A 144179-nucleotide genomic window follows, 5' to 3' on the forward strand; every position below is an offset into this window, starting at 1 on the left:
TTGGAGTTATCTCCAATAATACGAGGTAATATTTGTTATTTCTTATAATATTATTAGGGCAGACCTGATTTTGTGATGATTCTTTGTGTATTTTCCATTTTATATTTTAACAGTCTTTTTTTATAATATTATATTTTCATGTACGTTTGTAATATTTCCGCAGAAGAATAATAACACATAGATTAATTGGTACCCATTCATTAATTTTTAATTTAATATCTCCAGGCTTGGGAAAATTTTTTCAAAATTATTAAGGGTTGGATTGGACTTAATTATAAATTTAATATCTCCAGGCTTGGGAAAATTTTTTCAAAATTATTATGGGTTGGACTAGGCTTAAAAAATATTTCTCAAAATTAATATTGGCTTGGTTTTCAAATTTATTAGGGATTGAGGTGGGCTTGAGAAAATTTTTTAAAATTATTAAGATCTTGGATGCTTGGAAATTTTTTCAAATAGTACAAAAAATGTATAAAAATAATTAAGCATTATTACTCAAGAAGCTGCTATTAGTGAAAATAATTATAAATGTACATAATATTTTCATTATAACATTATATTACAATATTCATGAGTTGGATATCAAAGTAATACATTAAATATATCTTTTTTATAAAATATTACAAATTATTCATATCATCATTAATATTTTATACATTTACTCAATAAAATACCAATAGTCTTAATTTATTTTTAAATAGTATTTTTTTTATAAAAGCATTTTATAAATTTATAAAATCAAAATATAATTATAACCTTGATCATAGTACAAAAAAAGTATAAAAATAATTAAGCATTATAAAAAATAAATTGTTAGAATTTACTTAGTATGATATTATTTTATAATTTAAACAAACTTATACTATTTAAGCCTATGTATTTTTAAAGCTATCCATTTTGTCGGGCCGCATAATATGCCCTTTTATCTCTAATGAATATTTTGTCTAACTAACTGAAAAATATACAGAGTACATTAATTGTAATATTTAACTAAATTAATATAACAATTTTTAAGGATCCTACTTTTTTAAAAGCTTACCATTTTGTCGGATCCACCATTGCTCTATTATCCCTGCTGATTATTTTGTATAACGCACAAAAAAATATACATAGTACATAATTTTTATTATAAATAATTATATATATGATTTTATATCTATTCCAAAAAATCGATTACTTTTTTATAATTTAATTAAATTTATATTATTTTAAGCAACCTACGTATTTGTAAGGCTATCCATTTAGTCGGGCCTCACAATATGCCCTTTTATCTCTGATGAATATTTTGTCTAACTAATAAAAAATATACAAAGTACATTTTTAATATTTAACTAAATTAATATAACAATTTTTAAGGATCCTACTTTTTCAAAAGCTTACTATTTTGTCGGATCCACCATTGCTCTATTATCCCTGCTGATTATTTTGTATAACGTACAAAAAAATATACATAGTACATTTTTTTATTATAAATAATATTCCAAAAAATCGATTATTTTTTTTAATTTAAATAAATTTATATTATTTTAAGCATTCTACGTATTTTTAAGGCTATCCATTATGTCGGGCCGCACAATATGCCCTTTTATCTCTGATGAATATTTTGTCTAACTAACTGAAAAATATACAAAGTACATTTTTAATATTTAACTAAATTAATATAACAATTATTAAGGATCCTACTTTTTTAAATACCATTTTGTCGGATCCACCATTGCTCTATTATCCCTGCTGTATTTTGTATAATGCTCAAAAAAATATACATAGTACATTATTTTTATTATAAATAATTTTATATCTATTCCAAAAAATCAATATATATTATAATATTTATTTTTATTCAATTAAATTAAATTATATATTTATTCTTAAGGATCTTACTTTTTTTAACAATACTCCTTTTTATTCTTTCAATAAAAAATACTAAACGAAGTTTTCTATTTTTAGGATTTTATATTTATTCCAAAAAAATACATATTACGGTATTTATATATTATTTAAATTATTCTATACCTATTCACAAGGATCCTATTTTTTTTTTAAGTTTTCCCATTGTCTCTCCGAATGGTATTTTATTTTTTTTCCTACCTTATAAAATTAACGAAAATTATTTGTTTTTACTTTAGAAAACTATCCCCATCTTATTTCCTCTTTATAATTGTTCAAATATTGATATATCAGCTATTAATAATGAACAAATGCAAAATAAACATTTAGAATATCATAATAGGCTTGATAAGTCCCCCAAAAAATTTTTTTGATGATAGCCCTCCAACTACTATATGCATCTAATATTGACCCATCTAATGGTTTACATTATTTTAATGTTTGTTTAATTTCAACAATAGTTTATTTATATTTTTGCCTGATTTCTTTATTTGTCTAGGCTAACCCAACCTTAATCCCTCACATTGCTACAAAACATAATGAATCTATTATTTAAGATAAACAAAGAAAATAATGACGATTAAACAAACGCCTTACCCGTTCTAGAGTTACAGGTAGCCAAAATAATAAAGAACTACGCTTGAGGTTTATTTTGTTTTTTTATCTTATGTTTTATATCTATGTTTATTTTATTTTCACCCAGTTCTCTAAATGATATTTCTATCACCACTATCACAATCCCTATGCCACCTCTGCCTATTTTTTAACAAATATAAGCAATCAATTCCATACTATCATTCACTTCACTAGGAGTTAATATAAATATTACTTTATCCGATTCTTTGAGAAACTTTCATGAATATTTAGAGGAATGTTCAAACTTGAATGTACAGTACGGCCAATTTCATCAACTTTATTAATGGAAAAATATGCAGTAGTTCTGTCGTGGCCTTTATAACAATACTTACAACCGTTTTATGGTTGAGTTAACATTGTCGTTCATGATTCTATTTTAGAAGGGGATACCATTGTTGACATTGACAGAAATAACATTTTGCGTTCTTCTTTTACCAGTATCCCAAGGCATAGGCATCATATCATCTTTATCAGGACGTAATGTGTTTTGTACACTGCTTTGTTAATCCGTCATTACTTTCATCTACAACCCTAAATGATATAAAATTATACATTAATTATTTCCTCTCCAGACGACCGCCCACATTTATTTTGTCGCTTTTTCCATCAAAAATTAAAATGTCAACAAGGATTTGCTCTTAATTATATCAAATACATAATAATTAATCCTCATTATTTTTTTAAAAAATTATCTTAAATTTATATGTCAATAAAAATAAATATATAAATAATTTGCATATAAGTTTCATTAGTGTATAATGGCATTTATGTAATTTAAATAGATAGCATTTTTTTACTTAACATAAAAATATATATATTCCTTATCAAATTCTTTGACAAATAATTTCAGAAATTCAAGACATACATTAAATTTATCTGAAAAACAACAATAACCCTTTATAATAAATAACAATTTATTTTTTAGATATAATTTTAATTGATCATATTACAAAAAAGTATAAGAGTCGGTTTTTTTTATTTTATTTGTCATGATTCTCTAATAAGTGGTTTGCCCAGGTCCTCCCAGTTTCCCTTAATACGGAATTCACATGTTTTTTTTTTGCATATTAGACTAATTGATAAATCAGATATTTCCCCTTCATGTGATGATAAATCAATTAAAAATTTAACTATCTCCGAGGTGGGAAAAAATTTTCAAAGCTATAATGGGTAGGACTGGGCTTGTAACCTTAAAATTAATATTAGCTTGCACCTGACTTGGGAATATCTTTTACAAATTATTAAGGGTTGAGCTGAGCTTGATAAATTTTTTAAAATTATAAGATCTTAAATGCTTCCTAATATTGTGAGCTTGAACCTGGCATGACATCTATCGTAAAAAATGAATAAAAATATCATTCCCTCTCATTATTGACTGGCTTTCTACTAGTATATATAATTTGTAAATTCTTTTATATTACTTTTTTAAATTTTTTCTAATATATTTTAAATTTATTTTATATAAAAATATAAGATTAAATGAATTAACCCATAATATCTATGGAATATTAATGTGATATTATAATTTAAAAAAATTATATTTTATAAATTCTCCAGACCAGCAGTACCATTTGCAAGGCCTGTCACGGATTTTTTTTTTAAAAAATGTCCCTGGTTTTATATTTTCATGCCCGACCCGAATTTTTTTAAAATATATTATATTATTTATAATTTTTATAGATAATAAAAGCGATTTAAAATATACACCCTGGCCTGGTATTTTTTTTGAAGAAAATTTCAGGCCCGGCTGGATATATTTAAAAAAAATTATAATATGGCCGAACGGGGTCGGTCTGTGAAATTCGCTTCAAAATAAAACGCCCTCTCCCTTACACAGATCCCGACCCTTTTCTCCAAAATTCCAATATATCACTATAAACAAGAATCTGAAAGAAAAATTAATTATTTTTTAAAGGCTGTATAATTTAAAATTTTTAGAAAAAAGTATTTATATAAAAAATGAATGTGAACCCAAAATTATTTTTAGAAAAATCTAATTTAGCCAAAGGCCTACAATAGGTAGACCTAAAGACCTCCAATAAAATTATTGAGAAAAATTCCACCTAATATGCCACTCCCCCTTAGCAAAATCCTGGCCACGCCTATGTCGCTAATTCATTCTCGGGAATTCATTTCCTTGAACCTGAAGCGCGAACACTATAAAGCGATTTGCGCGAAGTCATTATTGCTAAACAATGAATATGTTGCAAATGCGTTATTAGAGAAAAACAACATTAAATAATATTTTACCTATATAATTCTTAAATCATAAGCCTATGTTTTAAGAATATTTAATTACTTATTGTCTATTTTAATTGCATTATTGTTATTATTAATGGCATAGAAAATTGAAGTTAATTCTTAAAATTATTTATATCCAAATGGACAATTTTAGTGCAGAGAATAGGATACATAATTTTCTGAGTTTTCAAAGTATTGCTATCCCTGAAATACGCAGTTTATTGTTTCTTCAGGTGCGTTTGTATATTATTATTACAAAATAAATTATAATATAGATGAAAAGATGGATTATAAAAAGTGAATATTTAGTACTTAAACATATGTCAAGTTATTAATTATATAAATTGTAGAAGTATCAAACCTGAATATCAATTAATAATTATAATGATTCTATAAGGAAGTACCCTTGATCGAGGTCTTTGCTTCATTGGCTCAAGGGAGTTTAAAAACCTTGATTGTTTAAAATGGTCCCTTTTTTGGGAGAAATTTTAATTAATCTGATCTTCAAGGTTAATTATATCAGTCATTATATTTTTCATTATGCTAAGTAAATTTATCAGAAAATAATTTTTAAAAATATTATTATATTTTAATTTATTCCTTTATTACGGGTTTAAAATTGATATTGGATAAAATTGGTTGAAAAATTAAAAATGACAGGTAATATTACATACAGCTTTAAAATGATGCGAGGAAACTAGGAAAATAAACAAATGTACTCCACTTTTTATGATAAATTTAAAAATATACAAATGTAATTTATAATAAATTTGAAAATAATTATATAATAAAATTTCGTTAATATTTTTGTTTAAATTATACTATGTTCTATTATTTAAAAACAAATTATCAAAAACATTTTTATAATCGTTTATTCAAATAATTCGTTTTATTTATATAATCTTATTCGAATAATTGTTTATTTGCATACGAGCAAAAGGAATAATCTACAATTCGTATTTTACTATTCGATTTAAATTGTTCGCATAAAATCAAATCTTTAATTTATAAGCGATACATAAAATAAAAATTAACTCTCATATCTTCATTTTTTTTTAAATTAGCCCAATCCATGAATTGATATGAAAAAAATTGAGCTACAAATCAAGGAACAGAATGAAGTTTAAAATTTTATACCGGTATTAACTTTATTATGAGGAATAAAAAAATTACGAGTACGAATACAAGTTGCATTAATTCTGAAAGTATTTTCATAGCTTAGATTAGGTATATTTAAAATGATTTTGTATGATATTTCACACGTTTTATATATTAAAAAATTGAAATAAAAATGTATATATAATTATTTATATTATAGGTATTAATTATAAAATAGTTAAATAAGATAATTTTATTTAAAGCGGTGTCCTACGTATATTGGGAAAACATCCGAATTTTAAAAACTCTCAACTCAATATTGTTGCCAGAAAACATTGCTTAAGCTTAGAAATTTCGCTAATAGATGTCCAAACCTTTGTGCCATTTATGAGCAAAATATTCAGCTTGCTTACTATTTATGTGGGTAAAGTACAGCAGTTTTTAAAAATTGACTCAAATGAAGCGAATATACATCATTAATTTGCAATCATCATGTATAAATATAATTTTATTCAAGTTATCTGTTGAGTTCAATATCAAACCAGCAAAAGAGAAAGTTAACACGTGGTGCTAGTAGGTAGGACGGATTTTCCAAATAAATTTTGCTGAATTGGGTAATTCTAGCTCTTCTCGTTTCCAAAGTGTTAGCACGTCAGTTTCTACTTGGGGTTGCTGACCTAAAAGCATATTTTATTTGGAATGACGATTCCTTCCTTCCTTCCTCCCTTCCTTCCATATAGATTTGATCGATGTTTACCAATATCATGTTATTATAATAGGTATATAATAAAATCAATTTTTAGAGCAATATATTTTGCCCTATTTTGTCTATAAATTTAATAGATAACTACCCCCCCCCCCCTTCCAATAAATTTATCTTACCCCTAGCCTACCCATTAAAGGACTGCTCAATTAAGAAAAAATTCCTACCCCCCCCCCCCACCCCCCGACCCTTTGCTCATGTAGACGCTGCTTGTTGATATTAAATATTTTTGGGGGTGTATAACGGGGGCGTTGTCAGCTAAGTGCTTTGGGTGCTAAGGAATTCTTTTTTTAGCACCAAATATTTTAATAATTGGCATGCATTTAAACAAATATATTAATTTTTATTTAAATACTTTCTACAAAATCTTGGCGCTAATTTTAAGTATATATTATTTTCTTTGTGCCATTAAATTATTTTATTGTTTTATTTTTTCGCTTTAAGCAAAAACAAAATAGCGAAAAATCAACATATATTATAAATTCAATATGTTAGCATTTTGTTTTTTCAACTTTAAATCATTTTTTAAATGTGTTTTTAAGATTCAAACATTTGTGGAATACCTACCCTATGAATTCAAGACAATTTTAACATGAACCTTTGAATTTAATATAATTTATAGTTTTTTGGAATGGCTTTCCATAGATTTTTTATACAAATTAAAAATGACTCAAAGGTTAAAGGCAAAATTATCGAAATAAAATAAGTAATCTGAACATGCTGAAATACCTTTCAAGGTAAAATCGGATTTTTAAATTCAAAAAAATGCTCATAAAAAATAATTTAAAGTTAAAAAAATAACAATGTTGGAAAAAATACATTGCCGCTAATATACATTCTTGTGCTTAATTTAAAAATAAACAAAGTTGTACATATTTTCCAATTAATTTTATGTTCATCTTTAAATTAGTTCCATTTTAATTAAATGGAAAAATGCTAAATCAGATAAAAATAATTTCCTAATATTTTTTAATAAGAAAATCTAAAAGATAAAACCTTTTACAATGAAGTTATTTTATTTATGGTTATGTTAAGACAAGAGTAAAGCATTTAAGTTAGAGGAAATACATTTGCTAGAAAATAGATATCTTAAGACATATAAACAGAGCCCAAGGCCGAAAAGGCCTCTGACAAAGACTCCCATAAATTTTGTATAAATAGATAATAAAATTTATAGACTCTTAAAAAAATTAAAACACCCTTTTATAAGAAGCTTGCAACGCTTCTGGTTTGTATAATAGGTCATATTATTTCTAATATTTTAAGAAACATAAATGATATTATAAATAAGCGCCAAGCCTTAAATCGGAGGAATCGCGAAATGTTTAAAAAATGTCGGCAGCACGACGCATGGATCTAGTGAGTGATCATCTAAGTGAGAAGGGGATACTCAAATCAGCATATTTCTAAAGAGATCTTATGAGGTAAGATAAACTCCACCATTAATTCCATACTCGATGTTATAGAGGTTATAGAAACTATGATATTCAATTACAAAGCTAAGAGGATAAATTATTTACATGGAATCACAACAGCTTATTTAAACTAAATAAATTCTCATCTCAGGCTTCGTCCAAACTTGAATTTTTACTCTTAATGCATTAAACTACAAATGCACTGACTTTATTAATATTTTTGTATTTTCAGATGTAAAAATAGATTATATATAAGTAATCATGTTTGTATATCACCACCTTAATTAATTAGATTTTTTTGAGATAATTTAGAGAAATATTATCGTTACATTTTAAATGAATTAAAAAATTATTATTAATAATTTAACTTATAATTTTATTTTATTAAAACCAAATTATTATATATTATTTATTTTATTTTCCTATTGAATGTTAGTACTCATTTAGCCATCATTTAAAAATTTTCCTTTCCTTATAGCATTTATTGGTTAAATTCATCCGCAAATTTTTAAGGTAAATAAAATAAAATAATTATTTTTAAATATTGTTATACTTTATATATATGATATATAAATTGATTATAAGATTATTTCATGGATTATTTTGTATTTTTTTAAAAAATCTTCCATTATTATACGCGGGAATTTTATTAAGTGTGTGAATGTAGATGCGCATGCGTAATCATATTTGTCGTTTGGTTAAATTAACTTAATATTCACTTTCCCCCCATTTAATGTTAAGCTAAGATGGCTTCTTCGACTACTAATAACAGTGGGACGACACCTAAAAAAAGTAAAAAGATGGAAAATAACTTAGAATGTGGTGATGGTGAGGAATCCCGAGATTATGACGCTGAAACGCAAAAAGCACTTGAAGAAATTGATGCATGTCAAAATGAAATTGATTTTATGAACGAGAAGGCCAGTGAAGAAATATTAAAAGTTGAACAGAAATACAATAAACTTAGAAAACCTCATTTTGAAAAGAGAAATGAACTGATCAAAAAAATACCAAATTTTTGGGTCACAGCGGTAAGTCTTAATTTTAAATACGCAATATTTGTTCTGATATTATAGTTTGTTAATCATCCACAAATATCCGCCATTATGGATGAAGAAGAAGAAGAATGCCTTCATTATCTCAACAAAGTAAATTAAATATTATAATCTAAAGGTTAGCTCATATTTTGAAGCTTGAAGTAGAAGAATTTGAAGATATTAAATCAGGCTACCGCATAAAGTTTCATTTTGACGAAAATCCCTTTTTCCAAAATGATGTATTATGCAAAGAATTTCACCTAGGAACATCTGGTTTTGTATTTTACTTGTATATTCTATTTATGATAGTTTTTTACAGGTGATCCTGAGTCCTTATTTACGCCCATCACATGGAAAGAAAACTGTGCTCTATCTAAAAATGTTGCTGCCATGCTAGCAAATCCAAGAAAAAGGCCCCATGATAATCGGACATTTTTTTCCTGGTACCTCTCTTATGGTGATGTGTCAGCTGATGAAATTGCAGAGGTCCTGATAAAGATTAAAATTTAATTTATATTTAAAAATTATTTAGATAATTAAGGATGATATCTGGCCTAATCCATTACAATATTTCTTAGTTCCTGATATGGATACTGAAAATGGTCTTGAAGTTGGTGATAGGTAACTTAACAAATAACAATGATGTAGTTATATTTTAATTTTTTTTAGTGAAGGTGATGAAGTTGTTGAAGAAGGAGAAGGTAATCATATAAAATTTATCATTTTAATATTTTGTAATGTTAAGGTGAAGAAATTGAAGGTTATGATGATGATGGGGAGCCAGAAGAATCAGAAGATGTTGCAGCTTTGGATGAGGGTGAAGATACAAATGAAGGCAATGATGAAGCCACTTAAAAAAATATATATCATAATATTTGTAAATACATTTTTTTTAATTTTCCCCTCCAATTTTTAGTTACAAAATAATTTCAATGTTGTGCATCTTCCCTCTTATCTCATAAGGACATATGACTTTTTAAATTGTTTATATAATTTAATGTACTGGATGAAAGATGTACTTAATTTTAAAATGTATATATTTGAATAAAAAATTATTATTCTATTTTGATAATTATTACCACTTACAATTTTATGCTCCTAATTAAGAGGAGGGGAAAAATTGATTATGTTTTCTTACTAGGATTTTGTATGGAGATTGGAATCTATCTCGGGACATAAATGAATAATTTAACCTATATAGATAATATGTTTAATTTATATTTCTCAAAAAAATATGAACCAGCCTAAACTGAATATACAGTTCTCTTTTTAAATTATATAAGAATAATGGGGAGTAACTAAAATGAGTTACTATGACCTTGTTGGCAACTTAATCATATTTATAAAGGATGGTATACCCTTTTTCTTTTTTGAGTATTAAATAGTTTACCTCTATGCTCGATTTTTACAACTCTAAGAGTTGTGCTCTTTGTTAGTCTAGCTTATTGCAACTTTGTGTGATTTAGGCCTTTGATTCTTCAAGAGAGCTATGCTAGATACCTTCATTTCTATCTAAATGGAGTAAGTTAAATTTGGGGGAAATTATAAATATGAGGAACCCTCATTATTTGATAGTATAATTGGGTTATGGCTAATTTGGCTCAATCTACTATGCACTGCACTGGAGAAAAATGTTAACATTAAAGTGTTTTAATGTATATTTGAGCTGCTATATTTTTAAGAAATCCCCAATGACTGATATTTTTTGGCTAAAAACTTGTTTTAGTCTATTCTTTGCTAACTAAAAATATAGTAATTATTCAACCATAGTGTGCAGATTGCATATACCTGTACAGATAATAGTTAGAATAGTGTTGTTAAATAGTTGAGTTTTATTGACTCTGAACTCGAGCCGTAGTCGTATAATACTGCTCAGACTAGAGCGGCTCAATAAACCATTTGAGCCGACTCCTGAGCCGATTTTATATTAAAAATTATATTTTATATAAAAGATCAAATTTATAAAGAATTATACAAACTATTATTTTATATATATAATAGAGTTGTTAAAAGATATTTTTTAAATGGATCTAGGTGCAGATACAAATACATCATCTAAAAATGGATCTAGATGCAAAAATTTACAATTTTAAAGATACATCTAGATACAGATACAAATTTTTGCATACTAATATACAGGGTTCGCCATTGTTCTTGAACAGATACAGCAGATATAATCTTGATCTGTAAATATATTTGGGTTTATTTAGGGGATATATTATATGCCACAAGCTAAGAATCCGTTTAATATATTATTTGGTGTTACTGTAATTATATATTTTAACTGACCCATAACAGCTTTATTACCCCATGGTGACATATATTATAAACATCGTTATTGCGTGGTGACTTCTCTATAGATTTCAGATAAATTTTATTTTATAACAAATACATTAAGGAACATATGTGCCAAATTTGAATCCTGAGGATATGTATATTTTAATAAAAGCAAAATATACTAGAGAATGATTTTTATATTTTTTGGGTAAAAAACAGTTTTTTGACAAAATAGAAAAACCAGGTAAGTTTTTTAAAAGATGAACATAGGTATGAAATTAGATATAAAAATACATCTTCACACCAAATTTAAAATCTTTGTGCTCAAGGGTTAAAAAATTATTGGCGTTAATATTGTTACCTCGTCAATCGCTTTACCCAGGTCTCCCCTACATAGAGAAAATTTTTTAAGAGATATATAATATAATATAACATGATATTGCATCAAACTTTAAAATTTATTTAAAATTTTTTACATTATTATTTATCTCATAAGAATTCAAGTAAAATTTCTTTTACCTGAGATTATACCTATATAAATCCTGCATAATAATTTAATTGTATGATAAATCAATTGAAATTGACGCAATAATTTGTTTTTTATTAATATATTTTCGAATATTATAATTTTATATATGTATAAATAATGTAAAAAATATTATATAAACAATTTAAATAGTATAATACATAAATTATTTATTCCCAAATATTATCGGTAATAGTAAAAAGATTCACATCCCACGAATTTAACGACAGCGTCTGTTTAAGAACGGATGAAGACTTCCTATTTCTCTTCTTAGTCATTGTATCGACAGCTCTAGAGAAAGTTCTTTCACTTGATACGGATGTAGTTTGTTGTGCCATAAAATCTTTAGCTATTTTGGACAACCTTGGAAAACGATGAATATACCGAGACCACCATCCCAAAACATTCTCGGTGGTCTGTGCAACTGAGTCTGATAAATAATCCTCTATTTCCCCCATAGCATGATTCACGGCTTCTTGGGCACAGCTAAAAATGAATATATAATTTATATATAAGTTAATAAATACTTACGTTCGCAATTCATTAAGTATATTTACTGACATTAAATGAGATTCATTTTCTTCATTAGTAAAATTATATCTATCCAAATTATTATTATCATCATTATATTGAATAAATAAATCTTTGAATCTTTCATAATATTCCGATGTATTCAAAATCGGCGGCAAATATTTTTTCTTATCCTTGGATCAAGTATACCGCAAACGTAATTAGGAAATGATTCCATAATTACAATGTAACTTTTACATTTTTCCAGCATTTTTGTAGCCCCACTTTTAATACAATTATTTGTACTAAATCTACATACAGACTCCAAATTAGTCTGTATTTTATCCATGTATAACATGGCCATACCGATATTACTGTGGCTCTCCTCACTTATTTCGCAGGTTATTTTATAAAATGGAAACAAAAATTGTTCCAAAAGCACCAAAAATTTAGATTCCTCGGTGTTTAAGCTAAAGTCTTTATCACCACTGTAATCTTTAGCTAGCTGGATAACGGCCTCGAGATTCTATTAAAAATTAAAATATGTTAAATGTTATAATTAAAAATACCTTATTAATGGCTGTAATCATGATGTACTTGCTGTTCCACCTTGTGGCAACATCCATCGGTATTCTAATACCCCAACTTATTTATGAATCCTTGCATTAATTTGGGGTTTCTGTGAATACTTTTTACGAAGCTCTCAATTTTTTCTAATGATGGAGAAAAATAATCCAGCCCGGATTTCACGATAAGATTTATAGTATGGGCTAAGCATCGGTGATTATACATTTTTTTTTAATAATTTTTTTCTATATATTCTATCAATAAATTAACTCCATGGATAACATTAGCCCCATTATCATTCGTTATGCTTATTACTTTGCTAATAATTTCATATTCCTCTAAAGTTGTTTTTATTATTTCAAAAATATCCTGACCACCATGGGGGTGTGGGAATTCAAGAATATCTAATAAGAAATTCTTTATCATCCATGTTTTATCTATATAGTGGATTGTTAATGAACAAAACGTCATTTTATTTAATCCGGTCCAAATATCGGTTGTTAAGGAGACTTCACTACGAAGCTCGTGAAGATTGGTAATAATGTTTTTTTTGCAGAGATGTATATATTATTGAGGTATTTAGTTGCAGTTTGCCTGCACCAAATTTTACAATTTTTGTTTAGATATTTGAAAATATCTTTAAAATATAAGCTATCTAAAGAATTAAACGATATATTTTGTTTAATTAGATATCGCAATATTAATTTATTAATATGCGTATTTTCATTAGCCGTTAATTTTCTTGATCCAAATAACGTTTCAGGTATATCATCTTGAAAATTATTATTAATCGTTTCCGGGTGCACAGTCTGCATGTGCTTCTTCAAATTCGCTAAAAAAAATGAAGTATAAATTTATAAATTAACTCAATATATACTTGTAGCTGTACTAGCCTGATAATGTTTATCACACCAATTACATTTACGTCTTGTTTTTTTTGGTGTAGTCTGGAAACTATTTTTAAAATTATAATTCTCCAATCGAATGGATCTAGATAAATTATCAAGGTCAGAACCGAATACTGAATTATTAAGTATTTCCTAAATAAAATATAATTAGGAGGATATTTTATAAATTATTATCAGAATAATTGAATCATCCATAAATTAAAAAAATTAAAATTTTTACAAAATAAATTTATGAAAATTATAATAAACACCGGAGTATTGAAAGGTTAAAATTATTAAAGTCTACCTCTCCAATGGAAATAATAGAATCATCCATAAAATAAAAAAATTAATATTTTTATTGAAAATTTTGTATATAAGAAAATATTTAAAAAAATTAATATTTTTATTGAAAATTTTGTATATAAGAAAATATAAAATTATAAATATGAAAATTTTTTAACAAAAAAATATTTTCATGAGGAAATTACGCAATTTGAGATAAAATTACTCAAAGAAGCTACATAATAGTAAACGAAGCTGGAAAAATTAATTTTAAAATTTCCACTTAGTTTTTTTTTAACCCCCTGTGCTTATTAAGTTATAAAATATAAAATTTAATATACAGATTTGATTTTGGCATTTTTTTAAATAATTAATAACTAATCATTTTAAAAGAAGTCGGCATAGCATTGTTCCTCAAATTACTACTCGTGATGAATGATATTACCGCCATATGTACCTTCCTCCTTATTTATTATAATAAACACCGGAGTATTGAAAGGTTAAAATTATTAAAGTCTACCTCTCCAATGGAAATAATAGAATCATCCATAAAATAAAAAAATTAATATTTTTATTGAAAATTTTGTATATAAGAAAATATTCAAAAAAATAAATATTTATTGAAAATTTTGTATATAAGAAAATATTTAAAAAAATATAAAATTATAAATATGAAATTTTTTAACAAAAAATAAATATTTTTATTATTTAAAATAATCTAATTTTTTAGGGAAAAAAAAGGAAAGGGAGGGATGGGAATAGAATTGGAAGTCAAAAAAAAACAAAAAATAAGTAAAAAACGGAAGTTATTAATATAAAAAAAATAAAACTAATTAAAGAGAGCACACAAATATTAAGATGGGAATTTGTTCATAAATTAAACAAAATTGATTTTATCAATCCCTTACATAATAACCTTTTTATCTAGAAAAAGAAATTAATATCAACATCAAATCTTCTTTAACAAAATTAGAAAAAGGAAGAAACCCTTCTTGAGTAAATTTGATTCATATGTTAAGTAACCCCTACATCACAAGATGAAAACCATTTTTATGGTGGGAATAATCTTCAAAAAAATTTAAAAATTTTATCAAAAATGACTAAAGATTTTATTCTCGCTTCTAAAATGATGATAGATAAAAGATCTTATATGAATAAAAAATGTTATCTTATTGTGCATGCCTTAAAAACTGACTTTATGAATACATGTGCAATTTAATTGGTTAATGATGCTTGGTACCTTAAGGTACCATCTATCAAATTTGAATTTTGTTCATTTTTCATTTAGATATGCACTACCAAATATATTTATAATATATATTTGAAAAATCGTGATCTTTGGAAAGCCTCTATGGCCTAGTAGGCAAGAGCTTGGCTTACTTATCCTATGCTCCCGGGTTCGAATCCCGGAAATGATCATGTTTTTTTTCTTATTCTAACTTGGTGATTCCATCCTTGGGGGGATGATATATAGAAGGCCGGACTCGACCACGTGATTCCGTATTAATATATTAAATAATAAGGGTCTTATTACATTTTAATAAATTTTGGTCGGTATTTAGCAAATTAGATTGGTATTTAAAATATTTCCATACATTCACTTGGTAGTAAGCATCATTAACCAATTTAATATTCGATATGAATTATTTATTTTCCAAAATATTATTCGAAAAATGAAATATTCGATGCGCAAAATCGGTGCACCATTAGCCAGCATAAAGGAAAAAATCACTAGCAACAAAATTTTAATCAACCTTACGAAAGGCGACTGAGAGCATTTATATTTAAAATATTATCCATGTAATTAATTATATGTTATTTTAATTTGTTTATTACAGTATAGAAAATTAAGCAGGGAATTTTATGAATTAAAAAGAAATGAAAGCTAATTTTAGTGTAAATATCACATTTGAACTCTAAATAAGCAAGTATAAATTTACTGATTGGAATTTTTATAACATTTTGACATTTCCAACACAGGGCAAAGTCCACCTCCGCCACACAACGAGCCTTACTTATTAAAAAAGTAACAAATGAGAGATGAGTAATAAATGTATACATTAAAATAGATAACAAACAATTAAAAACATACTTCTAATAAATTTTATAGAGAGCATTAGAGTGACAATATATAAAAAAAATACCTAAAGATAATTCGGATAATAAAAAATAGTTATTTTTTAAATATATTTATTGCAACGCATTATACAATATATGCATATAAAATTAATACCTTTCAAATATATAAAATAAATATATTTAGAGCAAAATGTTTAAGGGCACTTATAATGACTAAAGCTACCATGTTATTCTCTTGCAAACAAATCCTTTTATAAGAAATGTTTATAATTAAATTTTAAAAATATATTAAAGTATGTATACATATATAAAATGCTAATAGTTTGGAATATATCATTTCAGATCTAAAATGAATGGAATGAAATAATATTTAATTATAAAAAAATATAAATAAAAATGAGATGAAAAAACTCTAATTAAAATTACAATAAAACTACAGATTATATCATAATAAAAAGTTTTAAAAAAGAGCTTGGTTATTATAGATCACATAATAAGAGTATATAATTATGATATACTTAAAAATAAATAAATTAACGATAAAGATTTAAGTTCAAATATTCAAATTAATTTCATGATTCCCAAAATTAGCTGGTCACATAGATGTTCTAAATAGATGAAAATTAATATTTAAATTCAACTCAAAAGAGTTATAAAAATTAATTTACGATTTATATTATTCATCATTCTTTAACGTTTAATATTTGCGACTAATTCGGGTGTTGCGTGAATCGAATTCATATAAGAAATGAATTGAAGCGGTATTTCAGCTAAAATTTCTTTAGCTAAACGATATTTTTGGGATGCGATAGATGAAATTCGATCACTTAAATTAAGAGAAGATGCTTGAAAGTCTCTGAGAGGAACGAATTGGACTATATCTCTCGAGGCAGTTTGATTGGAGGAAGATAATGGGATTATATCGCCATCTAGCTCCTCCATTGCTAATTATTTAAATAAATGAAATTTACTATTTAAATGTTGTTTAAGAATATTAAAAACGCATTTTTTTAAAATATCTAAAAATGGAATAAAAATAATTCCCCCGAAAAAAAATCCCGGAAAAAAATCCCCGGAATAAAATTCCCCTGAAAAATAATTCCCCGGAAAAAATTTCCCCACTATATATTGAATTGCTAATGCATTGCTAAACTGTGATAACAATTTATATGGATTTTGAAAAGGCTGCAATCAATGCCGTCGAAAATACTCTAGGTTTCTTTTTACGATTTAATTACATCTATATACTATCGAGATATGCTAGGACCTTGATTTTAAAATGTATTTTGGACCATGGAACTTGAAATTTTTTTTAATTCTAATTTCCCTTTTCTGTTGTTTTAGGAATATTTTAAACGATTTTTTTATGAGTGTAGGATGAACGAACCCATTTCTAAACACTGTGTGACAAATTTTGACTTGATTTTGGGGGAAAATAAAATAAACATGTTTTAAGACAGTAAATTCTTAGAAAATAATTCTTCAGAATTAATTTTATCAAAATTTTTAAATATTTTATTTGAGAATTATTATTTCGTTGATTTATTTATAGGGAACTTTTTCTCCTAATTTATTAATTTTGTAATTTTAATTATCTTAAAAACGGAGATTTTTTTTCCGGGGAATTATTTTTTAATATAGCTTACATTTAATATATTTATTATGGCTTTCGTTCTCTTCGCTACACTGCACAAGGTACGATTCCCAAACAATTTATTTTAAATGAAATAGTTACATTTCTCATATTTAAATAAATATATTATGCTAAGCTAACCTATCTCATATTTTACTTTTAATAAACCTTTTATCGGTCCGTTGTCTCACCCCCTCCTTCATTATTATATAGGATTTAACTTGTAATATACAATAAATTTATTGAATTTAAAACAAATTAAACAATAACATAAAATTTATCGAATTTAAAAACATTTAATTGTAAATCTAAATATATTTCCGCGAATATGAAGTTGATGATTTATTTTCAAAAAAGATACTCCAGCAGTAGTCCGCCAACATATTTATACGATTCTTGCCGGGAATTTAAATTGAAAACTTAAGACCCCCAAAACGAAATTCTTTACCATTTTTCTCAAAAAGCAATCGATAAAAAATTATAAAAATTAATAAATTTATAAGGAAAGTCTAACACTATCACCAATTTTCAGGGATTTTCATTTGATACTTTTTAAAATATATCCGTATAAAGACCTAAATTTTACCATTTTTGAGATTTCGAAAAGTTGCCTTTATACGATAATATTTTTAAAACTTGTCGTGAAAGGAAAACTTAGAAAACGAATTCGAACTCAATGTCAAATTCTGCACCAAAACTTGTTTTTATTTATTTTTTCTCCCATTTTTCTTGTCACACAGTGTAATTAATAAAAATTGATAAAGACATAAATATTAAATAAAACCTATACAATAATTTTAATCTATATTTTTTCAACTTTTAGGTAGAGATATCAACATCCAAGGATGTTTTTATCATCTAACTCAATCAACTCATAGAAAGATTCAGGAATTGGGTTTAGAATCATCATATCGGAATGATCCAATGTTATGCTTATTTGCAGCTATGATTGATGGATTAGCATTCTTACCTATACACGATGTCAAACGAGGTATGGAGTATTTAAAAACCATTGTATCGGATGAAAACAAAGAATTATTGTTTTATTTTGATAAAAATTATATGAATGGAGAATTGAGACATGGGAAAAACTCTCAAAGGCAAGTAGAGCCATTGTTCCCACCAGAAACATGGAATGTGTTTAATGTTACGATTGCTGGGGAAAATCGAACAAACAATGTATGTGAAGGATGGAATAACCGATTTAAGGATATTGTAGGCAACAAAAAACCTAAGATATGGGAACTACTCGAAAAAATAAGGATGGAAATAGCGGTTGATATGGGAAAAATCGGCCAATGGAATATTGGGACATACACTCCCAAAAAAAATCGTATTTATGCAACGAAACAAACTATTTTAAAAAATTTATGCATTGATTATTTAGAAGAGAGAAGGGACTTGCCCAATTTTCTCTCTTCAATTGGAGAACATATACGTTCTAGAATTGTTTCTTTTGAATAATATAATTTATTATTCTATATATCATTTAATAAAATTATAATTATTTCTTTTCTGTAACTTTTGAAAAAAATTCATAAGCAAAATAATAATTGTTAGATTAGAAAAATATAATACTCACTGCTGATAATCAGCTCTGTATTTTGATTAAAGTGGTCAGCATTTTTCATTACTTTTGGCAGTATTTAATTAAAATTGGGCAGTAAAAAATATAATTTTGCAAGTTTTATAGTGATTTTGTATTCAGTCAGTTAAATTATTAAAGTAGGTATATACTTCAGTAAAATAATTTTTATCAAATAGAGGGTATCAGATTGAATTGCTAATTTCCTATTTCGCCACAAAATTTATAAAATTATATTATTTAATAGCTTATCCTTGTAAAAACAAAAAGGGGCGCTATTTAAGAGTTAGTAAACTGTGAAAAGCCTTTTATCATATTTCTAAAAAAATGATTAAAATTTGTGTAAAAATATTTTTCAATAAATACCTAAAAGTTGATGAAAGTGTGTAAAGGTGAACTAGATTTATTTAACTTTCGTTTTATTATTTAAAATCTCAAATCCTCGAAGAAATTTGACTTTAAAAAACATTTCTATTTAATTAAATACTGCAGAGCAGATCCGGGTCACGGGATTTTTTTTTCCGGGGAATTATTTTCCTAGATTCAAATTTACTAGTAATATAATTTGAAAATTGTTCATTTTTGTTTTATATATCTATAAATACATATAAAACATAATCCCAAAAAATATTTTAAAATTGGCGGATAACCGACTCATATATGTTTACTCGTAATTATAGATATATAAAACAAAAAATGAACATTTTTCAAATCATATTACTAGTAAATTTTATCAATCGAATATTTAGTAAGTGGGATTTTGAGCTCGGCAATCAGTCAAATCAAATTATTTTCAAAATATTTTTTAGGATAATGCTTAGCACGTATATATATACGCGTATAATACAAAAATGAAGATTTTTCCATGGATAACGCCAGCAATGCAGTATTTGATCATTCGGTCGATTTTCGGGTCAAATCACGATATTTTTAAAATATTTTTTGGAATTATGTTATAGATACATAAAACAAAAATCAACATTTTTCAATTTATCTTAATAGCAAATTTGATCAATCGAATATTTAATAAGTGGTCGGTTTTGAACTCTGCAATCGGTCAATTCAAAATATTTTTTAGGATAATGCTTAGCACGTAAATATACACGTATAAAACAAAAATGAAGAGATTTTGATAAATAACGCCAGCAATATTCACTTTAGAAAATTTCCATTGTTTTACTATTCTAAACCTACTCATAAATTAAACATCAAAGAAACCTAAAAAATTTTTTTAATTTTTAGGTTTTTCATATGTATATATACCCAAATATAAAAAAAGTGCTATCCAATCATCATCCCGGTTTCCTAAAATGATACATATTAAAACATATAACGCCCTCTTACGGATATATATTTGTTAATTTTTAAAATTGAATAAAATGTACTTTTGTTTTAATAAGCTAGAAAAATAAATTTCTTACTAATAATATTAAAGAAAAATATAATTATATACTATATGATATTTAATCAGTATTCTTCATTTATAATAAAAAAATAATTTAAGTATATTTTAAAAAAAGATAAAAAATTATCATTAATAAAATATACATAATAAAATTTTGATTGATTGCTTTTTAGCAATGCAGTTTAGCAATGCATTAGCAATTCAATATATAGTGGGGAAATTTTTTCCGGGGATTTTTTTTCCAGAGATTTATTTTCTGTGGAATTTCGGGGAATTATATTCCGCTTACCCTAAATATGTGCTGATATGGGAAATTCACTTAAGAAGTCATAATAGATAATGACATAAAAATATATCAAATACGAAAAAATAAAGAGAAACGTAGCAGACGAGATAATAAATTTCTAAGATGGAAATTTTAATATTATCAAAGTAAACAATGATATTGCAAATTAATCATATAACAAAACAATATAATATATTAATTATAATTAACAAATATAATGTTTATAATAAACCTGTAAAATCTGCATCCCCCACACCCACGATTATTACAGAGATGGGAAGATTAGATGCCTTATGTAAGTATAATTAATTATTTTTTAAAAATTAATATATAGATAATGAAAAATTTTTACTAAATTTGGCATTCGAATTAACGCATTTCGTGATTTTTTTTTAAAAAAAATCGATTTTATAAATTTAAATCGCGATTTTAATCATATACTATAATATTATTTTAATGAAAATTGATTTAGAATGATTATCATATTACTATTAAAGAAATTATTTACCTCAGTATATACTACCTTGTAAGTAAAGGGTTATTGCTTCAAGGGACCTAGTCAAAAAATACATATTGCAAAGCCTTTATAATGGACTCCAATTCGACAATGTTAAAAAACGTTTAAAATTATTTTTAACTAATCAATATTTGCATTTTTATGGAAAAGAAGGTCTCATATTTTTTTTGTTAATTGAATATTTTTGTGAAATTCTCTGATTCAAGTAAAGCTGCTAAACCAAATTAAAAAAACTTATTTTTTTTACTATTGAATAAAATATAGTAAAACGATGGTGGTTTTCTTATTTTATTATAGGTAATGTTATTTCCAAATTGAATGCCCCTTGTGCATTGGGCGAATTTAAAGTAAGCCCAAGTGAATAATTGATCATTCATTAACACCCGTCATTTTAAAAAATCTTTGAGTTTTTGCTTTAATTGTTTAGTGTATCCAAAATTAATAAAGAACCTTCACACTTTCTATTTAGAAGTTAGTTTAAAAAAAAATTAATATACCGAAACCAATAAAACGAGGGAATTTTTATCTGAGGGATCAATAACAAATTATTTCACAAATAAAATAAGCATAAGCATCTTTTTTACAATATTTTCACCAGAACATTTACCTATCTTCTTAATAAGAAATATGTTTCTGATGTAATAGTCAATGAGACCAAAGTGGAAATTAAAAGTGGACAACTTTATACCTTGACACCAATCCTTATCTTTCTTTCTAAAATTCTAAGCTAGATCTGACTCATTTAATAAAATATGTTTTAGATGAGATAATAATTAAGGTAAATAACTGAATGGTAGCTAGCGCAGGATTATTTAATTCAGGATAAAAATAGTAAAACAATTATTTACAACATCTTCATCATAGTTTCCTTAGAAAGAGTATTTTATCATTTGGAAAGCATTCTAAATAAACTTAAATCGTAGGAAATGTAGATTTCTTCTAAACAAATAAATTTAAATACCAATGTCGTGGAAATAAATAATGCTTGTGTTTGTTAATCTATTATTAAAATGTTATTTTTTAATTTTACAAGCTAATATTTTATCATAAGTATTAAAATGTTATTTTCTAATTTTCCAAGCCAATATTTTCTCATAAGGATTACTAATAACGTTACATTAAGATTAACAATATAATAAAATAATTAAAAGAAAAATGTTTAATTTAATATTAGTTTGGGTATTATATTTAAAATTTTGAATATTAAATGATGAGATAAGAATCAGAGGTCTATGAATGACAAAAATCTCAAGCCCGGTCCGGTGGGAATTTGTTTTATAAAGGCTCCAAAAAATTTTTGCCTGGCCCAGCGCGGGCTAATTTTATTTTAAAATACAAGGTCTAAACCAAAATATATATTGTTGAACAAAATAAACTATTTATAATTGGGGGAGGGGGGGGGGTGGTATTAAAAACATTATACTTTATGGATTATCTTATTCCCATGAGATATCAGAATCCATCTTATATATATATACAAAATATTTTTTTTTGAAATTGGTCTGACCCAGTCAATTTTTTTTTCCTAACCCGGTCCAATAAAAAAAATTCAGATAATGTCCGGCCCAAGCACTGCAGATCTATAATTGCGTCATAAATTAAAATAAATCAAGTAATTTATTATCTATGATTTTAAAAAAATTAAATGACTAATCAGTCTTTTTTTTCTTTCTCTATATTAAGTATTTTGATCAAATTTAGTAAATAAAATAGTATTAAAAATATTAATCTAAATCACCTATTTTAATCAAATTTATATTTATTAGCTAACCCTATTTAGCCTCAATTAAAATACCACTTTAATGCATTAAGGGAGAAGAAGAAAACTTGTCGGAAAAAAATGTATATACGTTAACTAAGGCTTCTTTCGTCATAGGCATATCACTGATAATACCGTCGGTTATAATGAGCAAAATAAAATAATTTGATCCATCTCTGTAAGAGGAAGCGAATCTGAAGATTTAGAAGAAGAAAAACAAGTATAAATAAATTATACCATTTGAACATATTTTTATAAATTTCAAGCTGCACCTATACCATTCTCAAGATAGATTATCGAATTTAAAAAATGATTGTTCATTGGTGCCAAATAAAAATTTATTTTAAATCACTTATGAAAGATAAGATACCAATTGATATTCAAATTTTTTTTTAATATTTTATTTAATCTTGAAAAGTATATTTTATTCATGGAAATTTTATTAAATAAAAAAAATGTTGGCATTTTTCTGTAAAATTTGAAAAATCTTACTTCAAAAAATTATTTTTCAAGCATTGATATGAATTTATGGTTTGATTATTTAAACTTAGTCACGTGTTTGATAACAGGTGCAAAATTAGTTGGTCCATACAATTGTATCTGACGCAAGCAATTTCGGTAGGCATCTAACACTCCAGGTATTCCTTCGCAATAAGGGTTATCAGTTTTCATATTCTGTTGATATAAATATTTTTTACTCTTTATAGTATATTATAACTTTTTATGTAAGATTTTTTTCTAAATAAATCATGAAGTATCTAATTTAATAGTGCTTAAAAATTGGACAGAAATGTTTAGCTTTGTGGTTTTCTATCAAGCACTATGTTGTTTAAATTGAAATGTTATTTTTTATTATGCAATAAACATAAACTAATTTTCGTTATTTTTAACGAAATTTTTTTTTTACAAATTTGCTCATTATCATTTAAATATATTATTTTAAATTAGGAAAGTACCGATATTTTTTATCAGATCGGGTCGAGCCGATATTTCACCCATTTTAATCAGTTATTGGCCAAAATTATAAAATTTCCCGACTCGATCCGATAAAAAATGGCGTTTTTAACAAAAATAAAATGTTATAAATTTTTGAAAAAAGTCATATCTAAAAAACAAGGTCTATAAGTATAAAGGCTACATGATACGAAAGGCTAAAAAATAATATTGAAAATAAAAAATAACAAAGAAAAGGATTAATGAGAATTTTGATTGATTTATTGCTTTCTTTACGAAAAAAATATTATAATAACATTACGTTATAATACAGTGTTGTGATGATTTAATGAAACATATTGACGATTAAATAAACCCATTCATATAAAATTATATTTGCAAAAATAATTAAAATAACAAAAGGAATAATAAAAGAAATTTCAATAATGCTTTGTCTATATTTTAATTATTTTTGCAAATATTATAATTTTATATGAATGGAATGGGTTTGAATTTAATCATCAATATGTTTCATTAAATCATAACTACACTGTATATTATAAAATTGGAAATTTTAAGATCTTTTCAATTTTTTTATTAATTCTTTGTAATAATTTGCGGTTTTAATTTAATTTAATTTCAAAATTAAATTTTTGATTAAATTATATTTCGTTATGAATAATTTTAAAAAATGAAATTTTTGAATTTTTAAGTTTTTTTTCAAAACTAAATTGATTTTAAGTATAAAGATATTGTAAGTACTGGATTACGAATTAATTAACAAATTGGTAAATTTTTTTTGAAAAATATTTTTTTTGTCGCGAAAATATTCAAAGGAAAAAGGCTAAGATTTTAAACGTAATTTCAAAAATTTTTATATCATTGAACTCAGAATTAAATTCTCTATCTAAATACGCTTAGATTGTATTCATAACGAAATATAATTTAATCAAAAATTTAATTTCGAAATTAATATAATTAAATTAAATTTAAACCGCATTACAAAAAATAATAAAAAAATTGAAAAGATATTAAAATTTCCAATTTTTTAGCATTCATAATGTAGTTATTATAATATTTTTCTCGTAAAGAAAGCAATAAATCAATCAAAATTCTCATTAATCATTTTCTTTGTTATTTTTTAGCCTTTCGTATCATGCAGCCTTTCGACTTATAGCTAACCCTAAAAAACCATTTATTTTTATTAGTGCTGTAAACATTTCTAAAAAATCGAACGCGTTCAACGTTCAATGACAAAAATCGAACGCGTTCTCGTTCACGAATGCGTTCACGTTCATAAAACCGTTCAAAATTTTATGATAATTTTTTTTAAAATTTAATTGAATATAAATAAACTTATATTCTTTAATACAATATATTTTAGCTATGTTAAAAAATAATATAGTTTTATTTATAAAAAAATTTTCTTATTAAATTTTAATAACAATTGTTTTCAAAATATTTATCTAATAGACAGGAACACTTGGCAGTTAATACGGCATTAGCTATACTAAAACGCGCTCAGGGGCAGATGAGGGGATTGCGGTATTATACTTAATAAACAGCTCTTTTAACGTGAAGAATTAATTAAAAACATATTATTTTGTTATTTGCAAAAAATTGAGATAAGTTATCCTCCTCCATTTTTTTAAATAACGCTATAAGTTTATTTTTAATAGGTTTGTTCTGTGGAAGTTTTATCCAGGCCATTGAAGTTTGAATGCTGGATGTATAATTGCAGAAAAACATATTGATCCTTATATATATTTTCAAATCTTTTAAAAAAATAAAATATATGTAATTAAAGAGTGATAGGTTTAATATCTTTTATTAATCCCATTTAATACGGCGTCTATCAATGGTTGACCATATTTGAGGCCACTAATTTTTTTAATTTTAAAATAACTATCGTTATTATTGGGGTCAAATATCCCAAATGCATTATTTCTTCAAATTTAATGATTTAACTTAGTTATATCATATAAAATCAAATAATTAATATTAAAATCAAATGTCGTTTTAATTTGGAACCTGAAGATTTTGATACAATACTTTTTGGCCACATTTTACACTTGGTAAGCATTGGATTAGTTCCTTCAATATAGGATGTTAATGTAAAACACTTATCATATTTGGCCATAGTAATGATAATTCATCTGATTTTGGATTTTCAGAATCAGATGATGAGGATTAAATAATAATATCCATGCTTATGCTAATCTATTAAATTAAAATATAAAAAATAATATTCAAATTAATAAACTATGTGTTAAAAAAATTGAAATGTGAAAAGGAAATACACAGCCGATTAAAAAATATAAATAATACATTTTTTAAAAAATTTTGGAAATATTAAATTTTTCAAATAAATAAAAATATTTTTAAAATTGAACGAACGTTAAATTCGAACGCGTTCGTCATAAAAAGGCAACGCGTTCACGTTCAAAGTTCGTCAAAAATAAAAGGAACAACACTAATTTTTATAAATAAAATCAAAATCCATTTTTATGTTTATATTTTTAATAATTAATTACTAAACATTCTGCCATATTGTTATTTTATTTCGCATTCTGTATAAAAGTGTGATAATTTATTTTAAAATAATCTTTTGCTTTTTATTTATTATTATTTGGAATATGTTTATGTATATTATAAATAAATATGCAGGCTGACTTCTGATAAATTGAAAATTTTGGTATTTCTAAAATGAAATCTTCGATATATTAATTTTAAATATTTATTTCAAATTTCATAACATATTTATTTATTACTTATTATGTAAATAGATTAATGTTATTACTTATATAAATAAGTGATTTATCAATAAAAATATTTTATATACTTTTAGAATTGGAATTGAATATAAACTATAATTGATCATTATAATATATTTAAATGACATATGTTCTGGTATAGTTCTTATATAAATGTTATACTAATAAAAAGTATATTAATCATTAAAACATTGGCATCTTTACAGATTACAAAATTAGATATGATATCGGATCGGTAATTGGCAGATATCAATTTAATATTCGGAATATCGAACCTGGATCGGCCTTCAGTATCGGTACACCCCATAACGCAAAACAAAAACACTCAATTTGTATTCACTATAAATTTCTAAAATTTGTATAAAATCAAACTAACCACAAAAAATTCATGCGAAACCATGCCTGTTAGAGGAAATCTAGCTCCAAATCCCAAGACAGGAAATAATTTGTCGCTGAGGATAATTAGATTTTGTAAATAAAATATATAATTATACTTGAGTACGAGATATGCATTTATCAAAGTTTCAAAAATAATTCTGATTATTTTTATAGTTCGTTTTGTTTACAACTTAATTCTATTCCGAGCCTTTTACCCTAGAAATATTAATGTATTTTATTATATCGGTTTAAACATCACCCCCCCCCCCTTCATCTTTTTCAGATTTAATATAAAATCTTAATTTTCATATTTATCTTGTTAGCAGTCCTCCTAGTTTGTAGCTTAAATATACTACTGCAACATTGTATCCACCCATTCATTAATTTATATTACAATATTTTTCAAAATTCCAAAGATAACATAAAATATAATGTAATTAATAACTAGTCAAAGCATTATGTTTCGGAGAACTATAAACTAAAAAAAATAAAACAAATGACATATAACCTATCATAATCTTGAATAATATCTCCAACCGATGTTATAGCTAGTTCGTATTGATTAAGCAAATTTTTGTCAGTTTGTATATGATGGAGGGAATTGACATTTTGTGGGTCACCGTTACTGGAAGTAAAATCTATAGCGAATGTGCAATGTATTTGTGTCCTTGGTTCGATTTCATTATGTTGAAAATAAAAATTTGTATATAAATTAAATGGATTTTTTAAAATTTTACTTTTCAGTCTATGTCCTAAATGTATTTTATAAAATCTCAAACAACATGTCCAAAATCTTTCATTAAAAAATTTTCAAAGTTTTGTAAATTTTGAAATTAATAATTCCTATCAAATTAAATTTCATACTTCTCATATAAATTAAGTACTTACCATTTCTTATTATTCATAATTTTATAAACTTTACGCTAAAATTTATTAAATTTTTATAATATCCGAATTTTAAAAAAATTAATAAACGAAAAATGATTTAGGCCACTATTTTATTATAAAAAATAGTTTAACTCTTTTTTTTCTTTACAATTACGAAATTTATATTTTGATAATTATGACACCTTAACAAAATTATATCATAATGTAATTTTTTGATCAAGATCAAGCGGAGTAACAAAGATCCCTCGATTTAAGTATGCTAAGAGAATTCTAATGTTCAGCAAATTTTATTTAAATCTATATTTGTAATTTATTAAGGCTGCGACCTAAATATCAAAAATATAATTAAATAAATTCATTAATTTTAATGAAAAAATAACATAAGCTATTTTTAATATAAAAATATAATAGTGGTCTAAATAATTTTTTCGAATTTACAAAAATTTATTATTTTTTTAAAATAATAAAAATAAATAAAATCTAGTTAAAATTTATAAACCTGTGAAATTCTTACGAAAAAAAGTAATATTGATTTATATTTTAAATTATAATAAGAAATGGGTAGTTATATTGATCAGGGTTTCGAACCGAACTGAACCGCCAAACCGGAATGAACCGTTATGATTTTCTAAACCGTAACCTTAACCGAACCGTTATAAAGAAAATATAAAAAGAGCGAACCGAACCGTTATAAATATTTTAAACCGGTTCAAAACGGTTTTAAAAAATAATTAATTTTAAATTATTAATCTAAATTTTAAATTTAATTTTCCTTGGGGGAAGTTTTTAAATTGGTGATTTCTTTTAAATTAAATATTTTTATATTATCAACATTATATATCAATTAATACCAAGTTTATGTTTTTTTCTTTAAATACTTATTTTATTAGAGATTAGGCTAATTATCTGTTAATTAGATAATATATCTTAAAATCACCATAATTATTCTTGGCTAAATTAACAAGTTTATATATATAAGTTATTAATAAGCTTTTATAATAATACTTGCTAATAATTTAGGAAAAAATTAAATAAATCTACTATTAATAACTAACATCTAATAGAAATCAAGTACTTTTTACATTCATTTTTATATTATATGGTTTATTTTTTATCTCATTATAAAAACTTGGATCATAGAATTTAAATGACAATAAATAAAATGGTCAGCAATATTTTAATGATATGATAATTTTTTATTTATAATCATATTGTTTTTTTAAATTCAGAATTCTAATATTCATTTAAGTCATTATAAATTATTTATTATTAAAATAATATTTTTAACATTTGAAGAAAGAGAGTTCGCCAGAAAACATCTTTGTAAAACTTGGAACTTGTTACAAAGTCTAAATAATCAGAATATTGAAATTCTAAATACTATGCCTACGTGTTCGCATTCAAAAGATAATTTAGATGATGATTTTGAAAATTTATTAAAGTCGCATAAAAGTCTTAATAAGAATAATTCTCAGGGTATAGAAAATTATAATAAATGTATAGAAATAGAATATATAATTCGGTCATTTGATAATATAGAGAGATTAGAAAAAGATACTAATCTTTTGAATAATTGGGAAAATGAAAAGAATAGTATGCCAGAACTTTATAAGTTAGCTATAAATGTGCTAGCAGTTCCAGCTATGCAGGTATCCGTAGAAAGAGCATTTTCTAGCCTTAAGTTTATACTTTCTGCGCAGAGAACTAAATTAAATCCTGAAATATTAGAAAATTTTTTTTAGTAATCCGTTCTAATTCTCTTTTTAAACATAAATAGTATACCTTTTATTATATTTATGTGTTATTTTATTCATCATTATATTTACACATGTTTGTTTTTATCTTATTTATTTATGAAATAATAAAAATATCTATTTGATTATCATGGTTAAATTAAATTAGAAATTGAAAAGATTTTTCTCTAAAATTAATATATACATATACATGGTTAATGATAAAAATTTTTTTAAATCAAATTTATAAAAACCGGAACAAACCGAAATGAACCGTTATAAATTATAAACCGAACCGAACCGATATGATTTTTTTTTAAAAACCGAAATGGAACAAAACCTTTATAAAATTTTAAACTAAAAACCGGAACAAACCGAACCGTTATGCTTTTCAAAACCCTGATTGATAATAATGGGAAGTATAAAATAATTGGTAGAAATTATAAATTTTGAGGCTTGGAAGATCTTTTTGTCAGTATGTAATCTACCAATTTATTTTAATAAAGCCTCTGAATTACTTAATATGAATAAGTTGTTCCTGACTTTGATATATTAAATAACACTGCCCATTTTATAAATTTACTGACCAAAGAATTTATCCATTTATAATATAATTACATGGAAAATGTAATAGTGCATAGAAACATATGGAGTAAAAATTTAAATTCAGAGATTCAGGCAAGTAAGATAATATGGGGGGGGGGGGTTAGAAACGTATATAACCTAAATTATGTTCAGGTAAAGAAGAAAATTGCAGCTGTAAAAGCCAAATTATTATATGATCTCACCCAACAAAAATTATATACATAATATATATAACTACTTTAAAAAAAGGTTATGGTGTTCTTATTATAAAAGGCAAGGATCTTCAATTTGTTGAACAATATGTTTGGTTAAAGGAAAATTTAGATGATAATACCAAATATTCTGTGGCATGTTTTCAATTACAGAACCAAATATTATAACATTTAGAAATCTGAAAATTCCATCTAGGATATTATTTTATATAAAATTTATGTTTTAATATGGTGTAAATGATTAAAATAGTAGTTCGAATATAGATATTGGTTCAAATTTATCATCATTTTTGTAAATGAAAATTATCAATATTTTTGTAATTTATAATGTTTTTTTTACAATTTTATATAACTCATGATATATATTTTATAGTGTAAAAATAATTATATTATCTTTCTTTATAATAGTTGTTATTTATAACTAAAGCTATATTTTTAAATTTGAGTTCTTAAAATAATTATTACAGGCTTTTTCAACTTTTAATTAGCTATTTTCACTATAAATTCTTATTCATTACAAGAAAATCAAGGCTGTAAAGATTTATAAGTTGTTTAACCTTTATAAATGCTTACATTTATTTACAAAAATTAAGACTGTATAGATTTATAAGTAGCTCAACTTGAAAGTTATAATTTAAAAAATTATAATGGAAGATTTTAGCCATATTTTATAATTTTATTAATTTAAGAAAATTTACAAATTTTGTAGTTTTTTAATATATTTAGGTCACAGCCTAAAATAAAAAAATCCCTAAAATTTATTTATATAAGGCTATGTCTAAAACCTCTTATAAAAAATTCGAAAAGTTTAAAAAAAAATAGTATGTTAAATTTTTGGACATATTTTTATTTTTATTATAAAAAAAACTTATTTTTCTTTTTTCGATAAAGTTTCAAAAGTTTGCAAATCAAATTTTTTGATATTTCACATAGTCAATAAACAAATAAAGGCAAAGGCATAATTAAATTTACCCCGCTTTAATGAATTCTAAAAAAGTATGAATCTTCCGCATGCTATATAAAATCAAACTGACCTATATAAAAAAAAATATATTCTATTAATAGATTTTTTTTAAAACTGTTCCAGCGTTGACAGCCGACGATTTTTTCCTTTGCGAATTTATTATCTATGATTGATAAAATCAGACTGATTAAAAATATAAAATATCAATTTTTTTAAGAAAGATATTAAAGTAAATTTCGACAACTTTAAAGCAGGGACCCGTAAGTACATTTTTTTGATAAGCTCGATCTCAGTTCATTTAAGGTTAAATTAGATAGGTTTACTTTCAGATTTTAATATTCGAGGCGTTCAAAAAGCCGAATTGTTATTTCCGATTATCATGATCCCACACCCTTCCCGTGCTTCACTAAAATATGGCATGTCCCTGAAGACTCCGGGTCTCTGCTTTAAAGGATATAGTATCAAAATCCAGTTTACCTTATAAAATTGAAAAAAAAAAATATATATTTGCCATCTAAATGTATAAACCTCAAAATTTTTATTATCTTGGACAGAATGACTGAGTTCTTCCAGATTGGTCATGAAGGATCCTATAAAATTTTTCCTGCTATAAAATATAAAATACTAAGAACGTGCTTTGTAAAACAATTTTTTTTTCTTTTCCCTAAATTAGGAAATACCTTTCGTCAGAGTTCCAATTATAACAATCAAATTTGAGGGTCCTGATTTGAAAAAAAAAATAAGAATGTTTAAAATTTAATAAACAGTATATAATATATAATCGAATATCCGCAGATGCATATTTATAAGCCCGGCCTGAGCTTATTAAAGGAATTCGGGTTTGTAATCCGGCTTGGACCCGATTTTTTAAAACATGGTCATTCAAAATAATGTTATTCATATTTTATAAATGGTTTCAAAGGAAGATCGAAAATATCAGAAGTGAATGAATGTTTACTATCCATCATGTTATTTTTCGATTAGTTAATTAGTACAATTTAAATTTATTATCATGGGTTCTAGACAGCTATAAAAAAAATCGGCGAATGCGTGTATTTTTTTAAAAAAAAATTTTGGTTTTTTTAAAATAAATATATAAGTAAATTATGATCAGGTTCAGGTTATATAGAATGTCCTTTTAAACAGTCTAAATATGAAAATAAAAACTTTTTAAAATAAGGACCATAATTTTTAATTTATTATATGTGTAAAACCGCAAGAAGTCGGCGTTGCACAACTTTTGAACGGTTATAGAAAATGGTTTCCACAAAGGGTTGGTATTACGTCTAACATGTTCCGTTTTATGCACGCAAATATAATTTTGGTCCTCTCTGGATCGGGAAATTATTAGCATAGGGCTGCAAGGACAAAACCATCCCATCTTAGCTATATTTTGGCCTTGAAATTGCATGGTGACTTCATCCTTATTTTTTTTTGATTAAATGTTAATATAATTTTTTTAACCATGGGAGAAAATATCAAAAGTTTTTTGGAAATTAATTTTTATCATTTTCATTAACAAGAATGTTTTTTTGAAATATAATTTAGTTTTATTTTAGGCTTATAGTAGGGGATAACTGTCCTAGTATATTATGCATTAAAAACATGTATTCGCAATTTATTTTGGTTAAACGACAATCAGATGTATTGTATACATCTGATTGGTGGAGGATTATTATTATTATATGAAAAGGGAAAAAAATAAGGATTATATAATAATTTTTTCCCGATTTATTATTCATTATTCAATTTTTGTAAAGTTTTGAGAAAATTCATATATAAATAAATAGATATAAATTTTAATTTTAAAAAATATTGATTTTCGTTTTGTGAATTTGAAATTATTTTTATAAATTAATGATTAATAAAGATCTAAATTCGAATTTGCCGTTTACAATATTTATTACGATTCTTATAAAGGATATTTCTTACGATTCTTGTAAAGTGGGGCACATTGTACCAGGATCAAAATTCTAATTGGGAAAAATATTTAAATAAAGAGAAACAAATTCATAGGACGAGATTCCTAAAGAAGATCATTTTTATTTGAAGAAGAAATTTGAAAGATCATTCGAATCCGGATAAAAAAAAAATATATTTTTCTTTGCTTAAATATTTTTTTGTACACAACGCAGTGGTCTATTATTAATGATAAAATTTTGATTATAAATAATTAAATGAGAACATGGTTTATTTTTTCATTAGTAATCATCGGAATCCTAATTTTAATAAAATGCAAATTTATAAGAATAATTTTGTTAAAGTATTTAATTCGAGTTTTGATAAATTGGATGTGACCAATTGTGTGGTTACAGCTTTAATTTTTTTCATTTTATATATTTCATTGATATTTATTATGCATTTAATTAAGATAGTTAAGAATAAATATTTTACAAATAAAGGGAGTAAGTTAGATGATTCTAAAGTTGTGGATTTGGATCCTATGACATCTGATAAATTGTTAGATTTTCTGAAGATCTAAAAAATAGTTTAAATTTTTACTGGAACTTAGAAATTTGAATATTAAAAAATAAAAAAAGTATTATGACGTCAAAAGATATAAAAGAGAATTTAAATTCATTTATGAGTGAAATTAAAGAGAAAATATCTGAAATTGTGATTGATAAACCTGTTAAGGTTGTAAAAAATAATGATGTTACTAACAATGTTAAAATAAATGAAAAAGATTGTTATTACAAATGATATAAAAGATATTAGAGAAAGTTAAAAAATATTTCTAAAGATATAGATATTCGAAATAAAAATCATAATTTTATTGAAGTTTGCGATATTTGTGGCCGAAGGAGTCATGGAGGGAAAAATTGTTTTACGTGTGAAGAATCAATGAAAATGTGAGTGTAAAAGTTAATAATAAAAATATTATAACTTGTCATCGATGTGGTTTTACAGGTCATATAAAGAAAAATTGCATGGTAAAAGAAGCAAATTTTAAGGATGGCTTTCCAAAGAGACCACCGGTATTGCTAAATCCAGTGGTGCGTAAAAAGATTTTATTATTTCAGATTTAAGTGAAAAAGATGTGAATAATATAGATAATGACCGAATGTGTTTTAAGTGTGAGAAAATGGGTCATGTTGCTATGAATTGTGTTCAATCTTTGAGTGGATTGCAATGACTATATGATTTGAAAGAGAATCATATAAAAATTGAAAAATCCTATATTAATAATAAAATTTGTAATAAATATAGTGTAGTTAAAAATGATTCTGATATATTTTAAAAAAAAATATGGATATTCAGAGGCCATTAAATTCAGAGTTAAATTTAGGCATGAATATTAATGATATGAATGGTAATTCAAATATAATAATTATATTTCAGTTGATTAAAATGAATAAAATTTTAATGATTGAAAGAGAAATTAATCAGTGTTCATGTCCTCGTGTAAATATAAAATTTGATAGACAAAATATAGAAATGTTGTTTGACACAGGGGCAAGCATTTCAATAATGTCTAGAACAAATTATTATAAACATTGGCACGAGGGTACACTTGAGAAAGAAAACATGTGTGTTAAACAATTTGATGGGTCCGAAATTTTGGTTTTGAGTAAAACGAAATTAGGAGTGATTTTAAATGAACTAACAATTTTTATTGACTTATGGGTGGTAGAAAAAGATGTAGAAACAATTATGGATTGGGATTGGATTACTAAAATTGGTCCCATGAACAACTATTGGAATATTTTTACAACAAATAGTGATTTGATATTAAAAAATACTAAATGCAAGATTATGGTAGATAATGTTTAAAATAAAATTCATGAAATAGTAATATCGGATTTAGTAAAAAAAGGAAGTGAATCCTTCTTTTAATCCTGATATGTGTGAAATTTCCGAGAAATTAGTGGTTAACTTGGATAATTTTAAAAATGAAACTGAAATTAATGAAGATCAAATTGTTTATTTAAAAGTAATTAAATTGAAGAGAATGTGTGAAGATATATCTATTTTAATGGAAAAATATGGTATAATTTTTGAAGAGAATTTGGGATGTCTTAATGATTATAAAGTGGATATGAAATTAAAAGAAGGATTTTCACTCATTTTTTTAGCATGTCGACGAGTTCCTTTTGAGTGTAAAAAGGAAATTGAAGACGAATTGGATTGTTGGGTTAAAGATGGCATTATTATTCCGGTGGAATATAGTGAATGGGCTACACCATTAGTTCCCGTGAAAAAAACATAATGGAAAGTTAAAACTACAGGTGGGTTGTTGAAGTTAGATATCCATTGCACCGAATTGAAGAAATTTTGGCTAGTTTAAAAGGTGCAAAATATTTTTCTAAAGTTGATTTTTTGTTAGCTTATTTACAATTGCCTTTAAAGGAGGAAATTCAAAAATTATTAACGATAACTACACCTAAAGGATTATCTGCGTTTTGCAGGTTATCGTTCGGATTAAGTGTGTCAGCACCTATTTTCCAACATACCATGGCATCTGTTTTTCAGGGGCTAGAAGGTGTATTTTATTATATGGATGAGATAACTGGGGTGAGGCCAGAACAGCATAATAAACGTCTTGAAGAAGTTTTCACGAGAATTCGTAATAAGGGCTTGAGGGCTAGGAAAGAAAAAAGTGTTCTGTCATCAGATTAATGGGGTTGAAGTGAAGCCTCTTGATAAAAATTTAAAAAAGATATTAATATGAATCAGCCAAGTAACAAAGTTGAAGTACAATCTTTTTTGGGCATGGTGAATTATTATCATCGTTTTGAATTATTATAATATAAATGGGCCATCCAAACATCATTATTCTCTTGTTTGGCCTTTTTAATCCAATTTTTCACGATAGCCTGTCCATTGGAACTGGGATGATATGGTGGAGCTAATACATGTTTGATTTCCAACGAATTACAAAAATCTTTGAAATTTTCACTTATAAAGGCCGGACCTTTATCAGACACAATGGTCTTGGGAATCCCAAATTTAGCCCATAACCTTTGTAACAATTTGATAACAATCCTAGTGGTTAATCCATGAACTTCTTCATACTCAATCTAGTGTTGTTAATTGGTTGGTTGTATAAAACCAGACCCGGGGTTTGGGTCTAAAAAATCGACCAAACCAGCTCTGAGCACAGACCCGGGGTTCAGACCCGGGGTCCAGACCCGGGGTCCAGACCCGGGGTTCAGACCCGGGGTTCAGACCCGGGGTCCAGACCCGGGGTCCAGACCCGGGGTTCAGACCCGGGGTTCAGACCCGGGGTTCAGACCCGGGGTTCAGACCCGGGGTTCAGACCCGGGGTTCAGACCCGGGGTTCAGACCCGGGGTCCAGACCCGGGGTTCAGACCCGGGGTTCAGACCCGGGGTTCAGACCCGGGGTTCAGACCCGGGGTCCAGACCCGGGGTTCAGACCCGGGGTCCAGACCCGGGGTTCAGACCCGGGGTTCAGACCCGGGGTTCAGACCCGGGGTCCAGACCCGGGGTTCAGACCCGGGGTTCAGACCCGGGGTTCAGACCCGGGGTCCAGACCCGGGGTTCAGACCCGGGGTCCAGACCCGGGGTTCAGACCCGGGGTCCAGACCCGGGGTTCAGACCCGGGGTTCAGACCCGGGGTCCAGACCCGGGGTTCAGACCCGGGGTTCAGACCCGGGGTCCAGACCCGGGGTTCAGACCCGGGGTCCAGACCCGGGGTTCAGACCCGGGGTCCAGACCCGGGGTTCAGACCCGGGGTCGTGTCGTGTAACGATTTAATAAACAAGTTAATAATTAAATATTTTTTATTGCAATAATAATAATGACTGAAAGAGGGCAGGGCGGGTTTACTAGGTCTTGGGGGGTCAGGAATAATTTATCAAAACAAAATATCGATATATGGGTAAAATATAATCTTCTAAACTAAATATCTTTAGATTGAAAGTATTCATTTTTTATCTTGATGGGTATGAATGACTTGGTTTTGGAGGTGGATGTATGGGGGGGGGGGGTGAAAGTGGGGGGGGGGGTGAAAATTAATATTTTTTATATGGAAATAAAAATATTTTTTTGTAATGATAATAATAATGATAATGATCACTCATACAGGGCGGGTATAGGTCCTGGGGGGGTGGGGGGTCAGGTATATTTTTATTAACACAAAATATCGATATGGGTGTTGTTTAATTGGTTGGTCTTGGTTGTGTAAATCCCAAATCCGAGGTGGGTCTAATAAAATTACTGCGATCTAAATTAGCAATATTTATATAAGAAATAAGCCAGCATTAACTCGAGTCGAACCCCATAAATAATGTTGTTTCAAATATTTTAATTAAAATTATTTATCAATAATATCGAACTTAAATAGGAAAATCCTGCAAGCAACTCAGCTTATGACTAAAAAATTTTTAATCGGGGACTCTTAGGGCTTGGAAATAATAAAAATGAATTATTATGTAGGTTTGCTTATAGATTATTTCTATACCATCCTGATCTTAGTTCAGAATTAGATACGAACTTTCTGACCGGATTTATTTAATTTCATCAACTAGATAATAAAATTAAGTATCTGTAGCTAATTTTTTTAATAAAATCCCCTATTTTCTTATGTGATAAAAAAAGTAAATTATATATTTCTATATGATTTTAAAATCTAAAATAAAGATGTGATTGATATTAACGAGTGGCTGCGTCTCTTCTATAAATATAATAAAAAATTTTATTTTACATAAAAAATTCAACATAAATATGATTAATTTAGATCTTATTAAAAATATTTCCGTCAACATTCTCGATGGAAACAGTTATAATTATAAATTTAATGAAAATTAATTTCCATTTTTTTAGATTTCGGAAGAAAAGGAAGTTTTTCAAAAAAATTTCTAAAACACATTTGTTTTCAATTATAATTTTATTCGTATTCGTAAATATCATCATCATCGTCTATAATTATAATAAGTATATTAAAACTGAAACAGAAAATAAAATATAAAAATAAAATCACATAATTAGTAATCACTATTTTCAAACTTCAAAGATATGTATTATATATAGATCGAATTTCCTTTTCGATATATCATATCGTATCCGTATGTGAGTTAAAGAGGCTGTGAAATATATTAAATCAAAAAAGTAGTAATTAATTACCTCAATTATATGGATCTAGTTTTGTTATTTGGTTTGAAGAACCATTTGAAAAATAAATATTTAAGTTAAATTACAGGAAGTTTTTAAAAAATAACAAAAATTTTCTCAACAATTTCTTTCAAGTTTTTAATAGTAAATTTTATTTTATTTTTGCAATAAAAATTTTTATATAAGGGGTTTTATTTTTGATAAAATCGTCAACATATTTCATTAAACATCATATTCATAACTTAATAACCCCCACTTCAAAAATATTAAAAAAATTTGAAATTGAATAATAAAATTATTTTTCTATTTAAATAATTAATTTTAACTTCAAAAAAACAAACGGAAGTTTTATTTTTAAAAACTATATATAGAAGAATAAAAATAGTAGAATTAAAAAAATAATTTATTTTAAATATTAAAGTTTTCTTCTAAAATTTTTCAAGCTTTAATCGTTTTTTACAAAACTAAATATTTTATAATAAAGTAATGTGTAACATTTTAGAAGATGAGTATTGGTCTGATTCTGATTATTTTAATGGTGGACAATCAACCTCAACACCGATTTCACCTGTAAACATTCCAAGCGAGGATTTTTCATTATCTCAGTCTATTGGACAAGAATTAGTTGTTTCATTTTCTGGGGATTCTACATCATCCAATTCTGTAGATATAAAAAATTCTTTCGCGCTGACTCCCAAGAAGTCGAGGAAGAGGTGCCTCTATTGCACTGCAATATACAGCCATACTACTTCACAAAGTATATTACTTTTTATTAATTTTTGGATTACCTTTATTTTCTCAAAAAACATTTTGTTACATTTTCTTATCAAAAAATATTTTGCATATCATATTTGTAGTATTTTTGACATATATTTTAATCACATCTTTTTAATTCAAAATTTTAAAAATATTAATAATTTTAATAAAAGAATTTATTTTATATTTTAATAATCTCTTATTATTAAATGTATAATTTAATTGTTGTTAAGAAAAATAATGTAATTGTTTAAATAAAATAAAAATTCACTATTTGTATTTCTTAATCTCTAAACATGTTGAATGGGAATTTTTTTTTTTAAATAAAAAGCATTTTGTCAAGTTAATTATTTAAGCTCGTATTTTTAAAAAAAATAAGTGAAATATTTTTTTTATATATATACTTCAATTACTTTTTCGTTACTTTTTTAAGTTTAAGTCCATCTCTAGAGTATCTAACTAGTGTTGTTAATTGGTTGGTTGTGTAGTGCTCAGACCCGGGGTTTGGGTCTAAAATATCGACTAAACCAGCTCTGAGCACGAACCCCGAGCACAGACGCGGGGTTTGTGCTCGGGGTTCAGACCCGAGGATTTTTTAATTATTATATAGTCCTGCTCCTGCAAAAGCTAGTTAGCTTCGGTTCTCAGCAGGGCAGAGAAAATTATAATAAATGTATAGAAAGAGAATATATAATTCGGTCATTTGATAATATAGAGAGATTAGAAAAAATACAAATCATTGGGAAAATGTAAAGAATAGTATGCCAGAACTGTTAGCTAAAAACCGAAATGGAACAAAACCTTTATAAAATTTTAAACTAAAAACCTTAACGAACCGAACCTCTATACTTAATGGTTCGAGACGGTTTTAAAATATACGGTCCGCGTCGGATTATTTTTAAAATAAATTTTCAGGCCCTGGGTTAATTTAAAAAAATTAAAATAGGGGCCAGTGTACTCAGGTCGGGCTGAGCCGGACCAGCAGGTCTCTGACTAATTTATTAAGACCAATAATGGGGAATTATAAAATATATGGAATTATAATTAAACGACCCGAGATAAATTTTTTTATCCCGAAGCTAACTAGCTTTTGCAGGAGCAGGACTATATAATAATTATAAAATCCTCGGGTCTGAACCCCGAGCACAAACCCCGGGTCTGTGCTCGGGGTTCGTGCTCATAGCAAGTATTAGCACAAATTTGGGTCGTATATTTTACGAACAAACAAATTTGGTATTATCGTTAACATTTATTAGAAATAATTTAGCCAGAAATTAAATTTTATTGTATTTATCATAAAAATCTTATTTTTGTGTATGAAATTGCACAGAATAATAAAAGAAACATTCTACATAAATTCAAAAATATTAAATAAAATATTTACATAATAATATTTTTATTTTTTGTCAAGCTAATCTTAAGAAACATCTAAAGTCCGCGCACTCAACTATATTCACTGAGTTATCACAAATAACAACAAAAGATACGATGCCCGGGATTAGAAAGCCTCTAATACATGAGAATTTAAATATGAATAAACTTATATTAAACTTTTTGATAAAAACAAATAGTCCACTAAGTTTAGTGGATAATGAATCTTTTAAAAAGATGATCTATTATGCAAATAGTAATCTGAAAGTTTGGTGTAGGCAGACCGTATCCAAAAATTTAGACAAAATTTATAATATTGCCAAAATTCAATTAATAAAAAAATTTAATAATGTTAAAAATAAATTTGCCTTAACTAGTGATATATGGACTTCCCATAATGGTTCAGCTTACTGTTCATTAACACTTCACTACATCAACGATGACTGGAATATTATAAACATTGCCCTAGATTTATTATCGTTCCCCCACCCACACACGGGGGATGATATATCATCGCTTTTGATAACCTCCATGAATGATTTCGAATTTAAAAATAATATAATATCTATAACGCATGATAATGGCGCTAACGTGGTAAAAGCCGTAGAAATAATTAAAAAGTATTATCATTTAAATTATGAGACTGTTTTATATAGTCATCGTTGTATGGCACATATCCTTAACCTAATCGTTAATGAGGGCTTCATATTTTTGGACGATAAATTGGAAAATATAATGGCTATCGTTTCCAGGTTACATGTGTCGCCTAAGTTATTGCAAACATATCAATCCTTTAATGGGGCTACAAAAATACCTCTTCCAGTGAAAACAAGATGGAATAGCGTATATCTTATGATAGCAGCCATTAATAAAGTATAAAATAAAAATATTTTTGTATATTTATAATATTATTTCTTTTTATATCTATTTATAGAATATCAAGGCAATACAACATCTCAGTGAGCTTGGATTAATTGAAACCGATTTGGCTCCTGAGAATATAGAATTCTTCTCAAATTTAGAAGAATTTCTAAAGCCTTTTTATCAAATAACGGTTGAAATAAGCTCGCAGCTTCCAACAATAGGGATGGCGATATTGTTTTTCAACGATATTCTGGAGAATTTAAAAAATCAAGAAATAGGTAATTCTGATGCTTCAATACGAGAAGCAGCAACATCTATGATAAAAAAATACGACGAATATAGCCAGCATATATTAACACCAAACAACTATGCTGCATCAATACTGGACCCTAGGATTAAAAATACATTAATCACTAATTTAAAGGAAGATGCAGCAATTACAAATATGGCTATATTCAAAGGTATTTATTCAAAATATACGACGGAGCCATTTGATGAGTACTCATTCAATAATAATAACAATCCTTCCAACCTTAAAACTATTTCATTATTGCAGGGATTGAAAAGAAGGTATATTTGTAATATAATACATTTTGATAGAATTAATTTAAGTGATATATTTTATGATTTTTATTTATTTTAAATTTATCTCTTTAGAAAAGTATCATCAAATGGCGATAGTGACAATCAAATAAACACCTATCTTCTTGAGCCGGTAGCGCCCGAGACAACTAACGTGCTAGATTGGTGGAGAGGAAATGAAAATCGATTTCCTCATTTAGCTAAGATGGCGCGAGACTTTCTATGCCAACAAACAACTTCCGTGGCATCGGAAAGAACTTTTTCTCTTGCTGGAAATACTATTACTAAATTGAGGAACAGGATGGCTCCCTCCACCCTAAAACAATGCATATCGCTATCATCTTGGGATATAAATATAATGGGCCTTCATGACGATATATGGCAATAATCTGTTAGGCATAGTAATAATTTATTTTTTAATAAATAATTATATTTTTCTAAATATATTTAATAATAATTTTATATTTTAAATATTTTTTAGGCTGGAGTCTATATCCACGAGCAAGATGAGATGCATTCGATTCGTGTTTATGAAAAAATTATATAAATATAATTAATATTGTATTTTATATTCTATTGTATATATTTTTATTTAAATCAAATTTTAAAAATAAATTTATTTCTACTAGCACTTCACCCCCATTTAGTATATATATATATATAAATATATGCATGTTTCTTTCACGTGGACAAAGCCGCGAAATCAAAATAAAATATTTTTTTAAAACCAAGCTTAATAAGCTGACATTAAAATTAATAAAAAAGAAAAACTATTGACGATAGTATATTTATAACTAAGAAATGAAAAATAAATAAAATAAAACATTTGCAATTTATAAAAAAAATTAAATCAATTTATATAGTTTATTTTATTTAATTAAAGTTAAATAACTTTTTAAATAAATGTGTTATTTATTATAATTAATTTTACAAACAAAAAAGAAAAAAGAGAATAAAATAAAGCTTTGAATTATTAATTTAGAAGGTATAATAATATTAATTTAATTTAAGATTAGATATGAGATTTATTTTATCTTACTTTACATATATCTGTTCTGAACCCCGTGTCTAGATTCCGGAATAAAAAATTTAATATATAAAAATAATATGAACCTCGGGTCTGAACCCCGGGTCGGCCTGAGCACAAAATTTGGTCGTAAATTTTACGACCAAGCAAATTAACAACACTATGATATAGATCGAATTTCCTTTTTGATATATCATATCGTATGTGAGTTAAAGAGGCTGTGTGTGAAATATATTAAATAAAAAACTAGTAATTACCTCAATTATATGGATCTTGTTTTGTTATTTGGTTTGAAGAACCATTTAAAAAATAATTATTTAAGTTAAATTACAGGAAGTTTTTAAAAAATAACAAAAATTTTCTCAACAATTTCTTAAGTTTTTAATAGTCATTTATTTTAATAAATAAAATCGAAATCCATATTTTTTTAATAATAATAATTAATTAATCATTCTGCATATTGTTATTTTTATGCACCATTCTGTTTATAAAAGTTTGCGATAATCTCTTCAGAATCTTTTTTTAGTGAATTTGGTGATATTAATTAACTTGACAGTTAACATAGCCGTAAACGTAAATTGATTTCTGATAAATAAGTAAATTTTGGTATTTCCAATAATAAATCTTCGATTTATTAATGTTAAATATTGTTTAAAATTTTATTCAAATTTCATATTATATATGTTTATTATTTATTATATATAGATTAATGTTACTTATTTATATAAAAGTTATTTAACAATAAAAATATTTTATATACTTTTAGAATTGCAATAGAATTGAATAAAAACTATAACTGATCATTATAATATATTTAAATAAATGACATAAAAATTAGATATGATATCGGATCGGTAATCGGTCGATATCAATTTAATATCGGATCGGATAGGCCTCCAAAAAGTGATATCGGTATACACCTACTTAAAACCCAAATTTATTAGTTATACCTTTAAAACCCGTGGTGATCCTGGATAGTTGACATCCCTTTAAAAATTATGACATATATATTATTGGGAATATAAACTTTAATATAATAAAGAAAAACTTATTATTGGCCATTATTTTATCACAAATTATAAATTTACATTTCTTTTTATTATTTATACATGCATGAATGACGTTGAATTTTTATATTGGTCCTCCTCTCCACATTAAATTACAATATCAATATGTGTTAAAATAAAATTTTACTTTTTTATTTTTATTCCGTCATGCATGGGCTACTCTTTTTGAATATTTATTACATATATTTTTATTTTACCATATAAATTTTTTATCAAAAGAAAAAAAATGGTAAGAAAATAATAATAAAAAAAGCTTTATTTATTAATTTAGAATGAATAAGATAAGAAGAATAAGATTTAATTTAAGATTAGAAAATGAAATATTTTTTTTTACTTTTCATTTATCCGAGCCCAACCCCAAGGTGTAAGTCTGGACCCCTGGTCTGAACCCCTGGTCTTAACCCCGGGTCTGAACCCCGGGTCTGGACCCCGGGTCTGAACCCCTGGTCTGAACCCCGGGTCTGGACCCCGGGTCTGAACCCCGGGTCTGGACCCCGGGTCTGAACCCCGGGTCTGAACCCCGGGTCTGGACCCCGGGTCTGAACCCCGGGTCTGAACCCCGGGTCTGAACCCCGGGTCTGGACCCCGGGTCTGAACCCCGGGTCTGGACCCCGGGTCTGAACCCCGGGTCTGGACCCCGGGTCTGAACCCCGGGTCTGAACCCCGGGTCTGGACCCCGGGTCTGAACCCCGGGTCTGAACCCCGGGTCTGGACCCCGGGTCTGAACCCCGGGTCTGAACCCCGGGTCTGAACCCCGGGTCTGGACCCCGGGTCTGAACCCCGGGTCTGGACCCCGGGTCTGAACCCCGGGTCTGAACCCCGGGTCTGGACCCCGGGTCTGAACCCCGGGTCTGAACCCCGGGTCTGAACCCCGGGTCTGGACCCCGGGTCTGAACCCCGGGTCTGAACCCCGGGTCTGGATCCCGGGTCCTGAACCCCGGGTCTGGACCCCGGGTCTGAACCCCGGGTCGGCCTGAGCACGAAATTTGGTCGTAAATTTTACGACCAAGCAAATTAACAACACTAACTCAATCCACTTAGAATATGCATCAACAACTAAAAAATACGACTTCTTGTTTAAGTCAAAGAAATCAACGGATACGCTCCCAAGGCTTTTCAGGTTTCGGCCAATAACTGCCTATCTCCTTCCGGGGCATAGCGGCAAATGAATTACATGGAATACAACTCCTTGTAATTTTTTCAATTCATTGCCCATTCCAGGCCACCATACATACTCACGAGCTCATTTTATCTCGACCCTGATGTCCTGCATGCAACAAACGTATAATTTTACTCCGTAATTTACGGCTCTATTACCCCGCATCAAACAATACGGATAATTCCTTTTCAATTTTTTTATAAACTTTACTATTATTTTTCCACGGTTCTTTTCCCGTCAAAAATAATTTTACTCGACTCAATTCCTTATCCCTTAAGGTATTGCTTTTAAGATCCTCCCAATTCGTAGAACCACCCTTCAACATATGTGATAAAGAACAAATCAAGGCCCTTTCTTTATTCCCTATAATATTTTTGTTAATATCAAGGTCATCCTCACTGAATTCCAACCTAGATAAAATATCAGGCAAACAATTTTCTTTGCCACGGCGATAACTATTTTCTACATTGAAACTCCCCACCAGTAACAACCAACGTTGCAACCGGGGAGATAACATTAACTCTTTATTATCCTTCTTAAATAAATGAATTAACGGCTTATGATCCGTGTAAATTATAAATCTTTTACCGATCAAATACTCCCGACACTTGGTTAACCCAAAAATAACCGCTAAGGCTTCTTGTTCAATCACAGAATACCTAGTTTCAACTTCATGAAAATTTATTGAAAAAAAATCAATTATATGTAACAATGCACCTCCAACACCCTAATTGGATGCATCCACGGCTAAAATTATTTCTAAATCATTATTAAAACATACTAAAATAGGTTCTTCACCAATTTCCTTTTTCAAAATCATTTTGTTGTTCAAATTTCCACTCAAAATGAACCCCTTTTTTTAATAAATCGTACAATGGAGATGCCACTTTTGCAAAATTCTTCACAAAATGATGATAATTCACCATGCCCAAAAAAGATTGTACTTGAGCTTTGTTACTTGGCTGATTCATATTAAATATCTTTATAAATTTTTATCAAGAAGCTTCACTTCAACCTCATTAATCTGATGACCTAAATATATTACTTCAGTTGATAAAATTGTAATAAAATATCCTGTTGGGAGAATTATATGGACCCGTTTGTTTGATAACAAAGGGAAGAAATGGGAAAAAGGTCGTATAGTAGAAAACCTTGGTTCCAAATTAAATGAAATTTTGCTAATAAGACATAAAGATCACGTAAGGTTAGGAGAAAGTAAGAAGGGATAAAGATAATATGGAACGTTACAAGAAACGTAAGAAATATCCTTTATAAGAATCGTAATAAATATTGTAGACGGCAAATTCGAATTTAGATCTTTATTAATCATTAATTTTTAAAAATAATATCAAATTCACAAAACGAAAATCAATATTTATATCTATTTATTTATATATGAATTTTCTCAAAACTTTTACAAAAATTGAATAATGAATAATAAATCGGGAAATAATAATTATATAATCCTTATTTTTTCCCTTTTCTTATAATAATAATAATTATGGGCCAGTGACATTCCCTACACAAAAAAAAAGAATGGATTAATATACAAAAAAAAAATTATTCAACATATTCAATCACTTAACATCATGGTTACATCAATAGCAAATCCTCCCAAAGATTTTCATCCGAATCCATTCTTGTCAGCGGTCTGGGCTCCACTATCATGGGCGGTACCGGGCACACCATACTGGCCGCCCTGTGTTGTTCCATAACCGTTCGGATATTGATGATGTCCGTCCTGTCAATGCTTTCCTCCTTGTCTGTCAACCTTGATGTCAGCGGCACCGGTTGAAGATGAGCCTTTTTGGGCCCGCCGAGCGCACTATCCACGAATTCCCTAGCCAGTCTCTTTGCCACTCCTTTCTGGGTACTACGGGTATTATGATCTTGTTCCATCAACGGTCCCCAGTTCTTTCTGTAAAGGCCGGACATTGATTTCTCAAATGAGTCTCCGACTGACAGTTGAAACATCTCTTCTTTCTAATAAGCGAATTGCCCGACGTTGAAGGGGCCTCCATTGGGTGAACGTCCCCACTCCTATTAAAGTCCATGACTTTCGGAATCAAGGTAATTTGTAAGTAATGATCTTGCAAATGGATTAACTTTGATTGCGAGTGCATATTTTTAAAAAAAACTTTTTTTTTTCTTTTACAAAAAACAAATTTTTCTTTAAAACTAATTTATGTCCATTCCTTTTTTTCTTTGTTTCACAATTTAAAAAAACAACACATTTTAACCAAATATTTATTTATTTTATTTTCTCCTTTGTCTCCCACAATAAACTCATGATTTTCTACAATAACTCAATACAAATATTTATTGATCACAAATTCCCATATCCACTTGATCCTAACAACACAAACATTCTCCCTTCCCTTAAATAATAAAAATTTACCATTCCCAACTTAACTCCTTCTTTACAACAACAAAATATCACTTTATATCTATTTACTATTATTTTCCTAACTTACAACCATATTCACATCAAAGTGAACCGTCCGTAATCATAAACAAAATACAACTTTCCTTTTCTTCTCTCAGTGACCATTCATTACACATTTTTTTCTATTTTTTTCCTTTCTCTCCTAAAAAAACAACTGTCCGGTGTATACCATAATCATAAGCGATTCCCGTTATATCATTTAATTTATTACTATATTCCCATCGCTCTATAATGAGAATACTCGAGTATATTAAACAATCAATAAACTAATAAAATACTTTCCTCCGATGGTCTTTATTACCATTTTCCCGAAAACATAAATTACCAAAACATACCCAGTTGTTCGGTATTCAACTAATTATTAATTAACATAATCTTGTTTTGTACTCTACTAATTTTATCAATTTATGCAATCAATTAAATAACTTTATTAATCTACGTAATCTTGTCTTGTACTCCCCTAATTTTATCAATTTACGCAATTAATTAAATAACCAAAGGAATCTCTTCCTTCAAGGGGGTACACAAAAAAAAATCGCTTTTCCCATTCAATAACAACGAGACTCAATTATAATCCCGTATAATTATAGGATGTTGAGCTCTCCCACCGAAATATAATACTCCCTTTATTTTCCATACTTGTCAATGTTTCAATTAAGCATCTATTGATAATATTCCATTACATTAAAATATATCCCGTTAGCACTTAATCATAAATAAGCATACCTCTATTTTTATAAATAGTATCTTTATTTACCCCTAATACTACGCGAGTATCGCTATCGGAGTATCCCAAAAGGATAAATATTCATTATTTATATTTAACATATTATGCTATATACTTATCACAATAATCTAAGATTCTGGAAAAAATAAGATAAGACTAATATTTAAGCATAATTCCATATTATCTTTATCCCTTCTTACTTTCTCCTAACCTTACGTGATCATTATGTCTGATCACCGTAATTCCATTTATTAGCAAAATTTCATTTAATTTGGAACCAAGGTTTTCTACTATACGACCTTTTTCACATTTCTTCCCTTTGTTATCAAACAAAAGGCCCATATAATTCTCCCAACAGGATATTTTATTCCAATCTTATCAACTGAAGGTACACCAGCCCTGTCTTTGGATCTTAAGAAATCCAACGGCACTCTAGTCCTTCTTTCCAAAAATAACTCCTTAGGCCGATGGGAATATAGTAATAAATTAAATGGTATAACGAGGGAATCGTTTATGATTATGTTATACACCGGGCAGTTGTTTTTTAGGAGAGAAAGGAAAAAAAAATTTGTGTAATGAATGGTCACTGAGAGAAGAAAAGGAAAGTTGTATTTTGTTTATGATTACGGACGGTTCACTTTGATGTGAATATGGTTGTAAGGTAGGAAAATAATAATAAATAATAGTAAATAGATATATAGTGATATTTTGTTGTTGTAAAGAAGGAAGTTGGGAATGGTAAATGTTTATTATTTAAGGGAAGGGAGAATGTTTGTGTTGTTAGGATCACGTGGGTATGGGAATTTGTGATTAATAAATATTTGTATTGAGTTATTGTAGAAAATCATGAGTTTATTATGGGAGACAAAGGGCAAAATAAAATAAATAAATATTTGGTTAAAATGTGTTGTTTTTTTAAATTGTGAAACAAAGAAAAAAAGAATGGACATAAAAAAAATTTTTGTGTAAAGGAAAAAGAAAAATTTGTTTAAAATTTTGTTTTTTGTAAAAGAAAAGTTTTTTTTTTAAAAAATGCACTCGCAATCAAAGTTAATTCATTTGCAAGATCATTGCTTACAAATTACCTTGATTCCAAAAGTCATGGACTTAAATAGCAGTTCACCAAATGGAGGCCCCTTCAAGTCGGGCAATTCGCTTATTAGAAAGAAGAGATGTTTCAAGTGTCAGTCGGAGACTCATTTGAGAAATCAATGTCCGGCCTTGAACAGAAAGAACTGGGAATCTTTGATGGAACAAGATCATAATACCCGTAGTACCCAGAAAGGAATGGCAAAGAGACTGGCGAGGGAATTCGTGGATAGTGCGCTCGGCGGGCCCAAAAAGGCTAATCCGCAACCGGTGCCGCTGACATCAAGGTTGACAGACAAGAAGGCAAGCATTGACAGGACGGACATCATTAATATCCGCACGGTAATGGAACGACACAGGGCGGCCAATGTGGTGCGCCCGGTACCGCCCATGATAGTGGAGCCCAGACCGCTGACAAGAACGGATTCGGATGAAAATCTTTGGGAGGATTTGCTATTGATATAACCATGATGTTAGGTGATTGAATATGTTGAATAATATATTTTTTTGTATATTAATCGATTCTTTTTTTTGTGTAGGAGAATGTCACTGGCCCATAAAGGGGTGACATGTCCTAGTATATTATGCATTAAAAACATGTATTCGCAATTTATTTTGGTTAAACATCAATCAGATGTATTGTATATATCTATTGTATATATCTGATTGGTGGAGGATTATTATTATTATATGAAAAGGGAAAAAATAAGGATTATATAATAATTTTTTCCCGATTTATTATTCATTATTCAATTTTTGTAAAAGTTTTGAGAAAATTCATATATAAATAAAGATATAAATTTTAATTTTAAAAAATATTGATTTTCGTTTTGTGAATTTGAAATTATTTTTATAAATTAATGATTAATAAAGATCTAAATTCGTGTCGTCTACAATATTTATTACGATTCTTATAAAGGATATTTCTTACGATTCTTGTAAATAACAATCTAAATTTATCTTAAAATAAAGGAAGTCTAAAATTTAATTCTATGATGGTTAATGACAATCACTAGGGTTGCACCGATCCGAATTTACCCACCAGGCCCGATTTTAACATCACCCTGGGGGGGGGGGGGTAGACAAAAAATTTTTAAACATCAAAAAACGAATATTTGACATAAAATTATTTTATTTAAAAAATGGCACATAATATACAGAAAGATATAATTATGATCAAATATGTTTATAAAATTAGATGGAAGATTAGTATTGACTTAAGTTGATTTAATGATTTTACAAATATTATGTAATAACGTTGATTTAATTTAATTGTGTTTGTATAATACTTATTAGGGATTTAATTAAAATATATGCGATTAAGAAAATATTTATAACTTACATTACAATTGATTAAAATCAATGATTGAGCAGTGTAAAACTACTAAAAATAAATAGCAATATTGAGATGTATTTTAAATGCCTTAAAAACATTTCCAAAGTTAATAGTTTCTATATGTTTTTTTCATGTTCTAATAAAACTAAGTTACCCTTGGGTCATTCCACGTCAAATCGACCAAAAAAACGCGATTTTCGGACGACCATCTTTAAAATAAACGAAACTTGGCATGATAGTTATTTATTTTGTATATTTTTGTAAATTCTAAATTTTAGAGTGCTAGCTCAACCAAATCCAAAGATATACGCCTTCAAAGTAGAGAATCGCATAATGCGTGATTTCTTAAATCTTGTTTTTCTTAAAAAATACTTAAGATAAAATTACAAATAATATATCATTTTATAGCCCTTAAAATTTTACATTGGAAAATATTTAAAAAAAATTAAAAAATTTTAAGTGTTTTTGTATTTCCGGTAAAAATAAAAAATTAACATTCCTGGGAAGGGATATTGGTGTTGATACTCTCTAAAAATGTTTATTACCTTTATATTAAACTATTTAATGAAAAATCTCGATAGCCATTTTTGTTTTTTAAATTTTATTAAAATATTTATTATTTTTATAAATAAAAAAGGATAATATAGATGGCGTTATATTAATTTTAATAATAATATATTTAATTTAATAAAAATATGTTTTATATCGGTATTAAAATCAAAAAAAATCGATTAAATATAACCAGTATGATGTCTTGGGGTAATAAATAAGGAAGCGGCCCATACGGATATGGTTATTAGGACGCTATATTTTAAAATAAACATATAAAATTTCATATGCAAACAATTATAAAATAAAATACCTCTTGTTTTAATCTTATCCCATTTTTCACTTATTAATAGAATTTCCTGAAGCGATAATTTATAGGTACGTCCTGTCACTGTTATAGGATCTACTATCGTTATTATTTGATTCATGGGCAACCATATCTTTTCCTCAATTGTGGGACAAAAGAAGGATGGTGATGGTCCATGGGGATGTAATAAGAAAATATATATCTCCTCAGTATTTTCATTCTTTTTCAGTACTGTGGCAAACCACCAAAAATCGTCATAAACACATGTTACGAATCCTTTAATATCAGCAAAACACAAATTATCGGCAAAAGACAAATCGGCATTTGAGATATTATCAATTTGAAAGTTTGCATATGAATATATTTTTGATTTAAGTTTACTTAAACTCAAAGGAAAAACAGCATGTATTTCCCGAGTTCGTGGAATGGGACGAGCTAAATTGAATCTTTCTCGTAGTTTAATCTCTTCTAAATTGTATTGTTCGTTGGTTATATACGTAAAATTTACTGATGGCATATTTTGTTTTGCAAACTGATATAAATCAACTGGTGTTAAAATGTGTCCAGAACTGGTGCGCTGAAGGCTTGAACGTGCTGCTAATCATTTTAATGTTCCGCCAAGGCCGTCACATGGACCTTTTCCATGAGATGTAGCTGAAAAATGCCATTCAGCTACTACACCAAAATCTGATTCATGATAACACAGATTTATGAAATTTTTTGTTTTTATATTGAGCAGCCGATCCGTCAGAGCAGTAATAGATTTTACATGGCTTTTTGTTAAAATGATTGGTCAAAAATTTTATCATTTCAGTCTGGTATAAATGTACTGCAATAACATCATGTTGAAGTGACTCTGATATTACCACATAATTAAGGTTTTCTATATTGTTATTATTATTATAATATGCTATCATAGAATGGATAGTGGCCTGATTATTATTCCAGTGAAATCCTTGAACAGCGTCTTGGATTACAAAGGCATAATTTTCAGAGAAATCACAAATTATCATAAATTCATTTTGTTGTAAAAAATGTTTAAGTTTTGAAATATATGATGATTGATTGGTAGCGATGTTAGGAATAAAAAAATAAAATAAGATGATAAAATCTTTAATTTCAAATAATAACGATAGTAGATCCAGAAGTGTGAAATATATACAAATTACGGCCTCAGGAATTTCTATTTAAGCGCAAAATGGATTGCGATAAATAGATATATTTTTATAATAGCTTGAATATAATTTTAAAGTATCTTTATATGGGCCGCTTCCTCATTTATTGCCCCAGGACATCATACTGGTTATACTTAATCGATTTCTTTTGATTTTAATACCTTAAATAAATAAAAATAAATAAAATAAACGCCATCTATATTATCCTTTTTTATTTACAAAAATAATAAAAATTTTAATAAAATTAAAAAAACAAAAATGGCTATCGAGATTTTTCATTAAATAGTTTAATATAAAGGTAATAAACATTTTTAGAGAGTATCAACACCAAAAAAAAATCCCTTCCCAGGAATGTTAATTTTTTATTTTTACCGGAAATACAAAAACACTTTAAAATTTTTAACTTTTTTTCAATATTTTCCAATGTAAAATTTTAAGGGCTATAAAGTGATATATTATTTGTAATTCTATCTTAAGTATTTTTTAAGAAAAACAAGATATAAGAAATCACGCATTACGCGATTCTCTACTTTGAAGGCGTATATCTTTGGATCTGGTTGAGCTGGGGCTCTAAAATTTGGATTTTATTAACATTAACAACATAAATAACTAACATGCCAAGTTTCATTCATTTTTGAGATGGTCGGCCGAATCACTGGTCGATTTGTCATGGAATTACCCCCTTTCTTATATCACTATCGAACATTTATCTGATTTAATAATTAACTTTAATGATGAAAAAGTTGAGTCACAACTCGATGGGATGATATAAACTGATGCAGAATATTAAAAAACATTTGGAAATGCATTTTTGTATGAGTATAAAAATTTGACAAAATATGATGTTTTGTAATTTTCTAAAAAAGGTTCAATTTATTTATGCGTAGAAAATCCATTGTTTAAATTATAAATCCTACAAGGAAAGCAAAAATTGCACAGCTATTCAATATTCGTATATATAAAACTTTAAAGAAAATCTTATTCCATTAGTATCAGTCTCTTTGAGTGATGTGGCCTATTTAGTAACGCCTGATTTAGGTCAGTTGGTTCTAAAAAATATTTGAAGTTAGAATAACTAAAAGATCTAACCTAATTTTTGAAAACTCAGGCTCATTTTCCTTATTCTGAATCTTGGCACCTTTATCATTTTCATATACCAAATTAACTACATTTTCTCCTTGTTCCTCATTACCTTATGGAGTGTGGTTGGTGCTATTAGGCATTACAGCTAGTGTTGCTAAAAACCCCGATTCAAGTCGATTTTTAAAAATGGCCCGATTAAAATTTTTGTCAAATAATGTTAGGTTGGAGATTTTGCTCATAGATGGCAACAAGGTTTTAACTTCTATTTGTCAAATTACGAGGCTTAAATAATATTATTTGGGCTAAAATCTTAATCGGGCCGTTTTTAAAAATCGACCCAAATTGAGCTATTAATCCTTTAAAGTCTCATGATTTGTTTTGACCTCATATAATATAAATATAATAAAAATACTTCCATATTTTATGGAAATTATTAACGAATGTTTTATTTAATTTATCTTTACCATCTTACTGAATTATATGATTTTATAACGACAATATAATGAATTCTGTGTATAATATTTAATATATTAATTATTAAAGGTAAGAGTATAAAATTATGATTAATTATTTAATTAAAAATGACTATGCTCCTTTTTATATCAACTGTAAGTGCAAGATTCCAAAATAAGTCATTGGGATTTTAGAATACCTCTTTTAAACATTTTTTAATTTTATATTCATAAAGTTTTTCTATAATTATAATTATTTTACCATAAAATGCATTCTAAATCCAATCAGACCATACCAATTTTGAATTTAACGTTCATAAGATCTATGTCCTCTATCTCATATTATAATTTTACATTTATTATATTTTTTTAAATGATTCAGCATAATTTATAGTGGCCAAATAATTTAATACTAGTCGAGGGAGACATTTCGGAAGCCAACATCGATGAATCAGACAATGAAGAAGATATTTTGCACACCCTCTACGATGATTTTTTTTCACCTTCATCAACTCGAACATCTATAATCTTTAAGTAGAGATTAATAATGATAACATGATCAAAAAAACAATATGCAAAAATTTGAGATGGATGAAAGAGTATGTGTTGATGAATTAATCCTCCCGTTCACCGGAGTCATTAAAAAAATATATAAAATCGAAGCTTCATATATAGGGTAACAAAGTTTGCAGTAACCAGATCCTCCAGTATTGTATATCATTTTAAGATTTATGCGGGAAAGCAAACTAATCCAACACCATCAGAATTAGGGATAAGTAGTTATATAGTCCTCCAATTGGCTAAAAATATCCGGAAATTTTAAAATCACAAACTCTTTTGCGATAACTACATTTCTTCAGAAGCATTGGCTAAAAAATTAAAATAAATCGGTATATTTGTGGTAGGGACTATTTGAAGTAATCGGATGAAAGATTGCAAGTTAAAATGCTATGGACACTTAAAAAAGAAGGTCACGGGAGCTATGTGTGTAATGTTGATAAAAAGAAAAATATAATAATAGTCATATGGTATGACAATAAGTTTGTGCACGCCTTATAGTGTTATTTGCTTGATCGTAAAATTACCGGGATTCAGACCCGTGGTTTAAACTCGAGGTTCAGATGACTCATGTTATTCCAAATAGTACAAATAAAAAATATTTACCAAAAATATAGAACCAGCAAAATGCAATGGAATTTTTTGAGGTTAGATAGAAAAGACCTGCAAGCAACTAAAAAAATTTTTAATCGGGACCATTTATGGCTTAGAAATACCAAAAAAATAGATTAAAATGAGTTATGTTGGTTAGCCGAGCGATTATTTCCAGCTATACCATCCTAGTTCAGAATTAGATAAAAACTTTTTGGCCGGATTATTTCATAGCTATTTTTAAACACATATTGATTTTTTTCTAATTTTAGAAATGTATCTTAGACAAGTACATTTGATAACATTGATTGAGCTTGAATGGAATATTTAGAATACTTTCGGATCGTTTTTATTTAGGGGAGGGGCGGGGTGGTTATAAACAAGCGTCTTTTTGTACTGCCTATTCTGAAGTCAAAATATATAAAATCTTCTTACATTGTTTATAAAATTTGTGTAATTGCTAAAATTGGGTAATGGCTAAATACAAGCTAACTCGGCGTAATCTTCAGGCGCTTGCCGAAAAAAATCTGTTAACATTGATGCGTTTTAATTTATATTAATTTTTTCCAAATTTGAGCCAATATCTTTTTAAGAATAACCCCAAAAAGCCAGAGTGATAGTTTTAGGCTAAAACACTTGGTTTAGCCGATTTTTTAGCAGGCTAAAAATAGTTATAAGTTTAAAATTAAAATTGTCGTAAAATTAAAAAAGAATATTAAAAGAAATAATTTTTTTTAAAAAATAATGTTTTTCTCAACATTTTCTTTCAAGTTTTTAAAAGTAAATGTGTTATTTTAATTATTTTTGTAAAAAATATTTTTATCTGAATGGGTTTTATTTTTAATTTAATCGACAACATGATGTTATATTAAATCAGCACATTCACAACACTGAAAAATAATTAATAAGCTTAATTTCAAAAATATAAAAAACGGGAATTTTATTTTTAATAATTCATTTTATGATGATTAGTTCTAATAATTTTAAAAATAAAACCCATTCAGATAAAAATATTTTGTTTACAAAAATAATTAAAATAACACATTTACTTTTAAAAACTTAAAGATAATGTTGAGAAAAACATTATTTTTTAAAAAAATTTTATTTCTTATAATATTCTTTTTTAATTTTATGACAATTTTAAATAAACTTCTAACCAAATATATTTTTAACCGACTAAAAAATGGGCTAGACCAAGTGTTTTAGCCTAAAACTATCACTCTGGCTTTTCGGGGTTTAAAAAAATATATGCTCAAATTTTGAAGAAATTAATATAAATTAAAACGCTTCAATGTTAACAGATTTTCTAATTGAAGATTTTATATATTTTTACTTCAAATAGGCAGGACAAAAAGACGCTAGTAACCAACCCCCCCCCCCCCCAAACAATCCATCTAAATACCCCATTCAAGCTCAATCTTGCCGAATTTAGAAACTAATGTTATCAAATATACTTGTCTAAGATACATTTCTAAAATTAAAAAAAAAATCAATAAGTGTTTAAAAAATAGTGATGAAATTCAACAAATCCGGCCAGAAAGTTCGTATCTAAGAACTAGGATGGTATAACTGGAAATAATCGCTCGTCTAACCAACATAATAAGTCATTTTAATACTATATTTTTGGTATTTCTAAGCCCTAAGTGGTCCCGATTGAAAAATTTTTAACCCTAAGCTGAGTTGCTAGCAGGGCTTTACTATCTCACCTCAGAAAAGATCATTGCATTTTGCTGTTTCTATATTTTTGGTAAAAATTTTTATTTGAACTATTTGGAATAACAGTATTTATCTGAACCCCTAGTTTAAACCACAGGTCTGTGCTCGAGGTTCGTGCTCAGTGCTGGTTTAGTCGATTTTTAAACCCAAACCCCAGGTCTGGGTTTTATGGTGTTTATCAAATAGTAAATGTAAAAAGATAGTTACTAAGTAGCAAAAAAATATATTGTGCCAAGACCAAATATATTAAAAATATATAATAAAGGTATGGGAGGAGTCGATTTATATGATATGCTAGTTAAATGCTATCGAGTAGACATTAAAGGAAAAAGGTTCTACTTGAGAATCATTTTCATCTCATTGATATTATTTTCAGTAGACCTTTGAACGAATTTTTTTAAAATTGATAGTGGTTTGAATAGCAATTATTCCTCTCCTATAAAAAAAATTTTTTTTTGGGGGGGGGGGGGGCAGGGTAATAAAAATATTTTCTGGAAAGGGGGCAGTTTGTAATTTTCTCCCCTCCCCCAAACATGCTTAGAATCGGGCCTGTTACCCAAACCGATTTGATAACCGACGCGCGTCTATTTATAACTTTATTTTACTCAGGGGAGGGCAAAAAAAACAATGTTTTCTCCTGGGTATTACATAAACACGCTAATAAGTAGTAATGTTAAATAGTCGAGATCTCCAGGCTTTGACTCGCAATAACTCAATTCAAAACTTGAATTTATTTTCACGATTCGAGTTCCCAACTTGAGTTTTTACGTTATTTTGTATAGGTATATATATAATAAAAAAATATTATTATTGAAGTGAAATAGTAGAAAATATAAATTTCTTTAGAAGTTATATAAGATTGACAATTTTATCAATCTCCCTCTATAGATATAATAATTTACTTAAAGATATGTTTAGAAAAAATATAGGGATAAATTTATAGTAAAATTTAGGTTTTTTCGATTAAATTTAAAAATAAAGTTTTTATTAAAACATAATTTTTATATTAAAAATTTAAATTATTGCAATTTATTTATATTCTATACATCAAATTTGTTTAAAATTTTCAGTTTTTAAAAAAAAATTTATTGCTTCAAAATATTTGCATCTTATTTTATTCTAAATAAAATGGATTGCTATTATAATTTATATATTTTTAATTTACTTATGTTAATGGTGTATTTCAAAATCGAAATGAACTATTTTCAAGCATATATTAGATTATAAATATATGCAAAGATAAAAGTATAATAATATCTTTTATGTTTTGAAAATGACACATTATAAGTTATTTTTTCATTCCCACAAGTAGCTTTTAATTTATATCATTAAAAATTTATATCCTTTAGGTGGCGTAAGCGATTTAAATTTGTAAATATCATTTCAGATAAAATTAGTATTGTTTTTAAATATTTTTATGATTATAATACATGATACATGGTGATTGGTGAGAGCTTAAAAATAATATTTTTTCTATTCAGTTTTTTTGACGTTTAGTACTTAAGTAAAAGTGTAGAATAGAACTATAAAATTTTTTAACATTTGACCCGTCAACTAAGCGTAAACCGAAAAGGTAGATGATAAATATTTTTCTTAAGAAATACATTTTTAAAATATTTTAATAATAGTTAACACTAGTTCTAACATCTAATTTTTTAAAAAAAATTTTTTTTAAATTTATTCGACCCATCAGTGGAATCTCATTTCCGGAAAACAGGAAAAAAATAGATTGAGAGAATTATCGTTAAAAAAATATTATTTTAAAATATATTTCTAGAGTTAATACTATATGTTAACCAAAAATTAATTTGTATTTTTTAGTTATTTATGAGAATTCAATTCATAAACAAATTAATCAATATCAATTCATAGAACCCTTCACTTAACCAAAAAGAAGGTAGAGTAGAAACGTCAAAGAAATCAAATAAAAAAAAATAATTTTCAAATTTTGACCAAGTATATTACTCATAAAAAAAAATCTCTCATTTTTAATTAATAATTTTATCTGAAATATAATTATAAATTAAATCTTTATTTAATTATATAAATTATAACCCTTTTTTATAGGATCGGACCAATTTTTGGTCTTTTTTTTAATATAGGTTATTAGCAATTTACATTGATCATGAATAGACTAGATAGAATTGTCTACTTTCTAAGAGATAGAAGGACTTTTGGAACAAATAAAAAATTACAAAGATCTATATAAATTAATGATTAATATATCTGAGATCTGCCTCACACCCGTTAAAAAATTTTGCATAAGTTGTCCAGCCCATTATTTAAAGGTTTTCCAGGCCCGGTCCATTTAAATTTTACGAAAAGTCCAGCCCGCCGTTAAATTTTTTTGTAAGAATTTTCCGGCCATAACATTTTAAATTTCTATAAATTTTTCCTAATGTTAATTAATACTCATGTATCACTACTCTATGGCTATCTATAACTTAACAATGTTTTATAGATCAATTTGTTTTGATACCTATATTGTGTATTTGTAATTGGATCATATTATATCGAATATATTAAATTTTAGAAAAATTGATTAAAAATAATTTTAAAAAATTAAACTGCAAATTTGATAAGGATTCAAATATATACAAAAAAATTAAATAAATTTTTTTAGAGAAATTCTATAAATTGATTGTAAAATTAAATACTATTTTTCTATTTAAAAAAAATAATATATATATTAAATGTAGACTATAGTTGGGTAATTACAATGCTTTTAGCCGTTTAAGCCAATTTTTAACCGGCTAATAAATCGGCGAAACCGAGTTTTTAGCAGAAAACTATCACTTTGACCTTAGGGGTTTTCTTAAAAATATAGCAGCTCGAATTTAAAAGAAACTAATATAAATTAAAACGCCTTTCAACGGATTTTCTCCGGAACGCGCCTATAGATTGTGCAGAATAAGCAGCCATTTAGCCATTACCCAGCTATAGATGACGAATAAAGACAATATAATACTTTGCAGGCAGAGATCTCTTCGGCGAAAACTAAAAATATACAAAATTTAAATAAATAATTATTGCAATTTTATACTATGTTAAATCATATTAGAACGTCGGACTAAAAATATTTCCGCGAATAATTTTTGAAAGCAAAATTTATATTTAAAATCCAGGTTGGCCCAAAAGATTTAAAAAAATTAAAAGCCCGAGCCGTCGTTTCAATTTTATTTTTATATCAATTAATCAGTGGGAAAATCTAATAATGATCAAAAATAAAAATCCATGTTAGGCAAAAATTTCTAAAAAAAAATAATCGAAAAAAATCATAAGATAAAATATATGTAGTATGTATTTAAATCAAAATGAATGTCATATAGTGGCCATTTCGACTCTAATATTTGGTTACGTCGCCGCTTTTCAAAGCTAATAACGGGCTTAATTCTTTTAGGCAGAGTTCAAATCAAGGTTTCACACTTTTCTTTTTAAAAATTTTCAACAAACATAATATTTAATGAGATGTAAGGACCTTTTTAAGTCAGTGAAAAACCTATATTCCCAGACTTTTTCCCGTCATACAACCATATAAAAAAAAATCGGAATTTGAGGGTCTCATTAAGACAGTCAGGTATTTTTATCTGACTTTGTACTACAACATTGCTAAAAATTGAATCACACATGTTTCATCACTGATTTTTATCTGCATCCATTTGGATTCATACCAAGATTAATGTTCTTTGGTTTTTTTGATGACAATAAAGGCTCTTTCATTATTTTAAAAATGGCAGAATTCGGTAAAGATTATTAAATAAATCTTTCTACTACAAGTACTTAGAAGATTCTCTTTTATCAATGAATTCCATTCGAAAGTAATACCATTGGCCCAAGAATGTCTAATTTCCTTCAATACATTATTCAAACATCTCAAATCTCGCTAGGTTGTGACACTTTTATGGGTTCTATTTGGCTTAAAACTGTTAGATTGACGAATAGTTTCAAAATTAATAATAAATATTTCAGAAATTTTTATTAATGATGCCGTCTTTATGATATTTTTTTGTTTTAAGGTTTGGGTAACTGATCATTATTGAATCAAAATGTAACTAGAAATATCGTAAACATTAAACAGTATAATAATAAAGGTGAAAACTGACAATACCAGCCTTTAACTTATCTAAAAAATTGGTAAATTTAAGCAATGGCGATCTATTTGATTCACGATTGTTGAGTGGTATCCATTTCGATTTGTATACTATTTTTTAAAATTTGCATCTTTAATAGATATGATATTGTTTTACCCATATATAGGGCAGAGACCTGCAGGCCCGGCCCTAAGCCCGGGTACCAAGGCCGGGCTGTATTTTAAATTTTTAAAATATACCCGGGCCGGGCCTGAATTTTTTTTTTAAATAACAGGGTCGGGCCGTAAAATTTTTTTAAAAATTTATACAACATGAATTATTATATTTGTCAATTAGATATGGTATAATGATTATATATAGTTATGATTAATATAATTTTGGGTGAAAGTTAACACTAGCTAACACTCTTAGTATCTATTACATAATATAATTATAGTTTTCCTGGTATGGATTAAATACGCAAAGGATAATAGGTAATAAATACATTATTATATATTATATGTTATATTTTTTATTAATTAAAATATCATTATTTTTTTTAAATACAATTAATATAGTATAATCTCAAAATATTATTTACACAAATTTTTTATAGTATGTATTTGTAATATACTAAATATCTGTTTAGAATAAAAAAAATATGTAGTAGTGTTGTTAAACGGCTCGTTTTGAGCCGATTTTTAAAAAAGGCTAACTCAGTTTTTTATCCAGAAAAATATTATGCAAGCCTGAAAATTTTGCCATATGAGCAAAGGTCTTGACATATAGTATCGAAATTTCGAGGCTTAGTCAATATTTTTCTGACGAAAATATTGAGTTAGCCGTTTTAAAAAATCGGCTCAAAACGAGCCGTTTAACAACATTAGCTAATATGCTTGCTTATTAAATGATTACCCGCCGAAAAATATGATAAAATACCAAATAGATGAATTTTTTGTATATATCAGGTCAAATTTTTTTAAAAATCCAGGCTGGGCCTAAAATTATTAAACTCGGGCCGGGCCGGGCCGTAAAAAATTTTTGTAAAAAAATCCGGGCCAGGCCGGTCAGAAAATTTTCTAATCCGGGCCGGGCCGTGCAAATGGTACCTTTGCAGGTCTCTAATATAGGGTATGTTAACTTTTATAATATTTATACATTAAGGCTTTCACATTATTCTCTATTAAATTACAAGAGTAGAAATATCAGTTATATATTTAATATAATTATTACTCGTGATTTGGCTATCGGTATTTGAGTGACTAAATTTTTGTATTTTTTTTTAAAAAAAAATAAAATAATTTTGATTTTAAGTTTTAAAAAAAAAATTATACTGTACTTTAATTTTTTGGTGTATGCGTTGATGGTTGATACGATTTCTCCCAAAGTGCATTCCAGAGATCCCAGAAAATCCTATATTTTTAAAATATAGAATGAGTATTTTGATTTATGATTCTCACATGATCACTTAATTTCTGACTTTTACTATCAATGTCATATCTATAAAATAAATATAAAAATTAAATTAATTTCTAAAAAAATTTCATTTCATTTCATTTTGTAATAAAAACAAAACTAAATATCGCTAATAAAAAATTATTCAAACCAAATTTTGGGGCAGAAAAAAATATAAAATTTTTTTGTTCTTTGTTCAATTTATAATAAATAATTGAGTATTTTGATTTTAGAGAAAAAGTCTAAGTGTATGATAACTTAATGATCTGAAATATAAAAAATAAATTGGTTAAATATGATGGAATTTATATTCTTGCAGAATAATGCGGCAATAAAAATATCGAGGATCGGGCTGATATTTTTTTAAATTTAGACCCGATATTTATGAATGGCGGGTATTTTTTTAAAAAAATAATAGATATTATATACCCCATAAGTTATTCTACAATTTCGATGTGTAATCGATTTGGTCCGGAGAATTTTCAAGGACCGAAGCTTAAACCACAGTGTAAATTCGTCAGATGAATATTAGTGTTCTAAAAAAATTTCATGAGAGCATTTTAAAAAAAGTATCTCATGTATTTTAACTAGAATATTCCACTATAATATTTATCATTGATATGGAAGAATCGATTTATCGAAAAAATGCATTTTATAAAAATATGGATAGAATTATATCTCAGCCGACGATTGTAAAGATTGGCGAGCTATAAATGCGTCAACTAGTAAAGATCACGGTTAGGCCTGGAACCGATTTTCCGATTTTCAAAGTATTACCCTATTTTGTATATATCGCCATGAATTTGCGCTAACTGTGATGCAGTGTAAAAATAAAGACTAACCCCCGTGGTCCACATAAAAACCATATATATTTTGAATACTTATACAAAACAAAGGATTTCATAAAATTGAAAAATTTCATTTATTTGCAAATATTAAAAACAATAAAATATGATAATGAAAACAGAAACAAACATTACAAAATAACAAGGTAGCTAAAATAAAAATTAGCACCCCTAAAGCTTTTTTCATGGTCGAGCACTCCTGCCTACCTAAGGTCATTTTAAAATTTAGGTGAATTTAAAATGATAACATATTTATTACTAGACTTATTATAACAAAACAAAAAATTTAGCATTTATTAAATCATATTTTATGGGCATCCCATAATAATAAAAACTAATATTTCAACCATCCCCCCCTTTTATAAATAAAAAAAAAGTTAGTAACACAAATGATAAGAACAGTTTCAATAAGATTACATTTTAAAAAAATTTATAGACATTTTACTAAATGCTTGATAATTCTTTTTTACTAAATAAACTGCTTTGTAAAATAATTGCTCATAAGGAACTAAAGTTGATTGAATTTTATATATAATTTGACAATTCTTAAAAGATAATATATACTATAAGAAAAAATCATGCCTTTCTCAAGACAAAACCGAGTCGAAAACAGCTTGCAAAAACTAACCCGAGTCATGGAATCGATGCTAAAACAGAACCGCAGTCAATAACCGGGCCGTTGACTTGAATATTGAATACAAAAAAAGCTGCTTTTTAGAAAAATCACTAAACAAAAAATTCTAATTATTGTGAAATCAATAAAAATGCATAAATGTTTAGAACAAATTATTGTATTCAAATGTAATATAGATTATAAAATAAATTCAAGAGATGCCAACAGTACGGCCCGGCTCAGATTTAAAATTATTTTGGTCCAACCCGGGTTTTATATTATTAGACCCAGTTTGGATTTTTTTTTAAAAAAATATTTTCGGGCCCGGCCCGGTTTTTTCCAAAAAAAAATTCAGACCTGTCCCAGTTTTTTCCAAAAAAAAAATTCAGACCTGTCCCAGTTTTTAAATATATTATATTTATTTATAATTTTTTAAGCGAATAATGGCTATTTTAAATATTTGGTTTTAAAATATAAGGCCCGATCCGGGTATATTTAAAAAATTAAAATACGGCCCGGGCCGTGAACCTTAGAACCGGGCTTGCAGGTCTCTGACTTAAACAAAGTAAATAAGAAACGCCAAATATTACAAAAACATCATTAATTTATTTACTTCTTTTCTTATAAAGATAATGAAATATTATCATGCAAAAATAACAAAAATGATTGGAATGCTTAGATAAAAAAAATAGCTTATCCAAGAATAAAATTCATGCATATATGCAGATAACATTTTTTTGAAAATTCATGAGCTCCAAATTTAAAAGAATAAAATATAACAATATATCCCTGTCCACTAGTCGACTAATGGCTAAATGTCAGCGAATTCGATTTAACCTACAGGCATGTGCCATCTGTCAATATTAAGGCGTTTTAATTTATATTAGTTTCTTTCAAAAGTTGCTATATTTTTTAAGAAAAACTCCAAAGCCAAAGTGATAGTTTTCGGCTAAACATTGGCTTAAAAGGCTAAAAATATAGAATTACCCAACTATACTGTTCACGGTAATTCCCAAATTATTGATAATACATAAAAACAGGAACCAAATTTCTAATCTTCATATAATTGACTTAGAAATATTACTGTGAATTCATTTCAAGATAAAAATTGAGATGAATCATTTTTTTAAATATCTGTCAGTATATAATGAAAAGGGAATTAGTTATAGTCTGAAATCACACAATTTACAGGTTTATTTTAATCCCAATTTAATTAATTATTTAATTGAACTTACAAAGATAAAAAAAAGGATTTCAAATTTGTTAAATTATTATTTTATTTGAATTAATGGAATAAAAATATTTTGAAAAAAAAGAAAAGTAAGGACAGAAAATATGTAAAAGAAGGTAAAGTTGGTGGTTAGGAATGGGGAAATAATCCAAAGGAAGAGATAAAGGCTAAAATAGTCAGAGCGAATAATTTTGGTAGGAAACTTTGCCATAAAAAGATAGTTTCTTTAAATTGATTGGTCTTTATTTAACAATTATTTTCTGGCTAAATAGGCTGAAGGTTTCATTCATTTTGCATTTCTAAACAATTATTTACACGTATTCCTTAATTTTATTTCTGGATGAGACTCGATCTTTAAAAAATTGTAGGATCAGTTGGATGAATATATTTATAATATAAAATTTTGTATCGGCCTTTGAACTGAAAAAATAAATGCAATGAAGGGCTCTAGTTTTAATCGTGTTTAAGTGATTGAAGCTTGGTTGAACTGAAGAGCAGGTGTTCTACATAAATCTCAAAACGTTACAAATACTCAGAGTTGTTAAACGCTACTTTAAAAGTAGCGCACCCGCTATCGCTATTTGTTAAAAAAAATTAGCGCGCTACAGCTATCGCTATTTGTCAAAAAAAGTAACTCGCTATTAGCTACTATTTTTTAAAAGTAGCTTTAGCTACTTTTTATAAAAAAAAATTACTGCTTATAATGTTATTGTATAGTAAATATATAAAAAATCAACATTTAAAAATATAGTTAGTTTTGATTATAAAAAAATTTATGTAATAAAAATATATATTTATGCTAATTTGTTGCATTTTATAATAAAATCATCTCAATATTATCATCCTCAAGTCTAGAACGACGATCAGAAAGTATAAGTTTTGATTAAATAATCTCTCGACACTAGCACTTGAGGGTAATGGCGTATTTAATCTTATATACATATTTTTAATATAAGATAGATTATCAATAATTTTATTTGCAAGTACATCGTATGTCTGGCATCCTATTATCATTTTGAGAGGTAATGCTACAGATCTTCTTTTTAAAGTTCTAAGATCTAGCCAATGGCCTGTGATTCCCAGATAAGCTCAAAAATATAATCTTATCAATTTATAAATATAGATAAGTTTTTACCTTCTGTTATGTGTTCAACTATCTCATATATAATATCTCTGATAACCCTACTATTAGAGCATCTTTCACCATTTTAAAGTTATCTGCTATTTTATTCTTTAGGGTCTGGCAGCATAAAATTGTTGTACCAGAAGATAGAGTTTTAATTATCATGGTGAATGATGGATTATCAACTAAGGACATTGGCTGAACTGTATAAATTATAAAATCAACAATAATTTTATCAGCAAATTTCTGAGAAATATTGTCATTTGCTTTATTAATTAATTTGGTTTGAATTGAATGTCTTTTTGGATGTAGAGTCGCCTATACCAAAATAATTTAGATGTTTCTCCATTTCCTTAAAACTCATGAACAGTCTTATAAATAAATATTATTAGAATGTAAAAATGAGAATTTACCTTTAGGTGTTTCTTGAGGTTATAGCTATTGGATTGATTTGAGGATATATTTTTTTTTACATTTTAAACAAATAAATTTGAAACCAGTTTTGGTTATATATATTTATTTAAAAAAAATTTCAAATCTAGGGAATGGGAAATTTGTATTATAGCTATTAAGAACATTTTCTTCCCTGGTATCTTCCATTTCATTAATATCATTGTCTGAATCACTTTCAACAATTTGGATATCCATAGGCGATGACATTTTAAATTATTAACACGTGATAGGTTTATAATGCAATGGAAAATATAAATTACAAATTGAAATTATATTTTAATTTCAAAATTAAATGATAAATCATAAAAATTATAATTAATTATGATATTATATTTAAATTTTCATGTTTACAGTTACCTTCATTATATTTTTTAAAAGTAGCAGCTATTTAGCTACTTTCAAAAAAAGTAGCGCACTAAAAAATTAAATAATTACAAAAAAAGTAGCCGCTATAGCTACCAAAAAAGTTAGCAAGCTAATTAGCGCGCTACACAACTCTGCAAATATTTCAATATTTTTTTTATATAGAATTTGGGTCTACAAGATGTATATATTTTGTAACACTGGCATAATTATTTTTTTGATATAAGATTTAATGAAATCACAATATACAGGATTTTTAACTTTTATAAAATTCATATTTTATTGAAATTAACAAAAATAATTATCATGCTAAGCATTAATTTTAAAGAGGGTTATTTAAAACACTGGTTGTTTTTACATGGGATCACCATTATAATAATAACTGGCTTTCTTTCTTACTTGGTCAAAACATTTCATAATTTGTTTGATTTTTATCCTAAAATTATATAAGTTTTTCATAAGGTTGTGACATTTTCCTATAAATAAAATTTTGCCATATATGATCCACCATTTTCAAATATTATTATCTGTAAATTCAATTATGCTTTTTGAAAGCCAATTATTTCTTATTTTCAAATTATATTGGCTTATAAAATAGTAGACTTTTTATATTTATTTTCTTCATAAAGGTATATAATTGGCATTGGCAATAAAAAACAATTTTCAATTATAAATATATTTCAGTAGACCAAATCATAAGAGAGCAAGAGGCAAAACTTTGGTTAAAAATGGTCAAAAATTGATGATTTTTTAGGTCTGTGCCAATTCACAAAATTTCCACTAGTCCAATATTTACACATAATATATATAAAATATAAATAAGATATTTGATCCTTATTTAGAAAAACTAACTGCAAATCATAGATAAAATAAATAACACTTTAAAATTTTATGTTTCTCACATGGCCAATGCTAGTGTTGTTAAACAGCTCATTTTGAGCTAATTTTTAAAAATGGCTATCTCAATATTTTTATAGGAAAAATATTATGCAAGCCTTAAGATTTTGCTCATAAGTGGCACAAAGGTTTGAACATCTATTAACAAAATCTAGAGGCTTAGACAATAGTTTTCTGGCCAAATATTGAGTTAGTCATTTTTAAAAATCTTAAATCAAGTGTAATAACACTAGCCAAGGTATTTGTGCATTATCTCAAATTATTAAGTGTATTTTGTTTATTTTTCTCCCAAAAGTTAATATCTTTAAAATATAGCTCTGAAAGTGACTTAAATATATTTTTAAATCCTTCTCTTGTTGCAAATAATGTAAGATAAGATTTTTAGCAACTTTTCTTTTAAAATAATTCAATATTCAATTTTTTTTAAAAGAACATAAATTTAATTTAAGTTATTTTTAAAATTTATTATTATTAAGAAATTATTTATAAAATAAAATAATGAGTTGAAAATGCTAGATATCAGTTCTGATCTACTATTTAATATTGGCAAAGCAATCAAAAATTATTAGTTAAATATTTAAATCAATATATAAAATACTTAATTTACTTACACTTCAAATTTGAGAAACTGCTGCATCTCAAAATAATAGTCAAGCAAAATTTTATCATGAAATTTGGGATTTAAAGAATTCTGAACAGTTTCCGTTTTTCCAACCTTTCATACTGTTATTTAATGATATTATAAAAATTCATACCTGAAAATACTCTTTGGATGTATGATTTTTTATATACACTATAACCACTAAGGAAATTATTAATATACTATTTTAAAAATGTAGATATACTAGGATCAGACTTTGATAACCAATCAGCATTCCTTAAATTACTAAAATTTATAAGCAATATTTATTTTTTCCAGCAAATCTTATACTTGCATTCTATTGAGAGCTCAATTTGTGAGCTTGGATTAGAATCCATAGACGGCATCCTTGGATACAAAACAGACATCACGATTTTAAACTTGCTGGTTCAATTATAAAACCTTCTAACCTGTACTTAAAGAAACTTTAAATTCTAAAACAGAACAATTTACTGCTTGCTGGATCAAATAATAAACCTTCTAACCTGATATAATCTATTACTTAGTAATAATTTATAAAATATTAACCTGTGTTTAAGGAATCTTTCTTAATACAGAAAAATATGAAAAAATTGTAAAAACAAATTGGTGAGAATTCAAAAATAAATGGAATAGAACCGAACCGAATATTTAAGGTAGCACCGGAATATAGCAATAGTAGCGTCATTTTGGGGTTTGCAGGTCAATAATTGCCTTATTTATCATTACATGAATTAGTAAAGAAGCGTCCATAGAAGCAAGGGAAGCAGGCGCGAAACCAGGAATTTTCTAACATGGGGGTGGGGGGCAGGTGAAGTAATTTTTTAAATATTGAAAATTTATTTAAATCATCATTTTACATAAAATGACAATCTAAATACAAATAAAAATATTGTAAAGTTCAATATATTTAAGAGATATATTTGTTAAAAATTTATAGAACTCTAACCAGGTATGTAAATCAAATTAAACATTATGATGATTTAAAAATTTAATCAAGGTATCGTTTATAAATGGAAATTTAATCTTCCTAGCGATTGCGCCAATTTTTTGATTGGTCATCAAATTAGAAAAATACGAAATGAATTCTGATATCATTCGTTATTTTAAATTTCGTTATTTTAAATGTTGGGAAAGTTTATTCTGGTTAAAAAATATTATTCCGACAGACACAGATTTTAAAGATTTGTTTTTATCTTATTTTCGCAATCAATCAAAAAAAAAGCTTCATGGAAAATGATCTCAGATATATGGAAATTAAAAGAATATGCGAGAAAACCTATAAAACCTCACAAAGTGTTTTTCGCACCCATATGGACTTTATTCAACTTAAAAGGGCTGAAGTAGAGCCCTTAATGAAATTTGTTAATAAACTAACTTTACTGCGGGCCAAATGTAACTATGGTATAGATGACATGGTTGCCTAATCTTGAAGGGAATTTTTGAGCACATCTGGAGGGTTTAGAAAGGGAAATAAATTTCTACCAAATTTATATTTAATTTTGCTCTTGCATTAGAACAAGCAGATAAGGAAGTTTAGCACAAAAGTCGCGTAAGTATCAAAGAAATATCTGGTGGCAATAAAGAGTATAATAAAAGTAGTAATATGGATTCTAGTAAGAAATATAATAATCATGATAATTTTACAAGATATTACAATAATAATAGTTTTGAGATTAAAAATATTATATATAATAAAAAAAGGGGGAAATAGATGTTTATATTGTGACAGAATATATGATAGTGTCCTGCTTTTAAGGAGATTTGTCTTAAGTGCCTAAAGCAGTAGCGTCACTAGAGGCTCAAACCCCTGAAAAATTTTAGCCCTTTCAAAATTTAAAATTTTTATACATATCAATTGTAATTTTATAAATGTTAGCTAAAAAAAGGAAGATAATTTTGAAAAATTTTTGAGCCCCCTGAAATCTTAAAGTCTAGTGGTGCACTCAGGTTGCCAGGTCATAATTTTCAAATTGCGGGTGATATTATGCGGGAGAAATATGAAAATTGCGGTAGAAATATAAAAATTGCTCGCCCCGTAAAGTGCCGGCCTTCGGGCGTTATTTTGAATTGACTTAATTATCCGCCTATTTTTTTTCATAATTAATTTATATAAATACAAAGTCGGTAACTATTTTTCAAAATCAAATAACATCTAGATTTATTAAAATATATTAATTTATAAAAAAAACCAGCGATCTTTTTTAAATATACAAGAATGTAAACAAGATAAAATTTTATAAAAAAAAACGATTTTAATTTTACAATTAAAAATATATTTTATGCGAATGTCCCACAAAACGACCGCAATTGGAAATCTACCATGTGGTGTATAACATTATAGGGATATGCGCTTAATTATCACGTATCACGTTTAAATACATAATAAGGTATCCAAAAATAAGAAATAATACAGATGCAACTACAGTTGCGGCAATTGTAACCACTTATCTTGTAGTACAACATTCAAAGAGATACTTATCATCACAATGTTGGTAGAATCTTTTCCCCATAATATTTAACGACTCTAATATAAATGAAAACAATACTTGTAGAACAAAAATGAGCAAGGCTATCATCAATGTTTTAGGACCTAAATCCAGGAGGTCAATTCTTGACGTTTTGAAAGATGTGCATACATATGCAATTCTAACAGATGCATCTAATAAAGGAAATATTAAAATATTTCCCTTGATCCTCAGCTATTTCAACAAAATTAAGGTCGTTTATAAAATTATTAAATATTTCCCCTCAAATAGTGAAAAATCCAAAAACATAGCTAACCATATAATGAGCAGATTCGAGATTATCAATAAATTGCATGTCAGCTTTCTTATCTGATAATGCCTCAGTGAATTTGGTAAAACAGAGTGTATTTACAGAATTTTATGTTCCTAATACCCGCCATCGATAGAATTTTTAAATTTTATAAACCTTTAAAAAAATTTTTCTTAAATAAAGATTATAAAAGTGGTTCTAACATTTTGAAAATTTTTTTCAATAATGAATGGCAGAGGTATTATGAATGATTTCACATGTAAGAAATCTACCATGCTGTTAATGTGTAGTTGCAATCAGAAGAATTTTAACAAAGATTCACAAAATTATGCTGCAGATGTGTTCATCTTTACAGTTAAAAATTTACAATAAATTTTATGGCGCCAAAACTTAATTATATTTTATTTGAAATTTAAATAATCTATATTATAATTTTCCGATGTCCTAACTACGTCATCGTGACGTTATGTCATCGCTACGCCATGTCATCGCTACGTCATGTCATCGGATTTATTTTTATTTTTTTTATTTGTTGATTTTATTTTATTCATACAGATGAATGGAATTGATGGTGTACATATACCTAACATGGATGAATTGTAAAAACAATATTCCCTCAAATTTGTAAATATGAATGAAACTTTTTATTTCATTTAATCCTTTCTTTATTTTTTATATTACCTTATCAATTTTTATCTCATATTATCAATTACACATTAATGAAATCTTTTTATACTCATATTTTTCTTTCTAACAAATAATTAAGAAGATAACCAAGTATATTTAAATATTTTTATCCTAACCTATTTATAATCTCCAATCCCTATAAATAACTCTTTCTTTATTTTTTCCCCTCCCTTAATGAATTTATTTATCACTAAATTTTATTATCTCATTCTTTTCTTTCTATCTCTATTATCTATTAACCACTATTTCTCAAAACTTATCAACTCCTTTAATTTAATTTTTATAATATAATAATTTATACCTTCTTTTTCCCCCCTTTTTTTATTTTATTTTTTAATACCTTACAATTAATTAACCTTAATCTTAATAACATTACATTCATCATATTATTTTATCACTTTTAGAATATCTTAATAGGCTTGATAAGTCCCCCAAAATTTTTTTTGATGATAGCCCTCCAACTACTAGAAATATGCATCTAATATTGACCCATCTATTGGTTTTACATTATTTTAATGTTTGTTTAATTTCAACAATAGTTTATTTATATTTTTGCCTGATTTCTTTATTTGTCTAGGCTAACCCTAATCCCTCACATTGCTACAAAACATGATGAATCTATTATTAAAGATAAGCAAAGAAATTAATGACGATTAAACAAACTCCTTACCCGTTCTAGAGTTACTGGTAGACAAAATAATAATGAACTACGCTTGAAATGAACTCATCTGGAGGTTTATTTTGTTTTTTTTTATCTTATGTTTTATATCTATGTTTATTTTATTTTCACCCATTTCTCCAAATGTTATTTCTATCACCACTACCACAATCCATATGCCACCTCCGCCTATTTTTTAACAAATATAAACATTTAATTCTGTACTATCATTCACTTCACTAGGAGTTAATATAAATATTACTTTATCCGATTCTCTGAGAAACTTTCATGAATATTTAGAGAGAGGAATGTTCAAACTTGAATGTACAATACGGCCAATTTCATCAACTTTATTAATGGAAAAATATGCAGTATTTCTGTCGTGGCCTTTATAACAATACTTACGACCTTTTATGGTTGAGTTAACATTGTCGTTCATGATTCTATTTTAAAGGGGGTTACCAATGCTGACATTGACAGAAATATCGTTTTGCGTTCATGGGCATATCATCTTTATGACATATTGTGTTTTGTACACTGCTTTGGTAATCCGTCATTACTTTCATCTACAACCCTAAATGATATAAAATTATACATTAATTATTTCCTCTCCAGACGACCGCCCAGATTTGTTTTGTCACTTTTTCTATCAAAAATTAAAATGTCAACAAGGATTTGCTCTTAATTTTATAAAATACATAATAAATATTCCTCATTATTTTTTTTAAAAATTATCCTAAATTTATATGTCAATAAAAAAAAATATCTTAAAAAATATCTTAAAAAATATATAAATAATTTGCATATAAGTTTCATTAGTGTTTAATGGCATTTTTGTAATTTAAATAGACAGCATTTTTTTTTACTTAACATAAAAAAATATATATCCCTTATCAAATTCTTTGACAAATAATTTCAGAAATGCAAGACATACATTAAATTTATCTGAAAAACAACAATAACCTTAAATAATAGACAACATATTTTTTAGATATAATTTTAATTAATCATATTACAAAAAAGTATAAGAGTCGGTTATTTTTATTTTATTTGTCATGATTCTCTAATAAGTGGTTGCCGAGGCCTTCCCAGTTTCCCTTAATACAGAATTTACATGTTTTTTTTCCATATTAGACTAATTGGTAAATCAGATATTTCCCGTTTATGTGATGATATTAAAAATTTAACTATCTACCAGGCGGGAAAAAATTTTCAAAATTATAATGGGTAGGACTGGGCTTGGAACCTTAAAATTAATATTAGCTTGCACCTGACTTAAGAATATCTATTACAAATTATTAAGGGTTGAGCTGGGCTTGATAAACTTATTTAAAATTATAATATCTTGGATGCTTCTTAATATTGTGAACTTGAACCTGGCATGACATCTATCGTAAAAAATGAATAAAAATCTCATTCCCCGTCATTTTTGACAGGCTTTCTACTAGTAGAAATAAATGTTTACTGTTGTTATTAGATATTTATAAAATTCTAGCATGACATATTATATATTTGTTTAACCATTAGCTCGACATCTAATGTTGGTAAAGCGATCCGATTTCTTTTCTTTTTCCAGGCAGTTCTCATCAGGCTAAAAATGCGCTCGGATGAGGCATTAGAATGAGGTAAGGAGAAGACATACTAACATATTTTTTCCAAGCATGGGGATTTATCGTTATTACGAAAAAATTCTACCCATTTCTCCTCTGCTTTTAGACCATCTAACTAAGTATTTTGGCTAATCATAAAAAATAGATAGAATTCAATTTCCTCAAACAAGACATCAATGTCTTTAGGTATTTTTAATATATTTATTAAATTATAAAAACCATCAATTGATGGTTTCTGTTCCAAGGTCATAATATTTATACATTTGTAAATAGAGTTATTAAAATCAAATTTTGATTGTAAATATTCTAAAATTGACTTAATAAAAATATCTGCTTCATAAAAAATGTATTAATTAGAGTATTATTTGAACATTTTAATATAATATTTTTAGCAATAGCGCCATAAAATTTATTATCAATTTTAACTGTAGAGATGAACAGAGCTGTAGCATGATTTTGTGATTTTTTTAATAAAGAATATCTGATTGCAACTGAATATTAACTCCATGAAGTAGATTTCCTACATATGAAACGAATCCCAAATATGCTTCTGCCATTTCTTACTCGAAAAAATTTTTCAAAATTTTAGGACAGCTTTTAAAATCTCTATTTTAGAAGTATTTTTTTAAGGGTTTGTAAAATTTTAAAATTCTATTGATATCAAATGATAACCACCTGATAGGTATATATTGCTACAACTCACACCATTCCAAGTCAGACCATCACCAACTCTTTTAATTCATTAACACTTTTAGTTGATGGACTAAATTCGTTAAAAATTTCATCACAATTATTTCGACATCCACAGATAGTACATTCATTGCCTTCTTGCAAGAATTATGTAGTATATGGCATATACAGCTAATTGGTATTAATTTATTATTGTGCTGCCTCAATTCGGTAACTTTGATTTTTGCCAAAATTTACAGAGGCATTATCAGCGCAGAAAGCTCACATGCAAATCATTCACTGGATCAGCTATATTTACCATTATGTGGTTAGCTACACTGTTAGATTTTTCACTATCCGAGGAAAAAATTTTAACAGTTTTATTGAAATGTTCTTATTCTTGTTGAAATAGCGAAGGATCGAGGGAAATGTTTTAATATTTCCCTTATTAGATGCATCTGTTAGAATTGCATAAGGATGCCCATCTTTCAAATGGTCTAGAATTGACCTTTAGGATTCAGGTACTAAAACACTTGTGATAGCCTTGCTCATTTTTGTACTGCCACAAGTAAGGTTTGCAATTATATTGGAGTCGTTAAATAACATGAGAAAAAGATTCGACCCACATTGTAATTATATAGCTCTGTGAATGTTGAACTATATGATAGATGTATACGATTTCCGCAAATGTAGTTGCATCTGTATTATTTATTATTTTTGAGAATATTTTTATATTGCAATCGATGTTGATATACTCCCCTGTACTGACTTATGAATGAAATGATGTTGATTTATTATTGGATAAAAATAAAACAGGATAGAAATAAATTTACAAACTAGACATGTTTTTCGAATAAATATTTAAAATTTATTAAAAAAATATAAAAATAATCAATTAACGTCTCTCAAAATATTTAATATTAAAAACGTTAAAATACTATAAAAAAAATTGCGGGAGAAATTAAAAAATTGCGGTAGATTTTTGCGGGAGATTTCTAATTGCGGTAGTTTTGCGGGAAAGAGATGTCTGAGTGTAAACTAAAAATTGCTTGAGTCTCCCGCTGATGGGGGGAGACATGGCAACCCTGGGTGGACCTGGCAAAAAAAGGTCATTATGATAGATGATGTAAAGTCAGATCTTTAAATTATGTTAAGGAGTTATAACCAAAACAAATGGGTCTACTTTATTTGGATTTCCTTGAATATTAGATTTTAACAAGGAAATGCTGCATAAGGTATCGATTAAAATGTGGTGAAAAAGACTCCACTAATGATAATATCTATAAGTAGAGAATTGAAGTTAAAATTATATTAATAATTAAGATATCAACAAAAAAACTTAATTTAATAAATCAAAATTTATACCCTGATTGATTTCTTTCGTGAACCTATTTACCATATTATAAGTTAAAATTTTCTATATAATATTATGTATCCTGCCGATTGTGCGCATAGAAGGCTGGATTCTATTTGCCAAATCTCAAATCCTGCGTTATATTATGGCTAAGATCTTAATCGGGCCGTTTAACAAACACTAGTAAAAAGAATGAATAAATAATTTTTCTTTAATTTAATAATTTATTAACAAATTTCAAAATTTAAATAAATAAATAATTGGATGGTATCGTTTAAACAATTTTAATGTTTTTTAGTTTTTAAGAAGGTTTATCTTTTAGCACCGCCTTTTCTATACTAAACACTCGTTCAATAGGTGCTAAGGAGTCAAGGATTATTTTGTTTTATAATGAAGCAAAAATGTAAAATATATAATTATAAAATAACAAGTGATATAAAAAATAAAAACAAACAAGTTGCATTAATATGTTACCTTTTAAATAATAAAGTTATTACCTGTTTTAGAAAAATTTTAAAGATAAGAATAGTAATGACGATAACTTTTGAAACACGTAGCTATACACAACTCCAAATGACTCAAAAAGCATCGAAAATTTATAGCTATGCGAAAGTAATAAACTATGCAAAATGACAGGAAAAAACGAAAAACAACGTAAAAGCTCACAAAATTAAACCAAAGGAAATTTTATTAATAAACATGTATAAATACAGAAAACCCGCCAAATGACGCAATAATCCAAAAATCAAGCTAGAAAATCACATTAAATAATAATTAGAACACCCTACGCAAATATGTATAAAATAAGCAAAGGACAAGCAAAATGACTCAGAATGTACAAGAAAAAGGTATATATATGCAAAATGAGGTAAAAGAAATGCAAAATGCAATCAAAATGACAAAAGCAATAAAAACCTAATAAATTGTGTGGAATTTTTGTTAACGAATATGCCCCTCGTGTGACTACGAGAGTATTTTTACACCATATTGGAATTTTATAAATAATTTATTGAAAGGAAGTAATAAAAATTTATTCCAAGCTAAGACAACAATATTTTCAAAGGGTAAATTATGCCCTATTTCATTTGCCTAAAAAAAATTATTTAGACTCAGAGATTCTTCGTCATATGTAATGTTGATTAGATATAACATATTCTACCATTATCACAATTTATCAGTTGCGTACACTAAAAATCGCTCTATTGGGGGGAGGGGGGGGGGTGCTTAAATTTTTTTAGAATTATATTAGCAGTATTTAAGAATATCTTAAGTTTTAGAAATTTAGTAGGACTAGTGACTATAATATATTGACAATTTATAATACCCAAATTCAAATATAAATTAATTAAAAAAAGTAAAGGAGCAGTGTTGTTAAACGGCTCGTTTTGAACCGATTTTTAAAAACGGCTAACTCGATACTTCATTCAGAACAATATTACGCTAGCCTGAAGATTTTGCTCGCAGAAGGAACGAAGGTCTATACATATAATATCGAAATCTCGAGGCTTAGGCAATATTTCTCTGGCCAAAATATTGAGTTGGCCCTTTTTAAAAATCCGCGCAAAACGAGCCGTTTCACAACACTATAAAGGAGATCGGGGTAAAGCGATTGACGGGGTAACAAAGTTCACGCAAATAACTTCTTAATCCTTGGGCATAAAGACTTTAAATTTGGTGTGAGATGCCTAATTTTTACCTATATTCATCTTTTGAAATACTTTCCCGGTTTGAAATATTTTGCTAAAAAGACGGGTTTTTACCCCAAAATTATAAAAATTACCCTATAGTTTTTTTGCTTTTAGCAGAATATATTAAGGCTAAGAATTTAAAAATTTGCATACATTTTCCTTAAAGTTAACTAGAATTCAAACAATAACTATTTGTACATAAAACCTTGGGGTAAGGTTGTTATGGGTAAAATGGTTAAAATGTCCCGTCTGATTTAAGCTGTAAAAAGATCATTTTTCGATATTAACAACTACATCATATAAAAAGATATTTTTGAGCAAAAAAGAACATAGTTTCTGTGCTATCTTGAATAAAATTTTTAAGAATAGTCATAAAGAGAAATGATTGAAATGCCCGCCGATGTGCCTAAAATGGGCACATTCAAAATGTGATATTTTTGATATAAATTTTTATATTCCGGATAAAAGTGATGCATAGATGTCATAATTTTAATATTATGTTCAATTAAATAATAAAGCTAGGTTCAATTTCATTTTAACCACTCTACCCTGATGCTTAGCCACTTTACCCTGGGTATGGGAATGGTGAAAATGACACACTTCACATAATTAATCATACTCCTAGGATATTATATGTAGACACTTTTTTTATTTTGTTAGAGATTTGACTAAATATAAATATATAATTTGTTCTGTTTTTAAAGTTTTAAAATATTACGGTAGAAATGCAAAATATCAATCGTTTATCCCGGTCTCCCCTATTAAATATATATATTCGGGCGTATGAATCACTATAAAACAAATATCCGGAAGAACTTTATAAAAAAATATAAATTTTTTAAGTATTTAAAATTTGATATATAAATTTAAATTATATTTAAAAATTGAATTAATAAAAAATAGTCCTAAGGGTTATTGCCTTACAAAGTATTCATGAAAAGAAATATGATGTATTAAAAAATGGGAAAAATATAATTAAACCCTGTATTGCATACTGTGTATCTCATTCCACTTACCACAAATTATATAATAAATATCTTATAAATAAATTTTAAATCAATTGTAGGGTGTGTATATTGACGACACAATCCATATCTTCGATTCAAATGTTAATTTGGGCTACGTGACCTTTATATATTTTTAATTTCGCATTTTATTATATCAAATTTTTAAAAATGGCTATTTTTTTTATAAAATTGTTCTTCTCAATTTTCTACACATCGAAAAAACATAAATACGAATTTAACAAATTTCAAAACATTAAAATTAGATAAATAAAAGGTAAAAATAGAAATAAATGTTTATGAAATTATTTTATATATATATTTATTATTTTTGATAATTATATTTTGTAATAATAACACATGGTTTTAAGCCCCATATGCAATTAAAGTTTTATTTGAGTTTTATATTTTTAGAATTATGAATTGTGTTAACTTTCATATTCACAGTGAAGATTAAAATTTAAGTAAAACGTCTGATGAGGACTTTTTATCAACACAAAATAAGGATTTAGGTAAATTTAAAATTTATGCTCCTATATAATCTATAATAAGTATCTAAATTTCAATGAGACAGATGAATCAGAAGAAGAAGAGAATATCAATAATGAAAAAGAAATCGTTAGGAGAAATATGGTTTAGAAAAATTGTTTAACGAATTTTAATTATTCCAAAGTGGAAAGGATAAATTTCAAAGGTTAATAAAGCTAAAAAACTAATGGATTATTATAATAAATATCTCAATGAAATATTACCTCTTATTGTTAATGAATCAAATTTAAATGCCACTCAATGTAACCCTAATAAACCTTTAAATCTGTACAGAGATGAATTAGAGAAATTTATAGGAATCATTTTTTTTATGTCAATTATCAAACTTCTAAGAACATATCTTTACTAGGCCTACAAGACAATCCAAGTTGGCAGATGTTATTTCTTCAATTGCTGGGAACAAATTAAATTATTCATTCATATTAATGATAATGATAATGACAAATTGATTCCATTTGGAATTGAAGGCCATGACCCACTTTATAAAATTAGACCGCTATTAACCCTAACCAATAATGTACTTAAATCTTTATATATAGGCGAAAATATTTGCGTGGATGAGTAAATTATTCCTTACAAAAGGATGAGCAGGTTGAAGAAATATAACCCTACGAAAAAATGGAGCTATACACTCTTTTTACTATGTGGAGAGGATGGCCTTTTGCACAATTTTGAATTATATTCTGGGAAAATATTACCAGAGGAAGGATTTCCTGATGTTGGAGCAAGTGGCAATACTGTGCTCCGTTTAATTTGTTATATACCGAAGCAAATTATATAAATTATTTTTGATAATTGGTTTTGTTCAAATTTGCAGGACTCGCTCATAAAGGGATATTTTGCGAGGCCACTGTCAGAGGTAATCGACTTCCAAATATCAACTTCCCAACAGATAAGGAGTTGAAAAAAAGGGCAAGGATTTTTTGTTTCAAAAAAAATATATATATAAAGTGGAGCTAAATCAGTGAAGTGGCCGACAATCGTGCTGTGACTTTATTAAGCATTTTGTAGGTGCACATCTACTAATAGACTGTGAAAGATGTGAAAAGGATAAAATCATGATAAAATGTCCAAATATTGCTAAAATTTATAATAAATCAATGGAGATGTAGATCTCATGGATTCACTTTATCGAATTCATACGAAATCAAGAAAAGGGTACCATAGAATTTTATTTCATATATTTGACATGTTACTTATAAATTCATGGCTGCTATATAAACGTGATTGTAACAGTATACCAATAGTAGGCAGGGATTAGTTTGTAAAGTTTCAAAATTTCGGTGGCGGAAGTTCTTTGCAAATATGGCAAAGGCAGTTCAAACACTATACCAAAACGAAAATCAGTTCAAACACTATACCAAAACGAAAATCAGTTCAAACTGGTTATCGGAAAAGATGTAAAAAAGGACCAGCCCAATATTTACCAAATGAAGAGGTTTGGGAAGACCTAATGGCTCATTGGCCTAAATATAAGAATAATATAAGGGTGGAAGTAAAATGCCAGGATGCTTATTTAAAACAAAAATATCTTGCAAGAAATGTGGTATATATTTATGTTTTACGCCCAAAAATAATTGTTTTATAGATTTATGAAAATTAAAATATTTAAACATTTAATATTTGTTGTTTTTAATTAAAATTATATATGTATAGAGTTTAAAGTACAATAAAAAAAATTATTGTAAAAAAAATTATTGTAAAAAAAATTAAAATTTGTATCCTTAATTGCATAATGTGTATTTTAATACGCATACCGTTCATCTTATAAGAAATTTGGAATTTTTTTAAAAAAGTGAGCCATGATATTATCAATAGTGTCGAAAGAAAGAAAAAATCTAGTTTGGCAAAAAAAATTATTCTATAATAGTGCATGCAATACCGAGTTAATAAGCATATTATAAATTTATAATGTGAAATTCAATCTTCTTTGGGATTAAGCTAATTTTTCAATGATTTCAACAGTGTTAGATGTTTTTTGTTTATAAAAGAGATCGCTCAATCTATTTTCAGAATTAGTAGTTCACATCATTATTGTTAAAGGGCTCGATTTAAGCCAGTTTTTGAAAACGGATACTCAATATTTTATCCAGAAAAATATTACGCGTCTGAAGATTTTACCGGTAGATGACACAAGGGTCTGGACATTTATTAGCAAAATCTTAAGGCTTCGGCAATTTGTTACTGGCTAAAATATCCTGCTAAATCTATATGAAATTTTTCCCACTGTTCCTTACATACGTTCCAAGAGTATAAAAATAAGCTATTTTAGGCTATAAGCCTGACAATCAATATTGACATACTTTATTTTATTGTCAGAACCCGACTACTAACATATAATTAAAATATCTATTTCATAGCTGTTATTTCCTGATTACATTGGTGAATATTACCTAAGCCAATTGTCGGAGTGTTCTCGGAATAAACATCCTGCCATTCTACTCAAGAATATCTCGATCCACCTCTAATTTATTACGGCAATAGAAATAATTCAATAGCATGGGCTCACGAAATTTATCAAATGCATCTTTGTTGAATTTGATGAGCTACACGCTTAAGTTCCCAATCTATTTTTGATTCTTATCATATTCTATCCTCTAACAACGTCATGTAATCTAAATCAATAAGACGAATATGATTAGCATGTTTAATATCTCGATTTGTTAATAGATAATCGAGATGATCATTAGCTATAACATTTTCTCTACTAACCCAATCGTATTGAGCCATCTTCCAAGCCTGTCTTGTTAAAAGATTATTGGATATTTTAAGATCTCTTTTTTTTCGCCACAGACGTAATGGTTTATGATTCATGATCAAACGAAATCTTCTCCCATATATAAAATGGTGAAACTTTTCTATCCCCAAAGCGCGAGCTTCTTAATTTATATTGGAGCGTAATGTTTCTCTGAATCCATCAGAATCCTGAATGTATATGCTATTTTTTTTATTCAAGTAAAATATGTAATAAAACTGAACCAAACCCATATCTGAAGCGTCCATTTCAAGTACAAATGGAAGCAACATATGTCATATCTGTCTTACCGGTAGTCAATGGCCTTTTAATTTTTTTAAAATTAGTTTGCTCTATTGAGGTCCATTCCTAAGGAGCCTTATTGTTGGTCAATCAATGGAAAAGGCAGCCTTTCCATAAAGACTTTTAATAAATCTTTCATGATAATTAATCAAGCCAAGAAAGTTCTAAGCTGGTGCACATATGTGTGCGTCGGAGCTTCGCGGATGGCTTTTACTTTTTTTATGCCGGATTAATTCCTGTTTTATCAATGTTAATTTCTAAAAAGAAAGAATATCTTGTAAAAATTTTAAATTTGACAATTTTGTTTTCAAATATGACCCTTATAACCGCTTTAAAACTGGATACCAGATGCACTTCGTCATTTTTACCTGACACAATGACATCATCAATATAAACCCCAGTCGTAAAAAAATCTTTCATCAAATTATCCTTATATCTTTCAAAAATAGTTGGTGCATAAGGTAAACCAAATGGCATTCTTTGATATTGAAAGTATCCTTTGTGTTACAATATTTAAATAATCATGTAATTTTTTTCAACCTCCGTTTATAAATATGTAATTTTTAGATCAATAATGGTATAAGTTCGACATTAAATTTTCACGAGAAGATCATCTAGAATTGGAACGATATGATAATTGTATAAAATGAAAAGATTAAGTGACCTTGGAATCAGCACATATCCTCCCTATTATATTTGCGGATATTTACTGTAGGGGTACTCAATTGAACATTAGTCGGATCCACAGGTTTCAGTATTTCGACACATATTAATCAATTTAATTGTTCAATAAGTTGATAAACGATACTCTTCTTGGGATAAAAGCTCCGGGAACATAAGTAACCTTCAAATAAATTTTCACTGTAAAATCTGGGATACATCCAGGTTTATTATTAAGGCTGGAGATAATGCTCATAGGTGGCAGAAAGTTTTGGACCTTTATTTGCAAGATCTCGAAACTTACAAAATATTATTTTGGCTAATATCTTCTTCGGGCCTATTAAAAAATCGACCCAAATAGGGCCGTTATAGTGGCCGTATCATTAATTTTTGAAAAGTAAAGTGACGGAGGTTATTTAAAAAACAAACATAAATTACTTTAAAGAAAATAATAACGCTACTATTTTACAGAGTAAGGCGAAATGTAGCGAGTTCTATTTTTGCGTGATTTAGTAATGCCAATAATATTATAAAAATTTATATTTAACAAACTATAAATAAATCAAAATTATGAATCTTCATCCTAAAATTAAGAAACAATAAAAATAGGCTAAAATGGCATAAATTTTAGGTTAAATGTTAGTTTCTATCTCCTTGACTTTTATATAAATATTTAAATAATTTCTGAATAATTCATCTTTGTACATGATTAGTTTGCGATGCATAGCATACTTAACATTATTGCTCCTATTTTACGAATCGAATATTTCTTTTCGAATGATATTCACGACTTTTATAAAAAAATATCAATTGTTATTATCAATTTGATTATATAGAGGTTTTTTAAAATAATTACCATTTTTAGTGATTTAGGTTGTAATATTTAAATCTTTTGCCTTTAGTAAAAAGCAAAACTATTTATTAAAGGTCATTTTCCCAAAAACCTTAAATAAAAAATTAAATTCTATATCGGTTCTATATCAATTCGTCGCGTATCTAATATAGTTACAATTTATTATATATTTATTAGTATATAAAAAAAGTATCATTAAATAAAAGTCATTTTGAGGGTTGGTCCTATTAATTAATTTTTCTTCTTTTTGGCAAAAATTTAATTTTATTTACTTGCCTAATATTAATAATTAAGATATCAACAAAAAAACTTAATTTAATAAATCAAAATTTATACCCTGATTGATTTCTTTGGTGAACCTATTTACCATATTATAAGTTAAAATTTTCTATATAATATTATGTATCCTGCCGATTGTGCGCATAGAAGGCTGGATTCTATTTGCCAAATCTCAAATCCTGCGTTATATTATTTTGGCTAAAATCTTAATCGGGCCCCTTTTAAAAATCGACCCAAATCGGGAAGTTTAACAACACTCCAAATATTCAAATTATTTTTAAGAATTTAGTAATGGGATCAACAAAAGGCAAGTCTCATGCTAGAGCTTGGCATTTTTCAATGAATCCAACAACGACTGTATTAATTTAGAAAATAATCTGGTACACAACCCCCGATATCAAGAAAGGTGTATCGGGATACACCTGAAAATATTAATTGTAGCTCATTAATTAAATAGCAACCCGATTACTGATTATTTAAGGGGGATCGCATATAATTTTAATTTTAAAACATATTAAACTAATTTAAATTTTAATATTCTATTTTTTAATGCACTTTTTAACATATTTTTAGTATGTTGTTTTATGAATATAATATATTTATATTTTCAATAGCCATTTTATAAATAAATAGATAATTTTGCCTTAATTCGCTTTGATTATTTTATAATAGTAAAATTAGCCTTAACATAATATTTATTTTTTAAATAAAATCTATAAAATGAGTTTTAGTTTAAAGGAAAAAATATTTTTCATTAATTATTTTCTAAATTAATACAATCGTTGTTGGATATCATTGGAAAATGCCAACCTCAAGCATGAGACTTTGCTTTTGTAGATCTCTTACCATTAATATAATTCTAAAAAGTAATTTGATTATTTTTGGATCAACATACCTTATAACATGGTAAATTGGTCCACCAAAGAAATCAAAGTATAAATATTTGTTTATTAAGTTAAGTTAATTTTTTCTTAATAATATTATTAAATTTTTTAATCACACATTTTTTAAATAAAATTTAAATTTTTGTAAAAATAAAAAATTTAGGACCAACCTTCAACATAATGATCCTCTTGCTTTATACTAATAAATTTATAATAAATTGCAACTATAATAGATATGCGCCATCGAGTTGACGCCACCCTTAATTAACCTGGAACCGATTTAGAATGTAATTTTTCATTTTCATATATTTGGAAAAATGACTTTTAATAAATGGTCTTGCTTTTTGGTAATGGCAAAAGTTTTAAATGTCTACAACCAAAATAGCAAAAAATTGGTAATATATTTTAAAAAACCTTTATATAATCAAATTGATGATAACAATTGATAGATATTAGGGAGGGCTCATATTTCTATTGAGTTCTTGAAAATTCTGCGCTGCCGTAATTGCCGTGATACTTTCTAAATCACAAAATTTTATATTAAAATATTAAAATCTGAATAATTTCTTTTACAATTCGAATAATATTCGTGAATATTAAAATAAAATGATTAGACTACGAATAATAATGATAATAATAATAAAAAAATTATTCGATTCGAATATACTAAATCGAAAATATTCTTCAAATATTCTTGGAATCCGATAATATTTGTTAAGACTAAGTATGTAAGATGCTATAATAGGGCTAATCCATCTATTGTTTACCAAAATAAATTTTGATTATTTTTATACTAAAACCTTTTTCTATTGTATAGTGAGCAAAATTGCTCTATTTCAGCAGATTTTTGTAAACGTCTAACTCATTTTATACAGATATTACGCAGGCCTAAAGATTTTGATGGCACAAATGTTCAGACATCTATTAGAGAAATCTCGAGACTTAGGCAATATTTCTCTGGCTAAAATATTGATAGCCTTTTTCTAAAATCGACTTAAATGGAGCGATTAAGCATCACTACTTACATATCGTCATAAAAGCAATTTATAGTGCCAATTTTATTTATTTAATATATGGTATCTTCTTAACTAGTAAACACTAATTTCATATAAATTAGATGATTAATAAAATTTATTTTATTTTCTCAAATACTAGTTTTTTCCTGAAAATTGTCTATATTATAAAAAAAAGACTATTTTTTTATCATTTCACAAAACTCGCCCCAATACATTTTTTTATATTTGATGTAGCTGCAATTTAAATAATAAAAAATTACAATTATTCAATTATGAAATGCCATAACAGCATTTCACACTTTAAAATATATTTTAGAGTTTTTTTTCCAAATCTTTATATTTTGGTAATAATACTAATTAATATACTGGCACAAATGGGGAAATGTTTTCTTAATTACGAAAGGCGACGTGGCGGCGTGATACATATTTTTATTATAAAAATAATATTTATTTTATATATTATTTATGAATTGTAATTCGAAGAAAAATAATATTAATTATTTTTTATTGATAATAAATATTATTTACTATAAAAACAGATTTGTAACACTGGATATAAAACACGTTTTATCACTTTGAGCAGGTCTGTGACTAACGTGCTAGATATGATGTATTGAAATTCTATTATATATTTTATTCTTTTAATTTTTAATGTTTCACATAATTTGTGTAAAACCATCAATTATTATATAAGGAGTAATACAATATTTTCTTAATGCAATCTACAACTCATCATATAAAATTTATAGCACTTAATAAATATGGTGAGGATAAAAATAATTATTCATTTTCATAGTAAATTTTTTAATTATTTTTAAAATATTTAATTTTAATTAGTTACCCAATCAAATCTTTTTCAAAAAATATCAGCACATTAAACATAATAAAACATTTACTTGACAAACATGACTTATCATATAAAGAAGAAATATCTAAACAAAATTTAAAATTATTTTTCAAACTCATTATTAAAGATAAAACTGACCTTATAAAAGATAAAAGATTCTGGGTGTTACAAGGATTTAATGCCATTCTCTTCTCTAAAAAATACTGGAATGAAGATCTTCTAAAGATTGTAAAATCATTATAATTTTTTATGGGGCAATATTAATATTTATTTTAACTGTTAAAATATCTAATTATTTTATAATAGAATAATTGAATAAAACTTATCTCATCCCATATTTAGAATTTAAGGCATAATGTTTTTATTATTAACTTTTTTGTAATGGCATTTTTTCAGATAAAAAAGATTTACCAGATAGAAATTTAATTTTTCTTATGAATTAAGTGCGACCTAATTGAGGTTTGTGCTTCGTTATGCAAAGGCGAACAATGGATTTCAAATGGTAAGGAGCAAATTGAGAACAATTTATAAACATTAATAAAAACGCAAACTGAGTTGCCTTTTTTCGAAAACGCTCAATTAGGTCGCACTATTACGCATCAAAATTAGCATAATTTTTATTTATTTTAAAGTTGAAATTTTTTTTTGGAGAATTTCAAAGTTTGGCTAAAATATAATTTACCATGAAATAGAATACAAATATAACTCGGTTTTTATAATAACTATGTCGTAATTTTTAAAGGGATCATAACTATCCGAGATCTTCACGGGATTTAAAGGGATCCCTTTAAAATTTCAATTTTTTAAAGGATAAAGAACTATACGGCATTATCACGTTTTAATCGTGATAAAGAGGAATCTTATTTTAAAAGGGTTCCACGAGTTTCGTTGCGTTTTTTAATTTTATTGTTATTCATTAATTTTCAATGTTGTTTTTTTTTGGCCTTATGATATAAGATATATCTAATATAGGGTATTAATCGATAGCTAATCAAAAGATCTATTCGACTGGAGGTCAATCTCTCCCCCATAATGGGCGAGTTAGGTCTTGGGGGGTCAGAAATATTTTTTTCAACACAAAATATCGATATGGGTATCAAATAAAATTTTAATATGGTTTGACTGAAAGTCTTCATTCTTGGTCTTGATGGGTATGACTTGGTCTGGGGAAGGGAGGGTGGAGGAAGGGAGGGTGGGGGGAGCGGGGGGGGAGCGGGGGTGTGTAAAAAATAATTTTTTTTGATATGGGTATCAAATATAAGCTATAATATGGTTTGACTGAAAGTCTTCATTCTTGGTCTTGATGGGTATAACTTGATCTGGGGGGTGGGGGAGGGGGTGGGGTGTAAAAAAATATTTTTTGATATGGGTATCAAATAAAAGCTAATTTTAATAAAATTTGACTGAAATTCTTTATTCTTGGTATTGATGGGTATGACTTGGTCTAGGGGTGGGTGGGGTAGGAGAGGGGAGGGGGGTGGAAAATAATTTTTTTTGGATATGTAAATATAAGTTAATTTAATATGGTTTGACTGGAAGTCTTTATTCTTGGTCTTGATGAGTATACTTGGCTTGGGGGGGGGGGGTGTAAAAAATAATTTAAAACAAAAATTCTTGTTTTTTTAAATGTAACCTTTAAACGGTCTTAAAGCCCTTCAATAAAATGAATGAAAAAACAGATAGTGCCCCTCTCCGTTCTTATCAATATCCTGAATACGCCTATGCAACTAAACGCACTTTTCGCAGGTTAATATTGAACGATCAACAGAGTAAATATAAATAAATTTGATGGGGGAGGGGGGGGGGTCAATATCATATCAGATTAATTGTCAAGGTTGTTCTTCATTTAGATTGCAAAATAAAAGAGTAATTTCAAATCCTTTTTTTAATGTATTTTTTCAATTAAAAAAAAGTAGATAGGAGATATTTAACAATTTTTTAAGTAGGAGGGATCGAAGATAGTGTTATCATGGGGCAGGTATTTCCTTATCAAATAATTTTAAAACTAATATATTTGAAATTTAAACCATAAATATATTTATTAGGAACTTAATGCTTTTTACTTTAATTACTTTATTATAAAAATGATTTATCAAATTTTATTATTTTAAAAAGGAAGAAAAATTAACATCAAAATTGAATATAATAGTTTATCTATTATATATATGTTTTAAAAACAATCTCGATTAATACAAAGTTATACTTTAGGCGTATAAAATAAAGTATCAATCAATCAATATATAAAATGTTAATTTATCTCAATTATAAATTAAGATGTTGACCATCTCACACAGTATTTTAATAAGATGTTTTAATGATTTAAATGTTTCACGGAAATATATTTATGTAAGGTTTTAAATGCAAATTTAAATATTATAGTCAAATGTAACTTTTTAATTTTTACTAATAAATTTTTTATGAAAGTTAATCAGATTAGATATCAATTATAAATGATAAACTAAGTTAATTATATCATGCCTAAAAATATTGAGAATATTTATGTTATTTTAAATCTTTTAGTTAAATTTTAAATATATGAGAAGACCTAGAGCAGATTTTGGCGGGGTGTGCATTTGCCACTTTTAAGCAGGGATTTATTTTTAACTAAAAATATATCCACCTACATTTATGAAAAAAACATAGAAGCCACAAGTTTGTCTAGGGTTACAGACAATATGATGATGCTGACTTGTTTTTGTAAATTAAAGTTCTTCCGAGTTTTATATACAACATGGATGATCCTGATACATTTAACATATTTGACAATGTATCATCATACGTGTATTTAGGATTAACTATATTAAAAAATTTAAAAAATCTATCTAAAAAAGTAGACGCTATAACACGCACCGCATAAAAGCTAAAGGTACTCTCGGTGTTTTACATAATTCTTAAATTTTAAATTAACAAAAAACTAAAAGATATATTTCTTAAATATAAAGTTCTACCATAGATAGGAATAAATCTACATTTAAATATTTTTAAAAATATACTCCTCGTTTTTATAGCACTTCAAATTTTTTTGAAACCCCGGTCTCTCCTATATATATAATGTTTCTTAACTATAATACTATTATAAGATGATTTCATTTTTCTGGTCTGCCCTTCAAAAATATTAAATGCAGTATTTTTATTAAGGGGTTAAGTATAATATCTAAAAAAATGGTATGTAATTTACAAAACTATAGGTAGCACTACACTGTCTACTACTAATCACGACATCACTGAATAGTCGTTTACAATATTTTAATTAAAAAGGATTATTAATTAATTTAAAAAGTCAATTCATTTTTAAGTCTTTATATTTAAAGCGAAAAATTAATTAAAAATGTGTTTATTGGGAAGAAACTGATAAAAGGTTATCATAAGGTTGTACTGTTGTCTGCGAAACATTTGCAGTATTGAATCTTAAATCACAGGGGCTTTCACATTCGTCAGTTGGTTCACTTAGGTCGGTGTCATATTCGTTAACGTGATCAGCAGTTGTATCTTGCGATTCTCCTGATAAGTACCACTGAAAACCATCGAATTCCATTTTATAAGCACATTGATCATCTATAAACAATATTCAATCATTTTTAAAAAATTTGGGATACTTTTCAATTATAAAACATAAATATTTAAGGATTTGACTTTATTTGATTTGATCCCTCTTTTTAGTTGAGAAATTTTTTTTGGATCAAAATTGAATTTACTCTTTAGAACGCCTAAATGATAATAGATAACAACGTCACTAATATTCTACCCCTCCCCTCTCGCCCATCTAAAAATTTATGATATTACCGGGAGTTACAGTTCTTGATGTCATATCATAGGTATATGGTTGGGATAAGCTTATAGTATCTTCGAGTTCAGCATATAGAGGTGATCCTAAATCCTGAGTTTGCGGATAATAATGAAAAACTTTGAACAATACTACCCTCAAAAACTCAAGATTCTTTTTGCGATTTAGTAAATCATTTTCATAGTCTTTTTGATAATTGGATTCTTCCAATACAGTAGGATATGTATCTTTATCCGGGTTCAAAATCTCGGATGCTGTTTCCTCTGTTATACCCAGCTTATTTAATAAAACATCTGTGTACAATGGATTAATGTAATTAAATATTAGTTCGCGGGTAAGATTGTATAAATTAATTTTGATATCTTTCAAATTTTGATCATATATAAATTTATAGGTAGAAATTTTTATTAATTTGACTATATAATCTTTCAGATCATTGTACACGAATCTTATCAGAGCTTCTTCGTACAATTTATTATTGCCTAGTTTTCCCCTAATGTATGTTTGACATGGAATTTGGATTCTTGAGAAATTATTCAATGAATTTATTGTCTGTATAACCAAACATTTTTCCATCCATGATACTTTGTAACCTACGTTCCATTTAAATATGAACATGTTACGAAAAAAACATTTTAGCTCGTTGGTTTTGGCTTTTAATATTTCCTTAATAACTTTTTCCTTTTTTGGAGCTTCTGTAAAAGAGTCACGCGGATGATTAATAAATGCATTTACCCATTCTACGTACGGATGTAAATAACAATCTACTTCACTTACATTAAAATCAATATACATCATTTTGGAGCCATGCATCGTTAAAGAGTTAACTCATGAGGAGTTGAAGGGCGATGATAAAAATCATTAGAAGTTTCGATAGCCTAGTGTTATATATATTTTTTTTAAATATTATAATTTATTTAAATTATATATAAATTAAGAAATTGTGTATATATATATATAAGTTTCCTAACTTTATAGAAAAAAAACGGTTTATTATGAATTATTTTATATGATGTAATATTACAAAGATATAAGTTTAAAATTACTTAATACGTTTAATATAAATCGTAAATTTAAGTATTAATCCTCAAAAAAAGTCAATCAAATTTATCCATTAATATTCTTTGTAATCAATTTTATACAATAGTATAATCCCATAAGTTTATATATTAATCCTCTAGCTTAGTTGTTTTTTCTTGGCTTTGTAATAGTAGATAAGTCAAATATAGGTATCAATCGATAGCTAAATGATCTATCTACAACATCTCCCCTTTAATGGGCGAGTCTAGGCCTTGTGTGGTTAAGAATATTTTTATCAGCATAGATTATCGATATGGGTATCAATAAAAGTCAATTAAAATATGTTTTGACCAGAATAATATTCACTCTTGGTGTTTATGGGTTGGACATGCTTGGGGGGGGGGGGGGGGTAAAAATAAAATTTTTATATGAAAATAAAATAAAAGGTAATTAAAATATTTTTCGATTGTTATGATAATTATCACTCTAAGTAGGCAGGTCTTGATCTTGGTTGGGTCCGAAATATTTTATCAACACAAAATATTGATATGTATGTATCATAGAAGTTATATAAAATATTTTAACTGAAATAATAGTATTCACTCTTGGGTGGGTCAAATTTGTCTTTAAAGTGAGAAGGGGGGGGGGATATACTAAAATGATATGGATAATATCAAATAATAGATAACTAAAAAATATTTTCATTGAAACAATAGTATTTGCTCTTGGTTTGAAAGAGTAGAACTTAGTCTGGGAGGGGGGGGGGCGGATGGGTGGGGTAAAAAGTAAAAATTTGATATGGGTATTAAATAAAAGGTAATTAAAATGTTTTTTTATTAATTAATAATTATCACTCTATATGGGGAGGGGGTTCTATGTCTTGGAACTGAAGGTCAAGAATATTTTATCAACATCCTTTAACTATAATGTAAAATATTACTTGAAGTGGTCGGATCTAGTTATTGGAGGGTTAAAAATATTTTTATCAACATAAAATATGGGTATTGCATAGAAGCTAATTAAAATTTCCTTTGACTAATATTAGATTCCCTCTTGGTTAATGGGTCGGATTAGGTCTGAAGGGTGGTGGTAAAAAATTCGATATGGGTATCAAATAAAAGGTAATTTAAATATCTTTTGACTCTAATGTTAATATCCTTAAGTGGACAGGCCTAGATTTTAGGTTAGAATTTGTAAAAAAATTTATTGGGTATTCGGCTATTTACCTACTAATATATTGTATATATAATATCTATATATATATATATATCTAATTTATATTAGTGATTTCATATTTTACAATAAAATAATATGGTCAGTAATGATTAATTATGTGACCAAAAAATTGGGGTTACCCTAAAGTTTATATAGCTCGTAATTTAATGTATAATGAATTGGCCTACACAATATTAAATTAATTTTATTAAAAGCAATCTTTTGTAGATTTATTCATAAATACTCATCAAAATGAAGGTAAATTTCTGTTTCTATCATCAAATAGAGGGGAAATATATGATTCATCTATCATCAAAAAAGGAGAAAATTATGCTTCCCCGGCATTCTTGACTGACATTGCGCTAGATTAAGTAATAAAACACGATCTAAAAGATAAAAAAAATAATGATTATTAAATTAAAAAAATACTTTGTGTATTTTATTGAATTTGGATTTATATTCTTGTATAATTTAATCTAAACCATATAATAATAATTATTATATTTATTTAATGTTCCATCATTATGTAAAATATTATAACTAAATAGACTTTCGAATTTCTTCACAATGGTATTTGTATTAAAAATCGTCGTTCTGGCATCCGTCAATGATTTATGAACATATCAAAGATTGTCAGGCCTAAGCCGGTAGCACACAGGTATAATTATAACAAAAATTTTTCTCTGAAAAGTTATTATATACAAATAAAATATTTTTAAGATTCTCTTCTGTAGAATTATCACTATAAGGAGAAAGAATAAATTTTATGGATGAAAACAGGGCTATGACCTCTCCTTATAAAAAAAAGGGTTCAGGTTCGGGCTCATGAAAAATCTCTGGACCAGGTTCGGCTTCGGTGTTCAGAATTTTTATTTTTATTTACATAAATTAGATGCACTAAAATAAAAAACTATTCTATGAAAAATGATTTTAAATTGGAAAAACAAAAACAATTTATTTTAAATATTTAATGTTTTTTTAAAAATTATTATTGTTATAGATGTTAAATAAAACATTTTAATATTAATTAAAATTAAATAATATATTAATTAAAATTAAATTAAATTATAATGTCAATAAAAATAAATTATAAAACTATTTAAAATAAATTATAATACTAATTAAAATAATATATAATAATTATAATATTCGTATATGACCTTTTATAAAATATATCGCGATTTCTACTTATGACCTTTTATAAAATATATCGTGATTTTTATTAACTTATTTTATTTTATATTCAAATTTATATTATTGTATTATACTACTACAAATATTAACATAATGTAATTCTTCATTTTTAATTTAATAAAATAGTTTCTTCTTGCCATCATGTGTTCCCATCAATTATATAAATGTTCTACATGTTAATTTTTTAATATATATTTTTAATTAGCAAATTTTTTATTTATATAACTTAAAAAAAAAATTTCCTAAATGATTTGTATATCATCAGCTAAAACTAAAATAGAAAAAAACAAATTCTAAATATTTATAGAAAAAGGGGGTTTTAAATTAATAAATACCTAGAAATGTTCAAAAATATTTTTTTACTCTTCTCTTAATTTGCCCAATCTAGGGTTCATTGAAATAATCGTAGGGTATAAGATAAATGACCAGTTGAGGTTTTTATATTACTTATAGGTTGGAATACCTTTCATATATTTTGTTTAAATAATATCTTTTCAAACGATTTGGTCATTTTAAAATGTAAAGAAAAGTGTAATTGTAGTAATACTTATTGTTGTTTTGGGTAGTAAAATTATTATTGTTGTGTGAATAAATTTATTGTTATTTTAAATTTACTTATACTGTAGCCAAGTATAGTGCTGTAAACGTTATTACAAATAAGAAACGCATAACCGTTACATCTGATGCGATACCGTTATTCGTTACAAAAGAACGCGCGTTACCGACTTTTCAAAAAAGTAACGGGCTACTCTTTTTTCCGACAATATATAATAAAATAAAACTATACAATAAGAATATCTAAGATAGTTTTATAAAAAAAAATTTCATATATATAATTATAATATAAATAAAATTATACAAAAAAAATATATTATAAGATAACATCTTTATGTATCAATTTTTTATTTATTTTTAGCAACAATTGATTTCAAAATTTTGATCAGACAAACAAGAGCGCTTAGTGCTCAACTAAGCCTATTTGATAGGGGGCGCATATTTTAGTCATGTAAAAATTATTTTTTAAAATAAAAAAAACATTTTCTATATCATCTTATAAAACTAAATACAATTCAATATTAATATAATTTAATTAAGCTTTTTTGAGAGGGGTTGTCATGCCCATTAAAAAGTATATTCCCAATATAAAAGTTATCCCAAATTTCATATAAAATCAAGCAAAACTGCCAATTCCTGTTTAAATGTAATTTTTCCTATAAACCTGACATTTATTTTAGACCCTAAGATTTTTAAACAAAGTCTACTGGGCAAGCAAGGAGAATAGTGGAAAAGGTGAAACTGTAGTTTCTATGAAATAAAATTTGAAAACCATCCCTATCTAAGTTTGGTTGAATAACATGTTAATTCTAAGAGGAATCATTTTTAAGAACACTAGATCAATTAAAAATATTTAGAGAAGTGATTGAATAAAAGAACTTATAATCTTAAAGCTTAAAAAATTTTATGTCACATTGCCATCATTTAATCAATATATATAATTTCCCAATCCAACTTGATATTATCCTTATTTTATAAATTATTAGACTTTTGTAGGCAAGGATTAAGGGCAAAAGTAATTATTTTTTAAGGATGTAACTTTTCAAAATATTTTAATGTGATAACTAGATATATTTGGAATTTGTTAGAATAAATTTATAAAAGTTTTGAGTATCACAAAGCCTTCCACACTCTTAAATTAATGATAATATTGATGCCACAAAATTTTTAATCCCTTACTTTCCTCTCCCCAAATCAAAATTGGCAAAAAAAGAAAAAAATTTCAATAAAATTTATAAATTTTCCAATAAAGTGTTTTGAATCTTTTTTTTACAAATATTCAATCAATTATTATATAAATTACAAACATTAGAGTAGAACTGCCTTTGCAATTAACGTAACCCTGTTGGATCAACTAATGATATAAAAAAATGATATATATAGCTTTATATTTAGATTGCATTCTTCACTTCAAGCATCTTAATAATTACACTATATTATAAATAATTATAAACTATTTTATATTTTAACATGAATATGACATAAAGATAATAAATTTCTAATTTATATATGCAGCAATAACGATAGTCAAAATTATTAATATATCATTTGTCCTTGTATTTTCCATAATCTCTTAATCTAGATGTTACATCATGTAGTCTCATATTTAATTTTGCTATAGTTTCTTGCACATTTTCATATTCTGGAGAATAGCATATATGTATTATGGACCCAAAAAATGAATAATCATCAAGTTTACTTTTGGCTAACCTTAACATTATTGTAAATTAAATCAAATATAAATTATTTTACTTAGCCTGATGGAAATCACCATATTTAATAAGAAAAGTTGTGATAAACTTTTCAGAAGGATAATCTCTTAAATTACGACATTCAACAATCTTTCCATACTTGGTAAAGAGTTTAAGTAAATAACTTTCCAAGCTTAGATCAGGTATATTCTGAACAATCAAATATTGTGATTCTGAGCTAATGTTATAAACCTTAAGATATTAACTTTTAATTAATAAAAACTACTTTCACGGCCTTTAACTTTTTAGCAGCTCTATATGGTGGACGTGTTTCACATAATTCCGATTTTTTATGATGCTCAAGCATTTTTGTGTTGATAGCGTTGAACGTTATTGATTTTTCATGTGTTGTATTAAAATATTATATTGCCTTTAATTTTATACTCACAAATAAATGTGATGTTTTCTTTCTCCAAAACCAGAGATCGTTTCGTCCTTGGGGAGATTATATATAGAAAACGGGAGCTAGCGACCGCGTGATTCATTAATATACGTCATACGTCATAATAAGCGCAATTACCCTTTATCGCTATATGAAACAGCAGAGCTACGCTTGGACTATCTCATCCCATCTAATTGGGTTAAGAAATTTGGGGGTAACCTATGAGATGAGCCCATCCACAGTTCTTGGGCAGGCTGCAGTTACCTGTGCGCGCAAGAGGCGAAACCACTTGCTTAAACGCCTACGGGAAATAAGAAGAGAGAGAAAAGCCCGTACCCGATTAAGTAAAATGTAAATTATAGGGAGGGGTATTGGTAGATTTTAAGTTTATGGTCTATATTGAATTTGTTTATATAGTAAAAATATGATATATTTTTTTAAATAAATCTGCCTTACTATTTAAGAATATTAAGATTAGTGAGTTAAGTATATTTTGGATAATTATATCAAGGTAGGTACATGAAGAGTTTTATAAACAAATAGATAAATGTATGTTTACCATGGCGGGAGGAAAGTGGTGCTTATGTTGCTGGGGGGGCTAAGAGATTTGGAGGGAGCAGGTAGCCCGATTTGATTTTTAGAAGCTTTTTTATTGAGCTTTTATTATTGTTTAAACGTATGAATTGTTCCATCGTTAGATTTAGGCTTATGATTTCTTTTATCGTTCTGTATAGCCAATATGACTTGTATTTACCGTATGTTTTACCTTCATGAGACTCGAGCCAGATTATAGCTTCATGGACTATGTTTTGTCTGAAGTTTCTGATGGTGTGACCAAAGAGTTGAATGTGCCTTTTTTTGAGAGTAGTCTCGATCGGGACATTTTTTGAAATTCGCCATAGGCTGGCATTCGAAATTATTCTTGGATAGAAAATACCGTTGAGCTGGCGCAGACAGCGGTTTACGAAAACTTGTATTTTCTTTGTCTGAGATTTATTTATTTCCCAAGTGTCGCTGCCGTAGAGGAGGACTGGAATGACTGTGGCGTTAAAAATTCGGAGCCTCGTTTTGACTGAGATCTCTCTCGCTGTCCATAGTTTGTAATATTTCATAAAGGTTATTTTGGCGTTTTTTAGTCGGGCTTCGATTTCACCGCTGATATTTCCTTTATTATCGATAAGTACGCCAAGATATTTAAAATTGTTAACTATTTTAATTTCATTTCCCTCAAATGTTAAGTTATTTATAGACGCCTCTGGGGATGGCATAATAAACGTTTTATTAAAGTTTATGGTTAAACCTACTTTGTTGCTATGAAAGCATAAACTTGTTAGTAAGTCTATTGTCTCATCTCTTGATTTGGTGATTAAAACTAGATCATCTGCGTATGAGATGATTCTTAGGTGATTGATATTATTATTGTTTGATGATATATCAACTAGGTTCATGGTGTTCGTGGTTTCCTTAATAATTTTGTTTATGATTATATTGAACAAAATAGGTGATAGTACACAGCCTTGTTTTACCCCTCTTTTAATCTTGAAGTAAGGTGAGAAAGTTTGGCCTAGCTGTAATTTGGCCCAAGAGTTATTGTAATGGTACTTCAAAATTTTAATTATGTTTGGATCGATATTGCAATCTTCTAGAGTCTCCCAGAGGGCATTGTGTTTCACGTTGTCGAAGGCTTTGCTGTAGTCTATGAAAGTAAATATAAAAGGAAGTTTATATCTAAAACACTTCTGTAGATAGATTTTAAGAGCTAGGATGGGTTCGTTGATGTTCTTATTTGGTCTGTATGCGCAAATATTGCTTGAAAGGAGGTTTTTGGTAGAATCAAGAATTCTGTTCTTCAGGAGCACCATGAACACCTTTGAGACTGTGGAGGTGAGAGCAATGGCCCTATAGTCTGCGAAAGATGAAGGATGAAGTTTCTTGGGAAAGTTGCAGATTGTGGATTTATTCCAATCATCTGGGGTCTTGCCTGAATGCCATATTTTGGTGAATATGGCTAATAGATATTTGGAAATGCTCTCTGGAGCGGCTTTCATGTGTTCATTTCTAATCCCATCAGAGCCAGGGGCTCTATTATTTTTTAGTTTGTTTATGGCTCTGTTAATTTCTGTGAGGGAGAAATTGGAGTGGGATAATGGCAAGATTGTCCGTTGGGGGTTCACTATCTTGGAAGGGATCCTGGACTCAAAGGCTGACATATAGAAGTCTGTCCAGATGGCCATTTGCTCCTGAGGGTCTGTATATTTGTTACCTCCTTGTAAAGTAAGTATTGGTAATTTCTTAAAGCAGGCTGGTTTGCAGAAGTGTTTGAGCTTTTTATAGGCGTCATGAGTTTTGTTGTTCCTCATATCTATTTCTATTTCTTCAGCTTTCTTTGCTAGGTAAATCCTACGATCGCTACGTAGTAATCTCTGAATGCGTTTCCATAGTTCTAAATTACGGCTTCTATCATTTTTTATCGATAGGATTAAGTTTTTTGTATTTACTGAGAGCCATTCTCTTTTTGGTATTTGGCTGTGGTTGAGATTATTATATGCATGGAAAACCGCACTTTTGAAGTCTGTCCAACATTCTTCTAATGGTTTGGTAGGGAAGAGCTGAATGGTCCTAGCTAGGCCTGAGCATATTGTTTCATTATAGGTTGTTTTGTCAATATTAGTGAAGTGCCATTTGGTAGGTTGTTCTGGCGTTGTACGTATTGTGCTATGGATGCGCCTGGTATTATTGTTTCTCCATTCATCACTACGTATTATTATATGCGCTTTGATCAGTTTGTGATCTGATATGTTTATGTTTAGGATAGCCTTTACATCTGCAAACCAGCTATGGATATTGGATAGGAAGAGGTCAATTTGGGAGGAGTGGCCGCCTCTTGAGAAGGTCATGAGGTGAGGAGGTTTGTGTTTGAAGAACGTGTTTTCAATTTTTAGATTGTTATCAAAACATATTTGGAGTAGTTTTTTTCCATCTTTATCGTTGCTGTTATATATTGTTGTGTGGCCTATAGTATTGCTTACTTTGTATGTTATCTCATGGCCTATCTTAGTATTGAAGTCTCCCATAGCTATGATATTGTATCTTTTTGGTAGGGAGTTTATCACGTTATCTAGATGTTCTAGGAATAACATTCTTTCTGTGAGTTTAGGGGGGACGTAAACATTGAGGAGGATGGTGGGTTTGTAGGCGGTATTCAGGTATAGTACAGCAATTCTTTCGGTTATAGGGACAAATTTTATAATGAATTTTTTGAGCTTATTTTTGATAAGGAAGGCCACACCTGACCATTTATTGTTCGTGGTTCCAGAGCTATAGTATATATAATTTGTAAATTGGGCCGAATGGTTGTCGGGGGAGTGAGTTTCCTGTAAACCTATTATGTCGGTAGAGTCATTTGATAATAACGTCATAAGAATTGACATTTTATCTTTGATGCCATTAATATTTAAGGAGGACAAGAAAAGAGACCCGTTTAGCATAGTTTTAACGGAGGAGTTAAGATTCATGATGTAAGGTTTGGTAAAGAAATTTTTCTGAACTTGTATTTTGCTTGAGCTAAAGAGTTACGTGAAGGACTAAATTAGTTAGAAAACTTTAGTCCGGAGTGTTTGCTGGGATCCGAGTGGTTGGGTAAATTTAAAATAATTTAAAATGATTTTAAATATGGCAGAAAATTTCTTAAATATAAATGGGTGAAAAGAAAATAATTATGTAGAACTATTCTAGTTATTTCCGTTTCGATATCCGATTCATTAATATATTAATAAGTGTATCTCATTGCATTTTAATTAAATTTGGTCTATTTAGCAAACGGCTATATGCCGACCAACATCATAAAAATTCAAGAATAAAATATAACAGATTTAAGTTGTAGTGCTTTATGTCACCTGGGGAGATAAAGGGATAAAGACAAAAGAAAAAATAATTTTAAGAGGGGAATATTTTTTAATTAATTAAAAAGAACGACAATTTTTTATCACCTTGGGTATTATGATGCTTAATTCACAATTTTTAAATTATTTTTAACAATATTTTTGTAAATGTTTTATCTTGTCCGCATAAATATTATCACAGATATTCAAAGGAATATATATTTTTAAATTGTATCGTATCAGGAAGGTTATTTTTTTCAATTAAGTTATATTTCTTGATGAATTAGCTTTGTAAAATTTGAATCAGAAATAGCTGGTTAATATATTAATGGTATTAATCTTTAAAGTAAAATTGAAATAAAGACTGGAAATTTTGGATATTTCTCTAACTTAATATAATTATAAGTAAACTTTGATTTTCTTATATGATGTTTATCGTATACAAATAATATTTATCTAATAAAATATAATATTCTATTGGAAAATAATTTTAATGGATTGTAATATAGGATATTTACTGAAAGCTTTATTAAACGGTGAGAATAGACTAGGAAATATTTTTTAATATTTTTATTTTTTTTATTATTATTTATTTTTTTAAAACGTGACATATCAACATAAACCCTTTTAAATATGGAACGAAATCGATCCTTTTAAACAACACTACACTAAAAATCAATATTATATTGAGAGATGATACTGTTTTTTCTCTATTTTATAAGAGATAATTTAATTTCTATTAATATCAGTCTCACAATAAATTATCAGTTCATGAAAAGTTCTTAATTGTAAAATTTAATTTAAAAATATTATTCAGAAACATTGTTGCAGATTAGTCAGGGGGCTGGAAAGGCATACGCCCAGGGCCGCCAAAATTAAACTATTTTAAGAGCCGCAGAATTTTGTTTCTTAAATATTTAAAAATAAATGATAATTAAAATATTATAAAATTTGCAATAATTATGCTTACTATTATATAATTTGGTGTTTATTAAAAATTTGAATGAGTTCGTGAATATGAAAAAAAATTAGCGTTCCTTTTATTTTAGACTAATTCTGAACTCGAACATTTAACGAACAGATGCGTTTTTACGTTCCTTCAATTCAATTATAAAAAGTTAAATTTTTTGTTAAACTAGACTAATTTTCTTTAAATTTAAAATAATCTACCCAAGCCCTTAGCCAGGAAGTGTCAATTGAGGGGAGATCCAAAGATTTTTTGAAAGGTGGTGGAGTGATTTTTTTCATAAACCATTAGAAACAAATTTGGAGATCTATTATTTGGGATAGCATGGGCTCCTGTGCCCCGAAAGTGGCTATGGGGCTGTTTATCAGCTGTTCCCTCCCTTCAGATACTTCAGTGCACTTTCAATTATTTCCGACTAGTGTCTACTTCTACTCAAATTTTAAGTGGTAATTTTATAATTAATTTTATAAATAACATCTGGTGTGTTGCAATTGGATTGCTTTGCATAAGACTACTGCATTTTAAAAAAAATATCGGTAATTTATAAGAAGCTTCGGAGCATAAAAATTTTCAATGAATAATATAAAAATTAGAATATTTGAAATAAATCTCCTAAAATAAAACCCCTATTCATTAATTATAACTGGAAATTCTATCTTGTGCTCGTGTCAGGCACGTTTTTAACGTCGCAAATTCTGTTTTAACTAAGAAACTGGTGAAAATTTTTAAAAACGAATATCAAAAATTAATAGAAAAATTTCTTAAATGTTATATATATATTTTAAATATTTTATTTTTAATCTTTTTATACTCTATGTTCTATATTATATACAAAATAAAAAATATTGAATCCAAATCTAACATACTGAACTGCTTCAATTTTTATTTTCAGATAATATTATTTCTCGATAGCTCAGATTCAATTAGGACAGTATAAATTATTCATGCTACATGTAACCAGTATCGCCAAATGGTATATATACACCAATTTTTTAATATAACCTTAACCATTATATATGCGTATTTGTTGAAATCAGGCTGCTACATAAAGAATCTTTTCTTCAAATAAATGTTAAATAATGTAAATTTTGCATTATGTTTTTTGGACAACATCCGGCTTTCGCCAATATCTAATATATATTATCCCCACTATCCATATCAGGTTCTTAGTCCGAATTTTTTGTTTAAACCAAATATATATAATTTTATTTAAATATTGATTATCATATAAAATTATAATTTTTAATATTATGGTTAAACAAGTTTTAATAAATATAAGATTTTTCTAGTTGCTACCTACCTATTTAGTTATAATACTAAGTCATAGCATGTTTTTTTAGCTTTTAAAATAAGATACGTGCAATATATTTCATATATTTTAATAATAATATAATATGACAGGTAATTTATATATATAGTAAAAACATCTTTAGTTATTATCATGATAAATTCCAAATTAGATCATCAGTAAATTTAAGCGTTATGAAAGATGGCAATTAATCGTATTCAGAACCAATCACTATACTCATATCATTTCCAATTACCAATGTCATGTGGTACCATTTATTTGTATCTAAAACGACTTTTTTTAAATAAAATTTTTTAAATAAATATATTGCATAATTGCATATACCTTGTAGTAATTCAAACATTTATTTAATCAATAAGAGCTAAATAAGAAATAACTAAATGAACAAAAATTATATTTAATGCCCTTTATAAAAGATAGGAGGAGGTACTCAAAGGTCAGAACATTCAAAATTTAATTAAAGCTAGCTTAAACTTAAAATATGTGCCATTTCGCCCCTAGCTTAAAAATTTTCTATTTAGGCAATAATTCATATAATCCCACCCAAATAAAAAAATATTATACTCTAAGGCTTCTCGCGAAAATACCACGATGTCGCTCAAACGATACGTAATTTATCGCTAAACGATAGCATTAGTTATATAATAAAACCTTAAGTATTTTATAAATTGCGCATCTCTTGATCGAAATCGATGTATTTTGCCTTTATTAACGAGACCGAAAGCATGCCTAAATGAGATCTAGCGACAACACTGGAATATCACATTTGGAATTGATTAAATAAGTTAGTTAAAATAAAAAAAATTAAACTTTAAAAAAAAACTTGTTTCTCCAGGATTAATTATAACCTCCAAATTTTTACAAACTAAGTAACATTCTGGTGGTGGTTCTAACATCCATTTTTTGTAACCTCCTATTTGAGCTTGCCATGAAGGTTTACCCACATGATCAATCTATATATTTTAATTTTTCATTATGAATATATTATGTACTAATCGAATATTGCATTTAAATAATAAATTATTCGCATACTCTAACGAATAATTAAATTGATAATTAGCAATAGAATTATTTAATTTTATTTAAATAAAATATTATATTATTTTAATTTATGGTATCAAATAAAATAAAATCATTTTAAAAAATATATATTCATGGCAAATAAATTATATATATTCAATATTTTAATAATTTGCAATAGAATTATTTAATTTAATTTTATTTAAATAAAATATTATATTATTTTAATTTATGGTATCAAATAAAATAAAATCATTTTAAAAAATATATATTCATGGCAAATAAATTATATATATTCAATATTTTAATAATTTGCAACTAAAAGATTTAATAAATATATAAACAATATATACAATTCTTATAAAAATTTTATTAGAGTCATCAAGGCTGATCCATCAACTCTGGCTTACATTATTAATAAAATAAAGGCCGGCCCGTGGGCAGAAAAATAATAATTATATTTACTTCCTATTTAACCGTATTTTAAGATTAATTTAAAAATTATTTATATAAATATTATAATATATTCATTGGTAAATTTCAAGAATTTTTTAGATATTAAACATAAGAACAAGTAGAACGGGACAATACCATATTTTTTTTATTGATTCATACTTTTCGGGTTTTAAATAATTGATTCAGAGTTAGAATTTGGAAAATTTGACGAAAAAGTGCATAAATTTGTTAAAAATATTTTTAAAAATGGTGAGTAAATATAAACGTTAATTTTTCTAATATGGATATTATGAAAGTGAACAGATAAAATAATATAAAATTATGAAATTTTTTGGTATATAAACCCCAATTATTTGAATAATTTGATTTATAAGAATAATAAATCAAATAATTTACTATTTTCTACTTATTGATTTTCAATTCGTTATTTGATTTGTTTTAGAATAAGCCTATAATATAGTATAACCCAAATAACTGATCAAATATTTTGTATTAAAATCGACTAAAATACTTAATAATTCTCTGTTTAGAGCACCGATGTTTGTGAATATTAAAACGGATTATTAGTTATTCAATATTCAGTTACTAATATTATACTATACTAAGAAAATTTATTATCTGTCGAGTAATTTTTTGTCTAATATTCGATCGAATTATTTGAAATTATTAATATTCGAAATAATTTGTAAATATTCGTTAATATTTGTAAATATCGAAATTATTTATAAATATTTAAAATTATTATTAAATATTAGAAATTATTCATAATTATTTAACATTACGAATACTGCAAATATTTGATTCCATTCATATTTTTGTAGATATAATTGTGAAACAAACAAAAAAAATGAATTTAAATAATCAAAAACATTAAAATTTTCTTACAGAAACAAAACATTCAATTTTTTTAAATTACATTGATAGACTCTCCTTATTAAACCATTAAAGAAAAGCAAAACATACAAGAATTCATATACATATATACTATAAATTGAAATTGGCATATATTTTTTATATCAGTCATACATGCATATGAGCTCCGTATCCCGGACTTCCCATAAAAATCCAATCTGTACGACTTGACTCTGACTCAGATGGTAAGAAGTATGGGCGAGAATAATGATTTCTCAGGATATTCGCTGCTTCAGGATCACAATTGCTCCTTAAACAATAATATTTTTATATTAGTTTTAAAAAATTTATTATAATATTATTTTAATTAATACCAGGTTCATTATGTGATAGTTGTGTTTTGATTAAATAATATAAAACGATATAACTTTATATAAATTAATAACCAGGGACCCGAACCGTTATTTATAACGGTTCCGTTTGGTTACGGTTCAGTATGTAAAAAATTATAATGGTTACGTTTTGGTTACGGTTCTAAAGAAAAAATTTATAAAGGTTCGGTTCAGCTAAATATATAAAAGTTCATTACGGTTAGAAATTTTTTTTTTTGAAGCCACACGATCGTCTAATTTATTTTTATTATAAGTATCTATGAATTATGTATAAAAACAATATATATGATTCAAAATAATTCATTTTTAAATATATTGTTTGAACGTATAAGTAATATATTTTCTAATGTAAATGGATCTATTTTTTGTTCGTTGTGACGATAACACAAATTTTAGCCCCGAAAAGGCCCTTTCTGCAAAAACTTGTGTTGCGGGAACCGCCAGTACTATAAGAACAAGTTTATATAATTCTGGATATTCAAATTATTTCCATTTCTAAAATATAAAAACTGAATGGTTCAGATATTTATAACGGTTTATAATGGTTTAAAGGTTCGTTACGGTTCACTCCGGGTCCCTGTTAACAACCATCTGAAATAACCAAACATTAAACTAGACAAATTGATCTTAATAACAAAGTTTAAAAAGCATTTTGAACACTTAAAAACCAACAAATATTGCTTTCGACACGATCGCAAAGTTATAAGAAGAGTTCGTTAAAAAAAAATTATTATCTAAAAATACTAAATTTATCTAAATCAAACGTATACTTACCATCCAACATACCAAGGTTTCGAGTTATCTTCCAATTTAGCCCTTTCTTTAGACATGTTAAAAACTTGGACCAAGCTTTTAAATTCTGTTTTATACGGAAAAAATTGACAGTTTTTCTCTGATTTCTCTAAAACAGGACTCCCTTCTTTGTATACATTCTTAAAGAATTCCAAATTAAACGTATTTTTGGCCGTCCAATCTGTTAGTGATAAAAATAAAATATTAATAATTTTATAATGATCTATTGTTTCTGGCCTAGCCAAAGAATATCTTTAAAATTTTTGTCCTACTGATCAGAAGACTTTTAAGGTTAGAGTCAGAAGCTGAACGATTAATTTACTAAATAATTCCGATCCGATCTAAAATATAAATCGTAAAATTCGAAACATTTACGATATTTTTTTTTTCAAAAGTGCTAGAGGAAAATAAAAAAGATTTTCACAAAGCCTCAGAAAATGTCGGTCCATATTCGGCAGACCAATTCAGATTAGGTTGGACTTGGACAATTTTGTGCATCGATATTAACCGTTTAGTATATTTATGCATTTCCTATATATAATATTCACACAACTTATTTGAGCATCCGTTATGACAATGGGTTGCAATGAATATGCGTATTCCAATTCAAATTGTAGCTGAGTGATATTCGATATTTTAGGTATGCCAGAAATGTTCCTACATTTTTCACAATTGACGGGAGGTCTAAATACATCGGCAAAATAATTTGGGCTTTCGACAGTGCAATATTCCTCATCAAGATTGTATTTCTTAATTTTTGTCAACCAAAATTTGGAAAATTCTTTTAAAGTAAAAAAATTATGACTTATATCATTGAAAAATAAGCCACCATTGTTGGAAAAAATGAGTGAAATGAAGGTTGTCAATATGATGGTGAAAAGAGCTAAGTGCTTAATATTTTTTTGTAAAGATTCACTGTTGAAATTTTTATATTCTATAAGATTCGGGAATCCATTTCCGTGGATAGCAATTAGATCTTCATCGCTTGTGTGTCCATTTAGAATGCTAATTTTCTTTATATAGAGACATCTGTTTAATATATAGGATCTTTCCTTAAGTGGTAACATTTTAATATGTTTAAGCAAATTTGCCATTTTGTGGAATATATTATTTGTTGAACCCTCTCCAGTGGTGACATTATTTTTTTCAATAAGTTCAACGTTTGAAATTTTTTCCTTTATCATTATTATTTCATTTATAATTTTAAATTTTCATTTTTTTTTCTCGTTACTTATTATATTAAAAAAATTATATAACAGTTATTTCCATATTTGCTTAGGTCATTTAAAAAGGTTTAACAAAGAATACGCTCTGTCATTCATGATGAACTTTTAAATTTTATTTGGTGATATATTATATGTGTAAATGTAAAGGTCAAATGAAGGATAAATTACTTAAATATTAATCTGAGTAGACAAATCTAAAATATTGGAAATTTTACAAAAAAACAGTTATAATAGCTTATTATAGGATAATTAATCGTTAAAATAATTGGATTTTAGATCAAATAGAAATGATAAAAAAATGTATTTGGATGAGTAAATTTTTTAAAAATATATTATATTTACTTGAATTCTTTTAAAATGGTTAATAATTTATAATCACAAATTTTCGAGTAATTTTAACTAATTAAAATATAATATATATTTTTGTAGTGCCAAAAGTAAAGTAAATAATTATATTTTTATATGATCACATGGTATAAGAAAACATTTTGTCACCCACTGCCTCCCTCCAATTCGTGTGTCATAACTTATAGACTGCAAAATTAACTTTTTTTTCTTTAGCTAACATCATCCAATATTATCTTCTTTTTATTAGCTAACATTATTAAAATTACAATAAAAAAAACAAAATTTTTAAAAGAGCCCTTCAAATTTTTCAGGGGGCTCGAGCCCCTGTGAGCTCTCCCTCCTCTAGTACGCTACTGCGCTTCAAAAATCATAAGTTAACTGAAGAAAATAATCATTTATTAAATATTTGAATTAATTTTATAACACAACAGATTATTTCAGAATATGTTAGCTATTAATTTTTTTTAAATAATATTTTTGATCTTTATAGTGAATATTATTTTAAAAAGATATCTTTTTGGCAGTGGTATAACTAATACTCTATCACCCGTTTTCAAAATAAGTAGCGCTCTACCTAAGGCTACTTTTCAAAAAGTTATCTTATTAATAATCGCTACTAGTTTTATAAGATAGTTTTCGCTACTTTCGGCATTTGGACAGAAATGGCTCAATAATAAAGATCCTAACAAAATGACACTGGACAAAAATATAATATGTATCAATCTTTGGGTAAAAAATGGTTCCACGTCAATTCGGTGCGGCATGAATTTAGCGTAGTCAATCCGGCGCGTATCTAATACAGTTGAAATTTGTTATAAATTTATTAGTATAAAACAAAAGGATGATTATAGAAGTCATTTTGATTGTTGGTCCTATTAATTATTTCTTCATATTTTTTTTTTACAAAAATCTCAATTTTATTTACTAAATATGTAATATCAATAAAAATTTAATAAATATCAAAGAAAAATTAACAAACCAATATTTATACCAATTTCTTTGGTGGACCAATTAGCCATGTTATAAGATATGTTGATCTATAAAAAAAATCAAATTATTTAAATCAGAGTTTCGAACCGTTAAGTAAAGCGATTCTTCGTTAAAATTTTATAATTTGTTCCATTTGGGTTTTTTTTGAAGAATATCATTTAGGTTCGATTCGATTTAGAATTATAACTGTTCTTTTCGGTTCATTCCGATTTTTATAAATTTGAATTTTTTAAATTAATCATTAACCATATATGTATATTACTCTTAGGGAAAAATCTTTTTGATTTATATTTTTATAATTTTTTATTATATTTAACCATGAAGATTATTTCTTATCTAATTAACTAGTAATTTGCCTAATCCCTATTAAATTGAGTATATATATAAAGTAAAAACAACAAACTTGGTATTTATTGATATGAAGATAAATAGGTAAGTATAAAAAATTTTAATTTGATAAGAAATCACAAATTTAAATTGCCCTCAAGGAAAATTAAAATTTAGGTTAATAATTATAAATTAATTACTTTAACGTTGTGAACCGGTTTAAATTAGTTTAAGAATATTTATAACAGTTCGATTCGCCCTTTTTATATATTATTTATAAAAGTTACGGTTCAGAAAATTATAACGGTTCTTTTTTGGCGGTTCAGTTCGAAACCCTGATTTAAAAATGATATTTATTTTTTATGTTTAATATAATTATTTTAAGGATATTATTTATCTACTGTCATATGTCAGTGAAATGGAATAATTTGCTAGTTGAAAAAAGGGTTTTTTTAAATAATTATCATTGATAGTGGGTAATTTTTGTTATTGATTTGAAAATTCGAAAATAAAAGGATTACAATATTAAAATTTTTAATTTTAAAGAATTTCTCTTTTACAATGGGCCGATATTTACCGCCACAATATCTACCAATTTTTTTTTACTCCCTACCTCTTAAAATATGCCAATTATGTCCTTAAATGATATATGTATGTAGGGCAAATTGTACCCACAAACATTTTAAAAAAATAAACAAATTATTTTTTGATTTCTTTATTTCTAAAAAAATAATTTCCTAAACTTCAACATATAGTTCATAACATATTTTAGATTCACCTACGGGAATTAATCTCCATAATTATTCTTAAGATTATATATTATTTATCTCTATTATTAACCCAGTTTATTTTTTGGAACTTTGGTTTCCAATGGACACTATGTTTGAAAAGGAATAAAACGAAAGTTATAAAACGAGCCAAACATAATTATCTGAGTTTAACGCCAATCACATTATTTTTGTCTGAAATTTTGCAAAGATTTTTTTTAAATGGATGAAAAAATTAATTTAAATGTTAAAATATCCCATTGTGAAAGGGGGTACTATCATGGAGTGGGTACAACTCAATAGAAAGTAATTGTTCCAAATATGCTCCCCCCTTAAAAATTTAATGAAACATGCAGGGACTAAGATTTTGGCCTCTTGTATTTTATATTTAATATCGTAAACAACCTTAACCCTCCTTATTGCTTTTATTATTTATAAATTAGTAATTGCATTTTCACAAATATATTTTAGGTTTATTCAACTTAGTGATCTGCCCGAATTTTTTTTTTAAAAAGTTATGCTGGCCTGGCCCAAACCCGAAATTTTTTTTTATAAAAATTTACCGACCCGGCCCGAATTTATTTAAATATAGAAATTAATTTTTATAATTACTCAAAATAAAAGATATATGTTATATGTCGTTTAGTTTCTTTCAATAAAAAAAATCAAATTCAATATGAAATTGATAAATTTCGGTATATTTAAAAAAATTTCCAAGGTCCGACCCGACCCGGCCCGAACTTTTAATAAAAATATTAGGCCCGGCCCGAACCCGATTATTTTAAATCGTCCGGTAACTTTGCAGATCTCTATCTACTTACATAATATAAAATTATTTACACACTTAAAATCATATTTATTCATGACAATTATCATCTATCTAAATATAATTTAATTATATTTATAGCCTAAATATTTTGTTGCATTCCAAATTAATGTAATATAAATTTATTTTAGGAAAAATTTTATTGATGTGATAGAGCAAAAGGATATTATTAAAATATTTTATGGTAAATCTATTTACGAAGAATGAAAAAAAATATTATATAGTTGGGCGCTGAAAATATCAATGATGAAAATTAATTTCATTTATTAAAATGGGTCGCCACGCTACTCATTAGACGCCTCGGATTCGGTGCGTATGCCGATGAAAATAAACTACCGCCGCCTATTTATATCTCAACGCACATATCTAAGAGAGGGTAATATAGGTAAAATTTGCATATAGATAATTTTATTAGACAAATTTACAAGGCATAAAATATAAATAGTTCTATATATATAATAACAGAATATATAAATCAAAAAGGTCTAATATTGTATTTGAGAAAAATTCTGGAGTATAATCATTCTTGCTATGTCCAAATGGCCTATTATTTTATAAATAAAATATAAAAATATAAGAGCACATAATTTAATTTTAAAATTGAGTCATTTAATTTATAATTTTAAACCTAAAAAATCTTTACTAGAGACAATTAGCATAAATGGTAAGCAATAAGTTAGCTATCTGTAGCGAACACATATCTAAAAAGGGTAACTGACAAATTTTATATAAAGAAAAGAAATTAACCTTGTTTGATAGCCAAATATAGGGCCAGTGCTATAAATTGTGAAGGAAGGTCGTTGGGGGATTTAAAGGGAATATTGTTTCTAAGCATATGGGAAGCCTTCTCAAATTCACCCAACAAAGCATAGCACACACATAAATTGTAATGCATCACGAGTTTTGCGGAAGTAGTATCATGGGGCGTCCAATTAAAAGGAGAGATCAATGGTAGAAGGGTGTCTAAACCTTAAATCAAAATTGTATTTTTTTCTCATAATTTCATTTGAAAAATAAGATGTATTGAAGTAATAACTTTTATTCTTCCCAGTTGTTGCTTATCAGCAAAGATCAATCCCATAACGAATATCGGTTCGGATGTAAATAATGGCTCGTGAATCAGGTTTGGTTCGTAAGAAATAATATCGTTTCAAGTTGAACCTTTAAAAATCGACCAAATCTTTTAGTATAGCGTATTAGAATTATGTAAGAAAAGAACATTTTTTTAAAAAATAATATTGAGCCGTATACAATTATTTTCAAGATTCTTCTATAAGAAGGAAAATAAATTTTACACATGAGAACACTTTTATATGCTAACTTGAATATGGTAGCTGGTGCCGTCAAATAGCAATATACAAAAACATCTAAAAATAATTATTAATACTTATTATTAGTATTGTTAAACGGCTCGATTTGAGCCGATTTCTAAACCAGATTTTATTAATAGTTGCTCAAATGCCATCTATGAACAAACTCTTAAGGCTTGCGTAATATTTTTCTGGATAAAATATTGAGTTTGCCGTTTATAAAAATCGGCTCAAAACGAGTCGTTAAACAACACTACTTATCAGTCAAAACTGATTAAGCATCTTTAAAAGAGTTAAAATATCAAAAGGTTCAACCCAGTTTTACAGACATTTTAGAGGTTAGGGCGGCAAATTTTTAACGGTTCAGGTACGCTAAATAATAATAGTTAATACCGGTTAAACGGTTCGGTTCGAGTCCTTGCTTGGGGTAGTTAAAATTTGGTCGAATAAAATTTGGCTCGTCAGGCCTTAATTGACTATTTTTATGCAACACGGTCCGAAAAAAGAAGTAGTAAAAAATAATAATTTTAATTGCTTAAATAAACGAAAATATTTATATCTGGTTTTGCTAGGACAAGGCTGGTCAGGACAATTTTTTCACAGTTTAAAGTTATCAGTTTACTTGAAAAAACTCCATCTAGAGCCCTGCAGATTTTATTTTTTAGCAAATTTTCATTAATCGAGCCCAGACGAATTTTTATTTTAGGCTCGAGTCAGGCCAAAACTTTTAATTAATAAATATAACTTAAGCTCATTTTTATGAAAATAAATGGCTGGGTTTCAGGTCGGCTTGCAAGTCTAACTTCATCTTCTGACCATTAGACTAAAAATTTTTTCTTACTATATGCAACTCATGAATCACATGTGCTATTGAAAATTGGGGCTTTAAACTTGTATTTGTATATATTATAACTTTCCGAATATGTTGCATGTAAATTTAAGCCGCCAGACGAAACTGACGAGGTAAATACCCATGACTCTAAGATTGTAGCATGGTGTACTAGTCGTTATTGTGGTCATTATTATCGTATTGATAAAAGGAAAATAATTGGAACCTCCAATATTTTTACGAAATGTTCAGTATATTTTTTTCATTTTTATCACTATAAAATTTAATATTTTAGTGAGTATAAATGATAGAATATCGTTATTTGAAAAAATTGATCATTATTTTTTTGTTCCGTAAAGAAAATAATATGATTAATAAAAAATAACTTGATCAGTATTAACGAAGATCCATATTTATTCATAATTATATTTATCAGAAGATTTCATATTTATAAAAATAGTTGAATCTTCTCCATTCTTTGTTCTTCCCAGCTGACATCCTCCAATTAATCCAATATCATTCCAAATAGCAACAAAGGACTCTTTTTTAACAACAACCCATGTGATGATCCCGTTTTCCCTCCATCCACCAGGAAAACTGAATTCCCCTGTCAGAAAATAACTGACATTTGTGACATTTGATGTATTAAATTAAATTTATTTCTTCTCTTTTTCAACAGCTACAACAAGTATAAAGATATAATTTGTTCAGAAATTTTTTTTATAATAAATAATCAATTTTGGGTCATTTTTAAAATTTAGATATTTTATATAAATTCAAAAGTTCATGGCAAAATAATCTGAAATTCATAGGGTATATATTCCAATCATAGTGGACTACATTTCTGGTAAAATCAGATTTTAAAATTATAAAAAACGTAAGAAATGATTTAAAGTTGAAAAAATAACACATTGCTGAGAACATATATAAAAACATTTCTGAACTATTTTAATTAATGTTATTTCAAAAAGATTCTATTTGTTATGTTATAATTTCAATATCCTATTCAAAAATAAAAAATGAATTCATATTTAAAAATAGAAGCATAAATTTAAATGTTTTTATTTTTATTATTTATTTTAACAACACATGTGCAAGAGCCTAATTGGATCGATTAAGAGTTTCCATGTAAATATTTGTTTCAGTGACCTGCAGACTCGGCCCTAAGCCCGAGTACACTGACCAGCCCGTATTTTTTAATAAACTGGGTCTGGCCTAAAATTTTCTTTTTAAAAAATACCCAGGTCAGGCCGGGTGGTATATTTTAAAACCGAATATTTTAAATTGCAATTAATAGTTAAAAATAATTGTAATGTATCTTAGAAAACCCCGAGCCACGCCGAAAAATTCTCTTAAAAAATCCGGGTCGGGGCGTGTAAATGGTACCTCTGTAGGTCTCTGATTTAATTATATTGAAATGCTCAATCGCTACAATTAGGTTCTAGCTAAAGGAGAGCATCTATTCAATTTTAAAGTGTTTTTTATTTGGATTAAAACTTGTAACTATGAATTTTGAATCTTTTTAAAGTACGTGGAATTTATTAGTTGTAAAAAATAAGCATTTAAAACCTTTAATACTACTCATGTGACCGTCCCCACTATCATCTGCCGACAGATTCATCTTATCGCCATTAGCAGAATTAGTTCTAGATCGACAGTTTTTGAGATTTTTGAACAAGATAGGCAGAAGGCTCCACTTTACAAGCCGTTCTTGCTGAGGCTTAGTATCATCAACAGCATTGTTAAGAGGCTGGTTATCCTTATTAGTCTTTATTTGCATCTAAATTAACATTGTTTTTTTTTAGAATTTACTTTTAAATATTAATATTTTTTTTAGTTTCTAATTCTAACCATAATTCTTGGTTAATATGAAAAATTTTCTATCATCTAAAGGCATATAATATGATACTTTGAACAATTGGAGCGCTAACTTTTATCATTCAGGTGAAAACAGTGTAAGGGGGAAAAAAGTTAGTTTAAATAAGAATATTTTTGAAGTCTCAAATTGAATTTAGAAATGTTAGGGTATCTTTTAAAAGAGGTATACATCGATAACATTGTCTATTGCAGGTATAGTTTGATAATAGCTGATTTTTTTTTTTTGGGGGGGGGGGGAGATTAGGCCTGAGCCGATTTAATTCTGATCGGCTAACGTCCATCAGCGTGTCGTAAGATATTCCTAGCCTTAATTACTATTTATTTATTTTATTTATAATTTTATACTTATTGCTAATAATATTTTATTATTATCAAAATAAACATATTATATGATTTAATATTTTTTATTTATATTATTATATATGAAATTAAATATGATTATGTTATCAAAATTGATTTATTTATTTGATATTTTTTTAATAAAAAAGATTTCATGTTGATATTGCTTTGTTATATTGTTTTTGTTACATTTTACTAATGAATTTTTCGTCCAAAATTTTAAGCAAAAGATATCTTTGAAATTCAAAAAGATTTTTGAGCATATATTTTGATTTGACCAGAATGTTAAATCTTTTTTGAATTTTTTTGTGATTTTTATAAAAGAATCTTTGAGGTGAAATCTTTTATATTTTTTGATCCTTTTTGTAAAATTATTTCTTTTTTATGTATATTAAAGGTGGTTTTTTCTATATAATTTTTTTAAGAAATATATTTATTTATTAAATTTTTTTGTTATTTTTTAAGGATAATATTTTAAAATGACAATTATCATATTCGTTATTTTTTAATATTTTTGAAATATTTTGACACAAACTGTTACAAACATATATTGTAAAGATGTTAATTTATAAATTCAATGAAGATATTTTTTTTGGAAAAATGACAGTTGTGATAATAGATATTTTTAAACATATTTGATTTTTTAACGCGAATGGTTACAAAGATATATTGCAAAAATGTTAAAATTTAACATAGATGTTCTTCGGAAAAAATGACAGTTGTCATAATGATATTTTCAAACATATTTATATTATTTTGACGCATATAGGCAAAAATATGTATTGTTAACATGTTAAATTAAAATTTCAATGAAGATCTACCAATTGTTATAATAGTTAATTTCAAATAAATTTGAATTTTTTTCGATGCAAATTAGCAACAATATGTATTGTTAACATGTTATTATAAAATGCGCTATGGGAAAGTATCGTCTTTCCTAAACTATTCCAATTTTTTTAAGAAATTATTTTAAAAAAATATTTTGTTAAAATTTATTAAAATTTTAATCAGGAAAGTAACATGTCATAATTGTCGTTTTTAAACATTTCCACAATATTTTTTGAGAAATATGCTGGTACATTTATCGAAAAAAGTAAGGAAATTTTTATAGACATAATCATCGTCTTCTATATGCTACTTAAAGTTTGAAAAAATATGAAAAGTAAGTAAAGAGGGTTGAAATTCATGTAAATTGTATAATAAGAATATATTCAATTAAAGTGTAAATTAATTTCCGTAATTAATTAGAGATTTAAGTTATAATGATGGTGTTCAAATTAAAGGATCTCTTGGTTGAATTATCTAAAAGAAATGGATTCGCAATCTTATTCCTTTAATTAATCAATTTTAATTCTACATATATCAGAATGTATACCCTGCTTCACAGTTAGCACGAATTCGCGAAGTATACACGATATAAATATAATAATCTATAATTAATTTTTGTATACTTCGCCGCGAATTCGAGTTAGCTATGAATGCAAGGTAAGATTTTTATGAAAAGAATAAAATCATATGAATTTTATTTGTCAATGATATAAACAGTACAATCAACATACTATCAATTCAATGTTAAGATTTTAAATTTTATAAACATGTGTTAAATATAGATTTTTCCCCAAATACAAGGACACATTGGCATTTTTTTTACATCCATTAGTCAGGACATAAATAGTGGTATAATATCTAATTCTAATATAAGAACGAAGAAGATTATGACAATTGTCAATTTTCTAAATTATAATTTCAATAAATTTTAAAATATCTTTTAAAATAATCTCTCAAAAAAATTGGCAAAGTTTAAGAAAAACGATATGACGATTTTCACTTTCCTATATCGTATATCTTCATTGAAATTTTAATTAACATGTACAATTATATTTTAACTTATTTGCGACAAAAAAAATTAAAATGGTTTAAAAATACCGATTATGACAAATGTCACTTTTCTATAGTATATCTTCATATCTTCATTGAAATTTTAATTTAACATGTTAACAATACATATTTTTGAAAGTCAAAAAAATTTAAATATGTTATAACGTATATAAAAAATCTCACTTTTATATAGTTTAACTTCACTGAAATTTTAATTTAAAATGTTTATAATACATATTTTTATTCATTTACGTCAAAAAATTAAAATAAGTTTAAAAATACATTTTTAAAAGGGGCTCTCCCGCTCCTAGTAATGGAGTGCCACTCCATAGCCGCTTTTTTGATTTTCATTTTTTTAGAAGGTACCCGAAACAAAATCATACTTTTTTTATCAAGAAAGTTTTATTTATATTAAAACTTATATCAAATAATTTCTAAACTTTTAATAGCTTTTAAATGAACTAAATTTTCTAAATTTGAATCTAATAAACATCCACGCTTCCCCCCCTAAAACCTGTTTAGCAATACTAAACAGGTGCTTAACCTCAACAGTAGAAGGAAGCGGGGTATTGTATTTTATAAAAATATTTTTAATTCAGGAAATTTATCAAAAATAGTAATTTTTATATCATTATTTAAAAAATATTTGTCCAATTATATTATCTTTCTGATGATCAATTTCATGGAATCCAAAAAAATCTTCCAAATCATTGCAAGGTTCCCGTGAACTAGTAGCTATTTTTGCATTAGGAATTTATTTTCTAAAAAATTAATTAATTTTTATAGTTTCATTTCTTGTGAACATTTTATCCATTCCTAATATAATTTGAATGCAGGATGGATAATAGCAGCAATGATATTTTTATCATCATAAACATTTGAAAATCTGCAATAAAGTTATTTAAATAGATAATTCATTTTTTATTTCGATTTCCTCTTCTGTGATATATGGATCCATAATATCAAAAACTATTTTTTTATCATATATTTATAAAATAAATATTAATATGACTTACAATATTTTCCAAGAAATTTTCAATATAAAAAGGAAGAAAAACTTGATGTTTAATGATTAGTTAAAAAAAAACCAATATAAAACTCAGCTCAACATTTAATATTGCATAAATTTAAATAAAATAAAATTTCATTTTTATTGAATTTTATTTAATAAATAAATAGATTTATTAATATTTAAAAAATAATTTAATTTATTAATAAAAAATAATTTAATTTATTAATATTTAAAAAATAATTTAATTTATACACTAAATTTAAAAGAGGGGTGGAGCAGCACTACATCACTCCAGCCCTAAGAGGAGCTAATTCCTGCTCCTGCTCCTGATTTTTAAAAGTGAAAATATTATATAAATAAAAGAAATATATATATATAAATAATTTTAATAAAAATAAATATATATAAATAATTTTGATAAAAATAAATATATAAAAATAATTTTATAAAAATAAATAAATAGTAATTTAGGCTAAACATATCCTATGAACGTTGACGGACGCCGATTAGAATTAATTCAGGCTTAACCTTAGCCAAAAAAAATCGACTAAGGTTTAGCTTTAGCCAAAATAAATCGGCGAAAACTAAGTTATAGCCAAAATAAATCAGCTAAGACTTAACCATAACCAAAATAAATCGAACAAGGCTTAGCCATAACCAAAATAAATCGGCTAAGGGCAGCTTTAGCAGAAAAAAACGCCTAGGCTAAGCCGATTACACATCTATAATTGCTTCTAGTCTAAACGATGCCATTCTGTGTAAAATACAACTCAAAATCTAAATAAAATGTATACATCTAATAATTCATTAAAACTACTTACCTATATTCAATTCAATCTATAAGCTCTCTAAAAAAATTACACATTGTGTAGCAAGAATTTTTAAAGAAAGAATTTTAAACTTTATGTAAATATTCCTCGAATCGCCTTATACAGGGTGTAAGATATACCGCTTCGAATTCCAAATGAGGTAAAGCTAGTCTCAAATTATCCTTAAGTATCAAGCTTTCAGATGCGTAAAGCATGGCTAAGTAGCTCAAAACAACAGAACCGCCTTTTGCTTGTAGGATTTTAATCAAGGAATTTGAGTGCTCTAAAGCTGAATAGTAGTCACCAAGAGAGAGTTGAACGTAAGCGGAAGCAGCAAGAATAGAACATCTTTTCACGTTGTAAAAAATGATAAGCGGTTTGTGTTATATTATTAAAATATATTATTTATTTTTTTATATAAATAATTAATTCTGTTTTTAAAAAAAAGAATACATTATTATTATCTTCGTTTTTGTTTTTAAAAAAAATTGTAATTGTATTTTTATGATATATATAGGATATTAATAATAAAGAGAAAATTATAAACAGAAAAGCCCATTGTCTATTTTAAACAAAATCTATTGTCTAATATTTAAGTGTTGTGCCTAATCCTTAAAAGTTTATGTATCAATAATTATGTTTAATAGTATTTCTTTTTTAGTTATGCCCAAAATATAGCATTTGATACAATGAAGAATAAGTCATCGTACATAAAAAAGAAAATTTTAATCTATATACATGGATTTTAAATAAATCACACTCATACGTTTAATATTTTTAAAAAAGAATTTAATGCAGTATCGCAATAAGCATCGATTATACAATTCAGGCACATACGCAAGAATTCGCTATAGGGGGGGGGGGCTAATTAATTTTTTTATTATGTTGGAAATATAAATTGATGCATAAAAATATAAATATTTTATATTATTTTACTTCAAAACGTGAACTTCGTCCTCATTAATGGGATTAGATGGCGCCATGTTGAATAAACGTTCTCCTACAAGAAAATAGAAATTAAATGCTTCGCAATTTAAATGCCTAACCCTTAAAAAAAATTTGGTTGTTTTTAAACATATAAGGTAAAATAAAATGAAATACAATAGAATATAAACCATGCAATTGTTTTAAAAAAAATACCTAGTTGATTGACATCATAATTTTCGGACATTTGTTCGATCAATAATTGTGCATTTTTGAGACATAAAGAAGCAAATTCAAGAGTGGCCATAGGCATTGCTGATGATTGATGGCTATCTGACCTAAAATTATTTTTTTATTAAGAAAAGTTGCAATTTATCTCTAAAACAAAGAGTTAGAGAAAAAAATATTAATAATATATATCTATTTCTTTTTTCTTCTTTCTGATTTTGAATGGGTCGCACCCACTAGCACCTAATAATAGAAAATAAAGAGGAGTGTGGAAAAAACTGGACCACTAAAGTAAACCGGGAATAAACTTAAATGAATAAGAATTTATATATTTCTAATTTCAATTTTCCTCTAATTATTGCATTCATTCATAATCATTTATATTTTTTCCATCCTTTTTTTAATTCCGAAAGAATGCTCAACCTTATTTAGATAGTTACATAACAAAGAAACGTTTGAGTTATTTTATTATATATTTATTTCACACTTTGTAGTTTGCCAATTTATATTCTTAGAGGACGGTTTATGGCCTTTTGCCCAGAATAAACTTGGGGAAGGTATGCCCGTTCATCAGATATATTATATTTATACTTTAAAGGGTGTGATGGTATTAGTATAGTCTTTCGGTGTATACCAAAGCCCATGATATGCTGAACGGCTGATTGAAGTTTACGTTTGAGACTAAAATTTTCTTCGTTACCCTAATAAATTGAAGAGAAAAAAATGAATCGTTTCGTTTTGTATTAACTCTCTCTTTTCCCATAAAAAAGAATTCGATATATAATAAAAGATTTCGTTAGAATAGGCAAGGATATTCTAAATATTTATATATTTGCTCAGCTATTAGACTTCTAACAAAAAATTGATATATACCCCTTTGCTGGCCACTATGCAACACTCTGATAATCGAAGCCAAATCCTGGGGTTGCAGTGATATACTTGTATTATTTCGATTAAACAATCGAAGGCCGGCAGAGGTTTTTTAGCGTGAAGCAAGTGAATGCCCAAGTTGTGTAATAGTTCGTGTCTTTTGTCGTAGATGAAAAGGGGTAAACTCTTACCTGTGTTGAGCGAACGATAAGAGTTTGTCGTATGGGACGGGGATTGATGGTCAGCTAAATATTATATGTAAATAATATGAATTGGCCCAGGGCAAAAAATAGGCGGCCCCTTAAAAAAACACAATTTACATAGGCTTATTTTCGCAATAAGAACTAAAAGCATATATTTAATAAATTTTAATCATAGGCGAGTAACGCACATTAAAAAATGAATATAATCATATACTAAAATATTGCAATTTTATTTATCCTCCTTGCCTTTATACCGCAAAAGAGAATAATATGTGATTATAATCTAAAGATGAGGCGATATCATTTTCTATTAAAATAAATAGATATTAACAAGTCGATCCTGTGCGTAGGCAAGTTTTAATTAATTTTGGCTTTGAGAAGCTGTGTTCTGCGGATGCCACGGTATTTGAAATAATTAAAATAATCTTTAATACAATTGATATATTTTGTAAGGCTTCGTTTAACCTATTAGTGTTAATATAGCGTAAAATTTCCAATGGAGTTTTTATGGGATGCTTGCTTAATATACTTACTAATTTCAATTCAATTAATAAATCTTGCAGATTAATATACCATTCTAATGTACCCCAATTTGTTAATAAAATATTTAATTGTCAATATTTTTTATTTCGCTCTCTTTTAGGCGCATTAATTTAGTATATTTAATAAGAATCTAAAAAGATCCTTAAAGAGCTTTAACTGCTGGAAAAGTTCCTCCAACGATATACATTGAAAAATTCAATCTCATATTTTTTAAGAATCATGTATAGGCACGTCATCTCCTTTCTAAGAAAATTGTTTTTGAACTTTCCATCTTCGAATTAATGTTGAAAGAAAGCACTGATTTTCTATACTCATTTCCAATTCCCGTGAAAGCTCTTTTGCTGAGTCAAAGGAATTCTGAAAGCCGTTTTTCTTAAAGCCTAAAAAATCTCGCGTGCTTTCTAAAGTTGTAATAGCTCTTTCTTAATTAATATTGACACTTTGCAGGCCTTACTTATTAAATTCACATGGGTTAATATATCAAACCAGACCACAAGAGTTACCAATCATTAGTCAATGAAATGGCTTCTGTGCAGAGTTTGGGGTCATTAGTTTTTTCGGATACGTCTATTACTAATGACCCTTATACTCCCATGTGTTTTAGATAACGGCTTTAATGTAAAATTATTTATATGATCCTTCAAAATTTGACACCACTGAGTCGAAACAGAAAAGAAAATATATATTCGCTGAATGCCAAAAAATGATTTTGCAAATAATAATGATCGTGCTGTCACTAACTAGCAGATATAATCTGTGGCAACAGATTATATGGCATCTCAACAATTCACTAAATAGTATTTTTATATTAAGCAATTTTGTCATTTTATAAGCGTCTGAAACTAGCATATTATATAGCATATAATAAATTAAACATTTAATAGTCAAATCTATCTTATATATAATAATAACTCAATCTAGATAAGAGTAATTTAAAGTGTGCCCACCAGTAGGTTCTATGTATTAAATGAAGACTATGATGTAAGCTTTTTTATTTTAAAATAAACTATCAGAATATCCAAAAAGTGCCTCATAGAGATTACAACTACAAAAACAGGACTTTTACGAGAAAATAGATCAAATATTTATCAAAATAGTCATTTAATAGAAATCTTTTTAGATAAATTATTTTATATTTTTTTACTCACAGACTACCTTGTTTATTTGCTAATATAAAATTTAATTAAATTGTTTTTAAAGATTATTTATAAATAGAAAATTAAAATAAAAAAAATCAAATTTCTTAACTAAATAAATGATTTTTTTTTACTAAAATATAAATCAAATTTTTTATTATACTACTTATGGCTAGACATACCAAACCTCTTTTCAAAATTCATACACAGATTTTTGAGATAATGCCCTGTATGTAGTGGACACAAATTTTTTTATTTTTTAAAAAAATTTGGCGGCCTCTAAAATTGTAAACTAACTTCCGTTTATTTTGATTTATATTAGACTTTACAGAAAAATGATCTTTCTCATATTTTCGAATTTTATTTATTCTTATTTTTAATTATGTAACAAAAATCTTTTTGTAACCTTTACATTTCTTGAATAACGGCAACGTAACTGTTAACCATTTTCTCGAGATAACAGTGGTAACTTATAGTGATATTTATTTGAATAACGATAACCGTTAATTTTTTATAAGTAAGGTGTCTAACCCTTCCCGACAAATACCAATATTTCCTCCCTATTTCTTAATATTTATTTTAAAATTTGATTTAAAGGCAAATTAAAAGGTTAGCATAAGCCCAACAACAAACTTACGAAATTTAATGTTTGCAAAAATGAGAAATTAGCAAAAAGTTAATATAAAGTGCCTTAAGAAATCATAAAGATAAACACAGCTCTTGAAATCTTGTAAATTTGTAAGGCTTAGTTCAGCACCTACAGAGCTACCATTTGCATGGCAAGAGGATTTTATATTCAACCTGGCCTGGTTTTTTTTTAGGCCCAGCCTGGGTATATTTAAAAAAATTAAAACTACTGCTGGGCCTGCAAATCTCTGGCCTATGATTGAAGATATTAGTATTATATATAATTATCAGAGACCTGCAGGCCCGGCCCTAAACCCGGCCCGGGCAAGGCCGGGCTGTATTTTAAATTTTTTAAATATACCCGGGCCGGGCCTAAAAAAATTTTTTTTTAACATATCCGGGCCGGGCCTAAAAATTTTTTTTTAAAATATACCCGGGGCGGGCCGGGCCGGGCTTAAGATTGTTAAACCCGGGCCGGGCCGGGCCTTAATATTTTTTATAAAAATTTTTACATTATGAGTTAATGGTTATAAGATTATATTATATTATAGTTATGATTAATATAATATTGGGTGATGGTTAACACTACCTAACAACCCACAGATCGATCTAATTATTAATTTCCTGCAAATTTATTAAAAGTATTAATATATTTTTTTATAATTCATATCTAAATTTTTACAACATATTTTACTAAAACAAATGGAAAAATTTGTTTTACACAAGTATCATTTTATTTCTCTTTTTCTCTGTCCCAAATTCAAGCAATTACGTATGTAGTCAGGGACAGATCGCAAAATGACGGAAAACTATATAAAAGATTATATTAAATTACAAGAGGCTCAGGAAGTAGTAAATGAAATAAAATCGACCAGTCAAATTACGACTGTTGTTAAACAAACTGAATCGTTTTATGACAAATGGGGCGATGGTAATTCTGGTAATAGGTCAATACTCGATGATGAATATTATAATTACATAAATAATAGATAAAACATTTAAGGTGGATAATTTGTTAGAGTGGTGGGCGGCTCATCAAAGCGAATTTCCAATTTTAGCAAAATTGGCAATTCCTGCTTTAAGTGCAAGCTGTGAGCGGAATTTTTCCACTACTGGGAGAATTCTTGAAGAAAGAAGAAGTAATCTTCAACCTGAAAAGGTAGATATGCTTCTCTTTCTTCATAATTTGTGAATTTTTAATATCTTTCTTGAGTATAGAGTTTCGTCAATCATGCTGGTTTTTTACTTTGCAAACTGTCAAATATTTATTGCATTTATTATATTTACCTTGAGTCATGAAAGTTTTTAATCCAACATTTTTCATTATTTTTTTTTACAATATTATATAATACAATTATCTTCTTTTGTTAAAAATTTATATTATAAAATAAATTATATTAATATTGTGCAATTAGATTATATTTTCAAAATACTACTTATTATACATGCATTTTTTTAAATAGCGATTTATTTTTATTTTGTAAATTAAATAGTAAATTAAATACAATATATTATATTCTCAAAATATTTTCCATTTTTATAAATTAAATATTAGTTTTATTTTTTTTAAATGTAATATAAAATATAGTATATGACAAATATTATTACCATTTTTATGAATATTAGTTTTATTTTTATAATTGCAATATAAAATATAGTATATACTCAAAATATCCATTTTTATAAATAACAGTTTTATAATTTTTATAAATTCAATATAATATTCTCAAAATATTAGCTTTTTACATGTATTTTTTAAATAATAAGCGATATTACTCGCTGAAAAATATGGTAAAATACCTCATAGGTGAATTTTTGTATATACCAGGTCGAATATAATTTTAAAAAATTCCAAGCCGGGCCTGAAATTTTTTAAATATGGGCCGGGCCGTAAAAAATTTTTTTAAAAAATATCCGGGCCGGTCCAGGCCATGCAAATGGTACCTCTGCAGGTCTCTGATAATTATATTCATAAAAATTACCTACAAATTCAATTTTTTTGGCCCAAGCCTGGCCAAAATTTTTTTTATATATTTTAAGCTTAAGTCTGGTCCAAATATTTAATTATTTTTAGGCTTGAGCTTAGCCCTTGCTAGCCTCTATCTTGAAATATACAATAAAAATATAAATATCAAAAATTTTGATCATAGATAAAATAAGATAAAACAAAACTTTTTTTTACCATTGTGCATCTTGGGCCCATAAATATTAGATTGGTTTCCCAAACCACTTGTATTAGTTAAATTCATATTATTATCAAACTCTGGAAATTCCCCTATAAGGTCTTCATTTTCTTGCAAAGCTTTCCGGCAATAAAATACACTGAGATGAGGTTTATTGAGTGATAAGTGGTTGGAGGCTAAGTCATTGTAATAACAAGAAGACAGGAACTTATTCACTAATATAATTTCCACATTAAAACCATTAAAAATTTCTTGATTACTCTCAGCTGGATTAGAATTGAAACTAGAGTTATTTGAGAGATTCAAAATTTTTAAAGATTTTCGATAATTGCCCTTCATATATTCATTTTCAGATTTGAAATAGGCAGCATTAGGTAGGTTAGGACCTCTAGGAATGGAGGTAACACCATTTGCCTAACAAAAAATGAAAACAATAAAAGAAAATCTAATTAAAATTTGATTCTTTAAATATTAAGCATGCATAATAGCATCCTCATTAGTGTTGTTAAACAGCTCGATTTGAGCCAATTAACTCCATATTTATCCAGAAAAATATAACACAGATTTTGCTCATAGATGATACAATGGTTTGGACATCTAGTAGCAAGATCTCTAGGCTTAAACAATATTTTTTTCTGGCTGAAATATTGATTTAGCCATTTTTAAAAATTTGCTCATGTCAAGCCAACAACACTAATATCCTCATCCTTGCTTGTTGGGTAATTATAAAAATTAATGAATTTGATTTAAATATAAAACTCTAAGATGTAATTTTTAATTGTAATATGCCAAAGATGGGAATTAAAATAAAATTTGATTACAACACATTTTGAATTAATAAAATTGTATGTTTCATTTGCCTAGATATATTATTGCAAAATACAAAATGTGAATAATGAATGATCATGTATACAATATTCTATTTATTATCATGTATAAATTATGTACATATAAATTGGCTAAATTCTTGACCTCCTTTTTACATTGTCTCATGTTTTTCAGCATTATATGGCATTTAATTCTGTACTAGGTTTATTGTTTTAAATAAATAAGTATAAATTTATTTAATAGTTGTCAAAATAATTATTACTAAAATTTAAATTCCAGTCCATAATAAAAATAATAATAATTTTACACAAGATACTTTAATTCCTCTCTATGAAGGGATTTATTAGGAAAAAATAATATTTACTTGAGCTAGAGTTGATTTATACATTGATTTATATTTAGAAGAAACAATTCCATGGTAAGCATCATCAAATTTATGGTTTAAAGAAATTCCATTTTCAAATAATATTATTTTAATATTGAATTCATTATCCTTCCAAGAATTTGGTTTAAAACATTCATAATATGTATCTCTTTTTGTTTCATCATTTTGTGTATTGTCATTCTCATGATTAACGCCAAACATAAGAATATCAGTAAAATATATAATTTTTAAGGCATTTTCAGGATAAAATGTAGATATGTATAACTCAATCAACAAGAGACATATCTGCAAACCTAATTTTGAATCTAAATGGTAAAATATTTATATTTTATGGAAAAAAATAATTGTATTATATATAAAAAAGATATATCTGTGTAAAATACCTAAGTAAAATATAGTATTAAAGAGTCTTTCAACAATTGCTAATGCATGATGAAATTGCTTCAAGTAGAACATAAGAATAGCATTATTTAGGAAAAAAATAGCTTGATTTGGTTGAGTAAATGTATTAATATCATCAATATTTGCATTTGCCTGTTTTTATATAAATTACTAATTAAATTAAAATTACATACTAAAAAACAAGCTCTCTTTAAATTTTCTCTAAGTTGATCAATTTTTGAAGTTTGAGAGGCATAAAATTCAGTAACTGCTATGTTATGAATAATTTTTGCATCATTAGGATATTTTTGTGATAAAAGCATTAAGTTTTTTAAACATTCCTCATAATCCCCTTTGACAAATAATTGATGGCAAAATAACGAATTGCTATATTCACTTTCCATTTGAATCGTATCAGAAATTTGTAAGCTAAAATAAAATGATTAACTTTGAAATGTTACTTAATATTTGTTAAGTTAAAGATATAAATTATTGACATGTTGAAATTTTAATTCTGTACTCATCCGTAAAAAATTAAAAAAGAGAGTAATTTAGAGTGAACTCTGTCTCTGGCAAATCTGACATATCATAAAAAAAACACACCAATCTGCAGCCCCTATTCAAATAAAAACTTTGGGAATTTTAATAATATTTCTGCCATTTTTTAAAAAAACTTAATAAAAATAAGCTAACTTCAGATTTATTTATTTTTTTAATAATTCTCTATTTCTAAAGGATATGGGAGAGATTGTCATTGGTCGATACAAAATCTTGATAATATTTCTGTCATTTTTAGCGATTTTTTAAAAAAAATTTATATAAATATGTTAACTTTAGATTTATTAATATTATTTTCAATAATGCTCTATTTCTAAAGGATATGGGCGAGATTCCCAATACAATTTTTGTTTTGCCGATTTAAAAAGGGAACCCTTGGCTTATGAAGACCCCAAATTGTGGCACCGACTTTAGGTAAAAACTATTATGGAAAATTATAATTTTCCGAAGTCCTCGCTACGTCATGTCATCGTAATGTCATGCCCTCACTATAGAATGTCCTCACTACGACGTAATATATTATTTTTATCCAAATATTACAAAAAAATTTTTAGTACAGTAGGTCACACATTGATAATATTATAATTATAATATAGTTTATCTAAAACTAGACATTTTAAAATACAGAATACCAAAATAACACATTAATTTATCTTTATATTAATAAATTTATCTTGAATTATTTTTAAAATCTAAATATAAAATCAATGATTATCATTGTATAAAATAGAACTTTTTGGATGATATTTGATATGGTTGATCTAAAACTAAATACCAACAAAAGTACATTGCATATTAATAATTATATCACTTTAAAAGTAGTAATAAAGCAAGGAAGTAGTTTTTCGCCTGATATTCTAGCGCTGATTATATTTTGATATGGATAGTCTAAAATACGACTTACAAGCAGGGTTGCCAGGTCATAATTTTCAAATTGCGGGAGAAAAATGGTATTTTGCAAGAGAAATATGAAAATTGCGGTAGAAATATAAAAATTGCTAAAAAAAAAAATTTTGCGGGCCCGGCTTTCGGTCGGGATTTAGAATTGACTTGATTATCCGCCTATTATTTTTTATAAATAGTTTATATAAATACAATGTCGATAACTATTTTTCAAAATAAAATAACATCTTGATTTATTAAAATATTATTAATCTATAATAAAACCAACGATCCTTTTTGAATATAAAATAATGTAAACAAGATAAAATTTTATAAAAAAACAAACGATTTTAATTTTACAATGTAAAAAATATATTTTATGCGAATGTCCCGCAAAACATCCGCAATTGGAAATCTGCCTTGTGTGTGTATATAACATTATAGGGAGAGGCGCTTAATTATCACGTATCACGTTTAAATACATTATAAGGTAATATTTTACTCATTTCGATGATAATGATTTTATTTATTATTGTTCAATCACATTATTATAATCAGTGCAGGAGAGTGAAAAACAAAAATATTCTCCAAAAATAAGAAATAATACAGATGCAACTTTAGTTGTGGCAATTGTAATCACTTATCTTGTAGTACAACATTCACAGAGCTACTTATTATTACAATGTGCGCAAAATCTTTCCCCACAGTATTTAATAGTGTTGTTAAATGGCTGAGCCAAGCCGGCTTAGCCGAAAACTCAGCCAGTTTTTGAGCCAAAAATTCGGCTCAGGCTCAAGCCGGCTCATTGAGCCGGCTTGCTCAGCCGATAGCTCAAGCCGATTCAAGGCTAATCCGGCTAGCCGTTTAACAATGCTAACAAATAAATAAATTTCGAATCAATAGTTCGCTTGAGCTAAGTCATGAGCCCACTCGAGCTAAATTTGACTCAAAAAGCCGGCTTAAGTCAATTTTAGACTCAAAAACTAGATGAGTTTTCAGCCGTTTACCAATACTAATCTTAAATAAATTTCGGCTTGAGCCAAAATGAAGATCATAACAATTAAAAAAGGTCTACGACACTTTATCATCGGTATAGCAAACTTTTGTTTTTTTTCTACCGAAGTATAAATATGATATTGCACGAAGTATATTAAAGATCTGCAAGAGTAGGCCCGGCCAGTACCTGGTCCGAACGGGCTTCGGGCCTATATTTTAAAAAAAATCAGGTTCGGGCTGGGACAGGCCTAATATTTTTTTAAAAAATTCGGGCCTGGTGGTGCTCAGGCCTGATAAATTTTTTTATCTAAATTTATCAATTTTATGTTGAATTTTTTATGCAAAATAAAATATTTGTTTTTATTTATAGAAACTAGACGCCATATAACATATATATATCGTTTATTTAGAATTATTTATAAAAACTAATTTCTATATTTATAATAAATAGGGCCAAGCCGGTAAATTTTTTCATAAATAATTTCGGGTTCGTGCCGGGTCGGCAAAATTTTATTAAAAAAATTTCGGGCCAGGCCGGGTTTCAAAAATAAGGCCCGATGCAGATCACTAAACTATATTGTAATTCCTGATGATATTAAATGTTTATTTAGACAAAACTCATTCACAAGTTTAATATTACATAAGTATTCATTTAAAAAAATGTTATATTTATTTTAAAAAAAATAAATAACATAAAAAAATAATATACCACCCGAGACGAGAGTTGCAGCATCCAGAAATTTTAAATCATTAATTGTATTTGTTTGAAATTTACTTTTTACAAAGTTAGATTTTTTATATTTTTTTATTATTAAATTTTTTATAATTATTATTTAATATTATTATAAAATAAAATCCATGCTTTTTTAGTTTATGTAAAAAAAAGTAAATAAATTCAAATAATTTATTTTTTTTAAAAAGTAGGAGAAAAGTAGTTAGAGTTACATAATTTTGTTAAAATTTGTAATCTTAAACGAGATACATAGTCTTTTGTTAATTAAAACAATTTTGATTTCATAAATTTGAATCTGCATATTATTTTATTAAATCAACTAGCAATTCAATTTAATTTAGGTTTATGGCAATATGCTAATTGACTCAGCATCCGATTAGTGAATTTAATTTTTCTTAAATTTTGAGGAATATAAATATCAGTTTTAGTTTTTGTCGCTAGATTAAAAGGTTTAATTTTTCCTTGTTCAATGGTTTCTTTATTTTAATGATGGCTCCTTTATTTCTATTTAATTCCTAATATAATTAATTTTTATTATTTTTGGTTAATTTGTAAAACTTTGACACTGCAGAATCCAGATTATTTTTTTCGTTTAAATATAAGACAAAATGTTACTATTTAGTGATGTTACTGGCCTAATTTTAAAACAGGCCTGAAAGTTTTTTAAAATTTATCCTATCCGGAACGAGTTTTTTAATTTGTTCCGAAAAGTTCGACCAGATATATAAATAATTTTTCCGCCCAGCCCGATTTTATATAAATTTAAAAATATTAGTGCTTTGTTTCTTGAAATATTTTTACAATATAGATCTCAATTTGACACAACTTAATGATAATAAGCCAAGCTCGGCCCATTTTTTTAAAAATATATCCTATCCGGAATAAGTTTTTTAATTTGTTTCCAAAAGTCCGACCCAATATATAAATTTTCCGCCCAGCCCGATTTTATATAAATTTAAAATTTTTTTATTGGAAAAAAATATTTTTTAGACAGGCCTAAAATAACATAAAAAAATTTAATATAAATATTTTTAAAAATTATTTAGAAAAAACCACCTCTTTAAATACACAATAAAATAGATAATTTTACAAAGATGATTAAAAAAACATAAAAGATTTCACCTCAAAGATTGTTTATTTATAAGAAAATTCTCCAAATAATTTATCAAATGAAAATTTAAAATTCTTATTATTTTTGAGCTTCAAAAATATTTTTTGCTTAAAAATTTGGGCGCGTGAAAATCACTAATAAATTGTAACAAAAAAAATAATATTACAATACAACAATAGCAGCATATTATTTTTTTTATTAAAAAAAACATCAAATCAATAAACTATTTTCATAATATATAAATTATTATGTTTAAAAATAAATAAATATATATTATATTGTTTTAACATATTTAAATAAATAAATCTTGGCTTAAAATAAGACTCGAGCCAACTCTTGAGCCGGCCTGAGCCAACTCCTGAGCCGGCTTGAGCCAAATCTTGAGCCGGCTTGAGCCTGAGCAAATTTTTTGGCTACGACCTCGAGGCCGGAGCCGATAAAACTCGGCTTTTTAACAACACTAGTATTTAATGACTCAAAGATAAATGAAAACTTTACTTGTAGAACAAAAATGAGCAAGGATATCATCAATATTTTAGAACCTGAATTCAGGAGGTCAATTCTTGACGGTTTGAAAGATGGGCATACATATGCAATTCTATAAGATGCATCTAAGAGAAATTTTAAATTGATCCTCCGCTATTTCAACAAAATTAAGGATGTTTCAAGAAAACTATTAAATTTTTTCCCCTTAAATAGTGAAAAATCCAAAGACATAGTTAACCATATAATGGTAAATATGGCAGATTCGGAATTATCAATAAATTGCATGTCAGCTTTCTGATCTAATAATGCCTCAGTGAATTTGGAAAAATCAGAGTGTATTTAGAGAATTGAGTCAGCACAATATTGGTTGCGATATGTTCCTATTACCCGCCATCGATAGAATCTTAAAATTATATAAACCTTTAAAAATATGTTTCTTAAATAAAGATTATAAAAGCTGTCCTAACATTTTGAAAATTTTTTTCAAAAATGAATGTCAGAGGTATATTTAGGATTGATTTCACATGTAGGAAATCTACTACATGCTGTTAATGTGCAGTTGCAATCAGAAGATTCTTAATAAAGATTCACAAAATTATGCTGCAGATGTGTTCATCTTTACAGTTAAAAATTGACAATAAATTTTATGGCGCCGTTGATAAAACTATATTAAAATGTTCAAATATTTTAAAAATACCGATAGACATTTATGTCTTGTTTGAGGAGATTGTAATGCTTTCTATTTTTGATTTACAAAGTAAAAAATATATTTATTTTATGCGAATGTATAAATAAGATTTTATAAAATATAAAAAAAATATGGAAAATTAAATAGTTATAATGTTAGTTATATTTTATTTGAAATTTAAATAATGGAACTAAACGTTTACCGTCGTGATTGAGATATTTATAAAATTCCTGGCATGACATATTATAAATTTGTTTAACTATTAGCTCGGCCTCTAATGTTGTTAAAGCAATCCGATTTCTGGCCTTTTTCCAGGCAGTCCTCATCAGGCTAAAAATGCGCTCGGATGAGGCATTAGAATGAGGTAAGGAGAAGACATACTCGCATATTTTTTCCAAGCATGCGGATTTATTGTTAATACGAAACAATTCAACCCATTTCTCCTCTATATTTAGACCATCTAACTATAAGTATTCTCATTAATCATAAAAAATAGAGAGAATTACAATCTCCTCAAACAAGACATCAATGTTTTTCAGTATATTTAATATATTTATTAAATTACAAAAACCATCAATTGATGGTTTCTGTTCCAAGGTCATAATATTTATACATTTGTAAATAGAGTTATTAAAATCAAATTTTGATTGTAAATATTCTAAAATTGTCTTAATAAAAATATCTGCTTCATATAAAAATGTATTAATTTGAGTATTATTTGAACATTTTAATATAATGTTTTTAGCAATAGCGCCATAAAATTTATTATCAATTTTTAACTGTAGAGATGAACAGAGCTATAGCATGATTTTATTAATAAAGAATATTCTGATTACAACTGAATATTAACTGCATGAAGTAGATTTCCTACATGTGAAACTAATCCCAAATATGCTTCTGCCATTTCATAATCCAAAATTTTTCAAAATTTTAGGACAGCTTTTAAAATCTTTATTTAAAAAGTATTTTTTTAAGGGTTTGCAAAATTTTAAAATTCTATCGATGGCACCTGTTAGGTACATATCGCAACAACTCACACCATTCCAAGTTAGACCACTTCACCAACTCTTTTAATTCATTAACTTTTAGTTGATGAACTAAATTCGTTAAAACATTTCATCGCAATTATTTCGACATCCACAGATAGTACATTCATTGCCTTCTTGCAAGAATCATGTTGTATATGGCATATACAGCCAATTGGTATTTTCATTATTTTGCTGCCTCAATTAGGCAAATACACTTTGGTTTTTTCCAAAATTTACAGATGCATTAACAGCGCAGATAGCTGACATGCAATTCATTGAAAACCCTGAATCAGATATATTTACATTATGTGGTTAGCTACATCGTTGAATTTTTCACCATCCGAGGAAAAATTTTTTAACAGTTTTATTGAAATGTTCTTATTCTAGTTGAAATAGCGAAGGATGAAGAAAAATGTTTTAATATTTCCCTTATTAGATGCATCTGTTAGATTTGCATATGGATGCCCATCAAATCGTTTAGAATTGACCTCTAGGATTTAGGTACTAAAACCAAGTAAGGTTTGCACTTATATTGAAGTCATTAAATATCATGGAAAAACCAACATTGTGATGATATAGCTCTATGAATGTTGAACTACATGATATGTTTATACGATTTCCGCAGCAGTAGTTGAATCTGTATTATTTATTATTTTTGGAGAATTTTTTGTATTGCAATCGATGTTGATATACGATATACTCCCCTGTACTGACTTATATGAATGAAATGATGTTGATTTATTATTAGATGAAAATAAAACACAAATTAGACATGTTTTTCGAAATATTTAAAATTTATATTAAAAATATAAAAAAATAATTAATGTCTCTCAAAATTATTATTTATATATTAAAAACGTTAAAATACTTTTTAAAAAAATTGCGGGAGAAATTAAATTGCGGTAGATTTTTGCGGGAGATTTACAATTGCGGTAGTTTTGCGGGAGAGAGATGTATACGTGTAAACTAAAAAATTGCGGGAGTCTCCCGCTGATGGGGAGAGATAGGCAATCCTGCTCACAAGACATCCTAATGAAACATTTAATGCACATTACCAAGAACACACATCAATTTATCTTTTTTTAAATTACTTTTCCTAAAAAAGTTAAATTTTTCTTAAATTAATTTTAAAATCTAAATAATAAAAACTTTCTCTAATTATTATTTTTAAGTTTTTTTTTTTGAATTAATAGCTTTCACATATTTTACTATATTCACAATATTTTAAGATGGTGCGGTTCATCCGGTGCAACAATTTTAGAAGACTCAACAAGAGTTATTAATTATATAAATATATGTATTTTCTGGGTACATTCTACATTCATAATATTTGATTTATTTATATTATTAAAATCAACATGGTTTAATTTATTTGCTCATATTTCTAACCAATTAATTCTACTCATTTAACATAGATATATAGAAAATTAAAATCATCCCTTCCCTTATAAAGTAATTGAATATATATATATATGTAATTTATGGGTGTGGACTTTTTTAATAAGCCAAAACGTTCATATAATAGTCCTATGAATATTACGCGTACAAGTACGTTCGGCTTGCCCAAACGTGTGAGGGCTCCTCATTTATTTTGTCCTATATTAAATATACTTTGAGGATCATATCTTTTTTAAAGCTTCCCATTTTGTTAAGTCAATAAACATGCCATTTTATCCCTGCTGATTATTTTGTAAAATTTACTAAAAATTACACATGGTTCGCTATTTATATTATGTAAATCGAATCCAAAGAACAATATATACTATATAGTATGATATATTTATTATTTAAATATATTCATCCATTCTTAAGGATCTTCCGTTTTTAAAGCTTACCAATTGGTATCCCCGCACTTGCACAAATCATGAAAGGAAAATACATAGTGTGCTATATTTAATATTTAAATTTCTTAAGAGTCCCACCTTATTGAAAGCTAATTCTAAATCCATTCTTAAGGATCCTACCTATTGAAAGTTTGCCAAATTTGTTCCCCGAACAATATTCGTCTTTATTTTTAATATACTTATTATTTTGAATAATATGATTAAATATTTGTTCAATTTTATTTCTTATTGTTCCTGCTCAGTAAAGTTAGCTACTGAAAATACTTAATTTATATTATGGCAATACCTATATTAATAATTATTTTTTTTAATTTACCTACTCAGCCCTGTATCTATATTATATTTTCCTTTTTTTTTAAATTCTGACATCTCATGATTTGTGATCCATCGCTATTTGTTATTTACCACCATTTGTGATTACTGGCTATCTTTGATTACGCGTCATTTGTGATCTCAATGCTACTGTTAATATATAAATTTTGCATATTTTAATAATCTTTGAAATTTATATTTTCTTAATTTCTTTCTTTTAAATTTATTTAATGACCTTTAAAAAAAGATATCGTATTTGTATATGTAAAACGTTAAAATAACTTTTTAAAGTAACCTTAAAACAAATTGTAAATTGTAAATTTCTTAAATTAACCTTAAAACAAATTGTAAATTGTATATATGTAAATAGTATTTAAATAATAATATATATAGTTGTAGAATTTTCAATATCTTCAGTAGTAGTAATAGTAATAAAAATAAAGATAAATTAAATAAAAGATTTCAAATATATTTTTTGGTTTTTCTTTACCTGCCTTTCATGAAAATAACATGGTAGCAGCATACTTATTAATCATTACTTTACCTATGAAAACAATTATAAAAAGATTTTTTGACAATAATAAAAGAGATTTTTCTTATACATTTGAATCTAAGACTATAATTATGATACGATATGACAGAATGGATGACATGCAAGAAGCTTATGAACTCATAAATGGAAAGGAGTACTTTGATACGACTGGGAGATTATTTACACTCAAGGCTAGAAGATCTCAAAGAGACTAAATAAAATGTCAACATTAGTCGTATTGTATTTACATAAATATATATAATGAATTATAGTTATAAATATTGATGTTACATAATAAAATATAATGAAACCTCTAGTTAACGTAAAAAATACTATAATTGAATGCCCTATTTTTAATAATAATGTTGAGGTTTTTTTAAAAAAATTCGATAATATATTTAAAGATCCGCAATATACCGATGTAGAAAAAGCATACGCATTTACGCAAAAGTTACCTGATGATCTTTACCTTAGACTAGAGGCAATATGCACTCCTACAGAATTTTGCAATCCATCGATCGTACTTGAGAGATTCAAACTATTACAGGCAGACAATTTGAATATAGCGTATCTAAAAGAATTTAGTGAAGTAGTACAAGAAAAAAATGAAACATTCAGTAATTGGGTAACCAGATTATGTTTGTCAAGTAATAAATGCAAATTTAGTAATTATAGTAGAGCTATAGAGAGAATAAAAATATTTTCAACCAATAGAGATATACGTCAGAAAATTTCACATGTAGAAAGTTAAGATATTCATGAGATAATAAAAATAGGAAAGGAGATTGAGGAAGAAGAAGCTTATGACAAAATAATTAATAAAATTGATAATATAAAAATAGAAGGAGACGCAACCGAAATAAAACAAATAAAAATGCAGAAGGACAATCAGGCGGATACGGATAGAAGAATGATAAAATACGATGATCGAAATAGAGGGGTGGATGCACTAACGAATTACATACATAGAAATCAATGGAGGCCTAGATATGACAGTTATCAAAGAAATAATTATCAAGAGAATAATTTCAATCCTCGTTTTCAAAATAATTTTAATCCTCGATATCAAAACAATTTTAATTCGAGACATGCAAATAATTATGAGCCAGGATATCGGAATAATTATAATCCTAGAGTTTATGATAATAATAGGGGGTATAATGGGCCAAGACCGTATAATAATTTTATAAGATTTAACAATAAAAATAATTATAATAATAACTACAATAACTACAGATATAATCATAATGATAATTACAAATATAATGAAAATAATTATAGAGATTATAGACATCAAAACGAATCAAGATACATACCAAGATACAATAATAATCGTAACAATAATCAGTCATACAACAATAGATATAGAGACAATAATAATAATCTATCCAGATATTCGAATAATATAAATACCGTCGATATAGAAGAAATAAAGGAGGAAAATAATGATAAAAAGGAACACAGTTTATTTAGCATTGATGTGAATAATATGGAAGATGATGACAGGGCAAATGATGCTTACAAAGTTACGATATACCTTAACGATATACCGATAGACATGCAGATCGATACCGGGTCATGATTTTCGATATTGCCGATTAATATTGCTAGAAAGATAGGAATCGAAGTCTTGAATAAATCGGATACGAAACTGAGCTATGATGGGAAAAGAATTAAGGTGCTAGGAATCGTTCTAATAAAAGTGAGATATGAAGAAAAAACTCAAAACTTAGATGCGTATGTAGTCGAAGGTGACAAGAATTCACTTCTGGGAAGAACGTGGATAAAAGTTTTTGGAAACATACTTAATAAATTTGTGAATCTTATCGAGGAAAGTAATAATGATACGATAGAAAAATTAATAAAAGAATGCAATTCAAAAATTAATAAAAAACCTATATATCGTAGTGATGTTAAATTACATTTGAAACAAGATGCTAATCCAAAAATTATACCACCAAGACGCGTTCCATATAAAAGACTTGATTTAATAACAAAAGAATTACAAAAATGGATTGATGACAAGATAATAGAATCGGTAGATGAAGTACGATGGGCAAGTCCACTCACTCCAGTTTATAAAAGTGATGGGTCATTGAGACTATGTGCTGATTTTAAAAATACGATAAACCCTGTATTAGAGGACTTTAAATATCCGATACCACGTATTAATGATTTAATTTCAAAATTATAGAAAGGAAAAAAATTTACAAAAATTGACTTCAAAAACGCGTTTCTTCAAATACCAATACATAAAGAATCTAGAGATTTGCTTACAATATCAACGCACAAGGGTTATTATAGATTCACGAGATTACCTTTTGGTTTAAAAACGTCATCAGCAATTTTTCAATGCACCATGGATAAAATTTTCGGAGATATGAAAGATGTCATATTTTACATAGATGATTTATTGATAACTGGTGATAATGATACAATACATCTGAACAACATAAGAAAAGTTTTTGACAAAATAACAAAATATGGATTGACACCAAACTTCAACAAGAGTATGTTTATGAGGAAGGAGATAAGATTTTTGGGACATGATATAGATGAAAAAGGCATACATCCGAATGAAGACAAAATCAAAGCCATTACAAACATGCCGAAACCAACAACAAAAGAGGAGTTAGCAACATTTTTAGGCATGGCCAGTTATTACAGAAAATTTTTGTGTAACTTGCAGACTTAGCAGACCCGCTGTACAAGATTGTAAACAAAGAGAAGTGGATATGGGAAGATGTACATCAGAAGAGTTTTGATGATTTGAAAACATTGATTAGTAGTCCGCCAACTTTAAATTTTTACAATCCTGAATGCCTATAGGAATTGCTACTGACGCTTCGAAAAAAGGATTAGGTGCAGTATTATTTCACATTGAAGGTGATGGTAAAGAAAAACCAATAGCATTTGCGTCGAGAACTTTATTAAAAGCCGAAACAAATTATACGAACATTGAAAGAGAAACTCTATCTATAATATATGCTGTGAAAAAATTTCAAGAATATTTGATTTGGACAAAATTTACGATAATAACAGATCACAAACCGCTAATATATTTGTTTTCAAAAACACTCAAAGAGAATACTTCAATATCAATGCGTTTATAAAAGTGAAATTTAGCAATGGGAGCTTATGATTACACAATAATACATAGACCGGGGAAACAGAACTTGGTGCCAGATTGTTTATCAAGATTACCATTAACAAATGTTGAAAATGCGATAAAGAATATAGAAGATAAAAAAATTGATGACAAATTATGGGACATCCCAATAAACTTCAATAGAATAGTTAAAGAAACAAATAAGGATGAAGAATTAATGGAAATAATTGATGATATTAGAAAAAACAACCCGATAAAAAATAAAACATACAAAAATATGGAGATAGAATTGAGCTTGATGAAAGATTGTCTTTTTAAGGAGAACAGATAATAATACCGATAAACGTGAGAAAGGAGATCTTACGTGAATTACACAAGGGACATCTAGGAGCAGGCAAAACGAAATTGTTAGCAAGAGATTACTTGTGGTGGCCTGGTATAAACACAGAAATAGATCAAGAAGTGGAAAATTGTGATACATTAACATACAAAACACATGGGAGGAAGCAACTAAGATTTTTGAAACACATAGACTTTGCAAATATTGAAAATGACAACTTTATGGTATTTATTGATGCATATAGCAAATTTCCAATAATAACACGGATGAAAAACTTAACAACTGAATCTACGATAAAAGAATTAATGAGAATCGTTAGTTTATTTGGAATACCATACAAAATAGTTACGGACAATGGTACTAATTTTACCAGCCATTTATTTAAAAAATTTTGTGAAGATCATGGAATAAATCACATACTCACAGCACCGCATCATCAATAATCAAATGGGCAATGTGAACGCTTGATAAGAACGATGAAAATGAGCATGAAAAGAAACATGGTAAACAACAAGAAAATAGATGTGGACATTGCGTTGGAAAAATTTTTGTTCAATTATAGAAACACGCCTAATGATACAACAAAAATGATACCTAGCAAATTGATGTTTTCAAGAACAATGAGGACTAAATGGGATTTAATCAAACCAATATTTAAGAGAAAAATATCGGCCAATAGAGATATAGTTGTAGGAGAGAAAATTTGGTATAAAACATTTAAAGAAAATATTTGGGACAAAGGAATGGTGATACATAAAGAAAGAAACTTGACGTACAGAATAGACAATGGGCATCCTATTATTAGGAGACATTTGGATCAAGTAAAGAAGAGAGCATCGATAGATAATACTGAAAAAATTTTTAGAGGGGGAGAAGAAGTGAACAAGTTTAAGTTCAAGTTCAAGAAAAATTCGAAAATTCAAAGTCAAGTTCCAAAATATCAAAAAATTCCAAAGTCAAGTTCAAAAGTTAGAATATGACCTACGACATAGAAAATGATTGTTATAAATAAATAAAAAATTTTGTAAAAAATATATATATAAAATTTTGAAAGAGAAATGAGATGATCAATACAAACAGCAAATCAACAAGCAATGTTCAACCAACGATGTTTCATAAAAGATGCTCGAAAATCAAGAATCAAATGGTCAAACAAACAATACGAACATATGACTAATGGAGCAATTGAGAAACGAATGACTGGAAGTGAAGAAAGAAACTGAGGAAAGAAGACATTAAAAAAAAGAGGGAAATGTTAATATATAAATTTTGCATATTTTAATAATCTTTGAAATTTATATTTTCTTAATTTCTTTCTTTTAAATTTATTTAATGACCTTTAAAAAAAGATATCGTATTTGTATATGTAAAACGTTAAAATAACTTTTTTTAAAGTAACCTTAAAACAAATTGTAAATTGTAACTTTTCTTAAATTAACCTTAAAACAAATTGTAAATTGTATATATGTAAATAGTATTAAAATAATAATATATATAGTTGTAAAATTTTCAATATCTTCAGTAGTAGTAATAGTAATAAAAATAAAGATAAATTAAATAAATATTTTCAAATATAATTTTTGGTTTTTCTTAACCTGCCTTCCATGAAAATAACAGCTACACTCCCCCTAAAAGGTTATCGAAGCTATTATATAAATTTTTAAAGAGGGCTTTTCTAGCACCGGTCACCATCATTATAAAAGATAGAGCAAAGTTAGAAATCAAAATTATGTTTCTATATGTCATATTATATACAGAATTAAGGAAATTTTTAAAAAAATTTATACAAATACATTTCAGAAATATATTTGAATTAAAAATCAGCAAATTATAACGGCTTGAGCATAAAATTCTAATAGACCTGGCTGAGAAAAAAATCAAAGTGCTAGGTAATTCGTATGTTAAAAAATTTCGGGCCAGGCCTGACAAATTAATATACATAAATAATCAATAAATTCTGATTTTTTGTAAAATTTTAATAGGCCGGCCCAGGCAGTAATATTTTGATACATCTTTTATGTATTTCAAATCTAATATTTTGATTAATGTTATTTTTGTTACATATTTGTAACAAATTATGTACTATATTAACTTTTCTTTTTATTATTACTTGTATTTAGAAAATCAATTTATATTACTTTTAAATTGTTAATATGTTGCAGCTATGTTTTATAACCGTAATAGATTTACATTTTATAAAAAAATATATATTTTTTATTATAAATTAAGCTCATGAGAATATTATTTTTCGATATAGTAACAGATTTTATTTTTATACTAGATTGATAAAATAAAGAAATCTCGCTTGATAAATTAAATCTTTATATTTAAATTGAGCTAAATCCCTACTATTAATACCCATTCTACAGAGCAATTCTCCTCAATACAGACGTCAAATACCCTACTAATTCCTCTCAAGTAGACGTCTAATATTCTATTTTAGAAAAGATTTTACCCGCTTGTCAATATGGTGGAGGATAGGGGCATCGGCTAATTGGAAGCTCGTGCGGAGACTGAATACAACCTATGTGCGCCTATGGATCTTAAGTTGAAGAGACGTTTTCAGGAGACTGAATTCAACCTATGTGCGCCTGGTATGGGTTTGAAGTTTGAGAGACGTTTTCAAGAGACTGGATACAACCTTTGCGCGTTTGGTATGTCTGAAGATGAAGAGACGGTTGTGAAAAGAAAGATTTTTTATTCTCCATATTTTAAAAAGAAAAGTTTTCATTTGTTCCTCCTCAATTTTATAATCAAAATTTTTTTTAAAGGCTTTTAAAATTAATTTTTTTGTTTAACATTTAAATTTAATTTTATCTTTAATAACAATGATTAGTATTTAAAGTAATACATGACTGGAATGTGATAATATAATTATTAAATTCAAACCAGTATTGGTTATTACTATATTATTCCAATTAATATAGTGTAAGTTATACCTTTCTTATATATGTCTAAGTCAAGGGTATAACTACGAAAAAAAGTTATATTCTATTTTTAGGTTGGTCATCCTCATTTACCATATATAGTGTAATTTATATATAAATACGAAAAAGAACTATTATGGATAACTACTAACACAATTATAGTGTAAATTATACCCTTCTTATAT

The 144179-nt window shown here is 27.0% G+C and overlaps 4 protein-coding genes and 1 long non-coding RNA gene across 11 annotated transcripts; 1 reads left to right on the forward strand and 4 right to left on the reverse strand.

Moving 5' to 3' along the window:
- Nucleotides 1-8435: 8435 nt before the first annotated feature.
- LOC135923441 (protein SET-like) lies at nt 8436-10108 on the forward strand. Its single transcript, XM_065458180.1, has 8 exons — nt 8436-8553; nt 8782-9071; nt 9117-9188; nt 9233-9350; nt 9397-9563; nt 9610-9698; nt 9747-9778; nt 9823-10108. The coding sequence occupies exons 2-8, from the start codon at nt 8787-8789 to the stop codon at nt 9930-9932; spliced, it is 873 nt and encodes a 290-aa protein (XP_065314252.1). The 5' UTR covers nt 8436-8553; nt 8782-8786; the 3' UTR covers nt 9933-10108.
- Nucleotides 10109-12061: 1953 nt separating this feature from the next.
- On the reverse strand, nt 12062-13933 carry LOC135923972 (uncharacterized). Its single transcript, XR_010571309.1, has 4 exons — nt 13835-13933; nt 12960-13789; nt 12412-12916; nt 12062-12366 (listed from the first exon to the last, which is right to left on the reverse strand). It is a non-coding gene; the product is annotated as an uncharacterized LOC135923972 (long non-coding RNA).
- Nucleotides 13934-16677: 2744 nt separating this feature from the next.
- LOC135923285 (copine-8-like) lies at nt 16678-70253 on the reverse strand. 6 transcript variants are annotated; one of them, XM_065457953.1, is made up of 22 exons: nt 70008-70253; nt 69933-69964; nt 69771-69884; nt 69685-69725; nt 69595-69641; nt 69451-69554; nt 63320-63359; nt 63199-63272; nt 63093-63121; nt 60758-60786; nt 33075-33283; nt 32541-32582; nt 32389-32467; nt 31976-32023; nt 31869-31930; nt 27987-28145; nt 27477-27552; nt 23941-24068; nt 23485-23587; nt 21350-21407; nt 16877-17152; nt 16678-16816 (listed from the first exon to the last, which is right to left on the reverse strand). In XM_065457953.1, exons 3-21 carry the CDS (start codon nt 69845-69847, stop codon nt 16899-16901), a joined length of 1659 nt encoding a protein of 552 aa, XP_065314025.1. In that variant the 5' UTR covers nt 69848-69884; nt 69933-69964; nt 70008-70253; the 3' UTR covers nt 16678-16816; nt 16877-16898. The 6 variants fall into 6 exon arrangements, with proteins under 6 accessions (XP_065314025.1, XP_065314028.1, XP_065314027.1 ...); XM_065457955.1 differs by having other exon boundaries at nt 16776-17152; nt 70103-70253; XM_065457952.1 differs by having other exon boundaries at nt 16776-17152.
- A 33994-nt stretch (nt 70254-104247) lies between these two features.
- LOC135923915 (bifunctional arginine demethylase and lysyl-hydroxylase JMJD6-like) lies at nt 104248-108730 on the reverse strand. The gene is made up of 5 exons (XM_065458922.1): nt 108155-108730; nt 107584-107782; nt 106592-106727; nt 104913-105042; nt 104248-104362 (listed from the first exon to the last, which is right to left on the reverse strand). Exons 1-5 carry the CDS (start codon nt 108693-108695, stop codon nt 104277-104279), a joined length of 1092 nt encoding a protein of 363 aa, XP_065314994.1. The 5' UTR covers nt 108696-108730; the 3' UTR covers nt 104248-104276.
- A 3536-nt stretch (nt 108731-112266) lies between these two features.
- Nucleotides 112267-128526, reverse strand: LOC135923388 (CCR4-NOT transcription complex subunit 10-like). Of its 2 annotated transcripts, XM_065458100.1 has the most exons (13): nt 128451-128526; nt 128047-128372; nt 127803-127880; nt 127115-127268; nt 126854-127069; nt 122166-122407; nt 121884-121993; nt 121281-121402; nt 121077-121140; nt 120233-120488; nt 115794-116004; nt 112833-113054; nt 112268-112629 (listed from the first exon to the last, which is right to left on the reverse strand). In XM_065458100.1, the coding sequence occupies exons 1-13, from the start codon at nt 128521-128523 to the stop codon at nt 112571-112573; spliced, it is 2133 nt and encodes a 710-aa protein (XP_065314172.1). In that variant the 5' UTR covers nt 128524-128526; the 3' UTR covers nt 112268-112570. The 2 variants fall into 2 exon arrangements, with proteins under 2 accessions (XP_065314171.1, XP_065314172.1); XM_065458099.1 differs by having other exon boundaries at nt 112267-112629; nt 126854-127268.
- Between the last annotated feature and the right edge of the window lie 15653 nt (nt 128527-144179).

Source organism: Gordionus sp. m RMFG-2023, chromosome 2, assembly GCF_954871325.1.
Source record: "Gordionus sp. m RMFG-2023 chromosome 2, tfGorSpeb1-WG-v2, whole genome shotgun sequence".
Lineage (NCBI taxonomy): Eukaryota > Metazoa > Nematomorpha > Gordioida > Chordodea > Parachordodidae > Gordionus > Gordionus sp. m RMFG-2023.

Excerpts from the sequence above, each read along its gene's own strand:
- LOC135923285 (XM_065457953.1), bottom strand. The coding sequence starts at position 69,847 with ATGTCTGTTTTGTATCCAAGGATGCCGTCTATGGATTCTAATCCAAGC. Across the intron at positions 63,122-63,198 it reads GCATACACCAAAAAATTAAA|TCACTCAAATACCGATAGCC; the intron begins GTACAGTATAAT and ends ACAAAAATTTAG. Across the intron at positions 60,787-63,092 it reads TACCGATAGCCAAATCACGA|TTTTCGCCGAAGAGATCTCT; the intron begins GTAATAATTATA and ends GTATATTTTTAG.
- LOC135923441 (XM_065458180.1), top strand. The coding sequence starts at position 8,787 with ATGGCTTCTTCGACTACTAATAACAGTGGGACGACACCTAAAAAAAGT. Across the intron at positions 9,072-9,116 it reads CAAATTTTTGGGTCACAGCG|TTTGTTAATCATCCACAAAT; the intron begins GTAAGTCTTAAT and ends CTGATATTATAG. Across the intron at positions 9,564-9,609 it reads CAGCTGATGAAATTGCAGAG|ATAATTAAGGATGATATCTG; the intron begins GTCCTGATAAAG and ends AAAATTATTTAG.
- LOC135923915 (XM_065458922.1), bottom strand. The coding sequence starts at position 108,695 with ATGGCAAATTTGCTTAAACATATTAAAATGTTACCACTTAAGGAAAGA. Across the intron at positions 107,783-108,154 it reads CATAACGGATGCTCAAATAA|ATTGGACGGCCAAAAATACG; the intron begins GTTGTGTGAATA and ends TATCACTAACAG. Across the intron at positions 105,043-106,591 it reads GATACGGAGCTCATATGCAT|ATTGATCATGTGGGTAAACC; the intron begins GTATGACTGATA and ends TAAAATATATAG.
- LOC135923388 (XM_065458099.1), bottom strand. The coding sequence starts at position 128,523 with ATGTTCTACTTGAAGCAATTTCATCATGCATTAGCAATTGTTGAAAGA. Across the intron at positions 121,403-121,883 it reads ATACCATCACACCCTTTAAA|GTCAGATAGCCATCAATCAT; the intron begins GTATAAATATAA and ends AAATAATTTTAG. Across the intron at positions 121,141-121,280 it reads TTATGATGTCAATCAACTAG|GAGAACGTTTATTCAACATG; the intron begins GTATTTTTTTTA and ends ATTTTCTTGTAG.